The following is a 144,179-nucleotide window of genomic DNA, read 5'->3' as shown; positions in this document are numbered from 1 at the left end:
TACACTGTCCTGCTGTCAGAGCACCAAAGGTGAATTCATTTGCAGCTGAAAAAAGTCCCCAACAAATGCAATATTTGCTCCTGTTTGAGTAACTTTCTCTAAAATCTACAGTACATAAAAAAAGGATCAGAATCAATGCAGCAGAACCAGAGATATCGTCTTTTTTATTCCACGCATTAGTCTTAAGCAGCAACCGACGCTGACTCAAGTGACATCAGTCGAGGCAATTTATCAGATTTCATGCAGCTCCCTCTGGAGCTATAAACGACTTTATACAACGCTCCGTAAACACCTGTAAACAGACTTTAATGTGTAATGTGAGTTCCCCTTTAAAAATCAGCTTGGGGCTGAGTGCCACAGACAGGGAAGTCAGAAATTATTGAGTGATGACTAATGCAGGTATCCTACAACACAGACCGATAATGGCACGACCCAACAGACGTGGTTCTTCAGAAACTAAAAAGAGTGTTGGGTGCAATAATAGCTCGTTTTATCCCCGTGTAGTGTGTTATAGTGGAAGACAACCAATGCATAATCTTGGACCCCTCCTGATGTCCCAACATAAAGACTAGCATGCCATGTTGCCGTCTGTCACCTAGTTTGACCACCTCTACAACATGTTCCATGAAGTTCGTCCATAGGAGCACAGAGTGCTCTTTTGTGCACAACTGGAAATTTGGTGAAGCAAACATGGAATAACGTTGTTGGAGCATCTGGAACCTCTTCAGATCAAATATGACACCGTGACCATCTTAAAAGACAAGAATAATGTGTAGTCTGCTCCTGGCATGAAGCACTGTTGGTTTTAGTCTTTTTAGGGGATTTGTTGTTAATGGCCACCCACCCTGAGTCTGGTTCTGCTCGAGGATTCTGCCTCTTAAAGGACGTTTTCCTTGCCACTGTTGTCAAGTGCTTGCCTTTGGTGGGATTTGTTGGGTCTCTGTAAATAATATTATAAAGAGTACGGTCTAGTAGTGCTCTATAGGAAAAGTGCAATGAGATAACTTCTGTTATGAATTGGTGCTATATAAATAAAATTGAATTGAATTGAACTGAATAAAATAACACCAACCTTATCCTTTAAGGTGCCCTAAGCCAGGCAATCCCCAACTTTCTGCAACTCCCCAACAGTTGAAGACTTTTGTTTTGTTAAAAGAGCACATTTGCTCTGTTTTTCAAGCTAAAATAAAGGTTAAACAGAAAAAAGATTACCGGTATCACTTTAAGACTTACCAACTGCCACACAAAGTAAAAATAATAGAGACATCGGTGCTTACATGATCTCACCCTTTAATTTTTGCTGTTTCCTTCCTCCTTCTATTTACAGCCTGTTTGCACTCTTACTCATTTGCGCGCTTTGTTTATTTCACCCCACAGCAGCCCTCGGGTTGTGTGTGATTATGTGTTTGCCTGCATGCATGCCTATTTTGCTCATGTGCATATGTGATAGGACATCTGACTGTCTAGCAGAGGCAGGTGGTCATTTTGTCTTCCTCCTCCACAAGATATATAAGAATATGAGTACAGAATGATGGTACACAGCGAAGATTACAATCGCCCTGTGGATGCCTCTTCATTCCTCCCTGCTTGATTGATAAGGGATGTCACCTGTGTGTGTGTGTGTGTGTGTGTGTGTGTGCGTGCATGTGTGGGTGGTGTGTGTGTGTTGAGCCAGAGAAAGAGAGTGAGAGCTAAGACAGTAAAATTCTAGGGCAAAAATGACATGGCTATTTAGCGGCTAGTTGTGCATAATTATCCTGCAAATGTGTTTTGTTCACTTAAGAGTTGGCATCATAGACAATCACTTACCCTTCTACTGCACACAGAGGACCACACGCACACACACACACACACACACACACACACTCTAATCATGATAATAGCATTTGTTAGCAGGCACGGTTGAAAGCTCCAGTGTTGACAAGAAAATGTTTTGCAAGAGGTTTTAGAAATCAGCCTTTATTCACTTAACATATTAGAATTCTATGCACTGTCTATGTCTTTTTCCCTAATAACATTTCATGTACATGTTCTGCTACAAGGCACAGGGTTGGGAAAGATGAAGGGAGTGCTCCAGCACAAACCCTGACTGGCTAATCAAAAGATTTAGCAGAGTCCTGGAGTTTGGAGCCTCACCAGCATGTTGCACTAGTTGGAATGGGGAAGTGTAATTATGTCCTGAGGGCTGAGAGGGGCTTCCCTCTCGCGCTTCCACTCTCACATAACTTTTCTCTTCTTCCCTCGCAAACACACATGGACTATTTCTGCTAACTATCACGCACCCTGGGGTTAGATGAGCTCCGACCCCAGCTTGTTTACCATCTCCAGATCCTCTGACAGCTCCACTCTTACCTCTTCACACAGGAGCCCGTTTGGTCAACGAGGCCAGGTGACAGATAAGCTGGTGGACACTCCGCGTCCAGGGCTATAGCAACGCTGACCTTTGTAAACACAGATAATCAGTGACTCATTTGGCCCTGAGTCCCAGGACCTCTGTTGTTTTGGAGGGTTATCTCCATTTTAAAATGGAGTCTGGACCCTGCAGGCATGTGGACAGGATGGCAAGCTTGTGTGACCTTGTTATCCTTTGTGTATGCAGAAACCTCAAAGCCGCCCCTGGTTAAAGGTTAACACTCAACATAATAAAAGGGCTTTTGTAGTTGTTGACCTCTGCAAGCAAAGATCTCATCACCCGTTTAAGTGTGTACACTTCTATATAATGCTATACATTCTACTCACAAGTAAATCACAGGGTAAAACAAAATGGTAACACTTCATAATAACATTGTCAATAAATGGTAAATTGATAACTTTAGTTAATCGTTATTTTACTGTTAACAAGCAATGAAATGATAATTAATCATGTCATCATCATCAGTAATGCTATAATTTGTTATTTTAGCATTAGTTTGTGTAATATAAAATAATGAGTATATAAGTTATATATAGTGTCGTAACTGATAAGAGACAACGATTACATTCTGATTACATTAGAAAACTATTTATTAACAGTTTATTGTTGCGCACATGATCACATTTTCTATGCTATATGAAGTATTTGTTAATGATTACCAAATGATTTTTAAACCTTTAAGAAACCGTTTGTAAAACATCTATAAACATTACATAGATAGATGGACCAGATATTTGTAACACTTTGCCTATAAACATTATTTAGATCGATAGTTGCTACTTTGTCAGTGGTTAGTAATTGGTTTGTAAACCATCTATAAACATTATCTGGCTGGTTATTGTAAAGTTGCAACTGATGTTTATAATAGCCTACTTTGTAAATGGTTAACAAATAGTGCCTCTATAAAAATTATTTGGATGGCCATTATAGAGTCCAATGTTGCAAATATAATTAATTTCCTGTTAGTATAAAACGGCTAAAACAGTATGCTATGACAGTATAGACTGTATAGAATTTGTGCGTTGTATGGATTTGGGACACGCCGTGTCATGCCTGATTGCAGCGACGCATAACTCTCTCAATGTATATCCGGGAATGTGAGTCATACAGTATATATTATATATAAACCTGAACCTATGCTCAAAGTGTACTGTATTAGTGATACAAGTGTTTTCTTTTGTTGTTGTTTCAAAAATAGTTTGACTGTCGAAACCACAAGCTGCATATTATTATTTTCAGTTTTAGACTTGGATGCATCTGTACGTATAATGATCTTTCCCTTACCCCACTGCTGTCTGAGGTCATTGTCATGCATATGCACTGTTGTGAAAACCCTGTCAGAAACCTGGTTACGCATATACATGGTGAAGAAAATGGCTTTGTCCAGAAGAAATCTTGCTGGGTAAAACAAGTTTCTAATGATGTTACAGAAATGAGGTTACTGCAGAAAGCTCACAGTGACCCTGGTAACTTGAGTGCATGTAAACGCACTGACTCCAGATTGATTAAACTCGGTCAATGAGGCCAAATATGTGGCGTCAGTCAGGTAGTAAGCAGCTTTTGCACTTTTGTCTGTGACCTGCTGACATTTCCGCATGTTGCTCAACTCCCCTGACTTAGTTCGAGTGCAATGTATCAATGTTTGCCCTGCCCTACAATGCAGCCTAACTCTCTTTTCGGAGCTCTGAGTGAAATCGAGCACTCCAGATCCTATCTATTTGATTTCTCACAGTCCTAATATAACCTCTTCCACATGAGGCTTTTTTATTACCGCTCAGGGAGACAAGCTTTATTTGCAAGCTGTTTGCTGTAGCAAATCGTTATTGCTCCATGGCATTTCAGTTGAATAAGATATCAAGTTATTGTGTCATTCACTGGGCCCCAGACGTGACTCCAATAGGAAAATAAGATATTGAAATAGGGATTTTAATAAAGGGAGCTGAAGATATGATTCTACCTGAAGAGGGTAAGAAATATCCAACAACAGTGTGAGGAGAATAGTATTCCCAAACTGATAGGTGTTAATCTGAAGCACTCAAAACATCCACATGCAGAGATAGAGATTTTGTTGAAAGCTCGCACACACACACACACAAGCACTTTCACAACCTCACATTTCACATTACTGTTAGACCTTTCTGTCATGCTGTGATTTGTGAATGTTTGGCAGTGTTTCCATGTACTGCAGTGCAACTTTAAGATATGTGTACATTATTTAAAGTTTCAGTTCACTTCCATTGTACTGGAGTGGTGTCATAGATTGAGATCTTAACACTTTAGATGAAACAGAAACTATCTGCGGAGCTAGATACCACTAGCGTTAAGGGTGAAAACATGTTTTTTTGTGATTTGGTTGAAATTACCCTTTAAAGTCACACTGTGGAAAGCCTGAAGGCCCCAGGGCTTATCTTTGCTGTTTCCACTGCTGCTGAAATATTTCACCAACCCTAACCAAAATGTGTCCACGCTGGTCTGTTTGCTGCTAAAATGTTTGGACACACACAAACACTTTTCCTTATCTGCTCGCTGTCAAAACTGTTGTGGGACACCAAGCACGACAACACACACACACACACACACACACACACACACACACACACGCTCACATCAGGCAAACACAGACAAACACACACTCTCTTTTGCCATTCAACTGACAAACATGCACACACCTACACACACACACAACTTATCACAGCAGTGGGAGGTGGTTTTGAAGCTGTGACAAACTGTCCAGCCAGCTGAGGCTATCCATGGAGAGCTTTTTTGTTCCGTTGTTTGATGCTTTTTTAGTAATTAACTCAGACAAAAGCTCCAGCAGCTCCCTTCTGATGTGCACTCAACACACACACACACACACACTCATAAAACACACATTCCACATCTATCCTCCCTGATAAACAGGGAGTCTGGGGACATGCAGAATGTTTCGACAGCATGAACAGCTTCATTCAGAAATAATTTCGAAATGAGCATGTGGCAATCTGCGGAATCTCTGTTTGTGGAGAACATGTGAAGTTTTGATCGTACTTATGGTATCAAATACTAAACATTTGCCTCACATCCTTCTGCAGATCCTGCAACACGAGACTCACATATTAGTAAGCGGAGTTCCCTGCAATGTAAATATGTCAGCACATGATAATTCAGTGTAAACTGTCAAAAGCAGCACTGGTAAAGTGAGAAACTGCAAAAAATGAGGTGCCGCAACAAGAAAATCTCTGGAACTCAAGATTCCAAGCAGAGATATCCTGACTTTTAGTCCCTTGTATGGGCCAAGTTCCAGAAATGCTGGATTCTACATTTCCAATAATGCAACTGGATAACGTATTTCATAACACCTTCCCTGCCCTCGTAAATTCTTTCAAATCCCACACCTCCACTGTGTAATACAGGCTTTCTGTTAAATATTTTAAGCTTCGTGCCCCTTTGAAAAAAAAAAACGCATTCAAAGAAAACTAAATGTCAACTAAATATGTGGACATGTGGCGTCTAGTTTAAACTTAGATGTTTTGTGGGGTTCAAAGTTCACATCTGACCTTGGAAACAGCAGTTGAAAAAAAAACAGTCTCACCACAAGGTCCATTTAGTAGCTATTCTGAGGCTTTCAATCATATCACATGATCTCCATCAACAGATGTACTTTGCCCAATTGTCAAACTGTAGATGTTCAAATTTTCATTTTTTTCTGAGCATTTTAAGGACTTTGAACTTTGAACCTGAACTTTTAACCTCACCTTTTTAAAGTGTTAATATTTCAGTCCTGGTTGATTTGGCAACACCTATGGTTACTGGTTGTATGAGCAAGTGTTGTTCAGTACTAAAGGTCTCAGAATTCTGGGGGGCCGCAAACACGCCTTGAGCATCTACGTTTTCAGAAAAACAACAGAAAAGCAACTGGTGAATCTCTTTACAGGGCAGCCAAACAAACTCTCATTGTTTTAATAAAGAATTTTGGTGAATAATCAGCCATCATGCCATGATCAATTGCAGTCTGATTTCAGCAAGACACAGTAAAATGAGTTGCTTGGCTTGCTGAGAAGTTGGAGGTGTGCAGCCTGTTGCCTGCAGCTCTTCATCTACCAGCTCACTGTGGCTGCTCTGTCTTGTTCCATTACTCCCCGCAAAAAAAAAATTAAACCTGATCCGCAGATGAAAAATGCAGAAAATGACTGTTGTTTTGTAGAGGCAATTTTGATGAATGACTTGTCATTGCGATCTCAATGATGAATACATTGCATTTCAAGATAACGATCAAAAGCTCTACTGCAGCTACAAAATGGAATTTGGGGTGATGTCATTTGTCAATTAGATGTTCTTCTTTGAAGTCGCGAGCTGCTGCCATCCCTGCTAATTTATAGTGAAGAATGCAGGCACACTAACATACAGCTAGTCATTGGTCTCTCCTTTCTGCAAACGAACAGCACCAATGACAGACTTTGTTGATCTTATAATGGGCCGTAACAGTATTTACAGTTGCCACCATGGTGCTCAGCAGCGACACACAAACTTCTCAAACTTCAAACCAGAGCACTGCACTGTATTTATTTAAGTCTCCCCTCTCAAGTGTTTGGTGAAATGGGAGAGCTTTGTTTTCATGTTTAGAGAGAGGGTTTCCTTGGCGAATATACTATATACACCTCTCATGTGGTGATACCGCGTTTGAGGAAGGTGAACCTCGATCCATGCTGTTTGGTTTAGCTTTTATAACATTTATTGTCCTCCTTTGGTTTGACAGTTTACCCTTTAAATTTATAGGGGGACTTAAATGTTTATATTCAAAGGTTTTTGAACCATTTTGTTTCTTCACAATAAACATTACCTTTTTCCACAAATTTCTTATTGAGTCATCCAATTTCCGAGCTAAACCCTCAAAACCCACCCGGTGTTCTCAGCTGAGCTTCAAACTGCCCTCTCCAAAGAAAAACCCTTACCCACTTTGAAAACCTAAATAAATTCCGAGCATTGCATCATGTAGCCAAAGCCGAGTTAAACATTCCACATGTATTGCTATCAGAGGAGCTTTGGGAGAGTTGTGGGTTCAGCGTTGCAGTCTGTCAGAACCATTTCCAAAGCAGCATCATATTTTAAGTGAGGTTATTTAGCTGACTCACCCCCTGAAGCGAATTGCCTACCAGGCCCCTAATAACTTTATTACCACATATATCAGGGCCAGGCTTTGGTCTTGCTCGAATTTGACTTGGAAGCCATCTGTGAGCCGCTCTGCAGCTCTTCCACTCTCTCCTCTTTCGTTTGACCTACAGTCATCGCCAGCGTCTGTTTCCTTTTTTTCTCTCCTCTTTGTTTCCCTGCCTGTCTTCATTAAACTTGTCAAGTTCCTGCTGCAGCTATGCTAGCCCTGTATTATGCTCTGCTGTTCTCATCACCGTGCCCCTCAGTTGCCTGGAAACTGAGTATGACGAAGACATGTGAAGAGGCAGAGAACACCTTCTGACACAAAGTAAACATCAAACCTTGTTATATAAAGTATGTGGAAAGTTTTAGAATGAAAGTGAGGAACAATTAGGGTGAACTGTTAAATTAAACAGTAAATTTCCTTCTCAGTAAGCATTGGTGTGTCTGTGTCTTCTGCAGTTAGATGTGCAGCTGGTAAATGATTCCAGAGCATAAAAGAATATGGACAGTGAAGATCCTTGATGTCTGAGACCCCCTTCACACCTGGCATTAATATGCGTCTCGTATCCAGATTGTATCTAGATATGATTTTAACCTGATTACATTTACACCTGGTATTAATACATCTCCAGTGTCCACGTTGAGATCCAACTGAGATCTGATCGCTTTATTCTGCTCAATCAAACGAACATCACATCCTCCTCTCGTTTGCGCGGGTCCAAAAAATGTTCTATAACTATAGACTGTATAATAACTTTCTGAGCCGGCTTTCCACAATGGCTGCGGTGGAAAAGTCCCTCCTATGTCTTTTCCTAAACACTTTTCCTTGACCTCAATGGAAAACGTCATAAGGTCAAGGAAAGATGTGAAGGAGAATTCATAAGGACTTAGGAGAAGACACCGCGGTGCTAAGAGAATCCGACTGCGCTTACACTCGGCGACGTACTTATGCGACAGCGGATGTTATTGACGTGGGTCTGCCACGGTGAAACTACAGTGTTCCGAAGATGGACTACAAAAAGTGCATCTTATTTCGCCCTGTGCGTTATACCCTGTTGTTTCATGCAGGCAATATAAACGTGGACGACCCGGGGAAAAATATTTCTTCATTAACAAGGTTGGAATGGAAATATAAAAATGGAAAACAGGCAGGGAGGCTGGAAGTCAGTCACAGCTGGGGGTAATGAGAGAAGGTCAGTCTATATAATGACTTCATACTAAATGGTGCGTGAAATTCATAGTTTTTTTTATTCATTTGAATGGCCAGGATAACTTATTAACAACAGTTTACAACAGTTTGAGAACATTTTACAATACAGCAGACAGCAAACATGAACACCTGTATGTCAAAGCAGCCACAGCAACTGCACATTCAACAGCACAGAACTAATGCATGAGAACTCAAAGGAGATGAAGAGGGAGAGACAGTGCCTGAACGGGGCGAGAGAAGTGACCCACGACCAGTTCATCGTAGTTTATGAAACAGTGCAGTGAGTATACAGACGTTTCATAGAGGAAGCGAGTGGATATAACGCAGATCTATCTGTCTTGTTTCCTGTTAACAGCGACTCCAGTCTGCAGCGGAGTTCATACACTTCACTGATAAACCACAGAAGAGTAACATTAGGCTTCAAAGAAAGTTTTTATATCACGTCCACACTTCTGTCCATATTCACACGCTCCCTCTCTCTCTCTGCTGCGAGTCTGCTTTACATGAACGGCCGACTGGTGCGTCGCTTTAAACGTTGCCGCCGCAAGGAATTGTGGGACGGCATTATCTCCTTTCCTTTCGTAAAGAAAGGACCAGTGTATCCTATGCTAAAGGAGATATGAAAGGAAGCATTGAAGCACCTTTCCTTAGCATTTAGATCATTCGACCAGCTCTTATCATGGCTGCCCCTTAGATATTTCCGGGTCATTTCACTCAGTTAGGAACCTTCCTAAGCAAAAAAGACTACTCGACCGTAACCCATGATTTGTTTTCCTCTCTTCAGCGGTGCGCCGTCGTAATAGCTCTGCCTGAAAGTGAATAAAGTGAAACTTAAGTACCGCCTGGCATCACTGAACAGCAAAGTAGCAGTGCAATTTCACCGATTGCGTTGCATCGGCAAGGTTCTCCAACAGCACCAGAACAGAACATTAAGTGCGACCATTACGCATGGCTGTGGCTATTAATAGTACCTGTACCACTAACTACATAACTATACCTATAATTTACAGCGCTCATATTGGAACAGACTTTACAAACTGCTTAACAATTCAGGATAAAATTAAAAGAGTATTGACACAGGGAAATAGTGGCAAACAACCTAAACAAACAATGTTTTACTATAAGGTTACGTCTCTCACCTTATGTTTATGTGTAGGAAAAGGCGTACGCATGGTTTTTGTGCGTACATATTGTTTATGCATCTGGCCCCTGGTGTTTTTATCGTGAGGGCCCAAAACCCAATCCAAAATTAAACCATACGCATGTGTGTGTGCTTCAATGAGCTGAAGACTGATTATGTATTTATGCCGCACTTGCAGACTGTAGCCATACATCACCAAATCCAGTTAGACAACACTGTGCAACCATGCACACAGTTATGAACAGCAAATCACTTTCATTCACTCAGTAAGTTGATAGCATTTACAAATATGCAATCAAACATAATGCAATGTGTAATGCTCACAACGATAACAAAATTTGTCTTTTAGACAATATATATTTAATAGTAAAATCATTTATGTTTATTACACAAATTGACCATGTTATATTCACTTTTTAATTACCAAAGTTCTCTTTCTTTAAAATTACTTTTGTTGCCAATTAAACTTTCAAGGCATGCTTAATTATTTCAGGACTACAAAAAAATGTTTTATGTAACTTATTTTCTTATCTTAAATAGTTATTCCTTCATTTCAAAATGACAAGCTGCCCAGTATTGTTTTCTTGTGATCTTGGAATAATAATTTTCCACTAAAGTCAAAACAATTTGGGTAAGACGTTTTGTATAAACAATCCTTCACAAGTATTATTTCCATTTTTACATTGTGGTTTGTTATCCTTGGATTCCGTAATCAACTACTTTCTTCCACTCTATAAACTAAGAACGGCCTAGCTGAAATTTCAAAGGTTTATTCTTGACTTTGCAGCAGTTGACAAAACACAAGGTCCATTAGTATCTATTCTGGAGCTTTCTGTCATATCACAGGTTCCTCCTCTGTAGATGGAGTTTTGTTGTCATGGAACTGTCAGTCTCAACTTTTACACCAACCTGGATAAGAAGGCCTTAAAGTGTCAAAAAAATGGCTACATCTTCAATTCCATGACAAGTGGAGTATGTTACACGATCGAAAGCTCCAGCAAAGCTTACTAATAGACCGTGTGGTGAGATTGTTAGGAGGTGAGGTTGTAATAGTGACCATCTAAAATTCAGTAGATATAGGTTTAACAATCAAGAAATGTCAGATGAGAAGCAGCAGCAGTGGACAGACAGGGTTCCCTGCCCTCCATCAGTTCATCATCGCAGACAGCGAGCCTGCCGTATGTGTTGACTTTTTCAAAGCAGTGAAGAAACACTATATCAAAGGCCATCAGTACTTGCCCATTGTATCTTGTCAATGTGTGACACACGTTTCAATTCAATGTCCCGTCAGTTTTTTTAAAACCAAAACAAGGGCGGCCGATTCGTTCATCATTGCCACGCGGCAGCTGACATTAAATCGATACGGGGGCCATGTATTTGTGGGTCGCTCCGTGGCCACAGAGCTAATGACAAAACAAGACAAATTAAGCGTCTGCTTAGGCGCACTTCCTCGGCTTGACAGGATGATAGGGGCGGTGTAATAGGAAAAGAGGGGAAGAGCAGACAAGAAACCATATAGCTGAGAAGAACACTTCATTTGATAGGCCTCATTTAAAGGGCTGTTGGATATGCTGCACAATGTGATGTGACACTGATTACCACCAGCATGTCAAGGCAAGATAACCTCTGTACGTATGTGTATTTCTGGGTGCATATACATATGTTTGTGTGTGTGGTTTGCCTCAAGGACCCCTTGTGAGGCTGTGAAGGTGGCAGAGTTGGAGAGGCACAGACCAGGACTGATAAAACAGACGGAGGCATATCGCTACATCAGACGCTGGCAGTGAAACAAATGGGGTCAGAGAAGGTCAACAACATCACAATGTCAGTCTCAGTCTGCTGCTGGTATGACTGTTAGTCTTGCAGAAATAAGGGAGCTGATAAACCAACATCTGAGCTGACACACCATTGCAAAACAGATACAGAATAGTAGCTCATAGTCTGGCATTTGATTCATATCAGTGAAGCTGAAGTGGGGGGTGTTACATCTGAAAATCAACAGAGCCTGAAATGATTGTGTCCGATAGCAAATTAAAGTAACAGTTAACAAGAATGCAATGTGTTGGGAACAAGTGTGTTGTTTGTGTTGTGTTCTCATGCCAGCCCCCCATTTTTAAAGCGTTTGCTGAAACCTTGTGGCGATTACACCCAGCCATATGTCTAGTCTGTGAACACTGTAGCTTCGCAGCCATCCAATCCATTTGGCCTTTTAAAAACAGCCACTCTCATCAAACGCTTTATAATTAACCATAAAATATGACTAGAGGAACTGTGGTGAGCTGTCGCTTGTCCTCTGTCCAAAAAACGGGCCTGGCTTCCTCCAGCAGGATGATTGCATGAGTCTTTACAGCAAATTAAAACAGAAGCATGGTTGTGTGCTGCTCTGTATGTGTATATTTTCTCTAAATATCTGGTAATAACAAAATGTTAATTGAAACTAGTGAAAAATATCAGAATTGGTACTTTAAAACTATACACTGTAGTTTATACTTGGGCGTGTATTTGTGTTTTTAACCCACACTCTGTCAGAAGAAATGAAAAGACCATAGTGCAGCTACTTATTAACCGGTATATGTGTCAGAGGCCTGTACCAATAAACATGTACTTCTCCAGGATCAGTGCTCAGAGAGTTGATGTTCACTGGGGACCAGGTTGGTTCTCTTTTTGATAACAGTGTTCTCTCTTTAAAAAAATACTAAATCTATTGAAGCTGTGGAACTGTACTACAATACTTGTTAGTAGAATACATTTGCTGTTGGTTTTGGTCTTTGTTGACAATAAGGAAAATATAGAATACCACAGAGTGGCAGTAGGTTCAAGTCCAGCATGTCAATACGGAGGTGGCCTGGTAGCTGGAGGTGCCCGTGCCCTTGAGCAACGCACCTAACCGCTCGGGGCACTGTGCTGTGGCGACCCCTCACTCTGACATCAATTGTCTGTGTGTGTGTAATAAAAAGTACTAATCAGAGTGTAAAGATGAATTTCCCCCATAGGGAATTAATAAAGTAATTCTTCTTAACCAGCCTTTTCCTTTAACATATTTTACTGATAAGATTTGAATAGCACTGAGTATTTTGCAGCACACTTTTGTTTAATTGATATGCATATTTTATAGATGTGAAAAAGATGTGATTTCAGTACACTCCTCTGATTCACTTTCTCTCTACTTGACTGCCCTGCTCTGTTTCTCTGTCTGCATCCAATTACATTTTTCTCTCTCCCTGTCAACCTCCATTTCTCTCCCTCTCTTTCTGTCCACATTCAACTCCAAATCTCTCTATTTCTCTCTCCCTCGCTTTCTATTTCTCTGTCTCTGCTGAGCACAATTTCTCTCTCTCTATACTCCCAATTCCATTTCTCACTCTTGATGTATATACATTTCTCACTCACTGTTCCTTTCGCTGCAAATATTTCATTTGCTTTCTCGCCCTGCCTCTATTTGTCTATGCCTGTCTTTTCCTCCTCTCAGTCTCTGTCCTGCTGCATCTCTTTCTCTTGCTGTCTATCTCTATTTGTCTCAGGGGACAGGTTGGTTTCTCTGAGGGCTGCACTCTGACATGGTGAAACAGAGTTAGTTTGTTCCTGCAGTGATGGCGACACTTTGCAGTCTGGATAACAACTCCAGATATTGACCGAGAGGACTTCAGGGGTTACTGTGAGCTGGTAGGAACGAGAGGTGAAGCTTCAAAGCACTGCACACATCAGCTGTAGGTACAGTAATATATGTGATCCTGAGGTTAGGGATAATTATGGTTTATTACAATTTGGGTCTTCGTTTCATAATTTACATCATCCATGATGACATGGTACTAATATTCATTACTGGAATATGGGAACATGGCAATATTAAGCCAACAGTTTAGCCAGATTATCTAAACCACTTTAATTGGAGGTAAAACCAAAGGTGAACGCACCTTAAATGTTTGTAACAATCCCTTAATGCACAGGAAATCTGTGTGCACATAACTATGGCAAGTACTGTAGGCCGTGAACCAGCATGTCAGCCTGTCATTGTGATGAATGTTTAAAATAGACAGTTTGGGTAACAACTTCACCGTTTGCCTTGTTGTTGTTTTTTTCAAATAAGTTTGACTAACCTGGAGGTGTGTTTACAACCTGTCTGACCATCTGTGTTGTAGTGAGTAGCAGGGTAGCAGGAGAAACAGGGAATTGGACCCAAACACACACACTGAGGCAGAGCAGGTTCAGCTCAATGATTTAATTAAACAGAAAAGGCTTACACTGATTACAGGCAGGCAGTAGTCCACCAAATGCAAAAATAATCCAAAAGACCAACTGAAATCAGAGTCTACCGCATCCAGGAAATAGTACAAACAAAACTGAGAAAGCAATCCAAAACTCAGTGGGAAACACAGGAACAAAGACCAGGATGCTTGACAAGAGACACCAACTATCTGTCACAGAACAAAGGAAGCACACAGACTTACACATACACAGGTGAGGGCAGGATAACTAGACACAGGTGAAACTAATTAGGGCGAGGCAAACAATCAAAACTGGAGAGGAAACCAAACAAAGACAGGAAGTGAAACTACACAAGACACATGAGGCCAAACACATTACAAAATATAACTGGAAATAGCTGAACACAAACCCAAAACCATGACAATCTGACTGATTGTGTGTCTTACCTTGTTGGACTTCTTTTTAGGAATGAGCTGTGATTGGTCAGCATGGGCTGTTTGTGTTTTCTGCTACTAGTTCCTGATGCCAGTAGAGATTGTTGACACACACATATTGCAAACCTTCTACTCACCACAACCCCCACTTACAATAACAGTGAGTGAAGCACTGTAAATGTGGCAATTGGACAGCAGTAGTCCTATTCACTAATAAGACAAGGCAAAGTTATCTGCAGGTAACTCCAGTAATATAAGTACATGCGTAAACAGACAGACAGAATAAGACGGTGTAGTCCCTCATTCGTCCAGGAGTGTTCTATCGTAGAAAAGGTTTCAGTCGTAGTCATCTGGACACTGTTTTCAGAATCACTGTTTTCAGTCTTGATTCTGAAAACAGTGTCCAGATGACTACGACTGAAACCTTTTCTACGATAGACAGACAGAATGTAAAAATAGTTATTGTGGGGAATATAATTAATGGACAATACAGCCTGATCATGTACAATACATCCATCTAGTGTTGCAGTGGTGATATCAACAGGTAAAAGATGTTGAACTATAAATCCCACTTAGCTATCTTTTCCTTTTTCACTATAAGTCAGCGTCAAGTAATGTACAGTTAGTAGTCTAATATTGCCTTGCAATTACAGCTCCGCAGAGCCAAATAGGTAGATGCCCAGTTAACTTGGTGCTTACTCATGAGAACTCAGATACCCTGCCTACATTTGCATTTGTGTCATTGAAGATGTAATCTTCCAATAACTGCCCTGTCAGACAATTAACAATTTGGATGTGACAGAATTAAGCTTGTAGGAATATGGTGAGGAAAACCAAACAGTATATTCTTCCTCTGCCAGTAGTGGAAGGTAACATTTGCTCAGGCACTGTACTTAAATCCAATTTTGAGGTACTGGTACTCCATTTATCTGACAGCTATAGTTACTAGTTATTCTTAAGATTAAAATTTTACACAAAGAAAAATATGATAAGCTTATTAAATATAACACATTGTTAAAGAGTAAGGCTTGTGACCCCTTACAAAGAAAGCAGTGTGTAGTAGGACCCTCTGACACACATTTCAGATGTCTATGAGTTGTTAGCAGTTCCACCAAATAGGGATTTCCACTCTAAACTTCTCACATGGTTTTATTTAAATAACAGATTTGTGTATCTCAACTTTGTTTTTTCGTCTTTCCTCTCCCATTAACGATCTCCTGATTTATCTTGTGACCCTTTGGAGGACTAGAACTAGCTCCACTTTGAGCAGCTACAACAGTAAAATGTTGCTTACACATTGATGCATCAGTATTAACAATCTAATAAAGTCATTTATAATACTATATTGGTCAAAGGGATGAAACTGTGTAATACTTTAGGTACATTTTACTGCTAATACTTCTGTACTTTTACTTAATTAGGATTTTTCATTCTATTTTACTTGTAATGGAGTATTTTTACATTGTTGTATTGATAATTTTAGTTAAGTAAAAGATCTGAATATTTTATTCCACCACTGCTCTCCGCCACTGTGAAGAGGGCTTATTTAGTATCACCTCCAAGTACTGTAGCTGCTCTCAAGCCAGCTTTGGGCCAGTGATGGCATCCAGAATCAGACCACTGTACTGGGTCTGGCACTGTACTTTGGTGCATCATTCATCATCGGATCTGGCAACCAGGCATGTTGGATTTACGCTGCCACTGGGATGAGTCATTTAGACTTCCTGGGTAGCACTAAAAATAAAAACTGCAGCTCTGAACCAAGAAGCCAGAAAAGGTCATTTTAAAAACACAAATATATCCCACAGGTGAGATTCTTTGTTATATGTAATTACCAGTCTACAGAGGTGGAAGGAATGTTATCCATAACTGAACAGGATATTCCTCACTGTTGCTACACCTTAAAATCCCATTTAGCTGTGCTGAGGAGACTGGAGAGCCTATTAGCTTTTTAGGGTGAAAGCCAGATTCATTTAGAAAAAAATAATTTCAAGACGTCTTGCCCATGCACAGTCTGACGATGGTGATATATCCTGAGCAGCATGTGATGTGAAATGTTGTGCATCAGTTTGCTGCAGGAGGAATTTCAGTCTTAATGACAGATAAATCCTTTACTCTGATTGCATTTGTGTGGCATTTACATTTTTTTAACCATTGTGTTAGATTAAAAATACTTTGATAGAGAAGTGCATTTAACATGGGTGTCAGTATGTTTGTGTCACATGGTCTTCTTGTAGAGCTCTGCAACACAAATACATTTGATGTGAAAAGTATGCTCAGTTGTTCTGCTTTCTGAGGAAAAACTCATTTTTACTGAGGAAATGCAGTCATGTGATGTGTGTGTTTTTGGGCATGAGATATCGTAGTGCCACTACTTCTTCCTGACTGTTAGGTCTGAATCAAACATCAGCTTTTTTTTCTGTGATCTCAGTAGCCCAGCCTCTTAAGTCACAGCCTGTCTTCTGTCACATCCTGTCATTCTTCTGTAAATAATAATCCAACACTGGATCACCAGTCCTGTCACATGATACAGTGTTTTGTCAGCAGCAGCTTCATGACAACAGACCATGTGACAAAGACGGGAATACAAAAGACACGAACCAAGATGTTAAAATAGCCACATGAAATATAAGATATTTATATCAGCATGACATGCTTCATGTCCATTCACACAAGCTCACACAGTAAGACTGATAAGGTACCTCCTACCCCTCCAGCAACACACACACACACACACACACACACACACACACCCATGTACAAAGGCCAGCGTCTCATGTTCCTCAGTAGCCCATCTCACTGTTTCAGCTAATCTTTACCATCACAGGCCAGGCCGTAATTGTTGGGATTTCCTCTTCTAAATTACTAGGACACTGGGCTCTGTGCTTATTCTATACTGCTGTTTCAGGCTTTATTTCTAACCCTGTCGTGTGTGTCTTTAACCCCCGTGAGGTTGAAGGGCCAGAGGGGCAGCTAGGTTTACCACCTGTTGTGGCAAATACTAACTGAACAAAGCATGGAGATAGGGAGGGGCTTTATTTCACCTATCAGGTGCTTTTTATTTGACCAAGGAAATAGGCAATCAAAAGGCAAACTACCATTATCAATTCCAATACAAGCATTAAAGCTGCTGTAGTTTCAACCTTGGCAATTGTTCATCTGGGTTCTCTTGGGGAAGTTTTGGGCAATGTACTTGTTGAATGACGCTCATCATCGCCCACCTTTTGTCCCAGTTAACCAATCTCCCTTGAATGAATGTCTAAAAAATAGATACACTTCTATTTTATAAGATGTAACAATCACACAGACTGTGAGACACGGACAAGCGATGTGCGTCTCGAGACTCTCTGTATTTTTATACTTTTTTTCCTGCCGTGCTTAGTGAAGCATTATCTCCACAGACAGCTGTTTAAATCACACAAATCTCCCACTGTTTATATGTTGTAAACATTATCTATAATGATTGAATCCAATACCATGACAAATACCATGATATAGAGCGAACGACGACACATTGAGTAATATAACTAACATTAGCTAGGTTGTGGCAAACTGTCACTACAGTTGCTGCTGCGACGCTAACAGCCAGAGAGGACGAGACAGTTTCCCAGAGCCAGCAAACCAGCTCCAGACAGCGATACTCACAACTGCTACTATAGCTAACATCACAACAACAGCATATCTTGGCAAACTACAAAGTCAGCTGAATGTCCGTGGGCAAGTCCTTTAATGTTACCTGACACACAAATCATGGCTGGAATGGCTGGAATAGTGTTGGGTGGCCCGCTCAGAGCCAATTTGTTTATTTCCCATAGGAATTACATTGGGATTGGACGATTATTTCACACCTCGTGATTTAGAGGAAGCAGCGTGTCATTTATGCCGAGAATCATCACGAAAGGATGTCGGGGTGGGGCCGGGCATGTAATGCGTCAGACATTCACTGACTTGCTTTTTTTATCCATAACCACAATCTTTCCCTAACCTTGACCATGCATTAGTGGCCCTGCGCAGGTATTGTAGAAAGAACACATTTTTAAAACTTTGTCATTTATTATATTTTGAGGTCTGTCTGGCGATAGGGTTGCTCTTACTGTGAATTACTATTTAATATACACACAGTAGGAGCTTATGTCATGTCAGCCCAAAAAAAGTGAAGGATACTTCCCTCCCCACTACATGCCAGTTTATATCTGAAGGACACACCTTCACAATATAGAAACTGTATGACTAAGGTTTCTTTGAAGAACTTGGACAGACTTTAAGTATATATATTAGCCAATATACTGTATAGGTCTCTCCGTATAGATCCCCCTGAGAGCAGAGGGTTTCTACGGCAGTCACCAAGGTGATTTTAGGAGGGTAATCTCTCATAATTCAAGTCGGATGGATTCACCGGAAATCAAATCAGCTTCCCAGACTGTGAGCTGAGGAGGCAATATCCCAGTGCAATTCTTCATTGACCTACATAGCATTTCTCCCTGACAGCTCCCTCCCGCTCTACACCTCCCTCCCTCCCTCCCCTCCATTGCCCTGATCTCTGGGGCTTCTCCTGTGCGTTTGATGATGAGGAGCACAATATTCATCATCTCAGCGTCCGAACTGGAGAAAAAAAAAACTGCGGAGAATAGAACATTAACCCACCCGGAAAAAAAAAAAAAAATAATATATATATATATATATATATATATATATATATATATATATATATTTTCTACATCAAAAATTGGAATTTGCCAGGCGGTTTGCTCCCTGGCTTTCCAGAAATGTAATTAAGCATCAGAGACAATCGCGAATCTGTGTGTCTCAAAAAATGTTCGCTTGATTAGGTATCGAGGATTGGGTAATTTCCATCAGTGATGAGGTGAATTTGGGGTGCTGTAAGAGTGAGTTGGATGTGTGTGTGTCTGTGTGTGTGTCCTAAGTTCATTCACACATGCACACCCATTTGCAGTTAAATGCTGTCACATGTGCAGACACTCATACAGACCCACATGCACACCCAGTGACAGACAGTAGGCTCCCTCATCATTAATTCAGGAGCCATCACGCTCACCCTCCTTCTGCCCCTGAGAAGCTCTCGATGCTTCCCGGGAACATTATGCATATTTATTCATACATCCTCTCTTCACTAAATGTCACTGTAAATGTTTCTACTTCTAATGAAACCATTTTTTTTTTATGTTTTTGTTCTATTCCCTCTACCCCGCCCTCCTCCCCTTCCCCTGTGTTTGCCTCCGTTTGAATGAGGAATATCCCTGAAAATGTTTCAGGTTTGTTCTTCTTTCTCTATTACCATAATGTCTCTAAACTTCAGAAGCGCTTTATTCAGCCCTCTGCTAATTCCATTCACACTTAGTTTCACCTCACCCAAACGCCTCGGAGGAGAAACGCTGCCTTTGTAGCAATTACTCCAGACCTTGATCTGACTGAGCACCCTCCCACCACCACCCCCACCACCACCCTGCCCCTCAAGAATCAGCGGTGCAGGGATTTTTCAGGGTGTCCTCTGTTTCTCATGTATGCACTCTCATGTGAGCCTCAGAAAGTGAATACAAGAGAGCCAGCTCACCTCGGCTTCTGTTTGTCTCTCTTTGTTTTCAGATCCATTCACCTCTTTCTTTCCTTGCTTCCCCACCTCCCGACTCACACAAACATGCACATATGCATTCCACATTCCTGCGGACAAAAAAGCCTACATTACAACACACTGACAGAGTTTGAAGGTGTGTCATTTGTGCCAGCTTGCCTGTTTAAGAGTGTGTGAAACATTCTTTGGCTGGTAATTATCAACAGCTGCAGAAATAGTGAAACGGGTACAGCAGCTTCTATACTGTGAGAGCTATATAGCCCCTATTCATGTGCACAATAACCTTTCAGCCTGTAGCTGTCTTTTACTTCGGTTGTCTTGGAGGAGAAACTGGAACACAGTATGATTAGTAGGTAACAAGGTCTTTTAAAAAGTTCATGGTCTGCACCTCTAATCCACTTTGTAATGCAGTGGAACAAGAACATGCATTTAAATATTCCTGCTGGTGGGGGAAATACCATATCTGTCATCTCATACTGAACTTAAAAGTCCAGAGTATGTGCCGCAGTAATGTCCCTGGTGCACTCTGTGACAGTCAGAGTACTGCCAAGATGGATATGGTGTAGCTCATATCAAAGCTTGGGGTTTTTGGTGCATAAATCCAAGGGATTAAATGGTCCATGTGACAGAAGCAAGCAAGAGCCAGTGTCTGACTGAGATCAGTGCAACATACGTTGGATGATATGACATCAGGACTGGCATCCTGCACCCAGTCATTTGGGGCAGTAGGGCTGAAAATATCAGGCCTCGCTGTGCAGCTGCAATCGGAAAATGGACGAAATCTCTGAATGGGTGAGCCAGATTATTCTCCCGGGGCTGCCAGCTGGTTTGATTCTCCTCACCACTAAACTGTTATCAACAATAGGCCTGTAAGAGTATCTACGATATTTAACGCCCTAAAGCTATTACAGCTTTAGAGCGTTTTAAAACCTATACTTTGTTTGTTTTGGTCCAAATCAATGGATGAATTGGTAAACTTGCTATGTTTTCCCCTTGGTTCGCTTTCTGTTCATACAGAAAAAAATTCGAGCAAACCAAAATGCTTCACTAAAAGCCAAGTGAGAATGTTCTCTCTGCTCATTGGTTAAATGTGTCTGGGATGGGAGCAAGAAAGTGAACACAGGAAGTCATATCTGCCCGGCAATGTATTTGGTTGCTAGTTCAGGTCAGACCTTGATTAATTCTTCTGCTAGCTGCTAGCAACTGTTGATTTCGCTCTTGGCTGCGGGAGCTGGTTACCTCAGACTTGCAGGGTACGCCTTGTAGTTAATCAAAGATTTGTGATGAGAACAACTTAATAATAATAATAACTCTTGATATCCCTTCTGAAGTTTCTAACGGTAGGTTTTACATACAGCTGGAATATGAGATTCTGGAGAAATCCAATACTATGACAAATACCATGATATAGTGCGGATAACGACACAGCAAGTAATAAAACTAATGTTAGCTAAGTTGTGGGTTAGCTTAGCTAGGTTGTGGGTTAGCAAACTGTTGCTACAGTTGCTGCAGCGAAGCTAACAGTCAGAGAGGACGAGACGAAACGGTTTCCCAGAGCCAGCAAACCAGCTCCAGACAGCGATACTCACAACTCTCCTGCTACTATAGCTAACATCACAACAGCATATCTTGGCAAACTACAAAGTAAGCTGAATGTCCGTGGGCAAGAAATGTAACGTTACCTGACGCCCAAATCATGGCTGGAATAGTGTTGTGTGGCTGGGTCCGAGCCACTTTGTTTACTTCCCATTTACAGAGCCAGGGCTGTGTACAAACACAGAACGGACAGCTAGCGGACCGTGAGGAGATATTCACTGAATGTGAAAAAGACGTGTATTGGATTAGAATCACATACCCCACCTTTAACCAGCCCAGTATCCCTAAGAATTACGGGCATATTGGACGATTCTGCACGTCACTATTTACGTCCAGTGCCAATGCAGGAAGGATTGTGCCCTTTATGTAACAAGTTGGAAAGTAAGGGTGGGTAGGTCGGGGTAATGGATGGTTGTGTAGCATATCTTACTTCCATGCAGGAGACCAGAGATTGTGTCCCGTCACAGACGTGTGTTAGTTACAGGTCTGGTTTTGTTTGTATCAACTGCAACCACAATGTTTCCCTAGCCCTAACCAAGTTTTTTAGTTGCCATACCTCAACCATATTTTATTTTCCATAACCATAATCTTTTCCTAACCTTAACCATAGTGTAGCTGCCATGCACAAATATTGTTGAAAGCAAGAACTTTAAAAACGTCATAATTGGATGAAATGAAACGTTGTCATTGAACATAATCCAGGGTTTAGCATAATCGTCCAATATTGACATTCTTGTCTAGCGATAGGGAGATCTGACTTAGGCCATAACATATGATTCACTCATCAAACCATTCAGTGAGCCCTCGCACCCTGTACGGAATCATATGTTCCGGTTTTTCCTTTCATTTGTCACCTGTCTGTAACCGCTAACCCAAAACAGCACAAAAAGTGTTAAATCGTGTCTAAGTTCTTGGCAGACGACTCCAAAGACAGACTTTTCAATCAGAAACTGAGGTGAAATGCTCACACTGACTTTGTGCCAAATGGTTTGAACCTGTACATTTCACTCTGACTCACTCACTTTGGTGAATAAAGACCAGGCTAATGAAATCAAGTCCACTGCTCACAGGAGCCATAAAATGTCTGCTTTTGTACCGGAGCTAATTATTCATCAGGGCTGTACTAAAGATTAGTGCGGATATATATGAAGAAGCGAATCCTTTAAATGGCTCTTTTATTGTTCCCCTACAATCCCCCCTCATTTTAGATACGGCACAAGCAGGCACCCTTGTGAAATGACTCTAAGCCATTGTTCCTGTGTTATCCTGAAGACACGAAAGGCTAGTTAGTGCTGCCTTTGATAGAGATGCCCGGCACCATTTTAACATTTGTGTTATCAGCAAGACAGAGAATTACCAAGGCTCCGATGGGAATAAAGCCACTCAATCCTCTGTCTCCCCCTCTCTCTCTAGGAATAAAAAAAAATAATGTGCAGGGATTGTAGGCTTATCTTGCTCTATTATATCACAAAAACTTTTCAAAAAGGGGACATCTCAATACACTATGTGCATAAAGCATGTCAACCTCTTGAATTGACACAGTGCTGCTTGCATTGCTGGTATGGCAACACAATGATTTGCTAGTTATTTCTGAGAACAAGCAGATTATAATACACAGTAAATGAAAATTATTATTTCACCCCTACTACAAAGACGAATGAGAGAATGCCGTTAATGCTGATGCATGGGAAGTTTGACTAAAATGTATACTGAATGTAGTGATTATGTCTGCAAAAACCTTTAATCAGTGCACTTGTTTGTAAACCCAGCTGTGCAATCTCACAGACATTACAGTAAGGTGAGCCTGAGGAGCAATGGGTGGCTCTGTCTGAGCTGCTCACCAGCTCTGATGCCCCCTACAGGGCAGAAGGCTCCTAACCACAGAGACCTGCAGCTGGAGGCCTCAAGTTATTGTAGTCAATTGAGCTAAAACAGCAGAGAACTCAAGCAGCCTGTGTGCCAGGCTTAACCCTTAAGGTCCAGTGGCAGTGGTGAGAGAAGCGGGGAACTTTCAGCTATATGAGAAGTATGCTGAATTCTGTTTTAGTGTCAGTTCCTCTTAACTGGCGAGTTGCACAATGAGAGAAAATATGAATGGATGTTTTGACCAGAAGTTTCGCTCTCTCCACTGTTATTTCCCAGGGGCTGTCCAGTTTCATAATCAGTTGTATCTAAAAATCTATTATGGCATTTTCTGGAATAAGTATTTTCAAATGAGGGTTTGTGAATGCACTAATTTAGAGGGTCATTCATAATTAAAACGTTGGGGACTCCTGTTCCAAAAGAGGACTGTTTCCAAGGTTGGAGGTTTTTTTTTGTTTTGTTTTGTTTTTTTGTTGTTGTTGGGGGGTTTTTTTTGGGGGGGGGGGGGATTCTCCAGAATCCTTCCCTGTCCAAAAAGTCTCATTCTATTGCTATCAATTCTGTTTGACTCATTAATACCAAATACAGGGACTTTTATTTTATTTTGTTTGGTTTTTTTTTTACATGGGTTAGCGACATGACACCTCTGGTTGGTGCCACATCTTACACTTACACCGATGAATGACATGTGCTATCATTCAAGAGTCTGTGTGTATTTATGGTACAGGCTGGAGTGTGTGACAGACAGACAGATTGTCCCTACACCAACAGAGAACATCAGCTCATGTAGTGTTTCCATGATGTTTATGATATTTCTATAGGAACTTGTAGTGTGCATGGTGTTCAATAGTTTCCTTAACGCACATCATTGCATGTTTTACCTCCTGTGATATCACGTCAATAATCCTAGAGAGAGTTACAGAGTGATTGTGATGTTCTAAGACTTATAATAGAAGTTCTGTAGTTTCTCATAAGGGCAGATAGAGCAAGGAAAGGTTTTCTGTGAGTGATCCAAAATAAAAAACGGATCTCATTCAAGATGGCTTACAAGCGCAGAGACGCCATCGGGTTAGTGCATTTCAAGTCTAATGTGACTTTCTGATGTGTCCAATAAAGTCAGGCTGGTAGAGAGAGAGAGAGAGAGAGAGAGAGAGAGAGAGAGAGGCGGCTGGGTGAAATCTGCATCACGATTGCAGAGACACCCCCCCCTCCACACACACCAACACACACACGCACGCAGACAATCACGCGCGCCGGCGTACTCATCCCTCGTAAAGGGGCGTGTGGGGCTGGCAGAGACTCAAACCCTCTGCTTTTGCATCAGTGGAGGAGCCGAGAGCGGTGGCGAACGGAGAGACTGGAAAAAACTTATGTTAGATCAGCCAGGACTTTTCTGTTTCTCTACATTATTCTTTCCATCCATTTGACATTTGGGGGACTCTCTTATCCCCTCACACTGGCCGGATTTCACTTGTGAAAGCGCTGAATGAAAGGGAGCGAAGCAAGGAGAGAGACCCGAAGAGATCCGCGGGGAGGGGACTAGTCTGTACGCGGAGAGGAGAGTGAGTCACCGGGCATCGGCTGTGCGTCTTTGCGCGGTGGGGACCCGGGACCGAACCGGACTGCCCTGTGGTTCTCGCGTAAAAAAAAAGGAGGGTTTGGGGGGGGGGGATAAGTTGACTTGCATTTGTGGGGCTCTGGAGAACATAAGGTGTCATTTTGATAGAATCGGAGGAAGCCTATCGGATCGTACACTCAGCTCCGCGCATGTTGGAAGTGGAGAGAGGAGGGCTGGATGCCTGCGGGTTTGCGTGTCCTCAAGACGCAGGTGAATGCAGCTGTTTTTATTTGACCTGTGCATACAGGGTGAAAAAAAAATATTGCAGCGTTAGAGTGCACTGAAATAATAATAGATTTGTCATCATTTTCCTACGATTTCACGTACAAATTTACAAATGTGGCTGATATGATCCCGTTATTGTTTTACAGCCCTTTCTTTTTTTTAAATATACACATTACAACATACATATTAAAACTCATGTTTCATGTATTTCCATGCATTGTGTTTATGTGGGATTTTGCAGTACAGCATGTACGCGCCGATTGAGGTTTGCTGAATACAAGCCTGCTCCGTTTCTTTTTGTGCAGTGTGACCCAGTAAGGGCAGCCTTGAGTAAATGACTCGAAGCTACTATAATTTACGCTTTAATTGATTCCCCCTAAATTTCAGAGTGCCAGTTTAATGGTGTCACTGGTGTGGGGCAGGCTTTAACAATCGGCGCATCTGGACAGCTACTGGTGCATAAAAAAAAAAAAGTCCTCAAGAACTAAGGGGGAAAAAACACTTTCTATAATTTAGCTCCTGAGCCAAAACTGGCCTATAATAAGCTCTGCAGTACAGATATGCTTCCGTTTGATCAGTGTTTTGAGGGACCGATGGATTGGAAGACACAAAAGGGAACTTCTGTTGATTGGGTTGTTCAGTGTGTCACATACAATGATCAATCCCAAATAGAAGCGGAAGAGGACATCCTGAGGAAATACCCCTACAGTATTCCTTATAATCCAGCTTTACAATGAAAAACAAAATCATGTTTTCATATTTTCACCAGATATCACATTTGGTATATGGTGATATCCCAAATGATGTGTTTAAATGTTCCTGGAGGAAGTCGTGGTGTGTTACTAAATCTTCCATTAATGTCTAGCTCCTTTTCGCAAGAGAAGAGAGAGGGAGGGAGGGGAAGAGAGAGGGAGTGGGTAAAAGAGAGAGAGAGGAAGAAAGAGAGAGAGTCATGTCACTTAACGGACTGCTGGTGCTCTGTGACTCAGTGTGTGGCTCCGCTTACTTATAAAGACACGGGGCTTTTCCCATATAGGTTGGCTATTTGTAATTAAGCCAATCATCAGTCCCTCCGAGTCCCCACTCTGAGCCTATAGAAGCAAAGTGGTCACAATTTTGGGGAAGGGGTGTATCCGTGCCTTTAGTCTTGTGTGTATCAGCAACAGCGCGTTCAGACAGTATTTAGAATGTCCAGAGCGCATGGCCGCAGCGCATTCCTAACCTGCTCACATCTCCGTCTATCTCCTTTCACTCCACAGCCAAGGATTACCCCCTGCCTTATCATTTGACGGAGTAAGAACACAAAAAAAAGGAGTGGGTCATTTCTTCACATATCTTGCGTTTTGGCTTCTTGGAGAGGATATGGCACGGTCGGCGCTGGAGAGAGGAGCGCAGCCGGGACAGGCGAGAGGAAACAGGAGCTGAATGATAGGATGCCAGCGACCTGAGTCCGCACTCAGATCAGTTCCGACTTCGTTAAAAGAGACACTTCTACTTTATTTGTTGAGCTAAGAGGAGGAAAGAAGAATACTTGCCAAAAAAAAAAAAAAAAACAGTTGGAGGAGTTTAATTTCGGAGTTTGTTTGTATGCGTAATTTTATTTTTTTGGTGAGAAAACAAGGATGCATTGTGGATTAGTCTTTATCCTGTTCATGGGAATCCTTTTGGTGGTCAAGGCTTTCAAAAACGGTAAGTGTGACATCTGATATCTATAGAAATAAAGCTTTTATGTACTCTGCAACGGCACTAATCCCAATATTTTTTTTAAAGATTAGCCCTCTCTGATCTCCGCTGATCTTTTGGCACACTCGCATGGCGCTCACCTGCCCATTCTGCCAACACCTAAGGAAAATCCCTCTTGTGATATTTCTAGAGACTTTAACATTATTGCTCAATAGGGACTTTATAGAGACAATTGTCTTTAATTGTGTTTCCTCCTTTATTTTATGTTTTAATTTTGATATTCCTCTAATATTCCCCTCGTAAACTGTATGATACAAAGTAGTGAGGGTATTTTTTTGTTTGTTTCCTTATTGCTGGTATGGCATTTTTATCTTCCATGATACCATTAAAATATTCCTGAATATTTCTTTATTTGTATTTACATAATTACAGTTTCGTGTGAGACCTAAAGCTCTTTCAGAACACTTTATGAAACGATTTGAATCCGTTTTTGTGGGGCCAGCTATCGGTTAAGAAGCCCTGTGTTTCTGAGCTATGATGAATTTCAAAAAATCTGCCCAAATGCTCGACTTACACAACTTCCCCATGTTCTATTCTTACAGCATCAGTTTCGCTTCCACTTTGCGCGTTTATTCCCTTCTCATTTTATTCCCATTTGATTGATTTTGAAGAGGTGTGTGTGGGTTAGAGCAGCAGATGGTGGACGCTTTTATAATAAAAAAGATGAAAACAAGCGCAAATGAAGAGAAATGTGAGTAGCAGGATTGCGGGCCTCTGGAAGACAAAGGATTATTCCTTTTAATGATGAAACTCATACTGTATAAGGACGTTTAAAGGATCAGACTGCAGATCCCTGTGAATTTTGGCTTCGGCAAAACAAAACTTCCTTTGAAGCTTCTCCGTTCAGACTTTTTACTTGGAAGCTGCTCCTTTTCTTATTTTAATGTGAGGAACTATTCCTTCCTCTTAGTGTTACTTAAGATCATCCCAATCAATTAAACAATTGACTCCATAAGAGCTCACCATAGACAATATTCTATTGTATTGGACCCAATATTAATATTATTAACAATAACACTGAATACCAAAGTACATGCAGTAACAATGGGATACTTTCCAAGTAAACTCCTTGCTGACCCTTTAACATTTGTTTGTCCTGACCAATTCAACTTATTAAAAATTATGGTTTGGGATAGTTTTCAATAGATAGATAGATATATGGATATATAGATGAATGTGTGCATTTTGGAACCTCACAAGTTTGTATTATAGTGGTGTGAGAGACATGTCATGTAAGCCTAACAGTCTTAAAGAAGGCACACATTAACTGGTGTAGTCCAACTGTTCTAACTCTGTCAGCTGCTATAAAATGGCATCAGCTAAATGCCCAAATGTTGAATAGTTCCTTTTGTTTCTATCCATAAAGAACTCTTTTCACTCCCCTCTGCAGATAAATGTGGAGGCAACATCAGAATCTCAACCGCCAACTACCTCACCTCGCCCGGATACCCCATGTCTTATCCCCCTTCTCAGAGATGCGTGTGGGTGATATCGGCGCCTGGTCCTCACCAGCGGATCCTCATCAACTTCAATCCGCATTTTGATCTGGAGGACCGGGAGTGCAAGTAAGTACACTGTTAGTTCGAGTCAGAGTTAACGATCGTGTCTGTAAAAAACACATGTGCTTTTGGTCCCAAAAAACTAATTCATTCAATCTGATTTTGTCCCTGGGGCCCCAATCTGATCTAAAGTTAGTTGGGAATAAAGAGTGAAACCTCTATGAAAATAATCTTTATGCATTTTTTTCTGCAATAATGGGTGAATGAAATAACAGTATTAGTGAATTTAAACAGTCTGGGAAGCTTTTGGCCCCCAGAACTCACTTTGGGAGCCACTACACTAAGAGAGGCTGTGTAGAAGCTGTTCACACAAACATACACGCCTATAGATTTATGTTTATTCCTATTTGATAGCATGTTTGTGTTCCTGTGGGTATTATAGCGCTTATGCGTGACACTCATTCTCCCCTTTCCCTCATGCATATTGCACATGAAACTGCTCCATCTAGTGTCCGCAGGCTCACTGAAACTGTGTAAATGCTCTCCTGCTCTGGCACTACATAGGGCAGCAGGAATGTCTCACCCCTGCCATTTGGTTTTGGAATGTCCTCACTTCTCGTCCTTGTCAAATGAAGTCACCGGGGTACAATATTGATTTGAACTGCCGTACTTTAGCAGAAGGCATTGAGGGAGAAAAACTCACCGGGGGCCATTAACTGTGGTTACTTTATACACTGGAAGAAAAAATGTCCATCTTAATAAGCTATTTGCTTTCATATTTCCTCTTAAAATCCCATTACTCTCCAACAAGTGGTATATTCCAAGAACGGGTTACATTTAAAAAAAACAAGTCTCAGCTTATTTTAATTTGGCAGTCACTCAGAGTTGTGTCAAAGTTGGAAACAAGTGAGTTTGGGTTTTTTGACTTCGATTTCAACGCAAAACTGGGTGAAATTACCTTTTTATGGTGAATCTCTCAATGACAGTTAGTTACTGATCCTTATTTGACTTGTAAGCCGCGAGCTGTCGCATCCAACAAAAGGCTAAGCGGCTAACCTGTTGTCAGATAGATAGTTTAAGCCGATGAAACCAGAGACAGGCAGTAATGTGATGAGCCTGTGTCAGTGTGGGTGCCCTGAGGTGAGCCTTGCCTGGGCAGACTGCCTCACTCTGATTGCCTGTCTGTCTGTGTGTGTGTGTGTGTGTGTGTGTGTGTGTGTGTGTGTGTGTGTGTGTGTGTGTGTGTGTGATTGTGTGTGGTTTTTGTGCGTGTGCCGGTGCCTCTGCCCTGCTCTGTCTCAGCTGTTTGTTTACGCTGCAGGGCTTGGGAGAGTACAGGGCTTTGCTGGATCCTGTTACTGTATCCCTGCTCCACCCAAAACCTGGACCCTACGCTTCTTTTGTGCTCCCTCAATGGCCCCTGTATATGTTTGCAGGGTTTGGTTTTTTAATCCCGGATTTCAATCCCACTTTCTTTACTGCTGTCAGAGATTTATGGCAGGCTGAATGCTGCTGTCTTTTAAAGGCTGGATGCTTCTTGACACTTCTTTTGGGTCCAATTTCAGCACCAGAGGGACTATTAAACTGTCCAACATCTTCAGAAAGAGAGAGCGAGGAAGGGACAGGAAGAGGGGGGTTAGCGGTAACAATGCTTGTGCTAATCAAATTAGTCAGGAATGAATTTCCTGTGTCTTACCACACACAGTAAAATATTTTAGTGCCTGCAGGCTCAAGGAAGGCAGCGTTTTTCCAGGTTGAAAAGAGGGTAGGCTTTGAGTTTAGTGATCCATCGATGTATCATTTAGGAATTAGCTCAACAGTACGTTTTCACTTTAACAGCCACTGAATTAGCAGATTGTGGACTGCCAGTTAATTGGCTGTTCATAAATGTGTTAACAGATGAAGTTTGTGTAGTGGATGTGTTTGCATCTGTGAGCGCCTCTCCCTCTCTTTCCTCCTCGCTGTTTATTTTATTTATTTATTTTTATTTTTTTGCCTCTACCCTGTTTGCTTATTCATTTCATTTGGAGCCGACACAGCCTATGTAATACCAATAGTGTGGTCAGAAGGTCATAAACTGCTTGTCTAGAGGATACGCTAACAAATGACTTCGGCAGTCGGCTGTGAAACTTAAGTAAGTCTGTGATTCATGTGGGCCACGCAGAGATTGCACCCGAAAAAGGAGTTGACCTGACCTACAGCTTTTTCCTATTTTTAACTTGGTGTACCGTTTCATTTTTAATGTTTTTAATGGAGTGGGTTTTCATGGGACTTCACAATGTATTCCACCTTGTGCGGCTGCACTTTGGCTTTATCCAGCAAAGACAAGCCATGAAGTGAAATCCATTTTCCTTTTTCCTTCTTAATTTCAAATGATGGCACTATATAACATGAGAGTGGGTTATTGTGCTAATCGCTGACAAGCCATGTCATAAGTAACTCAATTATGAGAGGGGGAATAGTTACTTATATATCTGTAGACAGTAGTTGGGTGTGATTTGTGTTGGACCCATCAGACTCCCTGTCGCAGCTCCACTCACCAAATCAGGCCTTACATAATGGAAACTGATGAGAGCCAGAATGACTTCCTTATCTGATGGACTGGCAGAGTGGGTGGAGGCGGAGGGGGTGGAGGCTACAATGCATGCTTCAGTGCACTGCCTTGCAATCTAATTAGTGGGTAAATGGAACACATATGCCCCACATGTTCCCCAACATGGCTGTTATCAGCAAACCAAACAAGAAGCACTCAAAGTGGTGCTCATAAAAAGAAAAACAGCCCCTTTACTGAGTGGAGCCTGGCCGTGGTGGTGGTGGTGTTGTTGCACGTGTGTGCTACCCTTGACAGGTTTGTTTGGGGAAGTGCAGAGGCCTGTATCCTGAGAGCTGGAGGAGGAAAACACTTCATCACAGAGATAAGGAGACTAAGTGAGCCCTGCGATTCTGAATGCAGAGCGTGTTTACCTTTCACGCACTGTTGTAGACTTTCACAGAGTGGAGTTTCAGGGGCCGCCCACGCCGCTCTCACAGCTAATGAAGTTTGAGGCGAAGGCGCAGCCAGCATCAAGGCAAATATTTGGAGTCAATTCGCTCTGAAAATCAGTAGAATGAGCAAGCTAAGCTCAAGTGAAAAACTGAAGTAAATAGATATGCTATTGCTCCCCTCCCTCCCCATGCATGCATTCTCTGTTTCTCTGCGATCTGATAAGGGCTCGTCAGGCTCGTCTGACTGTGGCAGCTCTGCCATCTGAAGGAAAAATGGAGGCTTAAATGGATTTGAATCTAAAGTGACAGACAGGTTTCACATAAGGCAGACTGAAGGGCACGACGATAGTTCTTACTGTTCGAGTAAGATTGTCTGTGTAGAAACCTGATAAAGTTAGAGTTGCCAGTTTTAAACTTACTTAAACAAGACACTCGTTCATCCTGAGCTGCAGGCTGCTCTCCATGTCCTCTCCTGCTGACTCGAAGAGGAGAACCAACTTTCTATAGATATGATGTACTCCTGACAACATTATGAATCATTGATGCATTGGATTTGCTGACCAAACCAAAAGAACTGTAACTTCTTCAGCACACAGAAATTCCTTGCAGCCAGCCAGCCAGTCAGTCAAGGCTGCGCTGTTTGTTTTGGAGGAGCAGAAGAGAGGGGTTGAAAACAGAGGGAGAAAGAGACTGTCTCCTCTTTCTCAGCCCTCCCTCATTTCTTTGCTTTTCTCTCTGTCTGGATGGTATTTTTCTGGACCTCACAGAAATTCCAGCGTGACAGTCTGTGCAGTAGATTGAGGGGGGTTCAGATGAGATGTATGGCAGGGTGGGACTAGGCAGATATTTGAGGAATGCCTTCTCAAGCAGCCCTTTGTGGGGGAGATCGAGAAAGTCAGCAAAAGCCTCCCGCCTCGCCACGCTTCAAAAGTCTGCGAGAGCCCCCCTGCCTTCAGGTGCCTGTAACTCAAAGCTTGGAGAAGCACTCTCCTCCTCTTTTTAATTGTAGTCCTCTCCTTTTTCTGTCCCTCTGCCCCTTCCACTCCGATCTCCCGCTGAGCTGCCCCTGTGGAGCTGCTCGGCCTGCTGGGAAGGCAAACATTCTCTGCTGTGTACCCTCTACAATAGACAACCTGCCCCTCCTGGCATTCCTGACCAGGCCTGGACACCAGAGATGACTAACAGGAGCTTGGGAAGGGTTAGTGGGTCTTACCGTACCCTGGATCTATAGTTGGCTTTTTCTTTGTTATGCGGAATCCCACTAACTCCACTCATATGGTCATAGTGCCCAACAAAGACTGCCACCTGTTTCTAGGAAGTGAGAGTGGAGGACAGAAGGGGCTTTAGGGAAAAGATCCACTTGGCCACTTTCCCTAATTCCGCTGTTACCCTTCCACCTGAATAGCATGCAGCAGCTCCACGATAAAGAGCAGTGGAGCTTCACAGCTGGGGAGTGAGGAGCAATAACTCCTTACTGGATCTGAAAACAGCTCCTTCATCCCCTTCACTCTTCTCCCACACTCCTCTGCGAGGCGACCATGGGTAAATAAGGAGAAGTGGGCTTTGTGACTGTTTATCAGCCGTTGTCATGGAGGAAAATAAATAAGGCAGGAACGCAACAGACAGGCCTGTGGCGGTAAAGGCTTTTAAAGAAGGGAAGTGCTGTGACCTCCGGGGCTGAGGGGACGGGGGCTTTGGAGTGACAAGGATTATTGGAGATACTTATGGCCTGTTAGTGGACATTTATTTCTGTTGTCCATGTGTGCTTCTTTTCAAAGTGTATGTCAGAGAAACATCCATGCTGATGGAGTTCAAAGCCGCTCCACAAAATAGGCCTAGCAAAAGAAAGAGTGCGTAGGGCGACCCCGCTTCTTTTTAACTATCAGCTTTAACAAAAGCAGCTGAAATTAGGCACCTGGTATTTTCCACAGCAACAGACTCCCACAGTTCATAAGAATGGAAATCAAATTGACATTGAAACAGTATACCTTGAAAAACTAGCTTGTCAGCTGCATATCAAAGAGCAATCCACTTAATATATCTTATTTGCACTTCACAGCAATTATACCAAACCTTATTAGGTATTAAGAGTAATATTATAGAGTACGGTTGAGATCTGCAATGAGATAACTTCTGTCATGAATTGGCGCTATATAAATAAAATTGAATTCAACTTCCAGAGACAAGCACTCTGCATCTTAAATTTCTATTTACAATACATCATCATTTGCTACCTACAAAATATAACCGTTAATGAGACAGGTAAGCCATTCAAAGCAAAGGAAAGCCACAGTGCTGATAAATGTTAAGTGTTCACCTTGTTAATTAACCAGAGGGCAGAAAAGACTGGACAGGAGATGTTGCATTAGAAAGGCATTCATTAACCTTCACTCTCATTGCTCTCTTTTCTTCTTCTTCATTTCTTTTAAACATAAAGGGCTACTCCCTGGCTAATGAGTCGAACGAGTCGGTCTGTGCACATGTGTGCTTGCATGCATGCAATACGTGTGTGTGTGTGTGTGTGTGTGTGTGTGTGTTACCATGGGGTTGAGGGTCTTTGTGTGTGAGTGTTTCACCTTGGCCGCGGCTTGGAAGGGCAGCCTGATTGAAAAGCTTTCTGGCCGTGGCATCTGCCATCCTCCCCGCTGCTCTGTCACCACTTTGATTCATGCACAACCTGACCACAACCGGGAGGCGAGCCACTCTACCTCACAGCAGGAGGGAGGTCCACTTCACAGCGGAGGAGTAGGAAAAGGAGGAACGAGGGAGGGAGAGGAAGAGAGAAAGAAACAAGACAAGGCGAGTGCTCATAAATAACCCGCCGGATTTCAAGCCTCAGTCACATATCTGAGGCAGCACAAAAGCATCATACAGTCTCACGTGTCTGCCTGTTTTGTTTTTCATTTCGATGTGGGAGTTAGCGATTCATGTTTGCCAGGAATTGAGTGTCACTAAGCTGTTTCTGGCACACGGTTGGTGAATTCTTTTCTTTTTTTTCTTCTTTTTTTTTTCCAGCCCCAAACCAATACAAGTTTCCCTATATGGAAGTTTCTTGTGGAATGAAGCCGTGGCCCACACAGCTCATAGATGTCAGTCGTATGCTCTTTCACTTTTTATCCAAAGCAGATTGCTAGAAAAGGAGCCGTATGGAGAGACTCATGATTAGAGGACAACATTTGGTAATCTCAGCTCTCTATCTGGACACACATCTGGTGACTATAAGAAAATTCATAAGCATTTTCCTTCCAGTGCCAATGAAAAGGCATTAAACACTGAGGCTATGATTCAATTATGTGTTTCTGTTTCCAAAGGACAGTTGGTAAGTACCGTCTCCCCCTCTCTCTGCCTCATATAATATAATTATCAACAGGTTTTGTCTCGCCTTTTTTTCTTTCCATCAAATGCTGATTTCCCAGTTTATGAGGCTGTATGGAAAACAGCAAGAAGTGATAGGCAGGGTGAATGAATGAGGAATAATTTGAGTTCATGATATGTGGGTGGCAGGACAGTAGTCAGGGGTGGATTAGTTTGAAACAGTACCTCCCAGTGTCTTACTTATCCACCCGTCTCAGGGGAGAAAGGAAAGAAAAGAGGCCGTTTAGCTGAATTGGTGAGGGAGTTCTGGACACTTTAACACAGCGTGTCCAGGCTTGTCAGATATGTTTCGTTCAGTGGTCTAACCTTGAATGGGGTTCATGATTTTGATTGATGTGTCCGTGGTCCTACGCGGCCTGTTTGTTGCCCTAACGCCCCAGTGCTTACAGATCCACACGGGGTGGCAGGTGGGTGGGGGGGGTGAGGGGGGGCTCAGCAACCACAGGGTTCTTTATTCAAACAATCAAGCAAGTCCCCAGAGGGACTCTGGGTGAAGTGAAGTTTGTTTGCAGTGGGTAACAGTGTAGGTAGGTAGGAAGTAAAGCCAAGGACCCTCCTGTGTCAGCCCCAGATCCCCGGGGTCATTTTCGGTCACTGTGTTTGCGCACAGCGGGCTGTCGGCTCGCTAGTGTTTCTCCACCACTCAACACGGCGTGATTCGTCCAGGATGGCAAGCAGACAGTGATTGATGGGGCTGTACCCCACTGCTCTCTGATTGAGTTAGAGCCACGCACAATGCCTCGCTTTGTTTGCTCTTTGCTTAATCTCTCCTCACTAAATTGGCAACATTAGTTGTGGTCTTTCTTTTTCATTGCAGCCACCACTGCATTTTTTTTCTCACGGCTTTATTTCTTTTGTTAGATGGCAGTAATTGTAAAAAACGGACTGTAAATTCAGCCTCACAGCGACCTTTTGTGGCATTATCACAGTAGGGTAGTGCTGAAAGTGTTATTAGTAGCCTGTACCTCTGGCGCCTGTCCAGCCTTTCCAGGATGACCCCTGTCTACCCAGGGATAAGTGACAAGAAGGCCCCTCTCTTCCATGCATACTTACACAATCTCCCAGAGGACTTCACCAGAAAGCAGAGGGAAATGATACTACTGGACAGACGGCATCCATGTTGGCAGGGAAGTTTGATTGTAGGGCCAGTAAATGGAAGAGTCACCTTGCCCTCCAAATGCTGGCAAGGGCTGGCCATCGGTACTTAGATCGGCCCTGCAATGCCAAGCATTCAGCTTCTCTGCCCGGCACCGCGGAAGAGATGCACCGCTTGGCATGTGGCCCTCACAGCATGGCCTATTTGGCTTTCAAAGTGCTGCATCACTGGAAAATCTGAGTTCTTTGCACGCAATGAGAACAATGCAGCCATCAGAATGAAATAAAGGATGTGGTTTTAAACATTAGATATTGCATCCAAGGGCTGATTCACGTTCAAAGGAAACTTCCCAAATCTGGCAGCAACTGATCAACTGGCCATGCTAGCAAATATGTGCCTATTGTAAAAACTCTCCACTTATTTATTTTATCACCATCCTTTTTCCTCTTCCTGTTAAGAACCAGAATAGCTTGTCTTGTCTCAAGGTTATTGTGTGGTTAAAGGTCAGGTGTGGTTGCTGTTGTCTGTTTGTGCGTATTGTATACACTCAAGAGGACAATCCCAATCCTCCACAACACTCTCTCAGGGCCTGTTCACAGCCTCCCCTGCTCCCCGCCAAGTGGCTGCATGTCCAGCCAGATGACCGGGTCATGGAGCACCCAGCCCAGACTGCTCTCTGACCCCCCCAACCCCCCCGCCACCTCCACAGACTGCAGGGAGGACACAGAAAAGAAAGAGGAGGGTGAACGCTAGGGGGGACGGATGGGGCGTTTAATTGAATAATTCCCAGTGCAGTTATTACTACCATTGCCCTCGAGCTCCCTAGCTGTTGCAGAGCCATGTAAAAGAATCTTAGAGAGAGAGAGAGCATGCTCCACGCCACTGAAGCTTTTGCTGGATTTTGTTGATTGCCAACTACCTCTATAAGCTATTTGCACTATTTCTCTCTTTTGTTTCTGTTATTCCCTCTATCAACCATCTAACTTACATGCCTTCACACTCTTTCTCTATCTCCCTCACCAGTCTGTTTCCTTTTAACCCACCAACACCACTGGCCCACACACACCGCACTCTTTCTCTCTTCCTGCCCATTGTGGAAGTGAGAGTTTTGAACAGCACCCAAAAGCTTTACCTCTAGTTGACCTCAGCCTCAACTCCCCTCCTCCCTTCCCGTCCTCCTCTGCTCTCCTCCTCTGCTCCTCTTGCCTTCTTTGAGTGCAGCATGCTCCTCGCACACACAGCTCATTACCCGGCAGGGAGCACCGCTAGCTTCTCACAGCATCAGAAACAAACAGATGATTGCCTTTGTATATGCCGCTCAATTTGGGGGAATGCACATTGTAGCTGTTTTCTCTCATCAGCCCATAAGATATGACGTTATATAGCGTTCACTTTGCTAATTTTAGTCCCATGTTAAGTTAGTAGGTCCCTAGCTCAAGGTTGTTGACAAATATCACCACGTTTCCTCATGTTTCTTCCTGTCACATGGTTACAGCATGCCAGACCCCAATCATGTACATCCTACACATGTAGACATGAACAGAATGTCCAGTAATAGTCCCCTAATAAGCACCCCCTTTTTCCTGACATACACAAAATAAATGGGATACTGTTCTTGGACCCTTTTGTTTTGTGTCATGATCCTGGTCTCCTCTGAAAGTGAATTCTTTGGGGGGGGAAAGTCACTATTAGTCCAAGTCCGTATGGTTTCTCACCAATTTTTTAATGCAGATCTATGCCTGTTGTTATGTCAGGTCAGCTACAGACACAATGGAGCTATATCCACAAGGCAACTAATTCTGTTCCAAATGTGGTGATGATTGCACTAAAATTAAGCATTCTGCATTGTTTCCTCTAGGTGGTGGTCTGTGGTTTATGCAGATTGAATTGTGAGGCTTTTTGCTCTCAAATGATGTAAGTTGAGGGATGTTTCAAGTAGGTGCCAGCCAAAATAATGTAACAAACCCCCACTCCCAGCCACTTTTTGGACCCCTGCTTAAGGGGCTGCCATGCATTGAGATATTTTACAAATTCATACATTGTGAACTAAGCAGAGGGCTATGGGTCTTCATTATACAGTAGGCTGAGATGAAGCAGCCCTGTACTCCCTCCCTCCCTGCAGGGTGTGCATGTATCCATGCCACTAAGTCCCATAGGTGCCCCGGGGGGGGGGGGACAAGAGCAGGGCAGGGACAGTGTGTTTAAACAAGACAGTATATACGTCGGCCCTGCTGTGCCACATTTCCTCCTTTCTCCCTGTGCCCTGTTATTTTTACCCTTGACTTCTCATTGTTGTAACGACGGAGTATCATCTGAGCCATGCCACAGACCCCTGTGGAGGACTTTCTCCTCGCTCACCTCTGTCTGCCCCTCTCGCCTATATAATCAGAGATCCTCTCAAATGTCAAGGTGGGACAAATGGGAGCCATTCCCTCCTGTAATGGCCCCAGAAATGGACTGGAGTGCTTCACCCCCCCCTCTCTTTCTCTCTTCCTTCTTTGAGAAAACACATGGGCCTTTTCATCCTCTCTATTTTATTGGCTTTCTTTCTTTCCATGTATTTTTCAGACTTTTATACCAATTTCCTGCTTTTCTTTTTTTGGCCCTTTGTAAATCGTATCACAGAGTTTCTGGCTTTGTCGTGTTAACATGTTAAACCTTTTCAGGATAGGGTGTATAACTGACATATTGCATAATAGCTCTCAGTCAAAATGACTATATAAGAAGGCCGTTACTACACTGTGGCTTTACTTCTATGAAGTGTTTCTTAGAAATTATCCTCAAGGGGTTGGTCGATTAATTTGCGGAAGCATACATTCGCGTGTGAATATTCATATCTGCACACTAAGAGGCATATAGAGCTCAGCTGTATTCTAAGCAATTTCGTTTCTGAAGCTCACTTAGCAGGGAAAAAGTGCTAAATGTGTATTTCCATTTTGCCATGGGCAGTTTTCTAATTAATTGTACTTCCCGCTGTATTCATGCGAACAAGATGTGCAATAGAAAAAAATGTGGCTTTTCAACTCTGCTCACTGCAGCTATTATATACAGCTTTCATATAGTCTTGAACTTTACACATCAACAATGCACTGCAGATTGATGTATTTTCACTGATTGAAAGCTCCCGCACATTATTATTACTATTATTATTAAAATGGTAGCTTGTGGTTTTGTACTGCATTGATAGATGCTGTATTGACACACTTCGCATGTTAATACATGCTGAGGGCTAATCATTTTCCATTTTTGTTTCAAAAAAGGGTTTATTTGGAATATTTTAAAAAGGAATTTATCACTTTTTATTTGGAATACTGAAAACAAATACAGTGCACAATTTGTTAAGAATATTCAATAATGCAAAAATCTATTTGGAAATCAGATTTTAGAAATATCCTTTGCAGTGCAACACATATTTTTGATTGATAATAACTTAAAACACTGAGACCTTTGATTATTTTAAGTCAGCAGTGTTAGGCCACATACGACTAAGTAACAAAGAGCAAATTTACTGCGTCTTTTGTTTAAACTACTGATGTATAATATTCACATCTCTATAATCACGTTATTGTGACCTATTTGTCATGCTTTGCAATTTTAATGAGGGAAGAAGGTCAAAGTGTGCATAACAGGATGACTGAAAATATGCACAGCTCTGCTTTGGCCCTGTAGGAATGCCGCAGTCACCCATGGGAATAGAAAGCAAGTCACCTGAACGTACTTCAGCATCGCCAGGGTTCAAAGTGCATTAGCCCTTACATGTGAGGTGAGCACGGGGGATTTATGTGGCCTGCTAACAGTGGGAGCTTTTGTGATCAGTTTTATTTATCCTGCTTGTTTTTAGTCCACCCCCCACCCCCTCCAGGTCAGAGCACTGTGAGCCCGCTCTGTGCTGAGCAGAAAGGATCCCCCCCTTGAGGCAGAATTCTCCCTCTGTCAGTCTGTGCTCATATTTCCGAATAAAGGATTATTGTGCATGTTGCAAAGGGAGGGGAGAAGCAATAATTGAGTCTAAATAGCCAAATTCATTAATTTGATTGTTGGCGACAGCAGATCTCTCGACAGTGTAATTAGGAAAGCTAATGGATGGAGGCACGCTAAATCCATCAATGCTAATGATAATTGCTGTTCGGGATAGTGAATATGCTTTACAAACATGTGGCCAAGGCCGCCACAAAATCAGAAACAGCCACAGCATCTAAAAATATGACAGAGCTGAGTCTACCCGTGTGGGGGTAACACCCAATGAGGCCAGTTGGAAGGGTGCAGCTGAGCCGTCTAGGCGTGGAATATCCATCTTTTCATCTGTCTTTTTTATATCTTCCCTCCATCCATGTGGCAGTGTGGTGGTGAGCAAAGTAATCATGCCCTTCTCCCCTCGCTGACAAGGAACCACTTCTGAAATCATCAGCTCGGATTGGTTGGTGGTTGATCCCGCTGGGCGGGTTGCCACGTTCTGAGGCCGTCAACTTTTTCTGCGTATTCAGAAGTGGACACACATTAGTGGAGAGGGTGATAGCGTAAAATCTTTTTTAAGCTATTTTTTAATCTTCTTGGTCAAGCTTCTGTTTTAACGATGAGATCTTGATGATTACATGATTATGCAAAATCTTAATGTTAGCAAGTCAATTAGGGTTAACGTTTTTAGCTGAGAACATTAAGATGTAAACCCGGTATACTGCCTTGTCTGCCCAGGCAAGCTGGCCATTACAGCTGGACTGGGCCCAAGAAAAGAGGGAACCTGTTATTCTAGTGTGGGTTAATGAATGTTACATGCAAGAGGGAGGCAGTATAGGAGGGAAAGTAGAGAAAGAGAGACCATTTTATTTCAGAGAGGTATGTCCCCTCCAGGCTCGGAAAAAGTAAGTCGGAGATCAGCTTGTCTCGTGCCCCCCGTACAAACGTTAATGATGTTTTTCCGGAGCCCCAAGTGACTGTTAGCCGAGACTCGTTAACACGTGAAGTCTGCGGGCTGGAGTTTTCTGACAGCTGACAACAAAGTCCTTTTTCCTGCTAAGTCCCCTGGGCCTCACAGAGCTGTCCCAAGTCCGTTGTTTAGGGCTTTCCACTTGTGTTATCCAGAGATGTTTTGACATGTTGTAGGTGACATGTTTTCGTGTGATAACAAGTTATACTGTGACAGCTGCAGAAAGAGAAATGCCAGAGAAAAGCGCCAGGCATTTGTTCTATACACAGCTGAAGCAAAGGGAGTAACAGCAAAGAAAGAGCTCTTGTTCTGGGGGTTTCCACAGCATGCTTGAGCTTATAAATGGTCTGATTAAAAAAACTAACCAATTGTATGAGGCTCAGTCTGTCATAGCGTTATTCCATTGCCTCAGATTGTATTGCTTTTGTAGAACCATATCAAGCGGACATTTATAGAGGGAGGACAGATTATTTCCATGGGAAAGCTTCAGGCAATATAACTGTTATATTGTTAGGCCGGTGGTTTGTCGCTTTCTCTTTGGCTTTGCAAGGAGGGCTAATGTTCTTGTTTGACACTAGCGGATTGCTTTCTCTCTGTGCCTGAAGAAAGAAGGCAGGCTAATACATTTGAGTCGGTGAAGCGAAGGTCGTTGAGAATTACATTCGAACCCCCCTACCCCTCTCTTTTTTCCCTTTAATTTCCCCACTGGATTGGCAAACCGTTTTCACTATTAGCACTGTGGTAGGCAGCTCACTGTGTGTGTGTGTGTGTGTGTGTGTGTGTGTTGTGGCATGCTGTCAGGCCCACCCAGACCCAAAGCAGACTAGACAGATAAATAGGTGCATGGCTCAACTGGATTGTAGTGTCATGAGGAATAAGACAGCAGCAGTGATACCAACATAAAACATCCAAACAGGCCCCTGCGAAGAGGAATCGAAGTTTAACTTGGCCAGTCACCCCAAAACTGTGGGACCGTACGGAGCTTAAAAGTAGGTCATGTTCATGTTCTTCTTTTATGATCCTAAATAGAGATTGCTAACTGTCCCTTGTCTTCCCTACGGACTCTCAACCCTAGAAGCAAGTCCCCACAGGTTTTTAGATCAATTGATTAGAGCTACATTTAACATGGCTGGCAACAGGAGAGCCTTTCGAGGGCGTCAAACTATCGCGCCAAGCATTTCACATAATGTCTTCCAGATGATAAGGGCCTGGATGGATCTGTGTTAGCAGAGCAGAGCGTGTGGACCTACCGGCACCAAACTGCTGGAGTTCTGGCTGACGCACCAGTCATTTAGGCACAAATAGAGACATTTTGGAGAAGGAGGTCTCTTCTTTCTTTCCTTTCTCGCACATAGAGCACAGCGAGGACCCCCAGGGCGTATTCTCTCTTCCATCTGCATCCTCCCTCCCGCTGTGCTGCCTTTGTGAGGGCCAGGGTAAAAATGCAATAAACAGCTTTTCTGGAGGTGTGAGGAGTCAAAATAGAAACAAAAATAAAAGTAATCCTCTTGTTTGGATGGTGAATAAGGAGTTTGTGAGTAGAGGCGAAATGAAAACATTGGTTGACTGGCATCTGTTCATGTGCCCACATAAAAACATAATATACTGTACATAATATGCATAATGCTGCTGTACACACACTTGTTTTCACATATATTGTGCATGTGTGCACCCAAACAACAAAACCACACACACACAAACACTCGCTCAGCTGCTTCAGCTGTACTGCAGCTTGCTCGTCTCCTTCATCTCAGTGATGCATCTCAGCATCAATTTTTTAGGCGTCTGGCAATCCTCAGCTTTTGGCAGTTGCAGGGTGGGGGTGGGCGGGTAGGGGATGTGAGATAGCTGCAGAGACAGAGGCTCTGAGGTGAATTATAAGTCTGCTGATAGAACAGAGCAGGGCCACAGAAAGATTGATGCTCTATGTTGTGAGCTGGGAACCAAAAGATGGAGAGGAGAGGAATCAGTAGAGGTGAGGAGAGGGGAGAGCCTCTAAGCAGAGAAATTGATTGCGCAAATATAAACAATTTGGGGAAGAAATCTTACTGCTGCATCTTCTTGACAGATTTCTCTCAATTTATGTTGATGTTCAGTTCACTCGAAATTTAGAAAATGCGTATACCAGTATGTATGCTATCCTTTCAGTAACAAAACTAACATTGAGAAGACAATAACTTTAATTTCATTGTTTTAATGCGAAAAAGAGTTTTGTAATTTTGGTTAGACTTTAAATACTTTCATCATAAGTATTTGCTCTGGTGACTAATCATTACAACAGGAAAAAAACCTGATCCCTGCTTCAGGGGAGCCCTTTAAAATAAATAATGAGTATGACTGTATGGGATGAATCCTGAAAAGAGGTTTCAAGAGAAGTAGGCTGCCTCTCAGGGCCTACTGGTTTTATGAACAGAAAGCAGCTTTCTTGCCAGGTACCAAAGCTTTAACCCGAGAAATTTATAGGAGCGAAGAAGAAGAGGCTCCTGATGCATGTTGACAGCTCAATATCATCTCAGATCACGCTATCCACGCAGAAAGACGAGTGAAGTCATCCATCCAGCGCACCTCCTCAGGGGACCCAATTTGGAAAGAGTGTCCAGCTCTACATTTAGTTATACTCTGTCCTTCCCTCTCACTAGCTGACTCCTACTACTTGCTGTAATATTTTGCATATGAAAACCCAGTAGACATCCCTCCCCACCTCCCCCAAATCACCTCTGGTAACTTGATTTCTGTTTTACAAATCCGTATTTTAAATTTGAAGCAGGTGATGGAAACGTTTTTGTAGAAAAAGGTGGCAAAGGGTGCGTGTGGATACAAGTCAGGCCCCACCTGAGGCCAGAGCTGTCATTCAAAGTGTAAATCGGCTTTCTGTGTGAAATCCTGTGCATTAAGTGAATTCAGAATTGCTAAGGAGACGTGATGTTTTGACAGTAATTTGGGAATCAAGCAAAACTATGAAAATAGGCCTCTTTACCCAGAAGGCACATATTTTCTGAGGAAGGGAGGAGGAGACAGAAAGAGCAAGTGTGCGACTGAATGCGCACACTTGCTGCACATTATACTCACATACATGAGAATTAAGTTCTGTATTTACTGTGTGTGAACTGCATTTTTTTCATCTGGTTTCTGATGAAGATGGAGGACCATCGCAGCAGGTCATCGGGGTTTGGGCAGGAATATGTTCGCTAAGTGGCCCGCAGAGCTGAAAACTTGGCGGGAACTGGCGTTACGGGCAATTAGGAACTATGGAAACCTGAACCAAAATCTGCTTTTGGAGCGACGCTCGCCCCGTCACTCACAGTCAAAACACAGCACGGAAAAGTCATCTGAACCATCATGCAAACTTACACACACATACGAGCACTGGAGTAAAAACCACAACTCAAATACATTTAATGCACACTCTTAACAAGTGCCTGAAAACACACACACACACTGATAACCAGAGGCTGTATAGACCACCCTCGTTGGCCAGTCACTCTAATTTCTCCTCTACCGGCTTAAGTTTCAAATGCGTGTGTGTGTGTGTGTGTGTGTGTGTGTGTGTGTGTGTGTATGCCCCCTTTCCCAGTTCTATTTCAAAGCCGTTTTCCTCTTCTGCTCCTAAACTCTGCACTGACTCAATTAGGTAGCTGCTTCCCTTCTGTGTGTGTGTGTGTGAGTATGTGTGTGTGCGTGCGTGTGTGTGTGTGTTTGTGTTTAACAGCTTTAACACCTACTTTTTCTATACATCAGCCAAAGCCAAAGGCCAAGATACTATCACTTTCAATTCACATTTTCTGTTGTACAACAGTGATACAGACACACACTGTCAGCCTTTTCATGTGGTTAAACAGGAGATAAATAACTTTTCAGCTGAAGTTCGGTAGTCAAAGCAGTTATGTAAACCTGACCTCAGTGCTGCTGGGAGCACAAAACCTCTGCAGTGTGTGTTTGTGTGTTTGTGCCAGGTCGATATAATGAAAGCATAGCCTGCCCACCTGTTCTCTGAGTTTTAACCTGAGACCTCATTAGTACACAGTGTTTTATTTCCACTACATTACCTGCACAATATGCTGTGTTGCTCTGTGTTTATGTGGTCCTCTGAGTATGGATGTATGTGTGTTTGTCTGTGTGTCTATGTGTGTGTGTGTGTGTGTGTCTTCACACATGCACAATATGAGTGGGATAACAGTAATATAGTTATTTCCAAATAAACCAAATTTACCAAAAAAAACACAGTGCGACTAACACTGCTTCTCTTTCTCCTGTTTTGTTCAGGTATGACTATGTGGAGGTGCGAGACGGTGTGGACGAGAGCGGTCAGCTAGTGGGGAAGTACTGTGGGAAGATCGCTCCCTCTCCGGTCGTCTCCTCCGGAAACCAGCTCTTCATCAAGTTTGTGTCTGACTACGAGACCCATGGAGCAGGTTTCTCCATCCGATATGAGATCTTCAAGACAGGTGGGTGGCCTAGCACAGCTGTAGTTTCACTTTATCCCAACTATGAAATATTACCTGAGTAATATACTGTATTACTCAGGTGACGATGTATTTCTCAGGTTTAGGACATTTCTCATTAACCTGTTTGTTTCTTGTTTCAAATAGACAAGGGCTAAGAATATTGAGAATAAAAGTGGCTGACAAACCTCACTGCAAAGTCCATTTAGCAGCTGTTCTTGAGCTTTCGATCGTATCATGCAATCTTCCTCAGCAGATGGAGTTTGCCGAGTTGTGGAATTATAGATACAATTCCATGACACCAGGGCAAACTCTGAAGATGGACCTTGAGGTGATGTACCTTTCAACTACTGTTCCCAAGATCAAGAATGGATTTTCATTTTTAAGTTATTTTTCTATAGCTCTACTCCTTCTACCAACTGAAATTCCAGGAAACGCTTTAGTAATTTGCACTTGAAGAACAGCGTCCTCCTCCTGTTTTGTGCTGTAAAGCAATCCAGCAGATTTTCTGCAATTTATTGAAAGTGAAATGCAGCATTGACCAACCCAAAAGCCTTCTACTTAGGATGATCTTCTGTGTGATGGTCTTATTTGTTAATTGCACTAATATCCCAAAAGCAAAATTGTAGTGATTTATTGATATTAAAATTATTGACCTGACCTCTTAATGTACCTATTGACATATTGGGTTAAGGTCAGGAAAACACTGTTACAAACTCCACATGACAAATCATTTCAATCTGATTTGTCTTTAGCTGGAACTATCACACATATGCAGTATGACACAATATGAAAGCTGCAGGAATAATTCTGATAATGGGACAAGAAAGAGCCTCTCCGTCTAATTTCATGGTTTGTTTGTGATTTAGTTAAGGCACCAGAGCATCAAATTATGCAATCACAATATGGCAAGCAATATGCTCCATCCAAAACCAATGAATCATACTCCCATATGTTCCATAATTGTAGCAGTTTTTATCTGCTGTGAATTATTGTACAATATGCAAGGGCATCATTTGCTAAGCAGTGATTCAACAAATGTTGGTTTATTGTCAGATGGCAATCCACAGCAAGGGTATGAACCTGCCATTATAACCACGGACTAGCTGGTTGTGGAGAAAGTGAATTCAAGCCACTGAACTGGGTTTGGGTTAGGAAGTGCTTTCACCTCATTCTGTTTCTGAGCACTGCAGTGTTATCCAGGTAGTTTGAGCTTCCTTCCTTAATGTTAAACCTAAAAATAAGACCTCTGGGTAATTTTATTCAGAAATCAGGTATGATAAAACACAAATATCCCCAGGTTATGTCTACACACATAACACACATAACACAGCATAACAAGAGAGAGAATTTCCTGTTGGTTGGCTGCCTTCCTTTGTTTGGACTGGAAGAAGGAGGAGGAGGACAGTACATATCTGGAGAGTAACTAGTAGGCAGACAGGTGCTACAGACTCCACTTTCATTAATTAACCTTAACAGCAGTCTATAGGACATCCCCCCATGACCTCGGAGACATGATGAATGGCCCTGCAAGGTCTCTTCTTCCTTTAATCTGGGCTAGTGTGTGTTTGTGCTTGGGTTTGTGTGTCTGGGACTGTGCGTGTCACCATCATGGCAGGACAGCTGGTGGAGTGTGGGTCCATTTACGAGATCAAAGCGACACTCCACCCCGACATACGCAAACTCATCCGCACACACTACCTCATTCCCCTTGATAGGCCAGTTAAATCTACTACATTCTTCCCATGATTAGCTTGGTATTTTCCAGTCTCATCTATTAGCCAGCACTGATTATAAATGAGGTGTGTTAGGGGCCCAGTGGCGATGGGGGATGAAACTGCAGAGCACACTCGTAGTACGCTGACATAGGAAGAAATACGGATCTAGCAAGAAATATGGATGTTAGTGTGAATGGAAGATAGAGAGTCAGGACTAGAGAGTTGGAGCTAGATGAGAATCTGTGTTTTTTTAGCTTATTGAATCCAAAGAGGAATCAGTGCTGAGGGAAAAGTAGATTAAACCCAAGTAGATAAAAAATGTTCATCTGGGTGTTTTTCACCTAGCGTCATCCCCCCTGCGGACGAGAGCGTCATGGCTGTGCCGTCACTTCCTTAGTGGATCCAGACCCTTGTTATGCTTTGAATTTGCTCTGTGTTTTGACTACTGCGGCGCTGGCTGCAGCCAAGAACAGGGCTCTGAGATCAATTAACAGCCCTGTTTGTTAGAGCGAGAGATAGAACCAAGCAGAAAGAGAGATTTAAAGCTAGCTGATTAGCACAGCTTATCAACAAGGAGGGTATTAGCTGGCAAAACATTGTGTTGGCTAACACATGTAACGTTAATGATGATACACAGATGCTCGGATAACGGATGGAGGAATGGGAGGCTCACGCTTTTGCATGCCAATGAAGGTGAATGCAAAGAATGCAGGCTGTTTATCACTGTGAGTATAGGCCTGGAGATCACTGGAAGTCAACCTCAGGGATTGGTACTGCCTTTCATCTGGGGTTAAATTCGAGCAAAGGTCACATAGAAAATAAATATACCCACAAAGCAAACATGTAAACATGTACTCCCTTCAGGGATCATATCCCAACTTATACAAGTATGTTTACTTGTGCAGGTTCACCCACTTAAGCTATAAACTATGTAAATACACTTTCTCACACACTTCAACATGCTGGCATTTGTAGCCCTGGCTTTCATCAGCAGTAGCCTGCGAAGTGTCTAATTGGAAAAGAACAGGTTGTTTTGCAGCTCTCTGTGGCCGCTTCCACATCAGTCTCTACCCCGCTCCACTCCTCAGTCCCATCCAACCATCTTAATCAGCATGGGCTATTTATTTTATAGCTTGCAAATTGGCAGCCTCGCTCCACTGGCTGAAGTCTGGCAAGAGACAGGAAGAGCGAGATGGTGGGGGAGAAAGATAGAGAAGAGAGATAAATCAGGGAGTGAGGAATATTTGAGCTGAAGGGAGAAGATTAGCAAGATGGTTGTGTTTGTGTATGTCTCTACGGATGCCTTCGACTTCCAGGCCGTAATAAAACGGTGAATAAAAAAGCTGGGCAAACTATGGCCTTGACTTGATAAACAACCACCAGTATGAACAGAAATCAGTTATGTCCACCATAAAAAGTTGAGTAAACTGAGATGAGGTGGGGTTGCCCTCCACCAAAATCCTGGTGCTTTTGTAGAAGACTGAAAACTGTGTTTATCCTGTCATCTGAGAGTATCTCACTTAAAATCCTCCTTAAAATCCTGTTTCTGGAAAGATCCATCCTCTTAAGTATACGCACGCACATGCACACATGCACAACATATGTCTTCTTTTAACAGCTCTGCAGTTTGCTTAGAGCCACATCAATGCTGGCTGAGGGCCCATTGAAGTGGGTGAGGAGGCAGAGATAGTGCCACTGGTGTCCCCTCCCTCCCATTCACACACACACACACACACACACACACACACACACACACACCCTCACAATTACTCAGCAGAATGACTAAGTCTATTGGATGGAGGCCTATCATGTTCGTCTTTACACTATAAAACACCATCTTTTCATGCAAAAGCCCAGTTTATCATGTCACTATGATGCGGGTGCTTTTACTCTGAGCACACACCTGTGAAAACACTTTCAATGTGTGTGTGTGTGTTGGGTGGGGCCTAATAGGGGCCTAATTCTGCTTTCAAGGACGGCACGCCCTGATGGCATAGGTCACATCTGGCATGGAGACATACTGTCATCACACAAACACACAACTCTCATGGAAACCTAAGACAACAAATCTCTTCAGAGGGAGACTATGATCCCCCCCATCAGCACTGTTCATTGGATGGGGTAGAAGCGACGTCACAGGCACAGTCAGTACGCTAAATACCATGTCAATAGTGCAGTGCCTCGGGGTGTGTGTGTGTGTGTGTGTGTATGGGTAAATGTAAACCGGCCTTTCCATCGGTTTCAATGACTGACACTCCACAGGCTTCAGGTTAATGTTTGATTTAGTGTTGAAAGAGTGAATTCTCCACCAACGATTAACCCCTCTGTCAGTGTGGCATGAGGACAGAGTGAAGGAGGGGGGGGGGGGGTATGATGGGGGTGGGGGCAGTAATGGGGGTGGAGGGTTGTGAACTGGGCTAATGATCAGCCAGAGAGCAGCATGGAACATAAACAGTGGTGATTTACTTAGCAGTCCAAGAACAACACCTTCAGCCCCTATGGCTCCGGCCACTAATAGCCCTTACTAAGGCGAGAGAGAGAGAAGTGGATATGTGAAAAGGGAGAGACAGATTTAAAAATGAAAATAGCAAGAGGCTGACACATTTAACGCCTGTTCTTTGGCGCAATGTTGTTCTAATGATTAACACCCAGTCTCTGGTCTGCTTTCGACACTCATAGAGGACAAGTCATCAGGGAGACTAACGGTTGAAAGGCGCCCTGCTCCCTTAATGTTGAAACCATATTTATTTCATATTTATTATAGATCTCAACACTTCCAAGGTTGAAATCAGATCTCCATTAAATATAATTTTACCAGCTACGACTTGTCCTGTTAAACAAACTCTAATTACTCAGGAACAAGTCAGAGTGACATTTGTTTACTCTCCCATCCAGAGGAGACGGGCTCAATATAAACGAGAGTTAAAAGAATCCATTACTGCAGGCAGTAAATGCTTGACCGCCTGGTTGGAGGTTGCCGGTAAATGTTGCGTGTGTACAAGGTTACTTCTTTTTCCTTCTCCTAACTTCCTGTCGTAAATTCAGCTGTTTGTTTAAAAACAGTGGTTGTACTACTGGGTGCACTGTGGCCCAACTATCTGATTTATCTCAGATGAAATGGAACAATCTCAGTGTGTGTTTCCTGTCAGCCTTACCTTACCTGAGTCAAACATTTCATATTTACAAAACCCTTTCTGTTTCATATTTCAACCCCTTTCTCACTGAGGCGATAAATCCGCCAAAAAAGACACCAACAACTGCAGCGATAGAACAAGGGAGAGACAGAGAGTGAGTAAGGGGCAGGGAGTTAGCTGACAACGGGATATATTTGTCTCCTGAAGCTCCTTGTCAACACAGAAGCGTTCACACACGCTATACGTACGCACGCTGCCACAAAAAAGCATGACTGCTATCAATGAATGCCTCTCACACAGACATCAGCACAAAGCATCCTGGGTGTAGCGAGGGGAACTGGGGGACGGAAGCCCTCCCATGTGGAGGCACTAGATAAAAGAGATCTGTTGGATGATTATCTCGCCGGTGGGAGCCAGCCACTTCTCGAGCCACTCTATTTTTTTGTGATGTCTTTGCTCTGTGCTTTTCTTGAGGGGGTATAAACACAAAAGCTGACAATAGGGGAGTTTGTCCTTGGCTCGGCCTTAGTCATGATCATTCAGAAAGAACACAGAAACAGGAAGACAAAATGGTGATGATGAGATATGTAAAGTAAACTGGGAATAAGTACTATAGCATATATTTAAGCTCTACATCACATTTCACAAATGCATTTATTAAATAAAGTGTCATCCGATGTTAATACTGATGAAAATAATATGGAAAATCTGCATCAGTCCAGGCACTACTCTTTTCAGTGCCAGTCTAGTGCCTGGATTTTGACATGTTTTCAGAGTGAACCAATTCCAAAGGCCAAATCTGTTCTGGTCAACTGCTGAGCTGAGATAAGGGTCATGGTTGGGGCTGATGAAATGGATGGAGAGTGGAGTTCTGAGCCAATATCCACAGGAAATTCAACACACTGACCTGAATTGCACTGTGGATACTGCAGCTGTCTAGAGCACTCAGGGACCATGGGTGCCTTCTTCAAAGAAATGGCTTGCATCTATACTTTTTCCCCCAAAACTGTCTGATATTTGCCCAAATATGGTGAGGTGAAGTGCAGAACTGCAGCATCCAGCAACCATCTCATCCCTGGGAATGCTTCCCTCTACAAAATCTCTCCATTTTCCAGGTAAATACAAGGGGAAGCTGTGAAATTAATGGTGCCCACTGTTCTCGAAAGCCACACTTTAGCTGCCGCACCAAATGTCAGCTCTCTTTAGAGTCAAAACGCAGCTCGCCGTGGCTTTTAACTTGGAAAATCAACATGGCTCTCCCTCCCTTTACTCACTCCACTGGTGGACAGGCTGAAGTGTGCCTGATGGTCTTGAATTAGAGGCCCAGCAAGGTGCTTGAGTAACAGTGGAAAAAGCAGTTTGCCACATTCATTTAAGCTACAATGACTATAGCACGGAGGCTCTATCTAGCAATAACTCCCTGCAATTTTGGTTTCGATCTGCCCCATCTGTGCCCATCACGCTGGCTGTCAGGATAGCATAAAAATGACATTATCCTGGGCACATTTCTGCCACTAATGGCTCCAAATAATTGCCCTGGATGACAGTAGTCCTCTTTTTTTCCTGATGTTGTATGTGTGTGTGTTTGTGTGAAGCCAGGCTTGGTAACAATCTGGCCCAGTGCTTGAGCATGCATAGTGAACATGTCTTAATGTCTCTGTCTGTCACTCTCTTCAAAATGTTCCTGCAGCTGTTTGCAGCATGATTTTTTATCACACGTCACTCATTCTAAATCATAATCTTGTGCTCTGAGAAGTGGCTAACATGGGAAAATGTGTTAATGCTCCTCATCAGCTGAAAGGCAGCTCTCCGGGGAGCTGTGAATAAATATTTTGACTTTCCCTTGTGTGAAATTGTGTGTTTAAGTGTGTGTGAGAGTGCGTGTGTGTTAATGTATGTGTCATTGCCCTCGCCTTCCATCACTGACACAGTAATTTTGCCTGAGCACCTCTCATATGTTTCACAGACGTGTCCTGATGAGGGTGTGTGTGTGTGTGTGTATGTGTGTGTGTGTGTATGTGAGAGGGAGAGGTTTTTGCAGAGTGAATCAAGCTGTTTGTTCCCCATTCTGGTGATTGAGGCCCTTCAGTAATCTTTACACTCACAGTCCAGATGTTCCAGGAGTAACAGATTTAACACACACACACACACACACACACACAGTGATGAAGGAGTGTGATGTTTGTGACCATAAGGGAATGAAAAAAGGCACAGAACCACATAGAGGAGAGTTGAGAGACCCAGATGTAGCCTCTAGTGAATAGAAGAACTATCAAGATGGTCTCTTGTCTATGGGCCATAAACGGTCCTCCTCAATAGACCAGCTGGGAGGCAGAGCTTCTCAATACCTATTACACAAAGCCACCCGAAACAGATCACTTCATCACTTTCATCCTTTCTGCAGGTCCCGAATGCTCCAGGAACTTCACCTCCAACAGCGGTGTCATAAAGTCGCCCGGTTTCCCAGAAAAATACCCCAACAACCTGGACTGCACTTTCATGATCTTCTCCCCCAAGATGTCCGAGATCATTTTGGAGTTCGAGAGCTTCGAGCTGGAGCCTGACCCGACGCCCCCTGCTGGTGTTTTCTGCCGCTATGACAGACTGGAAATCTGGGATGGCTTCCCTGGAGGTGAGCAAGATACAAGCAGGGCTGGTTAAGACTGAGCTGTGCATGATCTGTTTTACCTGGAATTTAAAGTGAGAGAGAAAAAGTGAAACAATCTTTCTACTACTCATGAAAAATTCATAAGCCACAAAATGCACTCTTTTGTAATTCAATATAGTCGTGGGTTTTGCTCCTACTGCCTTACTATGGTGGCTATTGTTAGCAAATGTTAGCAAACTTTAGATGGATATTGCTGTGTAACTGACATTACTGAGTTAGCTGACATATTTTATGACTCTTTTCTACTTGCACTACTATTACACTACATTTCAGCATATCACAGACAACATTTCAGTGGTTTACCGCAAAAGTAAAACAACACCTTTTCTCAGCAGACACATTTGTTGTTACCTGCTTGTGGTGTCTTTTCACTCCCTCTCAGTCAAGTGTTAGCGAAATCCAGTGTTTTTGAGCTACTCTATTATAATCATAAACTAGTTTCCTCTCTGTTAGTATTACTATTGTGTGCTTTTTTCATTTCTTTAACTACCAGAAAATATCACCGCTATAAAAAAGTAATCGTTGAAATGATTGATGAGATTTTTCTGCCCATTTGGACACAGGTGAGTGATTGTTTCAACGCTAGTATAGGAATGATGGGGAAATCAACATTATCCCACTGCTTATAAATCTGCTATCCTGTAGTGGTAAAGGGAGAAGGTGGGTTTCATCTTCACTGCTTTTTTCAGAGGAAATGAACGGTTTTCTAAAATATGATGGCATTATCCAGGCCAGTGGGCTAACTGCCTTAACCAGACTTGGCAGTGACCCAAGAGTCGTCACAAGCATAACGCTCCGTTGTTACTCAATGCCCAACACTTCCCGATTACGAGATCCCTTCCCTTTTCTGTCACAGGCTGCATTGTGCCGGAGGATTTGTCAGTGTCTGTACATTTGGGAATTCAAGGTCTAATCTAGGCTATGATGTTTAAACTGTTGCTTCTCTGCGCCCTGATGCATGGAAAACACAATTCAATCTTGCAGGAAATGACACTGGTTTCCTGGTCGCAGGGTTGAGCAAAGGCTGCAGCACCCGCGTAGATTCAGACACACAATAAAATATTGCCTTAAAATAGCATTCTCAAATCCATCTAAAAAAATCAGCTGGTGAGAGACAGAGCGAGAGAGGGCAAGCAGTGTTCAAAGTAATGCTTCTACGGCCCGAGATGAGGCTTTGAACTCAGCAAGCGAAATCACCTCTTGAAGTTTTCAGTTTTTCTCCTGGCTATTCTCCTGGGTTCAGACAAGATGAAAGTTTTTCTCACCCATCAGTGGCTGAAAATTGAAAGAATTATATCTAGTAGCATTCGACTTGGTGCACATCAGTATTCTCTGCCCTGGCGCTCCAAGTGATAAAGTTGAAGTGTAAATCATGGTGCCTTTTCAAGTGAGTTTACTTAAAGCTCAGTATTCTCTGAGCTCACACCTCTGTAGATTTGAACTGCGCAGAGTTGACCTTTGATTCCACAAATTATTTCCATAACTCATTTGTATGTTCTCCCCTAGAGGTGGGACAGGTTTAATTTTCAAGATTTGTGTTGATTAAGGAGACCTGCAAACTCATGGAAAGCTGAGAATATGTCACAGTAATATCACCTTTTAACACATATTTTTGCAACAAAAAAAAGTACCACAGGGGTCTGGAAAAGAAACGTTTCCTGTGCTACTTCCAACTTATTAAAATTCAGAGATTTCTCCGTTCTTTCAGCTAAAATTATGACGCAAATGAAGCAGAATAAGATACACCAGAATCTTTTTTGTCTAATGGTGAGCCTATTCAGGGCAGAAACTGGACACTACCACTTCAGACTGACGTGACATCACACCCTTCAAGTGTTGTTGCATGTGACAGACCGACTTGTATAAAAATAAGCCATGGGAGGAAAATTGTGTCGGCTTTTGCCAGGCGGTTCCTGTGGTGCCTTCTGGATCGATAGTGCATTAGCACAGAAGGCTGGAGGCACGCATGCCGTCAGGGTGTGCAGAGGTGGGAGATGTCCGGGCAAATGCAGGCCTCCATGAAGCCCTGTGGGAATCACACCTCTCAGTCCCTCCACCTCTCAAAGCACACATTGATGGACAGGCGCTGTGGAGGAATAACCTCCACTCTCTCGTCCCTCTTCCCTGAGGAATGGAGAGGCAGGCAGGACGCAGACTTCATAGCGAGGTTCTTTAAAATTTCATAGCGCGGGGAGTCATGCAGATAATCCGGGAGATGGCTTTTTTTTGTTCAGCTCAGGCCTTAGCGGATTTAAAAGCACACATAGATTCTCACGCACAAACACCGGGCACCTGGGTTATGAAGATTAATCTGAGCCATCACACCCCTGCCCTGTAAGTCCCTGTGGCCTGGCCTTTGCCTTTCATGTCGAAGCTGGGCTAGAAGTGGCATGTTTTGGATGACAGGAGGCCACAGGGAGGCAGGGCTGTCACTCGTCGCTGATCACAGCATTACTAATCATAGATAAGCTGCAGATCCCTACAAACCAACGGGAACATACACTCACAAATATGCATGGATCATAGCACACATCAGAAACATAGGGCAAGGTTATTGTACTCTCTTGCTCTCCCACTCCTTCCCTTGTTACCCATCACTCTTTCCCCATGTTTCCCCGCCTCTCTGTCTCCCCCTAACGTTCCTCCTCCCTCCACCTCCCATTTTACATCCCTCCTGCTTCCACATTCCACTCAGTCTGCTCAGTGTCCCCTCTTGTGCTTTTATTGCTCTCTGTTTTTTAATGCTCCTCTATTGTCTCTACCCAGTCTTTATTTGTTTGGTCTCCTTCACAAAACTCACTCGGCCATGGCTGTGTCCGCCTCAAGTCTAAAGAAATGGGAAGACTGGAGGTCTGAGGAATTTACAGCCAGCAAATAGACAGAGGCTGTGATCTGCCCGCACCAGGCCCCTCTTCCGCTTTGCTCTTTCTGTGTCCGACATGGCATGGAATGTTGGGAGTCTTTTCTTAAGCATTTTTACGGGGTTGGGTAAAAAAATGCAGCCGGTGCCATACCTCACTGACACAGTAGTTTTCACACCTCCATGGGGGACAGTTGGTAGTTAAAACCATGTGTGACATGGCTGTGGCAAACCAACAAATATTGAGTTAACCCAAGTCTAACCCAAGTGATAATGTTTGTGCTTTTCTCTCCTTTCTTTCTCCTGTTGCTTTTTGCCTCCAGTCGGTCCATACATTGGAAGGTACTGTGGGCAGAACACCCCAGGCAGGATCATCTCCTACACGGGCATCCTGGCACTGACAATCAACACTGACAGCGCCATCGCTAAGGAAGGCTTTTCTGCCAACTTCACTGTAATCGAAAGGACCGTTCCAGAGGGTGAGCTCGCATAAAAACACTGAAAATCAGTATGTCTGGGAGGCTGAAGCAGAGGTAGCCAAATAACATAGGCAAAAAATCTATATATTGAGGTAGAAATCAAAATGAAATCACAATCCAGAGAGATTTGATCAATGGAATAAAATTTTGGATTGAATGAGCCTGAATTGAAATTGGGTAGTTGCATAAGAATTAGAGGGCAATAAAGTAACCCCCAGAGGCATATTACTACAAGTAAGAAGCAGATGTTGTCTGCAACTGAAGCCACACATGGTCCTATTATGACGAATTCCCACACGTTTAACAGAGTTTAACAGTTATTAAATAAACACCTCCTGCTTCTTCATTTAGAGAATGTGTTACAGGGTACAACTCTGCCTCCCATGGTTTACAAGATGTTTACACACTGCCGGCCCCAGTCAGGCTCCAAAAGACAGTTTCCCCACCAGTAACCATCCTGGACACACACACACACACACACACACACCCCTAGGGCTTTTACATGCAGCATCGTCGTCACAGGGCTCGACCCCCCGACCCCATTTTGCACAACGCTCCAACTAAACATTTCATTAAGAAAGACGAGCGCTGGTAGGAGTCATAAATCTGTCCAGAGGCTAGACCACCCCACACACACAGTCAGTCTTTGAATAGCAATAGAGATGGATGACACTCAACAAATCTACTAATCATCTCCAAAAAGGATTTTTGTCTAGCCCAAAGGGAAGATATAAGCCGAATACACACACACACACACACACACACACAACAACCGAAACAACCCCGCCTCACAGTAATGAGCACAGCGATGACTGCTGATGTCATTTTTCCTTAGTTTCCTCCAAGTTACCTGAGTCGCTTTAATCACACATCTAAGATCAGATTACGCAAATCAACTTTTAACATTCACCATTAAGAGGCATGGTGAAATATCTGACCCGTGATCAGTAAATACCTTAATTTACATGAGTTGCTTGGTATTACATCACCGACCGAGACGTATCCAAGATAGAAAAAGAATCTCCAAACTTCGTGTGCGCTCTTCCAGACTTGAATCTTTCATAATCCCTTTATGCATAATACACGGTGGATTTTCTCGATTCTGCATGGCAAGGGGAAGGGTAGACTCTAGCTGAAAGCTACTGATGAGACGCGATAAGGTGATGAAAGGAGGCCTTGTCTTTGGTTCTTTCCCCATTTCTCTTGCTCTCATTCTCTCCAATCACTCTCCTCACTCATCCAGCCACCCTGACTATCTTCACGGCTATCAACCCCGCTTTGGTCGGTAACCCACATGAATCAGATACCGTCCTTAGCAACCACTAAACGCCTCTTCGTGTTTTTGTTGATCATGATCCAGTAATCTAGATGATGTGGGTCTGAGTACAAAAGTTTGACAAGAACAGGCAGTCTTCTCAAAGAGAGCCAACGGTGAGAATGGAAAGGTGCGAGACAGTTTTCTCAGCCTCACACTGAGACTCTGACACACTCGCACGCATGAGCACATACATATGCAACCGTGCATTGACACTATAAAGCACAAACACACACGCTGACCAGTGACTGAGGTGTGCTAGCAGTGTGGCAGATGGGGAGACCATCTGTGTTAGCTCATAGGCAGCATCCACATAGCAGTTCCACACTGCTCCTCATCCTGTGCCCTCTGAGTGTGTGTGTGTGTGTGTGTGTGTGTGTGTGTGTGTGTGTGTGTGTGTGTGTCCATTTACACACAAGCACATGACTGCATTTCTGGGCAAAGAACTGTATGTTTATGGCAGTGGTAGCCTTGTGTTATGAGAAGAGGGCTCGTGACAGAAGGGTTAACAGTTTGAAACACTGTCTAGGTGCTTTATGATCAACTTCACCATTAGGCGAAAAAGTAAATAAACAATAAGTAGAATAATGGTCCACATGAATGTGTGAAAGTGTGCCTTCACATACCTTTGTGTTGTTGTGGTGACATTATACGACATCTGCCCAGATCAAAAGGTCAGATTGTTCGCTCCAACCGTTGCTGCAGTAGTGCCAGCATGTCTGACCTCCAGGGGTTGGAGAGGCCGACCCTAAGCTGACCCACTGAGTGTGATATATGGCCCTAAAGTACAAATACTAAACGTACCTAAACTCCCCAAGAGACCAAATTTGGGAAAAAGGTTACTGTGTGCAAAAAAAGATAAACTGCCCACAGGGAGGTGAGTGAAACAGATCCAGTGAGTGGAAGAAATAACTGGAGTGAAAGTCACTTTAATGCCTAATACTGGCATAAACTTAGCCCACACTGAATGTTTTATGAAGATATTTTGACATCTTAATGCGGAACACTTCCATCCTGCTTCCATTAAAAACTAAAAAGAATTTACTGAGGCGTCGCTGATGTGCTGTTCTTTTCCAGCCTGCAGCGCTGAGTGCCTGTCGTGTGGTGTCCTCCTCCCCAGAGACGAGCTCTGATTCTGGGGGACACTGAAAGCACATGCTGGGTACATCCTGATGCTTTTGGTGCTCAAAATTCAACTAAACATCTTTTTCATTCTTTTCTTCTACCTCCTATCTGTCCTTTTCCTCCTCCCTCAGACTTTGACTGTAGCGACCCTTTGGGAATGGAATCGGGAGAGATAACATCAGACCAAGTCATGGCCTCATCCCAGTACAACCCCAGCTGGTCCCCAGAGCGATCCAGACTCAACTACTATGAAAATGCATGGACACCGGCAGAGGACTCAAACAAAGAATGGATACAGGTACCACATGTCATAGAGAGGAAATTATTGAATTTTAGGAGGGTTATTTGATTTAAATACCACAGATAATTGCTTTAAAGGTAGTTTCAGCTACTAAGGAAAGGTAGAGAATATCTGAAAAGTAAACCATGGCAGTATAGAACAAGTCGCCAACTGCCTGCAGTATGTTTTTGGAGGTGAGTCACAGTCTGAGGGTGTATGCAGTATTCGAAGTGACTACTGCCTGCTTGACACAGTAGGAGTGTCCTGTGTTTGTCCTTCAATCTCTGGAGGTGCAGTTTCTCCATAACGCTTTGACGAGACCCAACAATTTCGATGATGAATGTCGCCGTCCTGATGGACCTCCGGGTGGTTGAGTCCACGCCTCACAAAAATTGCCTGTGTCCACTCTCTCTGTCACTGTCTACCTATCTGTCTGTGTCTTTTCTCTCCCTCTGTCTTCCTGTCCTACCTGATAACTTTCCTTTTCCTTAATAACTGTGGCCTGTGGGGATGCTGGGATTTAGTCCAGGCATCCTGCCTAGCCTCACACACACACTCTCAAACACACAAACAGTCATATTTTTTTCTGTCTGCTGGTTTATCTACACAAAGCGATCATCACCCACCAGGGGAACTTTATGTGGAAAGATTAAGGATTTAGTTCCTCCATCCCCAGATGGGGATAAGTGACATATCCCAAGTCCACTCACAACACAAACCCCCCAGTGACACAACCACAGCGGCACTACCTAGATGCATTTGGAGCATGTTTGATTTATTAACCGAAAGCCTCCAGGCCTTGTAAATGCCCAGACTGTTTTTCTTTTTCTACTGTTTTTCTACAGTCTTTGCTTCATTGCTGAAAAGTTTGGCCCCAGCATATTCCTCAGGGGATGAATAACAGACCTGATCCAAAGCCAAATATTTGCTTGGGGAGGGCCATAAGCAAGCTTTTCCTTTATTATTGCAATGAAAATATTGTCCTGAGGGCCCCTGTTGCTCCTTCAGACTAATTTAATCAGTGTTTGAGCATGTATGTGTGCAGGTTTACATGCATTCTCCCATGTAGGAGGGTCTGGCAGGGTCCATATTGTCCTAAGGAACCCAGCATGCATCTGAGTGGATCAGGAGGAAACATGGCTTCCCTTACCACTTCTTCTAGCAGTTGGACAGTGTGTTGCGTTAAAGCATTTGTCTCTCTGAATGGAAAGTCCATTCTTCATAGTCAAACATGTGTGTTAAGGGTAACAGCATAGATTTGAAGGCTACTCTATCCCGGTTTGCCTTTTTGTCAGCGGAAATTACAAGTGATCACAGTGATTTGTTGCCACTCAAGACTATCCCTGCTATAGTATTGATCATATTGAGGATTTGATTTGGCAGTAAAATCTGGATTTTAAAGGGATGTGCTCTAATGGGTATCCTGATTTCCCAATACTAATCAGATCAAAACACTGAATGGAGCTCTTCTAATTTATAATTTCAAACGTAGCGAAAGAGCCAAGTCTGTGGTTGCAACATAATTTATGTTTTCTAAGGAGTGCGATGCACTTGTGCCGAGCACTCTGAGCAGAAGCCCAATTATCACAAGTGGCATTAAAAGAGTAGAATTCTTCATTCCTCTTTCATTAAGCCTGTCCGTGGAGCTGCAACAAACTCAGGCCCCCTCACGGCACGTTCAAATCATCTCAGTGCACCATCAGATGCATAGTAATCAATTCATTATTTATTTCATTATCATTCCCTGACAACAGTTTGAGGCAGACGGTTTTATTATTCATGACAGGCAGCCTTTTGATTCCTGGGCACTTTCCTTGGCTCTGCGTTCCTTCTTTTTTTGCCAAACATAATCCAGATTTGTCGTCCATTTTAATGCTGCCTCATTCTGATGCATGGAGTGGAGGAGGGCAAGATGCTAGAGTCTGTGTACTCTTCTCTGGGTAATTAGATTGGTGTGGTGTGGTTCGCCATTGAGCGCTGGGTTAGCCAGGCCATTAATCAGCCCTTTGGTGTACACAGAGATGGACAGATGTCCTTTTGAGGGGGTTTGCGGCTTGAGGATGGAGTAAAGAAAGGGGCAATAATCCTTCAAAACAGGGCTTCATATAATTTTCCTTGTTCCTTTCAGATCTGTTCCTTTTCATTCCTCTCTTCCTTCCTTCTTCTCCTCATTCCTCTTGAAAATTCAGGTCTACAAATCTACATCAACGTAGATGGAGATTTCTGTATTTTATCTGCCTGTGTGAGCCATGGACGTCTTTGAAGCTTAAGAGGATGAACAGCGGGGTTCTCTGCAGGTTGCAGCAAAAAATAAATGAGGGTACAGCCGCAGACTACCCAGCTTAGAGCCTGATCCTTGCTTTATGAGCTCAGGCTAGTTCCACAAGGAAAACCTGAATGACACATAACATTGGCAAGGAAGTACCTGCATCTTGTTTTCAAAACTAACGGTTCCTCGGGGACCGTGACAGAGGAAATTGCTAAGAGGCTGACATATTGTGGAATGGCTTTGTCAAATATGTCGGAGAAAGGATCTGATGGTCACGGAGAGTCACCACATCATCTGAATGATGCAATAAAAGCAAGACTGGATCTCTGTCAGGCAGCTGCCATTGATCGCACATACGCACAACATGAATAATTTACACTGTCTTGGACAGAACCCAACTGTCAATACCTGAAAGCCTCTTTATTGAGCATCTCATAATGCCAATATACAGTACATGTTATCCCATACACTAGGTTAGGGTTTTTTACCCTTATGAGCTTGAGTTGATTATGGTCTCCATATCTATAATTTAGCTGCAATGGCTCCTGCCATTATCTTCAATCTTCTTGCCAGTATGCATTATCCCTGATTACTTCATCGGTATTTATGTATTTATCAGCCTTTATATGTCTCTAATAGCGCAAATTGTTTAATCATAAGAGGAGATAGTCAGTCCCTTTACTCTTGTCATATGAGAATTGCTTTAATCTTGCTTGTCTGATAGATGAAAACACTAAACATGAGAAAAGCATATCAGTGTTTGTTTACACAATATGCTCCTTTATCTCCCGCATGTGATACTAATCTCAGGGTAAAGTCAACCATTTACAGACAAACTTGTCACAGGTTTAAAACATTGTATTTCCTCATACGATCCAGAAAGGCAAACTGCACTGTGAAACTTGGGCTACTTAGCAAAGATAACAGGTTGCGTTCCACCGCCTGACCAACCAAACGACCACTAATTGCACGCTTCCTCAATGAAAACACAGCTCTGGCCACCGTAGCGTTTATCTTTTCCACAGCCCAGAGTGCAGAGGCTAACGTCAGACGCTAAACCAGCTCACTCTGCCATATCCTGTTTTCCTTCTGATCCAAATGTGCTTTCAATTACCCCAGGTCAATGAGTTGCAGAAATGTCCCCTTCATTGCCATTGTCTCTCTCTTCACTTCTGTCCCCGTTCCAGGGCTTACCGCCGTGCAGAGTGATGAGTAATTAGAATATGGACTGGTAATTAACAGCAGCTTCTCAGTTGATGAAGTCTAGCGAAAGCAGGGGAGCGGAGGCTGGCATACGTCTGCCGGTGAGATCATCATCATGTTGTACAAATGGAAACAATGGATGCTGTCTGTGCCTTGCTGCTCCCAGGCCTCGCTCTCAATTGGAAAATCAATGAAAGGATAGAGACCCACACTCGAGTGGAGTAGCCCAAAAGAGGGACTAGAAATCGAAAAATGAGGGATGGCATGATGTAATGAAATGAAACAGCGCTGCATAAGAACCCTGAGACAAAAACCCAGCTCAGCCGTAATCAGTGTCATTTTCAGTGTCTGCACTATAGACAAGGAAAATTCCCATGAGCCCTTGTAGTCAGTCGTCATCACTAAACGGTCATCCACAGCTGCATATCCTGGGAAAGGATCATCAAGCAGCTTCCAGACATGACATACCTTCGGGTCGCCGTCTTTTCCTTCCTGATCATCGTTTCTTAGTTTCATAATCATTACTCAGAGTGTTAGTCATGTGTGTGTTGAAAGGATGGGAATGACCCTGGAGCAAGAGTCTTAAAAATGATTCAGAAGGAAGGAAATCTTAAAACCTGACCGTTAAAATGTTTCCTTTAATAGCTGGGACTGAAATCTTTAATCATGCAACAACAGTACATATCTGAGACCGAGCACACTTCACACACAACAAACCAGACAACCTTTTATTTCATTATAGCTGTCGTCCAACCTATGCATCCCTCTTTGTCAGGAAAACAGATGATGATGAACAGATCAGCGCATGGGAAGACCTGCATAATTTAATGCCACTGAAGAGGTGTCGAGGGCTAAAAATAAACTGTAATTCTGTCAGGTGAATATTGTGATAAATGGAAGGTCGTGAGTGGAGCTCATAGGTCCTGCAGCTTTTGAGTAATACAATTTTCATGAAAGGAGAATTAATTACACTTTCAGGTAATGGAGCTATTCCAAAAAGCTTCCGCCACCAAAGTAGGTGAAATTAGTGAACAGATTGCTAAAAGCTGGTTTAGAAATACTGCATCTGGGGCTAGAAACATGTCTCTTTAGCTGCATAGTAAAGTAGCTGTGTGTATGTCAGTTCACAAAAATGTCAGCTTTCTCTCATTAGCATACAAAGGATATTATAATCAGATTTTCTATGCAAAAAAAACAGGTGACTAGAGGCTTTGCATCTACTTGATGGCCCGGAATTATTTCAGGCTATCTTTTTTCTGACTATACCATCCTTTGAGATCCATAAAGCATTTCCAGAGGTTGTTTCCTGGATGGGGGCCTGTCTATGTCTACCAGCTGCTTTTTGACTTTGTAACATAGACGAGCGCTCCCTCCTTTCTCACCCTCAGCTATTCTCTTGTTGTTGTTTTTGGTGAGGGAAAACGAATAAACTCATTCCCCAGAGGCCTCGGTTATTCAGTCAGCAGCCCACACACACACACACACAGATGGGAAGCTATTTCACCCCCCTCTGTTGTGGAAGCAGAGAAATGGATTTAAAAGAGAGTATTCGGTAAACTTCTCCCAGAGTACGGATTGCTGCATACAACTTCTTGGCAACTCAATTATAAGCCAATCAAGCAGCGAGAGATAAAGCTTTTGAGCCTTTGCTGTTTCTTGAACGTCCCTCCTCCCCGGCCTTACAAACCGCATGTCTCCTCACTGCACCCACACAACAATGACTAGGCTTTAGCCTCAAATACATATCATGTGGCCTTGCGCACTTCTGAGTCATACAGCACAGAGACAATACACTACAGTATCGGATAGACCTAATGATCATGCCCACAGCTGCCACTGCTGTTGAGGGGTAATTGGAAAATAATCCTTTCAAACTTGTACAAACACACATAAATACATAAATACACCGTCTGTCTGTCATTCCCCATCATTTATTCCTGTACTTACACACATATATACGCCTCATTCAAATGCCTGATGTGGATTTCAGTATGTTGAGCTAATTGCATGCGCACCAGGCTTTAACTGGTGGATGTTACAAGCCCGAGCACGGCTAATTCTTTTTCTGCCTTTCTGGTTTCATTAGTCTGTGAAACTACTGGAGCCGTGTACACTGGCTGTTGGGAGGCAAGGGGCTTTGAGTCATCAGTTTGCCTCACAACAGGAAGGTAGAGAACACCCAAAACACACACACATACACAGAGAAAAAACATATTTTGGACAATGCTGGAGCAGGAAAAGCTCCTGGGAGACAGGGACACATTGAAGTCCTGCCCACATATCAGCCTGTGGTTGCTTTATGGAAAGATTCTGAGAAGTCTGGGTGATTTCTTACCCTGCCTGGCATGTTTATGGCTCAGAATGTGTGTGTGTGTGCCCCTCCAGATATGAGTTACTGTGCACTAGCATGCCCAGAATGTATAGTGTCATTTTTCTATAGGTGGGCTTCAGTCCAAATACGCACTCTCATAGGAGAAATAACAATATGGTAAATGTGGATCAGACACAAGCTTCATTCTGTTAGATCAGCAAACTCACAAAATGCAGCACATCCCTACAGAGGCTTATTAGGAGTCATAATTTACACCTTTCTGCGCAATGATTACATCACCCATTAAGCATGATTCAGCCTTTCAGGGCTTAATGACAAATAGTTTATCATCTGAGAGTGATATATTTCCCCAAGATCCACTGTGCACTGCTTGCGATTTCCAAATGTTGGTTTATGCATATAGGTCAGCTAGTGCTGTCTGTGTCTCTGGGCTAAAAGGAGTCCCACTAGTAATCATTATCTGGGCCTGTTTGTTTTCACTGTGGTCTCTGTGGTGTGGGATGGACAGTGCTTTACATCCAAGCGTCCTGGCAGCCCATCTTCTCTCCCTGACCCGTGTTATCCCGGCCTGTTAGCGCAGCCTCTGCCTCGTTCCTCTGCCTCCAACAAGCACCCATTAATAAATCATGCTTTGCTCATTACCCAGGCACTGTTATCAGCCTGTGTCTGTGAAATTGATCTAGTCTGTGCACTTTTTCACCGGAGACCCCATGCTTCTGTCCTTCACATCTTCCAAGGCATCACCGTCAGCAGCTTGTTTCCCCTCCCAACCTCCTCCTCTTCACTCTTCTCTTCATCTTTCCTCTTTCCATTCCTCCTGCGCTCTTTCATCATTTTTCCCCTCGTCACATCCCGTCACAGCTTACCCTGATGCCACTTTTGGACTCAAGCCGCGTATATTCGGTATCATTAAATTTTAGCTTTTGTGCCAAAAAAACCTTCAAAAATTACAATAATTCTGTTTGCCCCAGGATCTCTATGGCTTGTTTGACCCTAAAGCTATTGAACCACAAGTGATGAAAGTGTTCAAGTTTTCAGCTCTTTAAAACTGGGCAATTCACCACACCCATCAAATGGTAGAGAAAATGACTACCCTTTAAATAAAAACATTAATTTACCAAAAAAGCTTTCCAGTTGGCCCAGAATATTGATTAAAGTCATATATCAGTTCATCCCTCTTCAAACCACCAATATTTCAGTATGCTCAGGTTCTGAGATTGTTTGAGTCTGAGCACCCATGAGTGTTCCCAATTAGCCTCGCCACTCATTTCATTCCCAGCGGCTCTTCTTCTCCATTACACCTAATGAGATCCTTTCAGAGAAAACATCCTAAGGCCAAGTCTTCCTATTAGACTTTTTTTACGTGAGCCTTTTCAGTAAGCTGCTTTGCCATTGGTCCAGATTGGAAATGAGACAGGCTGGCCATTTCAACACAGATGGGTAAGACCTGCCTCGGCTAATATACGCACAGGCCTCGCTGCCATCCACTATGCTTTCCTCATCCAGTGCTGGCACGTGGCCGTTTACCCAACAGAGGGGAATTCAGCTCCTGCGTTATTAAATGGGAACCGTCTGAAGCTGAAGGGATTTGATTTTGCCTCTATTTGTGGACCCAAAAGAAATCTGGGACTTACTGTATAAGCCTCTTGAGCCTGTAGACAGGAACAAAAGTATTCTGTCTCTGTATGCGACTGTCTTTTTTGTTAGTCTCCATCTATCCAAATCCTTTGAGTATTGAAGAAAGAGTGAGAGAAGAGCATGGTGGAACCTCATTTATTGCTCCCATCTGTTTATGTCTTTTTACTTCTGGAAGTGAATTTGAGGAGTAGGAATGACCAGCGTTCTGTGCCATCCAGATGTTCCTTTCCTGCTCTTTGCTTTGAGTCATTAAGTGTGGCACAGTACTGTACATAAAGTTTGGCAGACAAAGCTAGCTGGCTGTATGGTTTTAACATGCTGGAGTTCTTTGGAGATCTTTGGAGACAGATCACCCTGGCTTTGATCTTCTTAAATATGTGCGCGCTTCTGTGTCTGTCTGCTCACTCTCACGTAAAGGATTTCACTGTTCTCGCTCTTTCTTACACACCCTTGCACATGCACATACAGATGATCTCCACGGCGTCGATTCAGTAATCTACTCAAGACTCTGGTCGCCATCTATCACAGCCCGAGCCCATCTCGCGTCAACATCAAAGGCCTCATCTCTCATCATGATCTGGAAACCTGTTCCACCAACGCCCTGGCTTCCTGCATCAGTCCTGTGTTTTAGTGGTGTCTGCACGCAACACCATTACTCCTCATTAACGTCAGCTCAGCCTGTCAGATACGGTGTTATTGCTTGTTAAAATTAAGCATGCTGCTTCATACATTGTTAGCATGAGTTAGTATTCCTTTGAAAGCCCTTCAGTATCACACCACACCCACGCTTTTCATCTGTTGTGGATGAAGGGATGGTACGGTGGAGTTAAGTAGCCTCCACAGAGGTCAAAGGGAGCAGATTTGTTATCACTTGTGGCTGAAAATTCCGTGTGTGTCTCAGAAATAGTAATAGCTGACCTCACATCCAGGCTCCCAGTCAGGCCCTTATGATCCCAGTGAAGTTAGACAACAGACAGCATCATTAACAATAATCAAAAGCCAGTTAAAAAGGTATTCTTACCACAGAAAAAGAAGCCAGGGTGACATATAGATGACTGTGTCTGTGTCTGTTTAACCTTTCCAACAGTGATGGTCATGGTTGTGAACAGGCATGGTGGTTGGCAGACAGACACAGTTCTCCTTTACCAGGTCTGATGCAAACCAGTGACTTTCTCTACCCAGCATCAGCTCTGAATGCAACAAACACACACAAAAATATATGCATGCGACTACAAAACAGGCATACACCCAGACACTCACTCACATGCCTTTCTGACCCCACCGCCTCTGGCTGTCTCCATGTGAAAATATAATAGCCCTCCAGTAATGTTCCCGCAGTTCATGATTACTTTATAAAGCCCTGCATATTTTTAAGGCACAATATTTGATATTCAATCTGTATCTCTCTTTCCTCCTGACCAGTTCTGATAATGTGATTGCAGACCCCGCTCTATTCAACATTCACTTTTATCCAATAAGCTCTTGTCTCCCATCTCAGGAAATTAAGTTGTCATCCTGTGTCTCTTTCATTAATGTGAATATCATTTCACTGCTGTTTATTAAATTCCAGGTAGCAGCTGATGAGTCTATGGCCAGAGGTGATTCTAATAGTGGGGTTATATTTTTAACTCTCCAGCTTGTCAGTGCATTATTAATGCAGAACGTGCATTGAAAGCCTTTTCTACAAAATTATTCATGCATTTGAATAGACATAGAGCACTATATTTCAGCTGTAGCTGCTCCAGTTAATCAGCATTCTCCTAAACACTGAAAGGGAAAAAACACTTGTCATTCTTACAGCTCCTGCGGAATTTTCTCACGATTAATCATTTTAGGCAGCTTTTTCCTCAGTTGTCTCTCTCTCTTTATCCTCCATAGGTGGACCTTGGGTTCTTGCGGTTCGTCTCAGCCATCGGCACCCAGGGCGCCATTTCCCAGGAGACCCGGAGGATTTACTTTGTCAAGTCCTACAAAGTGGACGTCAGCTCTAATGGAGAGGACTGGATCACTTTGAAAGAAGGCTCCAAACAAAAGGTAGGATACCCTATTCCTCAACTTTTGTGTGATAAGAGCTTTATTAGCCAGCAGTGGTCTAATGACATCATCTCTAGCCTCTGAGTTATGAGGCTAACTTACTTTGCAGTGAAAAAAAGGGATTATCTGGATGCGTGAAGCTCTGATAACTTTTCTAGATACTTTTGCAGCCTCTAGCTCTACATAAGACTATCAGAGCAGAGTAGATAATGAAAATAATTTATATTTGCATCTGCCTGACCAGTGACATAAATGTGTGTCATAAAAACCACCCCTGCACATGTACTGCACTTGGAATATCCTGTCTCGGTAATGCAGCCAGCTGACTTGAATTGTGGTCTGTTCCAAGTTGCCTTTGAGCTCAACAAAAGGGGGAATACCCAGCCATATGTGCTTGAGTCTCTGTCTCCCAACGTGCAATTATACACTTTTCTCTATATGGTAATATATCCACTGTCTGTTTAAGTGGATGGTATTTCCAGCACAGACTGTGGTTACTAATACAGCACTGCAGTAGCCATAGAGAGGATTATGTAAGGAGTGTAGCCTCTGTTTTATGTCAGACACCCGTCAACTTGTCGTAAAAGAAACAGGGATGACTAAAGACTTGACAAACAGGAGTTAAAGGGGATAGGGATAGAAGGAAACAGGAGAGGCTGTCATGTTTGAGCAGCTGGTAGAGGTGGAAAACCAGAGCGTGACAGGCTGTAACCATTGATTGCTGATCAGCCTGTCAAACTGACTAGGTTTTGTCCATCTGGAGGCCAACACACCCTCCACTATTGGCATCCGGAGAGTCAGAGAGGCATGTGTGTGTCTGACAGTTCTCATGTTGTGTGACGTGTAAATACCACAAGGCATTTTTGTGTGAAAGAGAGCGAGGCCGCAAGTGGAACAAAAAAGTTCTCAGCAGCAACAGAGCATCCAAACAAGTGTGTTCGTGCTGCTGTGTACACATGCCCCTAGGCCTGATTATTTTATGGTCTCTCCAAAGTACATAGTCCCTTCTGTAAAGTGGGGCCTTAAAGGTGCCGTGGTAAGCCCGACTTGTGTTTCTCTGGACTCTAAAGTGCTTTTGTGCAGAGGGGCACCATTTGCTACATGCTGAGCCTGCAGTTTGGCGTCTTTACGCAGCTCTGGAAAAAGCCACTTTAGTGGAGACAAGACTCAGCGTGACATTTAAGAGAGTGGATGACTTTGTCACAGGGTCCCTTAGTGACGTGGGTGACAGGTATTGCTCAGAGACTGGGATGCAGAGGGCTTGGCAGGCTGTATGGACTAATGGGTCAGCCCTGGTGGTGTTTTAGTTCATCCTAGATTAGCTGAACTGCTATCTTTCTATCTGTCTTTCTGTCTGTCCATCCTGCTCCTCTCAGCTGGATTCCTCTCTGCCCCATAGCTACCCTGTCAGGGAGGTCAGGAGGGTGTATGGTCTCCGGTGTGATTCAATTACACAGAATGAACTGTGATGGACTGTGGAGAGTTGTTTTGCTGGGTGGTCAGCCTCAATGTATGGTGCTAGTAAACAGTCAACTGACGCCAGGGGAGAACAGTGACATCTCTGACCTTTAAACAAGACACTGCAGTAAAACCTCCACCAAATCTGGAACTAGAGGACAAAAAAGGGCATCTTGAGCCAATCATGTCTTGTCAGTGTTACAAATACTGCCTCAGGTTTCACAGTCACAGGCCACAGCCTATTTGTGCTGCTACATGTGGCGCAAAGAGGAAGTGCTTGGGCAATTTCAGGGGTGGAAATCAGTTTAATCAGTCTTACATATATGGGACATTTGTCTCATTTATTAAAGTTTCACAGCATAGCACAACAGCGTAAAGATTGTCCTTTTAAATATTATTTTATTATTACTATTATATTAGAACAGATTTCCAACGCTGTGTCAGTACCTTGACTCAATGCACAATTTGACCAATCACTCAGCTCCTGCTTTCATTTTTTTCATTTTCAGTTTGACACAGCATCTTAATCTGATTCAATGTAAATCTTTCCCTGCCTTAGCTCTGTGTTTCTTGATTCAATGTGGCCAAGGTCTCAGAGAAATTTCCACCGTGCATCTCAACTCAACATGTTCTGTCAATAATTTACTTTTCTTCTGCCTCTATCACAGGTTTTCCAAGGCAACACCAACCCAACAGATGTTACCAAGACGATGCTGCCCAAACCCACGCTGACGCGCTTTGTCCGGATCCGTCCCGTTACCTGGGAAACAGGCATCGCACTACGCTTCGAGGTGTATGGATGTAAGATATCAGGTTGGTACTGCTGAGATCCCTGCTGATCGGCATGCATATATACACGCACATCTCAGCTCTATCTTTGCCCAGAGCTGCCACTGAAAACACACAACTCTATATTATTCTGGTTATATTCTAATGAAATACTAAACATTGTCTCAAATGCAATAATCAGATGATGCCACTGACTGTATTTCTGATTTCTGCACATGTTCCTTTTGTTGGTTTAGCTCTCTTCTTGTTGCAACATACTTGGCATTTCCCATGCTGGCCCCAGTTGCACAAACACCTTACTTCTGCCAGGTGTAAGATGAAGCTCTATTTCTGAGGCCTGCTCTAAGGCTAAAGCAAGCTGCTGCATAATAGAGGAGTGGCACATGAAGGAGGATTATCTATTTATGTTACCCCATGTTTAGATGTACCTCATTCAATATAAATGGAGCCAACAGCTGGCAGGCAGAGAGAACTGGAGCTGGGTGGTATCTATATGGTCCCATCCCTCCTGCTGATCCGGTCTCAGCCTCCTCTTTAGCCACAGTCTTTTGCAGAGCTCTGATTTTGGTAAAGCTCTTCTCATCTTATTCTCTCTGTTATTTTAATGAGTGGTGTGTGTATGTGTGTGGCTCACTTTCATATGGTTTTAGCACATCTGTCTGCATCTCTATGGGTTTATGAGCATGTGTATTGAATGTTAATTAGTGCTTGCCTGTGTGTTTTGTTTTTCTGTACTTGGATAAGGAGTATATCTTACAAGTACAGGGGGAAAACTGCCATTTTCTGTCAGTGTTGGTAGTTCAGGATTAAGCCTTGGATTACAGTTTGGGTCAGGATTAGTTGTAGCCAGCCAAATGTGCTCATATGCGAAGTGTGCGAGTGCTCTGTGTGTGTATGGAATTATGCAGTTACACAGAATTACATATGTATGGCTGTTAATGTAATAGCAGAGACAAGGCACTGTGGGTATAGCAGGGTTACAGCTGGGGCGTGTGTTTCAGGCACACGACCAGACCACTGCACAGAGCGTAAATACATCACAGGACTGAAGTCACCACAGGGCCTCCGTAAGGACGTCAGCACCCCTTGGTGCTCTGAAGACACTGCCAGCTCCACTGCATGCTAGTAGTGCAGTCGGAGAGAGAGAAACTGTGAGGCTCTCGAGGGCTGCATAAACTCGGTGACTCACTCCGTTCTAGCTTGAGCTATGAATCCCCGATACCAGAACTTTACTGAAAAACTTTTGTTGAAAGAACTGTGGAGAGATATTTAATGCATCTCCATTTTTCCTGAAACGTGTTGCCATAGTAGCATCCTAATCAGTGCACCAAAATGTGACAAAAACTAGGGGTGGAGAGCTATGTCAAACTATTCAATGGTGCATTTTTTGTGTGCCCACCTTCCACTTTAGTTGCCAAGACCATAATTCAGGCTTCAGATTTAGAGGTGGAGTTGTACCCCAGAATACTGCAATATGTTTTTCCCTAAATCATCATGGTCGCGTGCCCCTGCTGATGCAAACAGCTACTCATTAATAAAAAGATCCACCGCCCTGTTGTTTGTAAATATGCCATGGTGTATAAATATCTTTGATGAACCACTGATGCTCCACCCAAACCCTAAATGTGGCCAACATAGCCATGTGTCACCATCTACACGCTTACAGTCCAAAAACACACACATGTTTGTTCCTCTGGGTGTGTCATTGTGTGCATGCCATCTCTGAAGCTTCTGTGATCGCAGCTGAAGTTGATTAAGAGCTCCAGATGACCCGAGGAGTCCACCCACTCAGATCAGTCTAAACTCAGATCAGACACACACATACACCTTCAGTCACACACATATATACCTTTCTCTCATATCCTCCCACTTCAATGGCGGTCATCATGCAATGCCTTAGCTTTGCTCTGCCAGAGGCTAGCTCCTGTGATCACTCTCAAACAGATCTTGGCCAAAGACAAAGAAAGAAGGTGGAAAAACCCCAGAAACAGTCGACAGGCTTCGGCACCACCGTTTGTTTCCTTGAGCTCCGATTTTCTAGAATGCAGAACCAGAGATTTGTCTCACAGGTCTGCATAGGAGCTGCTTTAGATAACCAGAGAGAGAAAGACAAGTCTGAATGAGGCCTTGTTCTCCAAGTATTCGCTCACTTTTCCCAGATGCAGCTTCACTATTGAGTCCTGCAGCGACACAGTGCACACTCTGTCTTATACAGACACAGAAGATGTAATGATGCCAGGATTTATCCCTCCGTGGGAGCCAGATAGTAAATATGTTATTGCTTACCACAGGTCCCTGACTGTGTCTTGGGATTAAGTATTGGAGGAAGGTTAAGAAGAGACAGTAAGATTTACCACTAATACAAGCTGCTAAGTCACACTTCTAGTGGTAATTACAACATGGAGAAACTTTTGTTAGCTCCAGTGTGTTCTACTTGGCTTCACAAACTGTTGAAGGTAGGCAGAAAGATATGGTACCAGTTTGGAATATTTTACTCCCTGAGGAGGTGTTTCAGAAGTGTATAAAAGCATATCTCATTCTAAAATTGTACCATTAACCTACAAGAAATATGAAGAAGTTTCACAGACTGCTAGTACTATTAAATGTTACATGAATATGAACAAATAATACAGTATATGTATCTATAGATTGGACTCGCATCATTTCGGTCATTGTGGTCATTTTCAAAAAAATAATCCAGGTACAAGTCTATACAATTGAAGCCTTAAAAATTATACTGTCTTCCTACCTTCAACACAGTCTGGCAGTCCAACAGTGTAATAAATCCTTTAAAACGTAATGTCCAAATTCAATGCATGTCTAACATTAAAAAATAGTGCATTTGTTTTTTTTTATGTGGACCACCCGCAAAACACAAACTGGTTTAAACACAAACTGGCACTGGTGCTCAAAAACTGGTACTTTGGTAATTAGAAATGTTTATTAAGTTGTGGGGTTGGATCTGCAAAGTTAAGAAATTCAGATTTAAACATGCAAATGCTTCTGAGCTAAAGCAACAGGTTGTTATCGTGTTCAGCTCTTGATATGGAGGGATAGCATCAAGAAAAAGGATGAGAAAAAATAAGAAAACAGCTGTCTCCTTTTGGAAATGAATGGGAAAGGTATCCAAAGATGCTAACACCTACAGAGCGTTATGATAGGATAAGATCAGAGAAGTAGAATAAAAGGAGAAGAAAGTGTGAAAATGTGGACAGGAAACAACGAAGTATTGAAAGACACAGTCCCACAGATGTTGACAGCTGTGGAGCAGAAGGTAGATGAGTGCAGCAACAGATAAAACACAAAGAGAATGTGTTTTTGTGTGTGAGTGAGTCTATAGAGGGAGGAGGGGTGGATAAGGGAGATGAAAAGAAAAGGCACTCCCAGAATGCAGGACGTGGAAGCACCAACTGAGAGGAGGGCTTTAATTGGCTGCCTGGAGACAACCGCTTCAGGCTGAGGAATTAGTATGCATGAGATCTGCAGACAGAGAGAGAAAGAGAAAGAGATCATAGTAACATCACAAAGAGTTTGGGGAATTGTCCTCCTCACTTTGACTTTCACTATCCCTGTTGCCCCTATATGAACCTCAAACTCAGTAAAACAAGACTTGTAGAATGGTAAATGATGTTGAACATCAAGCCTTTGCATAGAGATCAAGTCTTTTGTTGCCTATGTACTCTTCATCTCTGCAGGTTTTCATTAGTTTGTATCAAAAAGCTAAGCACCATTTGCTTTCCCTTTTGTCTTTCAGAGTACCCATGCTCGGGCATGCTGGGCATGGTATCAGGTTTGATCACTGACAACCAGATCACTGCATCCTCCCATACGGACCGGAGCTGGGTACCAGAGAACGCCCGCCTGCTAACCAGCAGGACGGGGTGGACCCTGCTGCCCCAGCCCCAGCCCTTCACCAGCGAATGGCTGCAGGTGGATCTTGGTGAGGAGAAGCTGGTGAAGGGGTTGATCATCCAGGGAGGGAAGCACCGTGAGAACAAGGTCTTCATGAAGAAGTTCCGTCTTGGCTACACCAACAATGGCTCCGACTGGAGAATGGTGTTGGACACCAATGGGAACAAGCCAAAGGTGAGAGTTTTTCTTTGCATGTCCTCAAAGATACCCTTAGATACAATACCTTGAACAATGCTCAAGGATGTCCAAAATCACTGGGATATTTGTTCAGTTTTGCTAACAAATCAGAAGCATAACCCTAACCAAAGAACGAAAGTTTAGGCAAAGTTCTTTCAAGGAATTGAAGGTTTGATTTCTAACACAAACCAGAAGGTTTTACCTACAGTGGAAAATGATTTGAATACATGCTTCTAAAAATGTTTCTCAGATACGTCAGAACATCGATTCAGATTATGACGCATTTAGTACATTTTCACCAGAGATTTGTGCCTGGCAGTTGTGAGTCATTCAGCAGTCGTTGCAAGTCAATTTCAGCAGTGCTTTGAATCACATTAGGATAAGCATCTCAAGTCTCTCAGAGTCCTTTCCCAGTTCTCTCTTCCTGCTTTGTATTCTGCACGACACACACCGTTCAGCCCTTTCAATGGAAAGTGAAACCTCTCCAGAGAGGGAAGAGGGGTGAAGGGAGTCAGGGTAAAACAGGGGAGGAATGACGAGGACGAGAGGGGAAAGAACGCACAAGATTTATCTGCCAGTGTCACCGCACGCACAGAAGACACACGCCAAAACTTTGCTCAATGCATGCACAGGCTTACACACAAAGAATGTATATATATATATATATATATATATATACACGAACACATACACACGAACACACACCTCCAAGAAGGGCTGCAATAGCCCTTCCCCAATTACAAGCATCCCTGACAGGGCATAAATCTGATCCAGATGGGCTGATGGTTGATTTATGAAGGGAGTAAGGGGGATCCATATCCCAACTGTCCTAGTTAGCCTCCTCTCTCCCCTCGCCTGAGAGGGTCCCAACATCTAAGTTGCACTAGGCTCCTCCTCATGTTATCACACCCATTAATCCACTTCCATCAATCCTCTATCTGCTACTTTGCTTGCTGCTCTTGCACCCCACATCCTCCTCTTTTCCCTCATTTATTATTTTGCTTGCGGACGATTTGAAGCAAAGTTGAAGGAGCCGAAAGTTGCCTTTGACAGAGGTGTGTGTCATGCTGTCTTTGCCAATGGCCCCCCTGCATCACTTGCCTAAGCTGTGCTTTAGATGTCAGCAAGATGAGAGAGATCTGGTCATCTTCTGTTCTTTCCCGTCATCATCCACCTATCCAGCACACGCCACCCCTCCACCCCACTTCTGGTTTTCAGAAGGCAGGAAGACGTCTGCCTCAGGGTATCTGCGTTTGGAGAGCTGTATCAGTCAAACGCCCAGCAGTGACATTATCAGCAATATTTTTTTTCACTCACTCTTTCCTCTCTGTCTGTCCCTCTTCCTTCCACCTTCTCTCCTTTTCCCTGACAGATATTTGAAGGGAATAGCAACTATGACACTCCTGAGCTGAGGATGGTGGAGCCCCTGCTGACCCGTTTCATCAGAATTTACCCAGAGAGGGCCACTCCTGCTGGCATGGGCCTGCGACTTGAGCTCCTTGGCTGCGAGATTGAAGGTATAGTGGAACCCCAGTTATAACTTATGTTAAAATCTATTGCATTGTCTGTGTTCTGTCTAAATTATCACTTAAGTTTTGGTGCAAAATATGCCAAGGTGAATAACAATGGTATTTCTACCTATGGTGGTGACATTTCTACCTGTGGTGCTGATTTCTCTATCAGCAGTAATGACGTTTCTACCAATGGTGGCAAGGTTACTACCCAGAGTGAAAACTTTTTTCCCATTATGATGGCATTGCCAACTGTGGTAATGCTTTTAACCATGGTAATGAAATGTTCACTCCTGGTGTTGACGTTACTACCCTCAGTGATTACGTCTTTACATTTTTAGTCAGAATATGAATTTTCTACCCACAACGACAACCTTACTGGGAACACCTTGACGCAGTACATTCATTCATAGACTTCATTTACATGTGTTCACATCTGACATGTCTTGATACACACACAGGTGAGCCATCTATCATCCAAGCTAATGACATGACTGTAAGTAGCTTGCGATTCATGTCTTTGCCACAGTCAGGTTATTTAAAGATGTGCGTGAAGGCTCCCTGTGTTGAGCCCACAGCTGTCCAGCTCCTGCTCTTTATCCCTACAAGGGACAGTTGTCTTGTCTTCCTGTTACATCAAAGCTGCTCCCATGGACAGCCACCTCTAGAGGGGATCAAATGAAAGCCCACCTGGCCCAGTAGGATTATTGCAGCCTGGCCCCCATCACACTCTTCCTAACCCCTGCATGTCTTTCTTCTTTCAAAGGGCAAGACACACTTTGCTAACTTTAAAATTACCCCTATTTTTTCTTGCTCTTTATCTGTCTCTGTCAAAGCTGATGTACCACAGAAACAGTTCAGCGATATAAGAGCGTGTAGAGCGCGCTAGCCCTAAGTGGATTTACATATTGGATTTCAGGGAGGCCCATTCCGTTGTAAGCCTCATGGACTCCCACCGGGAGCTTTAGTCAGATGATAATGCTTGTTTTCAGTGTTAATGCCAAACACACACAGACTCACAGACGTATAAACACATTGCAACCACAATCACCCTGCCAAACATGTGGTTACAGGCATGTATACAATCACGCACATAAACAGGTGCTTGTACTAGTGTGCACAAGCATGTGTGTGTGTGTAGCAAGCCATAACAGGGGGGCTAAATCCTCATTTCTGTGAGAGGCTCCCCTGACGCAGCTCTGACCCCATCCCTGACCTTCCCCACCCTGAATCTGACAGGGGCTGATCTGCCTCATATTTCATCTAGCAGAGGGAGAGACCGAGAGCATTGGCTCACACACATGCACACACACTCACAATCTCACACACAGATACTCTCCACATACATTTTTCAGGCTGTTTGCCCCTATCTGTCTTCCTTTTTCCTCCCTCTACACTGGGAAGGCCCGATCATTACTCAGTCGGTGTAAACACACACAAATGCGTACATACTGCAGGACGGCTGTGCGGCAGCGGAGCGTGGAGTGGATCTAGGGCCATGCCCACCTCCAAGTGTAGTGGGGCCATAATAACAGGGCACTATGGCAGCCAGGGACCCTGCCTATAGCCAATCCCAAGGCCTGTTTCTGCACCTTTGAGTTTCAGCCACCCAAGCCCTAAGCACCATGCTTTAGCTTCAACTCTATTTATACACCCACACCTCTACAGCATGATAAAAGGAGGGTATGCTAATAGCTCAGGCCTAGATTGAAGCCCGGTGTGTAACGTGCTGAGGTTAGTACACATATTTCAGTGTTTCTTTTTTTATATTTTCTATTCTAACTATAAAGCAGGCTGAAAACCTTTTGCACCTTTTCAGACTACATCGACACCCCATGCTAGCACTCTTTACGTTTCATTTCTTTAAAAAAAAAAACTCAGTACTTTCTCTAGCATTCTGAACACACTTTCAGTCTTTGTTTGCTTGAGAGGTATTCACTCCCAGTTTCTGATGACATCTAGCTCTTGCCCCTATCATGTTTGAATGCACTTATTGTAAGTTGCTTTGGACCAAAGTGTCTGCCAAATGAACGTAATGTGATTTCAAACCCTTCAACATTTTCCCTCTAAATCTCGGTGTGTCATTTGAGGTGAGAACATGATCAGACAGTGATTGGACCAAACAACAGGAATGTAATGTGATGCACTAGCTAATGGTCCACATTAGCTTACCTTCTCTGAAAAATAAGGGAAAACATTTCATAAAATTTTGAAATGTGGACTAAATCACAAAGCCATTAAGCCAAAGCTGATGCCCTCCAGCCCCTACATCAGTGCATTTTCCATGTTTAACTTGAAATCTAATCTATGTTGTCTGCTGTCTCTCTTCTTCTTCCTTTACAGCGCCTACACTCCCACCTACCACACTAGTCCCGAGCACTACTCCTTCGGACGAGTGTGATGACGACCAGGCGAGCTGCCACAGCGGCACAGGTGATGACTACGACGTGACAGGTGCTAACATCGCCCTCATGAGACTGCAAGCAAACCCCCTCTCCCCCTCTTGCCCTTCCTTCTGCTATGGCTCACACTCAATCTGCTCCATTTTCCCAGCTTCACCGCTCTCTTAGATTTGATACCACAGCTAATCTGCCATCTACTGTGCACACCTGCAAGCACGCTTGCACGCAACCATGTGTGTGCTGGCATGTTTACGGCTCTAATTAGCTGCACCTGTTGATCCCACCTCCCTCTTCACTTTATCCCCTCTTACCTCCACCTCTGCAAACTCACAGGAGAGGATTGTCGCACTTGCACCGGAGATCGCCAAATGAGCACATCCACACGCACCTGCTTCTAAACCTACCAACAGCCAGCTCTGCCTCTCTCTATCCTTTCATCTCTCCTCCTGCACCTTCTTTTCCACTCACTCCTCTTGGCCTCATTTCCCACTGACCCAGTAACTCTCTAAGCCTGCACTGCTGCCTGCTCTCCCCATTAACCAGCAGTCTCCAATGATGAGCATGGCACCTCTCAGTCACGTGTTTTGAAAGCATTACATAAGTGCTTCATGCTAGATATACCAAAACAGGGCACTTAGAATAAGAATGAAGAGAAAGACAAGGCATAAATTTAGCTAGCATGGATACATTTAGTGCATGAGTGCAGTTATTTGAAAAAAAAAACTTAACTCTTGCCAGGCTAGGCTAACCATGCTAATGTGTTGTGTTGTAACAGGTGGTACCACAATGCCAGAGACCACTACTGCTGAAGTGAATACCATCCCAGGTGAGCAAAAAAACTTCTATTTTTCTTTCCCATCAACAATTCCACATTTTACTAAGCGCTGAACGCCGTGTCTTTAAAGATTATATGCCAGAATACTGAAATATAGTGTAAATATTTAACTACTCAAGGTTGTTTTTTATTCATTTCCATAGATTTATTAAGAAGTGTACCTTAGCTAATGAGCTTAGCTCAAGGCAGCCTCTCTCCTCTGAAGTGTGTCTGTTATTAAAGCTGATGATATGGCCCTGAGAGGCTCCCGCTGACAGGGTGAGGGGGGTTGTGTGATGCAGGTCTAGCTGATGATTAGCACTGGTGCTCTGTTGCTGCCTTCTCAGCATAATCACTAATCACTGGGCCGACACTGACACACACACACACACACACACACCACTACAGAAAACAGGGAAGCACAATGCAAATGACCACAGGAAATGAGGTGTGATTTGGGGTCACACACACACATAGTGCTGTCTCCTATAGCAGGATGATGAGGCAGCAGCCAGCTGAGAGACTGTGCCCCAGTCTGACCTTGGCTAATGGGCCATAGGCTCCACCCAGCCCCCTTCACTCTTATCAGCTGGCGCTGTGGTCTGTCTGCAGTCTGCTGGGGTACCAGCTATGATAATAGATGAGAGCTGAGGTGCAGGTGTGTGTGTATACATATTTGTGTGTATGAACATAACTAAATGTCTGTGGGTAAACACTTATTTGTCTGACTTTTCATTTCAAGAGTCTCAAACCATGCATGCTAATCAGTTCTGTGTATTTGTGTGTGTCGATGTCTGGGTGTATGCGTGCCATGCACTCTAATCTCAGAGGATGCAGTTTCCGTTGGCATTCAGCAAGAAAAAGTCTCTTTCTTTTCATCAAATGGCCAAGTGAGTCATGTGGCTGTTCATCTTATCCAGAGCGTGTTGGTAGCCTCAGTCAAAGCCTCCCAAGAATGGAAAAAAAAGCCAAAGTCATTTTAACTGGGAATGGGATGTCTCGACGAAAAAAGTGGCTTGGCATCTGAAATGCGGTTCCACATGGGAATTCCATCCTTTGTGTTTAATGGGTAAATAGAGTCGTTGCCTGCAGAAGCTAGTTAAAATCTTCTCATTATTAAAGGGAATATTGGCTCATATATTTCATGTCATTTGGAGAGCCGCCTCATTGTATCTTTAAAGGCATCTCATGCTGGAGTTTAAGGCCGTGGCTAACATCCCAAACATCTCGCTCCCTTGTGTTCCTTGGAAGTCTTTCTTTATCCAATTTGAAAAACACTAAAGTCTGCGCTCCCACACATTTTTTTGCCTCTACTGAGGCTTCTTCAGCACGGCGTGTGTCCATGGGGGATTGCATTGTTGGAATGGGGCCCCGGCACTGTTACCATAGCTGTCTTCAAACCTCAAGTCCCTGCTCTCATTAAAATCCTGAGCTCTCTGCGGGTTGCTATGAATGTTGCTTTCTCAACTGGACACCGTGCCCAGACCCCATCTTCATCTTCTCCTGTCCCTTGTCTTTGTGCTGTCTCTGTTCTTAGTGTCCCTCTGTACCTCTCTTTATATACCCCGGTACATTTATTAAAAGACTTTATTAACCGCAGCCAAGAAATAAGGTCTACTTGACGTCTGTGCTGCCTGATCGCTCGTTTTCATGTTAGAGCCATAACGTGCCTTCTATTCCAGTCTGTTTCTCCCTCCTGAGTTAGCTGGTTTTAACTCCCCCAACTGTGGGACTCCAAGCTTTCATCCCGCAGTTCTTTGCTGCCCTCTAGTGCTTGTAGCTGATCAGGATGAGTGGATGAAGCCCCAAAGTGTAGCCTGCAGTCATATCATGACAGGCCCCCAGGTCACTGGTCGGGTAAACACCAGAGCTCTTGGCAATTACTCCTTTTGTAATAAGGAGGATGATGAAATGTGATATCCTCTGATGATCTTGACCTTTCTTCAACACATTTGCAGCTTTTCTGTGGTTTGCCTGCGACTTCGGCTGGGCCAATGATCCGTCCTTCTGCAGCTGGACATCAGAGGACACTGGCTCTAGGTGGCAGATCCAGTCCAGCGGCACCCCCACCCTCAACACTGGACCTAACATGGACCACACAGGTGAGGATACTGTAGGGCACTGCTCAATTGGGCCATACAAAAAATTTGCTACCTCCTGACACAGTACATGCTGAAAGTCACATTCCCTTTCAGTCTCAGAGTTTTTTGACACAAGTCATTTTTTCCAACAGGTGGATCAGGGAATTTCATCTACACCTTAGCGACGGGCCCCCAAGAGACCGAGGTGGCTCGGCTGGTCAGCCCCGTGGTCAGCTCCCCAGACGCAGACCTGTGTGTGTCTTTTTGGTACCACATGTTCGGGTCGCACATTGGCACACTACATATCAAACAGCGCAAACAGACAGTTGACGGACCGGCTGACATCCTGCTGTGGACGGTCAGTGGTCACCAAGGCAACCGCTGGAGGGAAGGTCGTGTCCTTGTGCCACGCACCAACAAGCCCTATCAGGTAATTTGGTCCCCCTTTCGGTCTGTGACTTGTTTGGGCATTTACCACTGTACCTGTGCTCTTTCCATTGTGGCAGTCAATAAAAGGTAGCCAAAAAGTCACTCTGTGCTTTTTTTCAAGGTGGTGATCGAAGGTCTGGTGGATGGAAAGAGCTGGGGAGACATTGCTGTGGATGACATTAAGGTCCTCAATGGACTCAGCATGACGGACTGTAAAGGTGAGGCTTTTAGTGTTCATAGTTATAAAGCCTGCATTCAGTTCATGTTCTGAAACACAGTTTTGACTGCAGCTTGTTTTCTTTCGGCATTGGCTATAATTAGAGTTTCTGTTTGAACAGATCCTGACGTGCCCACGGAGCCGATGCTACCAGAGGATCGCCTCAATGAAATCCGTAAGTCTTTTCACACGGAGGGTTTATTTAGCGTTATCCCATTTTGCTAATCACTTGCTGTCCTCCAGACCCTTCAATGTTTATATTATACCTCACATCTCATTCTCCTCTTCTGCTTCTGTCTCTCCCCTCCAGTTGAAGAGATCACTGAATACCCAGACTTTGTGGAGACCAACCAGATCAGCGGAGCAGGCAACATGCTGAAGACCCTCGACCCCATCCTCATCACCATCATTGCCATGTCCGCCCTGGGGGTCTTCCTGGGTGCCATCTGCGGCGTGGTGTTGTACTGCGCCTGCTCGCACGGAGGCATGTCAGACAGGAACTTATCAGCCCTGGAGAACTATAACTTTGAACTAGTAGACGGTGTCAAGCTAAAGAAGGACAAACTCAATGTACAGAGCTCATACTCAGAGGCGTGAGATGGGACTGAGTGCATTCGTGTGACTGTATGACGTGCAGAGCTCGCACAAGACTGGCTGTAGTGATATCCTCTCGTATATCCGCGAGTAGGCAGGCTCAAAGAACTGCCAACACCCTCAACCCGCTGGATGAGGGACAGGTTCAGGAACCAATGGGAGGTTTGGACTGATCCACGCATTTCTCAGGAGCTGCAGTAAAAAGAACCTACCAGTAGGGGACACTGTGTACAAATAAAATACAGGAAAAAAAAATATGTACAGATGATTTAGATGATATTTTAATTTTCTATTTTGATTTTCATTCATTTTTACAATCGGATGCTGGTGTTGAGACCAATTTATTAATAATGTTTAAACTATTTATCGTTTTCTGGGAAAGAATTTTTTTTTTTTTATCAGTTCATGAAGGCTGTTGTTTATTTTCAAGTTTTGAAAGAGACGTATCAAAATCGTAAATGAACCATATCTGGCAAAACTGTAGATTTGCCCCATGGTGTGGCATACAGGGTGTGCCCATAACCCATGACCCTGAAACATGTACCCTTTCCCCTTTGACCTCTATCACTCTAAAGTGAGGGTCCCATTCATGGCTATGTATGGTTCTGACAGTGCCTTTAGTACATTTCGGTTGGCCTCCTCTGTTGATCTGGGTGTTTTTACTGTACATGGCTTAAGTTATGATGACAGGAAACAGGGGCACATTACCTTATAAATACCTGCAAAACAGGATAACAATCTATCACAGCGCTTTGTTTTTTTGTTTGTTTTTTTGTTGTTTTCTGTCCAAAAACCACACACTGTAAATAAGTTTTAATATATTTTATTGCCCTTTTTAAAGAAAGGAAAAAAGCTGCAGTATCCCTTTTTTCATGGGTTTGTGTGTGTGTGTGTAAATACAATCTTCTGACTGTTTTGTGGAAGGTGCAGTGTTATGGTTTTTAATTTTAGATTACTTTACTACTTGTTCTTTTTAGATTTGTGTGATGCTGATATTACAGCAATTTCAATGTGCATTCAAGCCATCTGTCATCAAGGACGAAAACAGCTGACATGATGAACTCTTAGCACTCTTTCTCAACTAATCTCTCATTTCTTCATCATATCTGTGCCGTGAGTTTGACTGGTCACCAGAATATTTTCACATAGCTTCATGTCGCTCATGTCGATGGCAGAGGAGGTGGTAAAATATATAAAATGTCTGCCAGCATACCAAAAAAACAACATTCATCATTGCTTTGCTTTAGACATAGACTAGCTTGTCACCTCCAAACGTCACTGTGGATTGTTCACTGAAGAAGTGCTATCTGGACAATGCAGCTTGAATGCACTTTGTTACTTATTCCCTCATGATAGGAGCCTATTAAAAGAGGGGTAAACACACTAACTGAAGAATGGTGCTATCATTACTTTAGCCAGACACGTTTGTCTCATGATAAACCCAGTTTGTATTGTTCACATGCTGTATTGTAGCTTAAGGCCTCTCAGGCCGCAAAGAGTTTTAACGTATTTCACGTGTAGCAGCCATAACGTTGTGATGTCAGAACTGATGTCATTAGGACGGGACACTGGTACAGCGGGGGGATCGAGTGGCGTCACCTGAATCAGGTCACCTGGCCTCCCCCTACGTGGCTTTACCAAAGGATGGTTGCCCCCTTCTTGTTCACTGGGGCTTCTCACCAACACCCATAATACTATAAGACCACAGTTCACCAATGGTCATCACTCACAAAAGAACTGACTACTTGCTTTGTCCTGTCAAAGCCCCCCGGAGAGAAAATCAAGCGGGGGAATGAGAGGATGCTTGTAGAGAAGAGCAAATGTGTGATGGTCTGTTTTTCTATCTCTTTTTAAGCTTAAAAGAAGTGCAAATGTCACCTCAATGTGAACTCTTCAAATCTCTATTGAGACTCTTGTTTGCAGGTGGATTGATGGGAAAATCCCACCTTCAGACACTACGAGGGGAAGGGACTCTGTGTGAGATTGACAGCATCAGGACACAAAGGCCCATGGGACCGGAACTCGGTGGTTTTCCGCACCACAATCAAAAAATCAAAAATCCTGAGAAAGGTGACGTCTTTTACATCCATGTGCTTTGTATGTCGTGACGTGGTGAACACATTCTCAGCGCGTTCATTTCCGATTTGACCTCCCACTCCTCTCAACCTCTACACCGTTCCATCTGCGCTTTCAGCTATAGAGGACTGTAGCGCCAGTGACGTCTGCTAAACTAGAGAAAAAGGATACTGTAGCGTGGACTCAAAAGAAACAATGTTGCACTGATAAATATATTTAAGAGGTTTATGTGTTTATAGCGTTCATTTGCAAAAAAAAACAGAAGAAAGTCAAAAACACAAAAAACATGTGTTCCTTTCTTTCATCTTTTTTTATATATATATATAGTTTCAGATTATGTGATATAATTCTGAAATGTAAAAATATTGAGATGTTTTCATTTTTGAAAAAGGCAAAATAGATTTTCCAGTAATGTCCCTCCCCCACCATTAACATGGCATATTAACGCTTCGTTTTGTACTGTCATTCCAATTTTGTGCTGATTTTTTTTTACAAGAACAAGAAAAGAAGACTTTTATTTTCAATACTGCTTCTGTAATTTGCTGTTGTAGGGGGAAAAAAATGAATAAACAGCAAGGCCTTACAAAGAAAAGGAGATATTTGTGTTGTGATCCAGAATCCGAAACCTTTTTTCCTATTCCAGTCTATGCTATTACAGCAAGACAGTGATGTAAACAAGAAGTTTTTGTCTCACAGCCATCGCTTTCCAAAGATACAAATAAAAGGCATCTTCATATGAAGGACAGTTGATCATTCATTTGGTTATTTATCACTTACAGTGCAGTTAAATTGTTTTGGTAGATTTAATAGCAGAAAAAAGGCAAGTGATTAACCAGTTTACTCTAACACCAAGTAATAAATGGTGAATATTTATGCCCAGATCTCCGAGCAGATGGAAGCAACTCCAGCGAAGTCTCTAATGTGAGGGCTCGCCACCTGGAGTCGTAAACAGCGGTGAAAATCATGGCATAAAGCGAAGCGACTAAACCACTAATGAGAAGCTGATGTGGACTACACTCAGTCGCCCAGCTAGTATACTAGTTGGTCTATCATTAGGTAAAATTAGGCTTAGTCCACATTTTCACTGATTTGTTTTTCATCTAAGGAGGTAAGGCCACATCCTGAAGTATTGATGTCTTATTTTGGCAGGACATTGGCAGGAAATGACTTTGAATACAGTTTTACTGTTTAATTTATATTCCAGTCCAGAATGTGAGACAAAAGTAATAATATTAGCAGCTATTTGTGATGATTAATGTCTTTAAACATTAGCACATCTTGGATAAATGGCAGCGATGCTTAGTCCCCATTACCACAAACAAGCAAATTAGACTCCTAACGTAATTTGGTTGCATATTCTTCACACACAATTAACTGCAAGAGATTTGTAACCCAGCAACCCCACAAGATCCTTTTTATCTCTTCTAAAACAACTTGAACCAATAATCTTGCCGAGCAATACTTAGCATTAATTAATGAATCAGTCAAGCAAGCAAGCAAGAGACGAAGCATCGTCAGTCATTCGTTTGCACACTTAATGGAGGATTGGAGCTTGAAGTGATCTACAGAACTATCAAAGAATTTAAAAATAGAAAACGATACACTCCTCCAAAGAAACACAGTTTTAATATACAGCTCAGTTACTGTCAGTGGTGTGTGACTGGATCAGACAGTCCATCAGAGTGGTCTGCGTGAGTGGCAACCCAAGAGTTGTTCTTATCAGTGACTTATGATTGATCTATAGAGCATTAATAAACAACTTATTAACAATTGATAAATTCATTATTTACAACTTAAACCCCTTATAATGTTACTAATTAGGAAGTGATCTGAAGAGTTCAGCAGATGTGATGTGGTGTATGTGCCTTTCTCCTGTAAAAACACAATGGGTAGTGGAACGTAACTAAGATTAAGACATTCACTCAAGTACTACACTTTTGAGGTATGTACTCGTACTTTACTTGAGTATTTACATTTGATGATACTTTATACTCTTAATCTTCTGCAATATTTCCCTCTACAAAGAGGGAAAAATGTCCTTTTTCTCAACTTCACTGTTGTTTCTCAACTTCAGTGTTTACTAATGTATTTATCAACTATAACACTTCCTGCGGACGCCCATAACTGGTGTATAAACAGAAGTTATGATTGCTGACAAATACTGCACATTAATGAATCCCCAAAAATGTCCTTATGGCTGCGTACAACCATAGTATAGTATGTTATGAACCATTTATTAAATGTTTATTTACTGCTTACAAATGTTAAATAGGGGGATTTAAAGTAAATTATTACCCAAATTTGTGTGTCTCCCATGAATCATCTCACGTCTCCTAGGATTTATCTTGTGACCCGATGGAGGGGCCCGACCCCTAGGTTGGGATTCACCGGACTAAACTAGCTAACTGTATATAACCTGTGGTGGAGGAAGATTTTGGATCTTTACTTAAGTAAAAGTACAAATACCACACTGTAAAAATACTCTGACACAAGTAAAAGTCCTGCATTTAGTAAAAGTATGTAAGTATAATCAGGAAAATGTACGTAAAAGTACCAAACACGTAAGTAAAAGTGCTAAATACAGATAATTGTTCCCTGTGATTGTTGTACTGTTATATATTATAAGATTAGATTATTCATGCATTAATGTTAAAGCAGAATTTTGCTGTTATAGTTGGTTGAGGTGAAGCTCATTTTTAATTAGGCTATTTTGAATCGGACTGCACCCAATGATTATTTATGGATCAGTCTGCTGATTATTTCCTCCATTAATCAATTGATTGTTTGGTTTGTTAAAAATTCACAATGCTTGTTTTGTCCAACCAACAAGTACAAACCTCAAAATTATTAAAAATGAATTAAAAGCATTAAAATAATTAAAAGGAAAAGCAGCACATCCTCACATTTGTGAAGCTGGAACAATGAAATATTTGTGAATGGAAAAAAACGATCAAAATAGTTGCCAATTCATTTTCTGTCAATCGGCTGGCCAATCATCTCAGCTGTACTTGTACATTTTCACATGTTTTATGTGCAATGTGAGATCTTAATTTGTAAAGTAACTAGTGACTAAAGGTATTACATTTCTGTAGTGAAGTAAAAAGTACAATAATTCCCTCTGAAATGTAACGGGTAGAAGTGGCATGAAAAGAAAACACTCAAGCAAAGCACAAGTACCTTAAATGTGTGTGGAAGTACAGCACTTGAGTAAATGTAGCTGCACCTGGACCAGCTGCAACAGCAAAATGCTGCTTACACACTGATGCATCAGCATTAACAATCTAATAATGTCAGATAGAATAATAAATCATCACATTTTACTGCAAAATGAGTACTTTTACTTTTCATACTTTCAGTAAAATTGACTGATAATGCTTTGCTTTTACTTGTAATGGAGTATTTTTACACTGTTGTCTTGCTTAAGTCAACGTGTGAACTCTATCTGTAGTTTCCCATTTTACCACTGGATGGCTCAATGGAGTAATGTTAGTAAGTACAAATGTGTCATGGGTTTGTAGCGAAAACATGACTACGGTTTAACACAATAGTGGTTCTACATAACTGACTTAGTATCATATCCCCACATACAAGCTGCAGTGCAGTCATTCATACAGACACAGTAAACAGCTGCATGGGCCTTTTCTCTGAAGACATATTGCCATGTCAAAGTAGGAAAAGCACAGATGGAAATAAAACAGTGACAGCTGAATTCCATTTCAGCTTCAGGGTCCTGGTGTTGTGCATGCTGGTCACAGCACACTGTCACACTCTCGTGGCTTACTGGGACATTTGAACAGAACAGAGCCACTGTTATTGTTATCAGCAACACCTGTGCTTTTCCTGCTGTGACAAAGTCAAATTGTGCGCTCTGAGAGTGAGTTATTTTTTAGCATTATTTTGTCATGACAGCGACAGTCGTTTGTTTGTTTTAAATGCGATGCAGGAATTTTGGATGCTGTGAAAGGGGGAAAAAAAACCAGTCAGATTTCTGCATTAATCTGTTTCCATGCAGTGACCAAAACAGACCACAGGGAGGCTCCAGAAGTGCTAGCATGTACTGTATGTACTGTACATCACCACATCAACACTGCAAATACAACCTTTGACCTTTAACAGGCTTAAATCTCTAACATACTCAACTGGGCTTCAGCTCTGGATGTACTATTTGTTGCTACGTGATGTATACTTTATTTTTTATTTGCAAGTGATGTGACACGTCTCCATCTCAGTTTTTACATTCGAAGAAGAGAGATTTTTAATCAGATGGAGTGGATTACCATCAAGTCGACTACATCTGGGTCACATACAGCCTGTCTGGGCCTCTGCTGTGCTCCGTTTCTCTTCTGACAGCGTATGTCAAATATTTGGCAGCCTGTTACTGACAGGAAGCAACACTCTGCTCACTCTGTGATGTGATTCACACACTCGCAGCCCCCCACGAGTCATAATATATTACAATCAATTTGTGGGGGGTTTTTTTGTTTGTTTTTTGTTTTTTTTACCAAAAAACAACAGATTCCAGGTTATGCAACCAGTGCCAGAGACATAAACTATATGTGAAAGAGGATGGAATAAATATAAAGTTTCCATCCAGTTAAAGCAGATTCAACTTTTCACCCATCTCAAGGGGCAGGGAGGGCGAAACGGAGCTGCATTATGCATAAACACTCCCTAGAGACTAAACAGGATTCAAGGCTCTTCCGGACGTGATGGTTTGTTTTCTCTCACATTTTTCCACTGCGTCCTCAGTGCTGAGGCAGGAATAACTTTCCATTAAGTATAAGGCAAATAAATAACTGGCTGGGTTGATTATTTTCGCTGAAACGGATCCAAAAACCGTGCAGTCGGTGGCTCTGCATGTTTTATGTGGCATCTAATGCCAGAACTCTAACTGTTATTATACATGTTTATGTATCTGTTGTGATAATTAGGGGTTTGCTCTATTTTATAATCCCAAAAAAGTAAAAAGTTTTCACGTGGCTTTCAGTGCTATACTTGAATGTCTTCATACATAAAAAGACTCGTCAGATGCCTTCTTTCGTTTTTGTTTCTTTAACTTGATTGGACTATATTTATAGACGACCAAAACTATTTTAATACACCTCAGGAGGAAACGTGTGAATCATGAGGGGAAGAAATTACTTTAAGAGACAAGTGCGATCACAAGTAATTGTAAGAGAAGAAACTATAGTCATGACACCTTAAATGATTCATCTGTATCAATAATGAGCAATGTCACTGTTTCAGTCAAATTAATTTCAGGAATAAGAACAACTTTACTTCTATAATTAACAATTAAGTTGGTAATTAAACTTGTGGTTTTGTAATAATTGTTGTTAACGACACATCAAACCACCATGAGGGAAGAAAACACAGTCAGAGGTGCTGAAATAATACAACTTTTACGTAACTTTTTTGTTTCATTGTTAACTTAGATGTCAGCACAGAAATATGCATGAATTCTATCGTGCCAAGACAGTCATGTTCTTGCATTAACCTTGTTTCTGTTTATATAAAAGTGCAGTACATTGATGATGATGATGATGATGATGATGAAAGAGATCCATTCTGATGGAGGTACAGACTGACTGAACGCTGAACAGACATGTTGGCAGCATCTGTATAAACAGGCAATTATGTGAGTGGTGGTGTCCACAGTGACGTAAGCAGGAGGAGCAGACTGGAGCTGCGTTAAATCAGTACAATTCAGCAAACACAAGACGGAAAAAGAGTAGTGGCTGCCTTCAAAATAAAAGGGGTTGAAATGGGATACATTTCTAAACATTTGGCAGTAGTTGAATATACAGCGTGTCTGCATGAATTATCACCAAATCCCAGTTATTCCATTCTACGTATCTGAAGGAATAATTGTGGGTTTTAACCATTTGTTGCGTGCGTATTCTCTTTGCCGTGATTACATACCAAAACAGGTCATGTATACATAGCATAGACTAATTTTAGCCTATATATCTATAGTAAAAGTGCTTATGTGTGACAGTAGGTGTATCAGTGTAATATATTTTTCGGTGTTTGCCACATATATCTGCATTTGAGGTGTTGCGTCCCCCCCGGACTTGCCAGCAAGGCAGTACTACTGTATTTAAATTTACAGTATTTGGGCCTTGCGTAATCTCACAAATATTTATATCAAAATATAGGAATAATGTCTTTATGTTCATAACTGTGAACAGGCTTGAAAGGAATACATTCAAGTAAGGCTGAAGAAAAAAGCCGTTTCTACCATGGACTGTTTCTAACACTGAAAACTGGCGTCCAAGTTTGTTTTATTTTGAAGGTTATAACCGGAAAAGCTCTGTGTTACACTGTGTGACTTCACACCAGTGTGCTTTGGGCAGGAGGAGCGGAGCGGAGCGCTGCAGGTTAGCCACTCCGCTTTCCTCTGATTGAGACCGAGCGAAAGACGTCCGCACAGGCGCCGCTCGGATTTTGCTTCCTTTTCCAGCTGTCGAACTGTTCCCGCATTTGGTTTTAATATAAAGTGTATACATTTTCTCCGTGGAAGGGTAGTTGAGGGGAATGAGTAGCAGGGGAAATCTACCGTGACTTTTTCGGAGGAGAAAGTGGCTCCCGGTGCCAACAGGGCAGATAGTTGCTGTCGGATCATCACTGGGAGCTGGGGGAGAAGAAAAGCTAGCTTACTTCCTCTGTATGTTGCCTAGACAATAACACCACAGCGCCGAGGTAAGGAAGCTAATAAACCTACACGTTATATTGTTTTTATCCCAGTCTGAGAAAGATTTATTGTTGTTAAGATATTTTGGGGGGGTTGTTGTTTACAGTACTCAATACAAAGTTTATTAGATGTTATGGTACTTTAGGGCTTTTTTTTTATCACTTGTAGTAACATTTTAATGTCCCTGTATGGACTGATAGTTGCCTATGGTACTCAAAAAAAAAAAGACTTCAGTTTATGATTTACACGTTATAGTATCACTTTCAACATTAATTATATAGCATTCAGGTGTTAAAAGGTGCTAGCTTAAATGATGTTTTTAAAAGTAATGTTTAAGTGATCGGATGTAGTCGTGGCTTACTGTTTTTAAAAGTGGTGGTAATGATGGGGCTTGCTTTGAGGCTGTCTTGTGTGCTCTCTGTATTGCAGCATAATTAATAAACTGATCTGCTTTATATATTGTGAACTACAGTATGCTATTCACCCATCCATCTGTATCAGATGCAACAGGCTGTCTTACACTTCTCCTCATTCGATGTGGATTATTATATCTATCCAAATGAGGGCCTCAACAAGTAATCTCACATGATCTGTTTAAATTACTCAGGGATCACTTCACATGAGATGCTGACAGCCCAGAGAGAGAGAGAGAGAGAGAGACGTTAGAAGTTTAAAACCGTTGAAAGCAAAAGTCAGTGAAGTCCCAAAGAGACAGAATGAAGTAAATCCTGAAGCCTTCTGTAGCAACCAGGAAACAGAGGTATTAATATGCTGAGTAGGACCTAAGGGTGAGGACTGGGTGCACATCAAAGACATCAGAATACATACAGTAGCTTTCTAACGAAACATAAGCAGCTTGCTGCTTGTTATTGCCCATGCAGTGCGTGACTGACAGGCTGCATAGCATCCATGGATTGGATCAAGCAGAGTTCCCCCATTTCATCTGAAGAGGAGTAGGAGGATGAAGGCCTTTATAAATACAGCCAAGCGCTGAGTACCCAGTAGACCTGGAGGGCCTAGGCATCAGTTTAATCAGTGAAATGGAGGCAGGAAGGGAGGCGAGGATGGAGGATAAGAAGGGACATCAGAAGGAGATACGGAAGGCAAAGGGCGTGGAGGAAGGATAGTAAGAAGGGAGGGGGAGGAAGGCTAATTGAGGAGGAGGGTAAATGTAGGAGAGTGGGGGAGTTGAAAGACAGTAGCAGAGCCAGTAGCCACCAGCTGAATGGATGTGACCTCAGGCCCCTGGGGAACAGCTGCTGCTGCAGGGGGCCGGGCTCCCACCTGATTTACGAGGCCACTTACTGCACACAGAGGGCCACACCCAGGCCTTTCTTCTGGACGTGTGACGTTTCTCATGTGTGTGTTTGTTTCATTGTCGGCGAGTGACATACACCTTATGTGCGTACTTGTCCCCTTGAGACGGAAGTGATGAATATGCACTTTGTGATTTTCTCTGTGTGTGTGTTGCTGTGTTCCTATGGGACAGAAGTGATGAATGTGCACGATTGCCCTCCACGACACATGCTGTGTGCCGGAGGGGGAGATCTCAGGCTCAGAGGCGTAAAGTGGTACAAATAATCGTCTGTTACAGCCATTTACTTCGAATCACATGCGCACACACACGCACGCACGCACAATTACCCTGCAAGTTTGAAAGCGGGTCTACAACCGATGATCCCAGAAGAGCAGTTATCTGTGATTTGTTAGGCAGTGAATCATATGCCTGACCAACAAGCACAAACCTCTGCAGTCTTTCCTACATTCTGAAGGTTTCTCAAACCATATGATCATTTTGAAGTCCAGTTAAATTAAAACAGCAGATTTTAGACTCTCAAGTATTCTCTGTGCAACACAATAATGTCCTTTGCTGCTGTTCTGTTCCATTCTTCTGAACATTTTTGGCACAGATTTGTCTGTTTTTGCAGTTAGATTGTGGGGTGGGCCTTATTCTTGGGTTTTGGTTTGTGACCTCCAGAGCAGTTTTTTGCCAAATCTTTTGCCTTTACTCTTCTCCATCCACTCCTCTCCATATTGGGCTGAAATACGTTTCTTTTTTGGGGGGCTCTTGCTTCTAAAAACAGCCTCTGAAACACCGGTGAAGAATGGCGTGGTTGAAGCTGACCTCTGCCTGCCAAGGTCTGCTGAGAAAATAAGGCTAAACATGTTATGTTTGTAGTAAATAGTAGCAGACTTTTGCGGGCTGCAAGTTCCGTCATACTGTGTTTATTATTGTGACAGTGTGAAGGTTTAACTGCGAAGGCCTGTGAGTCGGGAAAAGAAATGTTTATATGCCTTTCATTCACAGAACGACTCAGTTCAAGCATATGAAAGAGTTTGTGTGTAGAAATGTGTCTTTATTCACAGACATGAACACTGGCTTGTCTTTCACCAACACTTACAATAACATAGCTGTAATTAGAGCTGCACGAAATGATACAAAAAATCAATTTATTATATATTATTATAGCGATTCTTTTGTTGTAAGTTAGGGCCGTAACCAAAGATGATTTTTATAAGTGATTAATCTGCAGATTCTGTTCCCAATTAATGGTTTGGTCCATAAAATGTCATAAAAAAGCAAAAATGTTCATTACAATTTCCCAGAGCCCAAGATGATGCCTTCAAATGTCTTGTTATGTCTGACCAACAGTCCAAAATCCAAAGATATTTGGTTTACTATCACTTGAGAAAAAGAAAATCAACAAATCTTCACCACCAAGAAGCTGAAAGTAAGGAATATGTGCCATTTTTCTTATAAATGACTTGAATGTTGACCTGTTAGCCTGCTAAACAGCTGGATTACCGGATACCGGATTATTTTTCTGTTGATCGACTAACCAATGAATCATTTCAGCTTTAATGTTTATATTCCTCAAAATAAGGTACGGAAAGATATCATTTTGTTATTGATACTGAAACTGAAATACCATAACAGCCGTATTTTGGGGGGGGGGGGATAAAACCTAGCCCTACTGTATTTAATATTTAAATATGTAAAATGTATCATTTTCTCTAAACATGTCCTGAAACGTGATGGAAACCACTGACACCATTGTCAGTCAGATTTTTAAGTAGCATTCGATTTAATCTTTTAATATACAAATTGTACTATATCATATTTATATATTAACCTATATCTAAAAGTCTTTGTAAACAAGGACCGTTTATAGCAAAGTTTATAAAATTGGTCCTGTTTAATATGTTGACATCAGAATTTGATCATTAACTGAGCATTGATCTGTTCCCATGTGCCTCCCCTCAGTGCCCTATATGCATGAACACGTAGAACCAATACAATGCAAACACTGTTCTCTGGCTTTGTGAATGTGGTCTGTTAGACGCTGTCGTCTCAGGGGTGTTAATTGAGTCAGCAGCAGTCCGCCAGTTCAGAGACAGAAACACATTATAGCACTGTGGCTTCATAGACAGGCTCTTCTTTAAAGCCACTCATTAGACTTTGGAAATTCCTATATTTGCAGATGTGCATATCTGATAAAGCTTGATAACAGGAGATGACTGTTCTGGCTCAATTAAATTGAAGTGACATAATTTCCCAACACAAATTGCTGACGTCAAGCTTGAAAGTTGTATAGCGGGGAAGTTTCTCTAAAGCACAAGCCTTTAACTTAAAGTCTGTTGCTCTGATTAAGTGGTACAGCAGAGCTGGAACACAGTTTTAGAAAACGATCTTCAGTGGCCCCTAAGATTGCCTTGAGAACTGTACATGATAGATATCCTCTGCTGTTCCCAAGAGGGAATGCATGTACTGTGGAGTGCTTAGCTTAGTGTTAGCTCTGCAGTTTTCAATCTCCCATGATAGCAGAAATGGAGGCCCTCTAGTTCAAGTGTCAAGTCTGGGGCCTAATGAAAGACATGTGAGTGTCATTAATGTGCCAGCTTTTGAGCATTAGGGCCTCAGCAGAAAATTCGGCGGAGGTGTCCACAGCTGGCCAACTGCTGGGCTAAAAATCGAATTAAGACCAAACTTTGACACGTTTGGATTGCCATGAAATTTGGTACAGACATTCATTTCCCCCTCAGGTTGAATTGTAATAACTTTGTGATCCCTTAGCGTTACGTCTAGTGCCATCATCAGGTGAAATACTTATGACCAAAAAGCGTTAGCATGCTAACAAGCTAAATCAAAATTGTGAACAAGTAAAACCTGCTTATACCTGCTAAACATCACCATGTTAGGATTGTCCTTGTGAGCATATTAGCATGCTGATTAGCATAACATTTAGCTCAAATCACCACCTAAGTACAGCTGTACAGAGCTGCTCAGACTGCTGTAGACTGTCAAGGTGTCTTCAGGCAGAAAGCTAAGCGAAACCCCAAACCCCAAAAATGTGTGTCGCATTTTCCTTTGACTTTGTATGCAGTTGCACCACCTCTAAGACCTGCTTTGTGTTCTGTCTGATCACGCAGTCAGTCTTGTTAAACTTAAGAATTTAAATGCCAACCTATGCTTGTAGATTTGACTTCTTTTTAGCAGACACAATTTGTCTCCCAGTAGCAGCAGATCTTCTCTAGCTGTTGGGACCATTAGCTCTGGAGAAATGGTCTTTATCCTTGTCTCCATCCCCTTGGACTGTTAAATAATCACCTCACTGTTGTAAATATTTGTCTGAGACTGCAGACTGCTGTCGTGTATTTAAATTATTCCTCTCACTGTCGCAGCAATGAAGGTGCTGCGCTGATTTTTGTAGATCGTCCCAGAGTATTAATATCTGTGACTGGGGCTGTTTGTTAATTTCCAGTGAGGTCCTTTGGCTGTGTTTCTAGCATTATCTGAAGCAGTTTCCAGGCTTGTTTAGGTTTCCCCAGACCTTAGACTACAGTGATGACCTGGTTTAGGTTTAGAATTGGACACGCTTGATTCACAAAGACAATATGCTGCCGTTTTGGCAGCTCACAGCATTTTAAACTCTCTGTAACAAGGCAGTCTGGTCCCCTCTCTCTTCTCTCTTTGTCTTTCTCTTCCTTTCTAAATTTATGGCCAAATATGTTATCTTCATGGTTTCAAGCAGGAGATGTGGCTGGTTTCCAGGCACCATGATACAGTCTTCCTGTGTGAGCTTCCTGTGTTTCAGCAAAGGAAGGGCCGACTCAGCAAACACAGGGAGTTTGGGGAGGCTTACTGTACAGCAGATCCCAGCTCCACAGGCTGAGCCCTGGGCTCCCACTGTCAGCCAGAGCCAGGCAACCCCACAAGACCCCCTAAAACTAGCCCACATTTTAGCCTGGTGGTGAAAATTGGATGCTCTGCCCTTCTCTAGATCTGCTTTCAGAGGATCACCATAAACGGTTAAACAGATGGCTCCCTAAAAATGTCAAATTTTATAGATGCTTGAGCAAAGCTTGTCTACTGTCAAGTTTCTGTCCTTTTCTTCAGAAATGCAACAGTATAACAACATTGGAGCATTTTAATAATTTGGAACACATTTTCCTGTCCAAAAATGACACATTGCGCAGAAATGTCGGCATTTATATTAATACAAGGTTAGTTGTAGGTTTTCCATGTCTCTATGGGGTTGAGGCAGATTTGTTTTTGTGTCTCCTGTGATTTAGTCCACCTTTTGGAGTGATTGCAGAGGCCAGGTGGGGAGGACGAGTCAGGAATAACTTGTTAGCACTGCACAGCTATTTTCAACACAGAGATGGAGCCATGAATAGTGATCTGGACTTGGCCTCCAAAGGTTTTGCCTCAGTTGTTTCTACTGAACTGCTGTGGGAGCAAATGTGATGGGATGTGAATCCTATTCAATACGAATGTATTTTAGGTGCTGAAAAGAAACCAGAACCGCTTAAGTGTTATTGATTTTCTGACTGGAAAAGTCGCCCCCCCCCCCTCCAAAGTGGAATGTTTTCAGGCTTCAAGCCAACATATGTGGCTAAGTGTTTTGTGTGAAAAGCAGAGCAAAATGTTTCTATTTTTTATTTTCCATTACATTCACACATTCACACCAGTATAACCACAGTCTGATTTGCTGGCCACTGAGCAGCTCCACTGGAGCAGTTGGGGTTATGGACCTCAGGGGCAATCGCTGCTTTTTCACTTTCCACACCCAGATTTATCCTGCCGGGGGATTGAATCAACAACCTTCTGGTCACAAGCTCGCTTCTCTAGCCTTTAGGCCACCACTGCCCCATAAGACAAGCAACAATCTGTCTGTCGAGCTACTCATAAAGCTAGCACTTAGGCTGTAGCTAATACCCCTATTATTCTGTTAAACTATTACAGAGTTGATAATTATGGGCCCCTGGCTGAACCATTTTGGACACTGCTTTAAAATATCTGATTAACACTTTTCATACTGTATGTCCTGACTGTAAAACCTGCCTGCGTACCACTTGTCCTGTGTCACTTAACTACCACTTTGATCAGCTAAAATTTAAGCAACCTTTTTAATACAATGACGATTCACCGTTTTAAGCATAAAAGCAAGCTTATGTAACTTTTGAAAGGAGGATAACATAAGAGATAAAACACTCTTGCTGAATTCAGTACACTCAGGGGATTTGCTGTTGCAGCCTTAAAGGAAAATTCCGATTTCTTTCACTCTGGCGTATTTCCCATATATGTGGCTATTGTGGCTCTATGGTTTGTGCTAACTTTCCTAACACTCCCTACCTCCGTTGTAGAGATTTAGGGAAACAAGGACTAAATGTCTATCGGGGCAAACTGAGCGAGCCTCCTACAGCTTTCCACATAAACATGGTTTTTACATGAATCATTTCAAATGCTTTTCTCTTTTTTTCAGTGCACACACTGAACGGACAGCTAGCAGACAGTGAGGAGATAGTCACTGAATTTGACAAAAAGACATGTATTGGATTAGAATCACATTACCCCACCTTTTAATATAGCAGCAAACAACTATTTGCTATGTAAAGATATATTGGAGTAATGGCGTCCTGAGCAGAGAATGACGTCACACTCCCTCCATGTGTGTTGTCATCCAAGCTTCTCTGTTCTTTGTTTTGGTAGCCGGTCCATGTGTTAGAATGGTTAGTTTATGTGAGTCCCTCCCTGTGAAACTGTTGGCTTTGAGGACAGCGATCTAACGACTGTTTCTTTTCTCATCTAAAGCGGTGAATAAAGAATTTATTTCGACCAAACCAGAGTTGGTGATTGTTGGAACAGTGGAAAGACTAACAAAGATGGTTTTGGTGAGTTTTATTCTGTTTCTGTCCAGTTTGAATGAAGTGTGTTTTAAGATGATCAGCAAGGGAAGATTATTGTTTTTATCAATGGAGTCTGGTGGCGAGCGAGAGCAATATACAATGGCTGTTTCTGGTTAAACAAAAAGGATCTTACGCTTTTACAAAAAGGTCTGTCTCTGTAGGGATTCTTTCCATGATGTTGTCAGATACTTAGAATAACAATCTGAGCCTGTCAGTGGCAAAAACAAGCACTTTAAGTGGACGTACTTTGACAGGTACATTTGTCCCCAAGGATTACGTTGCAGCCATAGCAGGCGTTTTGCGGCTGCTTTTTCTCATCTAACTCTGTGAATTAAGGGTTTATTTCGACCAGAGTTAGTGATTGTTGGACTAACAAAGACGGTTTTGGTGAGTTTTATTTTGTTTCTGTCCAATTTGAATTAAGTGTGTTTTAAGATGATCTGCAAGGTAAAATTATTGTCTTTCTCAATGGAGTCTGGTGGGCCGCAAAGCCCATTTGTTTTGGTCTGAGATGCTGGTGCTCTAGTGTGACATTTAGTGGCAGTGAATGTCGCATACAGCTCCTTTTAAAGTTACCTTGAGGATATTACTTGGCACGTCTTACCTGTGGTCGAAATTTGTATGCTTAAGGTCCTATTGCTGACTTATCTTTTTAGCTATTTTTACAGTAGTTTTATCATTGCCCTAAATCATTAAACCTTTTCTCAAAATGTGAAAAAAGAAATAGAACCTGATGTCATAAACACATATCTGTGTATATTTCTTTGAGGCTAAGAATAAAGGATGGCAGACTGAATCAGACGTGATGGAAACTTCTTGGCATTGCTTCCCCTTGCTCACAAGTTCCACTCCAACTATAGCTGTTCAATACAGTTATTTTCACTTTTCTTTCTATCTTACAAAGCTTCATCTATTGATGAATAGTTTGAAAACTGGAATGCTCATGTAATGTGGAAACTATGATGATATTTTTCTAGTCATTATCCCTATCTTCTGGAGTACTATTCTCTTTTTTTCTTCTGTGGAAAGATCGCATTGGATTGTCTGTCCATATCAATGTCCTAGAAGCAAAGAAGCACAAAGAGATTAAAGACATCAACATCTGCCTCATTAGTATTATTGATCACACATAGGCTCTTTTGGCAAAGAGGGGGCGGTGAGTGGGTACACTTTAAGGATCAGACCTTCTGTCATGGTCTCAGAGGGCAGCCTGATTCATTGCTTTTGTCTGCTTTGAGAGGGTTCTCCGGATGGTGGTGGGAGGTGGTGGTGGGGGTGGACAGAGACACAGACAGACACTGTTTGGTATTCTCCTTCAGTTCAGTCGGGCGGCTTGTACGTCTCAGAGCTCAGACATGTTCCCCGGTCAGCGCTGGTTGAAGGGTATGTGAAGTCAAGAGGCCGCGGGTTTTGCTTGGCTCACAGTGGAGGGAGTGAACTAAGCAATTGTGCGGGTGGTATGATGGAGGAGGGAGACCGAGAGAGGGAAAGACGAAGAAAACACGGGAGAGAAAGAGGGAGGATTGGAGTATAGGATGCCAAAGATATGCTACAGACAACAGTGGAGTGACTGAATGCATCTTGGAATGTTTTAATGAAATGTTAACTAAACCCAAGATCCTCAAAGCCTATAAAATCTAAGATACTTTAGCCATGCAGACCTGTTCATTTTCACTTTATTGCCTTTACCAAATGAACTCAAATATTCTGTTGATATTAAAAAAGCCTGAACAACCAGACAAATACTGTACAAATGGAGGAGGGAGGATTAGGAGAGACTAAAGGCCTAACTCAGCAGAGGCGAGGAAAGTCTGTAAGTTCCTTTCCTTTGGATGTGAGGCAACCCCTTTCCCCTCCGAGTTGTGCACCGCCCTTTCCTGTTTTTCCTTCTTTTCCATTCCTTCTTTTCACAGCCTTTCCAGGCCTTCTCCTACAAAGAGTGCTGTGACTCTGAGCCACCAACAGTTCTTTACTGCTGCAGTGCTCGCTGTACTGTGTCTAGCTGGTTCTCTCGCTGCCTCCCTGACTCTGCTGGTCATTATTCATGGCAGTGCTTGTCGTAGTAAGTACTTCTAAGCACTTGCAAATGCAGCTCAATTTAAAGGAAAGTAAATCCACTCATTCACGGCTAAGGTTTGCGTGACTCAATTAAGTTGGGTTTTCTACACCAGAGGTTTTCACACGGGGGAATCAGGAACCTCCAGAGGTTCCTTGAGTGGACACCTGGGGAGCCCAAGCACAATAAGGAGTTGTATATGTTTATTATAATGTAGGGCTGGGTGTTATATGGAATTAATGCAATTAATTCTAATTTTTGTAGTGTGTGAAATGTCTGCATAATGAAAATCGACTAATTACAATGTGCACAAAAGGTTACTTTTAGTCAAAAAGTAACATAGTGGATATTGTCAAAGATGAGTCACGATAGTCCCTTAAACTGTGACGTGAATAGTTACACTATATGTGCACCTGCAACAGTTTATGGAACTGACACGTTTGCTAACAGGTGGTTAGCTGACTCTGGGTATCTTGTAGTGAATTTAGTGCTTGGTTTGTGTTTGTTGCCGAATCATGATCTCTGGTTACGAGAGGTGAAGCCATGGGAGTTGATGGAACTGTGTGTTGATTCTATTTTATTCAGTCTTTCCCCAGCTGTGAGTAGCTAACGCTGTTCTCATATATTAGGCTGATGTCAAGAAACACAAACAACTGGAGCAGACGAATTAGTGTGCAGACTTTTCTGTAAAACTGATTATTAAAGTGGATGTGTCTGTGCTCTATTTAGTGGAAGCATCTAGCAATGACACTCCCTAGCAGTGTGGATTAACCTGTATTTTTTTGAATATGCGTGACAATGACAGTTTTGCTGGTGGTGCAGGTCTATTATAATTCTTGCTTAACTGTCATGCACATGAAATCTTGAATATGTTTCAAACATGTTTTAGTCTTAGAAAAAAATAGATTCAACTTGTGAATCGTTGTACAGGGTAGACCATGAACTCAGTTGAATATAGGGCTACAACTAATGATTATTTTCATTATTGATTAATGTGTTGATTCCTTTTTTGATTAATTGAGTAATCTGCTAAATTAATAGTCTAATTTTCTTGTTTCTGACCAATAGTCCGAAGATGTTAAATTTGCAATGATATAAAACTGATGAAAAATAAACTGCAAATTCTCATAATTTTGAGTTTGACATTTGTGCTTGATAAATGACTTAAACAGTAATGAAATATCCAAATTTCTGACTCAATTGACTAATCAATTGATCAAATACTTGTTTCAGCACTAGTTAAATACTGAATTAATAACAATACAATAAACTGGGGAAAGGGATTTGTGGGAATCACGGAAACAAATACAGCATCCCTTCATCATGGGTCTCACAGCTCACATTTCTCCAAAGTGCAGTAATAGTGTTCCAGGTTACTATCCTGGTCAGACAGCGTTCAGTCCCTCAGGAATGCATGAGAAGCTCGGCCCATTTTAGTCACTCACAACAGTGTCTGCCATGCATCACCTTCTCCTGCCAACTGATAGAGCTTTGGAAAGCCCATAAAACACTGGGATGCCATTAGTCACAGCTCAGGTGTGTGTGACAAGTGGACAGGCGTTGAGGGGTAAAATGTGCATGTATGCATGCTGGTGTCTGACAGAGAGGCAGGCAGAGCGTGGGAGCTACATCAACTACTTTACTGTAAGAGAATAACCAGTGCTGCTCTGTCTTGGTGTTGTCAGTAAACTGTCTGAAATGTATCTTTATTTGTATGCTTTCCCATGGAATACATTTGAGCATTGTGGTTGTAATGCAAACATCTCTTAATAGTCCTCATCCCTCCCTTCCTCACATTAGCAATGTTGGGTCATATCTGTGTCACAACCAAAATATTCAAGCTGTTTATGAAAGTGTACTTAATGGAGCATGCACTTTTCAAATTTCATAAATCAAACTGACTGTATTATTTATAGTGATGTTACTCAATGATGTAAGATAATGTTTTCTTGGTATTATCTTGCTTATCTAAAATGGTATGTTAGTTATGGTTTCTGAGCATCATGGCTCCGTTTTCCCACAGAGGAGTGCAGTTTAAGGCTGTTGTCAGGGAGGTATGACAACAGCCAGAGTACATACAGAGTATGTATGAAAAACTCAAAACATGGTTAACAACACAATTGGGAAAGTCAGAGACTGTAGTCAGGAATTATTGTGGGTGCTATTGTTTTAATGGCGTTTTTTTGCATTGGGTTTTAAGCCCTTGTTGGACTTATTTGTTTCACTTTACATGCATTATTTACATAATTTAGTTCATATAATGGTTCAAATCTCAAATTACATTTAGGTTATGAAGGATACATTCAAAGCTTTACTTTTGAACAAGACTAAGAGTCTATAGCTGCAGTAGTGGCTTTGTGAGGCTGTACTTTGAGATAAATGCTAATATGCTGGTGTTAAGCAGGTGTAAAGTTTACCATTTACCACCTTCATCTCAGGTTGTCATGTTAGCGTGCTAACATTTGCAAATTAGCACTAAACTCAAAGTACAGCTGGTGCTAATGGAAATGTCATTCATTTTTGCAGGTATTTGGTTATAAAGCAAAGTATTGGACAAATTAAATTATGATTTTGATCTGATGGTGACGCTAGCAGAAAAGTCACCAAAGTCAGTTGGATTCACCTACCATAGATATCCATAGCAGCTTCCATGGCAATCCATCCAATAGTTGTTGAGATATTTCACTAAAAGGAAAAAATGTCAACCTGTTAGTCGTGCTAGAGGAAAAGTCAGGGAATTCAATTCAGGTCAATAATTGTATTAGTGGTTGTTGAGCAGGAATATGGGGGCAGCAGGTGGTCCGCAATCATAGATCCAGACACTACAGTTCCAGAGACAGAAATACCTGCTGAAAGCAACAAGAGAGAGGAGCGAGACAAGAAAGCACAAAACTACGGGAGAGAGAAGATGTAGAGTTAGTAACATGCATTAATGGAATAAGAATGCATACAGATGGAGAGGAGGAGAGAGGAGCTCAGTGCATCATGGGAAGTCTCCCGCAGTCTAGGCCTATAGCAGGTGAGGAGCTTGATAGCTGAAGGCTCTGGCTCCTATTCTACTTTTGGAGAAGACTTTAGGAACCACAAGTAACCCTGCATTGTGCCTGATTTTTGCAATGTTACATAGGTGAAAAAAGGCAGTCCTTGATGTTTATTTTATGTGGGAGTTAAAGGACATTCCATACGGTGGTGCTGGAGGCCAGGTCAATACCATCTAGAGTAACTATATCTTTAGATAATGTGTCTCTGAGGTGTTTGGGGCCAAGTACAATGACTTCAGTTTTGTCTGAGTTTAACATCAGAAGATTGCAGGTCATCAGGTTTTATGTCCTTATGGTATGCTTGAAGTTTAGCTAACTGATTAGTTTCATCTGGCTTGATAGATATTATTGGGTATCATCTGCATAACAATGGAAGTTTATAGATAGTTTCTTAATCATATTGCCTAAAGGAAGCATATATAAGATGAATAGAATTGGTCCAAGCACAGAACCTTGCGGAACTCTGTGACTAACTTTGGCGTGCATGGAGGATTCATCGTTAACATGTCTGAGATCTATCTGAAAAAAAAAAGGGCTTCAACCAGCTTAGTGCGTTTCCTTTAATGCCAATTAAATGTTCCAATCTCTGTAATAGGATGTGTTGGTCAATGGTGTCGAATGCAGCACTAAGATCTAACAAGACAGAGACAAGTCCTTTGTCTGATGCAATTAGAAGATCATTTGTAATTTTCACCAGTGCTCTCTCTGTGCTGTGATTCACTCTAATCAGCAAAGTCACTAGGATTCATCCTCTGGGGACCAGGAATGCCATCCCTAGAGCCATGCTGCCTGCATGGCTAAAAAACCCCTTGGCTGCAGCTTTTCACTGAGCTTAAACATAATACATTAGAGAAAAAGAATAAATACCATTTTAAGGAGCCGGAAGCTTACAGGATAGTCAGCCACGTCTCTGCTTATCTACTGATAAAAAACAGGTTGCAAACCAGGCATTCTGTGAAGTTTTATTTGCATTACTATTGTTGGGTATAGCTGCACAGCTGCTTCCTGTACAGATATAACCGTTTGCAAAAAAACAAAAACAAACGTGAGTTGTGCCTGATAAAATGAATGGTTGGCCAGTTTTAGACATATGAAGGCATAGACACATTACAGCATATCAAGACATGTCTGGCTTTACTGTGAGCTTCCCAGTTTTGAAAGCAAGAATGATTATGTCTTTTAAAGACCTATACGATTGTCCCATTGAACGCTGTTTAAACCCAAGAAAAGCTGCAGTGGAGTGGTACATTTCTCAAAAGTAAAGCTGGTGTGGTTGCACACAAACGTAAATGTGGGAAACAACATTTTAATAAGGTCTAGGCTGTGAACCTAACTTTTAATAACCAGGGACAGATGTGACCCCCTGAGGTTAGACAAGTTGAACACATTAACATTGGTTTAGATGATATGTTGAAGGTATATAATGGCAAATTGTAGCAAATATGTAGAATTCATGAGCATTGACCTTGAAAATAGTAGTTTGAACAAAAAACGTCCACCTTTTTTCCCTATTTTTTTTTTTGAGCTTTTAACTACATCGCACAGTCTTCATCAGTACTGACTAAGGTTTGTTGGAGGGGTCAAACTATATAATTCTTGGCTAACATATGAATATAATTTTCATTTATGATTTGTGTTTTTTCATATTTATTCTCCTTTTTACTTTAAAATGGTCCAGTCAAAATATAAATGTGTTATAGTGCTCATGTTAACCAAAACCACCTTGAAAAGTTATATTTATGACTTCTGAACTCTGAGCGGAGGTGCACTTGAAGGCAGCATAACATCCTGCTCCTAACCCTTTCTTGGACTGCTCTCTGTCCTCTGCTATATTTTACTATAGTTTTTTTTACTGAGCATTCCTCTGTGCAGCTGCTAAGCTTCATGCAATTAAAGACAACATGGTTATTTTTCTAACTTGACACCTCACTGGCGTTTTGTAGACGTAGTTTGGATTTGAATGATTCCTTGGAGCTGAAGTTAAAACCCCAGCAAGAGTGAAAGGAAAATATCTGAGTGTGTGGTTTTGTTATAAGAGGAATGTGAACCTAAATTCCTTCATTTTAAGCTTGGTTTTCACTGAAATCAGTTGTTCATTATGCATGCACATGCCAAACACAATGCCAATCTCACAATATCTAAACCTGTTTCACAATTCTGTATGGATCTTTTATTTTAGGTCGCCACATAAACATTTTGTGATACCTTTATTCTATTGAAAGTATTAGCTTCAGTGTGGTGTGGTGATGGTGTAAGAGTGGCAGAGCCAGGTTAAATGTGGTATTTATCTCACATGGAAACGCAACACATACACTCACACACACTAACACACACACACCACCAATGTACAGCAGTGGAGATTCAAGCCATCCGATCTAATCTGGGGGGGCTGTAGACAGGCCGTCTGCCTCTCTGTGTCTATATAAACGGACACACATGCGCACAGGAATGCATCACTCAACCCTGCGCACACTGAACGTCAGAGCTTCCTTTACCACCGTCTAAGGGAATGCAGTCTTTTAATGTAGCTTCTATGAATAGCCAGCAACAGCTACTGGTCTAAAAAACTAAACAGAAAAAAAAGGTTTTATCGTTTTATCACTGACTGGATATTAAAGCATGAGGTTCATATTAGAGCTAGTCTAGACAGTGTGGTAGATATTAGCTACTGTGGAGATTCTCTTAGAAATGACTCCCATGAGATTTATGGTCAAGCGGAATATTTACATTCCACATCTTAATTAGATTCGACACATGCTGATCCCTCGCTGGCCACTGCACCTTAATAAAACATCAGACCATTGATTCGGTGTCTCTGTGTAGGAGCCGTCCCAGCTGTCGCTGATTAGAACTGCCAATAAGAGGTGGTGAGAATCCCAAAAGTGTCAGTGCTAACAAAATCTTTTAAGACAGCAGCAGTAATGTGGAATTTATAATGATAGTAAGGGGTCACTGAAAATCCCTTGTACTTAACTTACAGTACAGAGTGTTATTACCTCAGCTCTGTTCTCATAATTATTTATTGTCAATAAAGCTGTAACCTCAAACTCAAGGAAGTCTTCTCAGGCATTTTTTAGCCTTTTGGAAGACTGAAATATCTCTGCAACTATTGGATGGATTTCAATGAAATTATGTACCGATAATTAGTATGTATCCTAATGACTTTTGTGATTTCCTAACTTTTCCTCTATTTCCGCCATGCACCAGCAGGTCAAAGTTTTTATTTATCTAGCAAAACATCCATTGAATCGCACAAAATCCCCTGACTTTTTCTGTTCACTAGTTTTAGTGAAACGCTCAACCAAGTGGGTTTGATTGGCTGGTCTGCCACTTCAAGTCCAGATTCAAATATCTGCACAACTATTAGATGGCTTGCCATGACATTTGGTACAGACATTCATGGTTCCAAAATTAATGTCCTGCGAAATTATGACATTCCCATCAGCCTCGGATGTAATTTGTTTAGTGCTAATTAGTTAAACTATTAAACTAAACTAAGATGGTGATCATGATAAACATTATACTGCTAAACATCAGCATGTTAGCGTTGTCATTGTATGTTGGCAAGCCTTTGCTCATAGCACTGCTATGCTTAAGTGCAGTCTCGCAGAGCGGCTAGTTTGGCTGTAGACTGTTCACAAATCAGCCGTTAAGTGCAGAGAAAGGTCCTTCAGTTCCCTTATCCTTAGTAAGTCATGGTGCAATTAAGAGTAGGACAACAGGCATCAATATGGCTGATCAAAGGGCCTGCACATAGACAAGGGATCAATACACGACAAGAGAGGGGTTGACTCTAGGGAGCTGATGCTATTTACAGTAAAAGGGATTGTGGGGAAAAGGAGGCTGCAGTCCAAGCCAGGGGCAAGTCAGTGTGATCGTGTGTGTGTGTGCGTGTGCGTGTGTACGTGAATGTGTGTAATGCGTATACATGTTTACATGTGAAAGTGGTCTGAATTGAATCAGCTGCCTGTTGCCCTTTGACCAATTGAGAATGGCCAAGCCCCAGCCACTGGATAATTTATTACCTCCAATTATAACCAAGCAATTTACAGATTTAATTTGTCATCTCTCAGAGACTCTCTCGCTCTTCTGGACCCTTTTTAAATTATGAATTCAAGCATTCAGGCCACCAGCTTTTACTGTTAACAAAGAGATAGCCGCAAATAACATATTGCTTTTCAAAACAACAGTAGCTCTTTGATGAGACCACAACACATTTAAAAAATAAAATTTCTTGTGTGTGTTTTCAGATGGACCTGAAGCTGCTCTTGATATCGTCACTGTTAGGAGTCTTTTGTTACAGTAATGCTCAGAAAGGTAAGATTTCTCAGTCGGATCATTTTGTCAAACAAGATTGGCTTGTAACTGTAACATCATTATTCTGTCACATGATGTCATTTCGTAGATGTCAGCTTGCATAGTAAACGTACAATTCATAATGATGGCTACCTCCCCAGAGAGAGAGGCTGGCTACTTTATCTTAATGATGTCATTGCCCAGAGATCCACCTTAGCATCACAGAGGATAATGGAAAAGAAAGTAATATTCCGTCTCTGTCTCCAGTTACCATCGAGCCGCACAGTGTTCCAGATGAACTGATGCGTAAACACGGGGGGCTTAACAGGCTGCTTACTTTGCAGGGACTGTGCTGCAACCCCTGCTCCCTCTGACTCTGCCTCCTCTTCTCTCTTTGTTTTCCATCCAGAGGGGAATGAGTGCATCAATGCCAATGCCAAATACTGCGGGGACTGCATCCAGGCTGGAGCCAAATGTGGCTGGTGTAAAGACCCAGTATGTGAATCGAAGCCGTCAGCTATAATCACTACTGAGAAACGCAGTTTGATGCCATTATGATGTCATTAATCATATAGCAATAGTAAGCATGTAGTTTTGGATCGTGCCTAATGTACGGCTGCAGCTAATGATTGTTTTTTTTATCAGTTTTTAAAGTAAATATCAGAAAATAATGAAAAACAGCTATCACAGTTTCCCAGAGCCAAAGGTGATGCCTTTAAATCCCTAGTTTTGTCTAACATTCCAAAACCAAAAGATATTTAATTTACAACAATAGAGCAGAAAAGAAGAAAATCCTCATTAGTGCTGAAATGATGAGTTGATTAATCGAAAATTAAAATGAATCGGCAACTATTTTGATAATCTATTAATCGTTTAAGTCAATTTTCAAACATTTGAAATGTGAAGATTTGCTGCTTTTCTTTGATTTATATTTTTGTAAATTGAATATCTTTGGGTTTTGGACAGTTTAAAGACATCACCCTCGGCTCTGGGAAGTTACGAGGGGCATTTTTAACTATTTTCTGATGATTTGTAGACCTAATGATCAATCCATTATTTGAAGAAAATAGAAAACTAGAAAACTGATAATGAAAATAATCATTAGTTGCAGTCCTAATCCTCACATTTGAGAAGCTGGAACCAGCCAAGTATTTTTGCTCGATGAATAACCAAAGTGATTAATTGATTATCAAAATTGCTTTTGATAAATCATTTCAGAACTAGACTAATATGAACCGATAAAGTCACTGTCATTGATGTTGCAGGCAGATTTTGTCCAGTTGTAGACACGTCAGGTCCAGCCAGGCCTGTCTGCACTTAAAGTTGCGGGACTTGCGAGAGACAAAAATATTGTCAAAATCAATGCAGCACAGGTCAAAATATCCTGACTTTTTGTCCCTAGCATCTTTTAAAAGCTCCACAAACAATGGATCCTACATTTTCCATAATGCAACCCAATAGTGTCTTTTGCCTTATAATCGCCCGTGTCTTGCCCACGATGTCCCCAGTTTGTTACATAGGCTTTCTGTTTTAAATTTGTAGTCTCCAAGCCTAAGCCAAGATACAGTAAGTCTGAGAAAGTAACCCTGATAAAATCTTCTCCAGAGCCACAAAAGATATTATGCAGCAATTTTCTTAGGACTACTACACTTTATGACAAATTAACTGATTTTCACTTGTAAAATTGTTGGATTGTGCCTTTAAATCTCCCTGTGCTGCTGCTTTTAGAACTTCCTGAAACAGGGTGAGACCGTGTCGACCCGTTGTGACGAGCTGCAGTCTCTGATAAAAAGGGGCTGCGATGACGCAATGATCGAAAACCCACACGGGGAACAGAAGACCCTCAAGAACAAAACAGTGACAAATCGCAGAAAGGGGGCAGAGAAACTGAAGCCCGAGGACATCACTCAGATCCAGCCCCAGAAACTAAGCCTCACCCTCCGATCTGGTGAGAATATATTTTAATGAAGCTTTTTATGAAGCTATTCATACCTTATGTTGGATTTGATTGGAGTTTTTTTTAATTATGGTAACTTTATGTAGGTGAGCCCCAGTCTTTCGACTTGAAGTTCAAACGAGCTGAAGATTATCCCATCGACCTGTACTACTTGATGGACCTCTCCTACTCCATGAAGGACGATCTGGAGAATGTCAAGAACCTGGGAACCAGTCTGATGCTGGAGATGTCAAAGATTACCTCTGACTTCAGGATAGGTGAGGATTTCCATTATGGAGTGTGATCACATTTGACGGTTTGTTTCTTTTGGGGGCAAAGAAATGAAAAGTTTTCGTGTTGTTTTTGCTTCATCTCGGTTCATAAAGCCTAATTACACAAACAAAGAAAGGCCTTTAACTAAAAATAACCGATAGTTTTTGGAACTACTGCAAGATTATACATGTAGTAGCCAAAAAATATATTTTGTGATCATTTCCAGTCACCAGTTCTTCTTGAAGTAGATCACAGGTTTTCAAACTGTGAGGAGGGTGAGACATGAGGCAAAGATACTGTGTGAGGAAGTGCACGCTAATGTTCTAAAGACAACAGGAAGTTAGTTATTGTAGCATTGCCTGTGACAGCTCATACTGTAGAATTGAGGTACTTAAAAACCTGATTGCCGCAATTTGCGTCAAAATATGTACTCCTTTTCAGAGTCATAACTCAGTCACATCTGAACACACAGACATGCGTTTTTAGAATCACTGTCACTTTCATTTTCTGTGGATATTCCAGATGTCCATCGCCAATAAGCGTCCATAAATCTGCTTAGAAATCATATAAAAAAGATGCTCCTTATAACTCCCGAACTGAGAATCATCACGTTTTTGAGTTTTTTTGCGTTACCTTGCAATATTTTGCATTCCGTCGCAATACTTTTTCCATTCCTTCTGAGCCATATGTCTATTTGTAATGGAAGGCAGTGTGGAGATTCTCAAGTTAATGCATTAGGCAATGTTTATGGACATATGATGTCCATTGCAAAGAAGTTATCAGATAGAACATTATCAAACTTCTGGGTAGGAGCTGTATCTATTATTGCTCCACACTTATAGCATCAGGCCTTCTACCAAAACCTGTTTCAGCGTTAAAGGTCACTTTACTTTGTGCAAAGAACAGAGGACCCTGTGCAAAAACGCAAAAAGCTTTCCAACTTGCGTTGGTCTGCATTCCTGATGTATCTCTGCAAGTGGTTGAATGTTGTCTGCTCTTTCTGTGACAGATCCACAGACTCTGTTTGCAGCATTTCAGTCGCCTTCTTGTTTGTTGCTTTTTTTGACTCGTACAAATACAGCACATTAACTTTATGAGGTAGATTCGATTGCACATCTGTAATTCCGCCTCTGGAGTCGTCCCCTTTTCCTCAGGGAAACCCCTCTGGGGTCCAGTCCAGTACAGAGTACAGTAACTGTTCACGAATGAAACCGACTGCATCCTGCAGATTACTGTACTGCTTTCTTCTGGAGAGACCTCTTGATCTCAGAATTCGTTTAAGCTTACTTTCACTAATTACATAACCATGCATGCCTATTGAGCTGTAGTACTATAGCAGCATACTTAATGCCCAGTTCAAAGTAAAGTTCAATGAGCTGATATACTGTTGTGTTGCGCTGGGAGCAGCTGAGTGGAAATAGACATATGGCTCCGGCGGAATGGAAGAAGAAAAGTATTGCAATGAAATGCAAAAGTAGTCCTCAAAAAAATTCCCGCCGTGACCTTTAGGGGGTTCCGTAGTATTTAGTGCCACCCAAGTTTAAGTGACCTTTTTTTGACCTGCACAAACAAACCACAGAAGTAAACACTCGACCACCTCTGTATTCATTTGGTGTCAATTTACCCTCAGACTAGAGCACCTAGTCTCAAACCAAGCATCTTGTTAAGCCTTTACTCAAATCACTTGTGGACTTTTTGCTTAAGTTGTTGAAAATGAAATGAAAATCTGAATCCAACTGTCTTTCAAAGGTTTTGGTTCCTTTGTGGAAAAGACAGTAATGCCATACATCAGCACCACCCCGGCCAAGCTGCTGAACCCATGCACAGGCGACCAGAACTGCACGAGCCCGTTCAGCTACAAGAACGTCCTGAAGCTGACCAGCGATGGCAAGAAGTTCAACACGCTGGTGGGCCAGCAGCACATCTCTGGAAACCTGGACTCTCCTGAGGGGGGATTTGATGCCATCATGCAAGTGGCTGTGTGTGGGGTAAGCGAAGTAAAAAAAAAACAAACTGCTGTTGCCCTTCAGTGATCCCGTGGGAAGTAATCATGCTCATGTTCTCAATTCAAGGTAGTTTTCCCACAATTACAGCGCTTGCTCGGAGGGATACAGCGCCAGTAAATGCGTTTATGTGGTGATGTGTGAAAAGGTATTTTATGAGTCCTTGGTGGTTAGGTTGGTTTAAAAAGAGATTTTTGGATTCAGTGATAATAAAAAAGTTAATGTGTCCCATTCTGAGCTGCTCAAATTCTCCCTTAGCTTTTATAGAGCGGATATATCGCTGTTAGCACACAATTTTTACTTGTAGTTTGAGCGATTCTTTCTCATTTCTCAGGAGCAGATTGGTTGGAGGAATGTTACTCGTCTGCTGGTGTTCTCCACTGATGCGGGCTTCCATTTTGCTGGCGATGGCAAACTGGGTGGCATCGTTCTGCCCAATGATGGAAAATGTCACTTGGAGAACAACATCTATACCATGAGCCACTACTATGTAAGTAGCTCAATACACAGCCTGTTTTAAGGCGGGATTGTTGTGCTGTTATTCCGACCTCACCATTCTGTATAAAACATACAAGCACAGAATGGGGGGCATCGTTGTTCCGCCTTTGAGCCGGACCGGCAGCGGAGGTAGTAACGGAGCCAAATTGACGTCTGTGTAAAAGGGGGTGAGCAGGCAGGACGGAACACACACGTGTGTGTAGTGTGTGTGTGTGTGTGTGTGTGTGTGTGGTTGAGAGAGAGAGAGCGACAGAGAGTGACGGTGAATGCGTGCAGTGCAGATTGACAACTTCAATGCTCAACTTTTCCTCTGCACCGCTCGCATTCATTAATTTGTACGTTTTATACAGAATGGCGAGGCGGAATAACGGCGCAACATTCCCGCCTTGAACAGGCTGCGTGAAAGAGACTAATATTGTTTAGCCAGTTTGAAAAGGTTTCTATGTGGGAATGAGCCTGGAATGTCTCATTTAGCTGAAATTTGGGCATACACTGCTACTCGTGTTGACTGCGTGTTACACTGTAAATCTGACTTTTCTCCTCCATCCTGTTTTAAAGGATTATCCCTCCATTGCTCACCTGGTTCAGAAGCTGAGCGACAACAACATTCAGACCATCTTTGCCGTCACAGGGGAGTTCCAGCCTGTTTATCAAGTGAGTTCTCTCTCGATCTCTTTCTGACTCCTCTTTTCTCCATCTGACACACTGACTTCACTTTTATCCCTTTCTTTTGGAGCACACTCTTCCTCATTCCTTCTGTGTGCATGTACGTGTTTGGAAGATGCCCAGTGGGTAAAAATATCCACCTGGGCTGATACATCTGCTGCGAGTTATGGCAGCATCTCCCTGAAGCTCTGATTATTTCCTTCTGCCATGTTGTTGTTTTTTTTTTCAGGCCAGTTTAACCCAGTTCCATCTGAGTTTGATAAAAGTTCAGTACGTAGCCTCACAGTAGCTTCAGTATGCTTCAAAGCATTAGCAATTTCATAATTTCAAGGATGAAATCAATGTTGTATCCATCTAAATCTGGAATTATTTATTTATTTATTTTATTTATTTTATATGTTATTTTAATATGAATTTAATTATCTGTTATGTTCTATGTGTGTAGCATGAAGGGACTACAAACTTTAATTTCATTATAAAACCTTGTGTTGTAAAATGATAAATAAATGACCTTTTACTATGAATTCAATGGTTAAAGTCTATGGTTACAGTCTAAAAGTTTATAGAAAAGTATTATTGATCCGGTGTTGTTGCTAATAGAGATTCCAGGGGTCACAAGATTAACAGAACTTTGATAAAGCTTTATTCTAAACCTTTCCTCTCTCCTCAGGAGCTGAAAAATCTGATACCAAAGTCTGCAGTGGGCACCCTGTCTGCCAACTCAAGCAACGTAATCAACCTTATTATAGATGCTTACAATGTAAGTACACTGTTGAGATGTTGAATAAGTTAATTTACTCACATGAACCACATTAAAGCATTCAACATTCTGAGTGAGTTGGGACAGGCAAAGCTTTTTTCAAACACATATTCTCATTTAATACTCAGCTAAGCCTTTGTGTATCGTACGCTGTCAAAACAAAGCTACCAGACGACATTCCAGCGCAGGAAATAGCAACAATCATGTTGTTATCTCTTGGTTTTTGGCAGTCTCTCTCGTCCGAGGTTATTCTGGAGAACAGCAAGCTTCCAGAGGGAGTGACCATAGCTTACACATCCCGCTGCAAGAACGGAGTGGTTAGTGAGGGCGAAAATGGACGGAAGTGCTCCAACATCTCCATCGGGGATGAGGTGAGGATTAGAAAATTGCTCTTTTTTTGTTGTATTTCACCAGTAGATGATTAAGCGTGTCACTTGTCAAAACGCACACCACCATTCAACTCCTTGTGTTGATCTACCTGTAAGCTCTCAGTCATTGTGGTTTGTTTTCTTCCCTGGGCCTGCGAGCACATCACAATGACGTCATGCGGAAATCTGTTTATTGATTGACCTTCACAGCTTTTTTGTTTTGAGATTTTCACAGTTGTGGGACAATCTCAGTATTTCGCTCTCTGAGTCAGGCTTCATTCCTTCACTCCTAGGTCACGTTTAGCATCAGTGTGACATCTAAGGGCTGTCCGAAACAAGGCAAGCCCGAGACCATTAAGATAAAGCCCCTGGGATTTACAGAGGAGGTGGAGATTACCCTCAACTTCATCTGTGAGTGCGAATGCCACAAGGATGGTGTCAAGAACAGTCAACTCTGCCACTTTGGTAATGGGACCTATGAGTGTGGAGCCTGCAAGTAAGTCTATGAACATTTCCACAATCTTTATTGTACCATACATCTTACACAGAAAAAAAATATTCATAAGTCTCATATTCAGTCTTTCTTGGATTTCTGTTTTGGTGTTAAGAAACGCTTCAGAATCACAAATTTCCCATGACGCAGGTGTAATGAAGGACGCGTGGGCAGACAGTGTGAATGCAGCAGCAACGATGTGGCCACAGAGGACATGGACCGGACCTGCCGTAAAGACAACGGTACTGACATCTGCAGCAACAACGGAGACTGCGTGTGTGGCACATGCGAGTGCAAGAAAAGAGACAACCCAGAGGAGAGGTACAGCGGCCAGTACTGCGAGTGTGACAACTTCAACTGTGACCGCTCTGGAAACAAACTGTGTGGAGGTGAGTACAAAAAAAAGGCTGTTCTTGGAAGGAAGATTTCTGAATTTAAGTTCTCAGTATGTAGGCTTTACTCAGTGCAGTAGAGACAGTTTAATGCACTTAGGATGATGTTTAGAAAGAGAAAAGGCTCATCCAAGCTTTCTTACTGTGTTTTTATTCTATTTTTTTCTTAGGGCATGGACGCTGTGAGTGCAGAGTGTGTGTCTGTGACCCCATGTGGACCGGAAGCGCCTGTGATTGTTCTCTGGACAACAGCACGTGTATGGCCAGCAACAAGCAGATCTGTAATGGTAGAGGAACGTGTGAATGTGGCACTTGCAAGTGCACTGACCCCAAATTCCAGGGTCCCACCTGTGAGACTTGCCCTACCTGTCCAGGAGTCTGTACTGAGCACAAGTAAGTCTGAAAAGAAGACGTGTCAATGTCTATGTTAATAAAATACTTACATGCGATATGAACATTGAACTTTTAAGCACAAAATTCCCTCTTGTTTCCCCGGATGGTGTTTCCTTCCTGAGCAGAGCCTCGGCAGAGGGATATTTCTCGCATGTTGGCTTGTTGACGGGACACACAGACATGATACACATATTTTTAGATTCGGTGTGACTTACACTTTGCGAGGATATTATTATCTCCAATATCCGCCGCAAATAAACATCCATAAATCTGCATAGGAATCATAGAAGAAAGACGGTCCTGTGTTAACACCAGAACTTGCCTGAGAATCATCATGTTTTTAAGTTTTCTTCAGTATCAAAGTAATCCAGTGATAGTTTTCTGTACATCCATGGGTACAATGCAAACAGGAACTGCTAATAGCTAATTCGGCATACTTTTAATGGTGCTAATTTGCTATAATGTAAGCAAATAAAGGGTTAAAAAAACAGGTCAAAGCTAACTGACTGACTCAATGGCAACATGGGAGGTTGGATGTGCAGTTGTCTTAATTTTGTCTTGGGGGGAGCAGTGTCAGACTTTGAAAACCCCTGGTCTAGAGTAACAAGGACGATTTCTGGAAAGAGATGTTGCTGTAAAAAAACAATTTAAATGTCATTGTTCAGTATGTGCAGAACTAAAAAAAGACCTAAACCTAAAACTTTCTGCTTTATTACACACAACAAGACATCAGTGAGAATGTAAGTTTGTTTTTGTAATTTGAATGACCCTTTAATAGCAGAGCAAATGTCACTGCTCATTACTAACAACACCCCGTTCCCTCCAGAGAGTGCGTCCAGTGCCGGGCGTTTGGCACCAGTGAGAAGGACATATGTGAGAGAGACTGCAGCTACTTCAACTTGATTAAAGTGAAGGACAGGGACAAGCTGCCCCAGCCCAACGATGCCTCTTACCCTGTGATGCACTGCAAGGAGAGGGACGCCAACGACTGCTGGTTCTACTACACCTACGCTGTCAAGAACAACACGGAGAAGGAGGTCCATGTGGTCGACACGCTGGGTAAGCAGAAAGCTGGGCTAACATGAACCAGGGTGTGGAAGGTTTCTGTTACAGAGAAAGCTAATTACAGGGGCTGTGGTGGTTGGGTTGCAAAAATAGGTCATTTGTTTATTCACGTACAGCCGTGTGATGATATGTTTTTCCCATGATCTTGTTATTTTTGCACTCCTATATCAAGCTGCGTAAACACACTGCTGCACCCTGCTGTGTTTCAGACTGCCCCGCTGGTCCTGACATCATCCCCATTGTTGCGGGCGTGGTCGCCGGCATCGTCCTGATTGGCTTAGCCCTGCTGCTCATCTGGAAGCTGCTGATGATCATCCATGACAGAAGAGAGTTCGCCAAGTTTGAGAAGGAGAAGATGAATGCAAAATGGGACACGGTGAGTGTTTGGAACTTTGTCCGGCTTTGTGAAAGATGAGCAGGATAAATAGGTTTGATTTTTGGCAGAAGTTTGGTTGAGTAATTTAAAACATTTTAAAAGTTAAACAGGTGTTGTTTGGCTGCTCTGCAAAGCCAGCGGCTGTCAGGGAAATTAACTTGTTAACTTGTTTTCAGCAGATTTGCAAACTTGTTGATATCATTCTCTTCAGTCTCACAGCTGCAGAAACAGATTGAATGTGTTGCTTTTGAGTGGCGCTCAAAATAAAAAGGAAAAATGCCGGGGACTGTGTGGACTTTTTTGGGAATGTTATGCACTCTGAGCATAGCTGGGCTTTTTCCGGGGAGTGACCACAGCTCCTCCCCTCCCTGCTCCCTCCCCTCTGTAGCATCATCAGCCAACATCAATATGACCGAGGACTAGATTGCACAACTTCATGTGCAGTAATATGCCTCCACCTAGTGGTGGAATTGTGTCATACCCACAGTGGGGTTTGATGATGCAGATGTTCCTGATCAGCGCTGCGCTGGCTTTGTAGGTTGCGGTCTTTCTTATTACCATGGGGCACGGCAACCCCCGGCTTCAGATCCCTTTAAATTTGAGAAATGAGAGACATTTAGTGGAACTATGAATAACCTGGGTTTCCTGACAAGATAACAAGGCAAAGCAACCACAAGGAATTTCAAAGATACTGCATAAGCTCCTTCCTATGCTCTCTCATAGTTGCAACCACACCATCCTGATCCATAGCCTCAGCGAAGTGCTTGGTTTTAGTAAATTAAAGTAGAGCTCAATCACATCAAGGTGTCGCACATTCTGGGAGAGTTGGCCCTTGTTTAATTTACAGTAAATGTAGCAATGTTTCCTTATCTCTTTAGAAAAAGGCGAGGGTCTGCATATCCACAGAATACACAATAAAAAATAGTTTAAAATCTCTGCAACAGCATAGAACCTCCATGAATGGATGATCACCAAGTGGGACCAGGGGCTCATTGGACCCCAATGCCAGAGCTTTTTTTTTTTTAAGTATTGTCTGGGCATTATTATTATGTCTGCCTTTATAGAAAGATGACAGGAGAGAGATGACAAGAAATGAGGGGAAAGGGAGGGAAATGACATATAACGAAGGTCCCCGGGTTAACCAGAAAAAGACACAAAACGACCACAAGTGATGCGTAGAGTTGGAGTGGGGGTGCTCTGAGTGGACCCTTTACCTGTCTGTAGCCAGCGGCAAATTGTCTCAATGAAGACTTCCAATTAAAAAAAAAATGTCTTTAATTATAAAGTGCACAAGATCCATATTTTGATCACTTGATCAACAATACAGACCCTTGTGAAGGCTAAACAATACATTGTTTTATCCAGATTCTATCCTTATCTCTTATCTTCTATTCCTTGCATTGTCTTCCTTTCATCACTCACTGGACTTTGTCCATACTTTTCTCCCTTTATACTGCCTTTTTTGTTCTTTTTTTCTGTGTTGTTCTATTTTTTCCTGTTGAACTCTATTCTGTCCTCATTATCTACCTGTAGCAAGAAAACCCCATATACAAGAGTCCTATCAATCAGTTCCAGAACCCAAACTATGGACGTAAAGCTGCTGTCCTTTAAGTTTGTATTTCATTTCCTTTCCACTTCATTTTCCTGCATGGGCTGTTTATGTGTGTCTTGATTTCACTGAGTTGCTACTTTTTCTTTATTTCACCACCATCTTTTAAAACCATCAAGTAAACTTATAGACAATATAAGATATAAGTGGAACCTTAAAGGGACAGTTCTCCCCAAAATCTCTCGCCTGTAGTGCTATTTATCCATCTAGATTGTTTTGGTGTACGTTGCCGAGTTTTGGAGATAGACATTGTTGTACAGTTTTTCAATTTATTTATTTTTTTAATTTATTTATTTTGGCACTTTATGCACTACAAGCTAAGTGCCATAAAGTCCCATTATATTCAAAAAATGCAGACATCTCTACGGCCAATATCTCCAAAACTCTGCAACTCACAACAAAACAATCTAGATGGATAAACAGCACTACAGGTAAGAGGAAAAATATGTAGTTTTGATTTTGGGGTGAACTGTCCCTTTAAGCAGAGTAATATTACCTTCATAGTTTGTACAAAATGAGTGCATGAGTGTGCTGTGACAATCAATACAGCTGAAAAATCACAAAACATGTTAGGTGTTTTTGATGATATTAAGTGTCTTCAGTGCACAAATACCAAAATCTTGTCTGGTAAGTAAGTATGTTTAAAAATGATGAATTTGTACCTTTGGATATTTGGTATGTTGTCACAAAAGCATGACTGTGTGCTGAGTGTGATCTAAATAAATGACATGTAGTAAATGACGATAATCTATTATCATGCCTAATGGTTAAAAGTTTTTTTCTGTGTGATTTGGTGAATGTGTCAGAAAATCTAACAAAAACATTGCATATTTCTTGACTGAGTAATAATAACATGATTGTAACTTCAATTTTTGCTTTCCAGGGTGAAAATCCCATCTACAAAAGTGCTGTCACGACTGTGGTCAATCCTAAATATGAAGGAAAATGATGGCGCCATAGTTTTCAATGAACTCTGCTATCAAGTATCTGACAACTGCAGTATTTACTGTGGGTTTGGGGTCTGAGGGGAACTTGTGGTGGAATCTATGTAATTCTTTCTTGTCGCTTTACCATTATAATGTACCATGCGGCCACCGCATCTGTATTTTTACTAACACTTATGATTTATATGCATTTGTTGTATTTTAGATGTACAGTATGTGTATATACTTTAAAATTGCATATTTGCAGAAATTATGACATGAAGGTGCTTTTTTCCTGCCACAGGACTGGTATGGGAGGAGGATTTAGCTTTTTTTTTTTTAACAACACAATGTGGACACTATGGATATAAAATGTATGTACAAGACTTTCTCAGCTTCTGTCTCTTTCTCAGACACTTCTCTGTCTTTCACTCCCTCTTCTCGTCTCTCTCTGTGCACTGAATTCCTGTGTTTCTGTGTGTTCCAGACAGGACCTGAGTTTAATATGTAAATTGTCAACCATAGCAGCACATTATGTCAATGTGTGTGTGTGTGTGTGTGTGTGTGTGAAAACAACTGCAATGTATTGAACAATATTTAGCATTCAACTTAGATTGGACAATTACATTGAATCACAATAGATTATGCAGTGACTGTAAATGTAGTTTTGGACTGCAACTTGGAAACATCCGATGTTTAAGATTTTATTGCACTCTCATTGAGTACTGTTTATTCTAAAGGAGTAAATACACAAGATGAAGATTAATATCAACTGTCATTATTTGAATTGTTGATATACTATCACAAAGGGACTGTATACCACTTGTTAAAATTATGAAATTGTGGCAATGTTGAACAATCAAAGGATTTGTATAGTTATGATAGAAGTTGCAATTAACTAATGAAATATTGTTGTATTTGCTAACTGCAGTAACTTTATTAGTCATTCTCAGGTCCTTCCCTGTGTTCTTGTCAAGTACGCCAAAAATATGTTTTCTGTTGTTCAGTGAACTGGTGAGCTCATTTGTGTGAGTCAGTTTTGTTAGTTACATTATTTTAGATTGTAAGACTGAAACAAGACTATTTGTTTAGATGTCATATGAATCACCTCTGAAATGCGTTCACACCCAAATGCCTCTGAAGTACCACACACACAAGCCTTTACAGTATTGTTTTCAAAGTGCCTTTTATTTCAATACCATGTTCTCTCCCAATGCTGTTTATGAGTTATTTATTAAATAAAGTACCAACAACTGTCTGTGTCTTTCTGTGTGGCTAACTATGACTAGAAGATAACCCCTTGTGTTCTAAAAAAAATTTAAGCATTTATTATTTTCTCTATTTTTTTAAATAATGGGCCAGAGACAGGAGTAATGACACTTTAAAGCTGAAGGCTATAGACATGCTTCAATGTTTTAAAGAACATTTCTACTGAAACTGGGATCAGTTTGATCAAATTAACGACTACATACATAATTCAAGTATAGTATACTATACATACTGGCTAGTATATAGAGCTACAGTATAACGCACACGCAGTACACTGCTTCTTTTGACTTAAACATCTGGAGCATAAAATCATATCCTGCCATGATTTGGCTCATGGATGGTCAAGTGTTTTTCCTACTAAAAAGTTTCTTGATAGGGCTCGTTCAGAGGAGGACTGACCATTGAGCTGTACTGAACTGAAGACCAAATCCTCAAATGTTTAGTCAAACCAGTGAGAAAGATGGAGACAAGTTGAACAGACATCAGCTCAATATATTTGAGCTGACTTTATAAAGAAAAAAAGACATACTGTTGTAGCAGTATTCATTGAAAGGCATGAACTTAATGCACAGTAATTATGGAACAGTTTATAACTAATAAAAATGTTTTTGGAATGTGGGAATAATAAATGCTTATTAAAAGAACCAGTGAGAATCAGTAGACCTATTTTACTGATGTTATGTAACACTGGTAGGAACATAATGGATTCCAATTTTGTCCCACTACAAAGTAAATCACACAAATCGAACTTTATTAAAATAAACACGAATCCTTTACGTTACAATAGTGTCTGCTTAATATGTAATCATAAAGACTACCTCATCAGATATGTATGCACTTCTACCAAGCGGAAGTGCCAAAAAGTCATACCGGATATGGTTGGAGTGAGGCTTCTTAACAAGACCGTCTCTGTTGCAAGCTGTAAACAGGAACGCAAGTTACTTAGGAACGTCGTTTTTAACAGGGTGTTGTAACTGTTTATCGAGAGTAACAGAGCTCACTGTAAAAGCAAAATGGAAGAAGATATATTAACGACGCTGAAAATATTGATAATAGGAGAAAGTGGTGTTGGGAAGTCCAGGTAAGCTGAAATTATCTCCACGAAATTGATGTCGTGGCTCACTGCTAACGTTAGCTAGCGTTAAATTAGCAGCCAATCAAGCAATGTGAGGTTCAAAGACAATGCAGCGTTTTAAAATTACGTATCTAACTTAGACGACTCAGCTGTGGTCGTCCTCTTCTTTAATGACAAATAATACACAATTTGGTTATTATAAGCTGAACTAAGGCTTGTGGTGTGCTTGCTGTCCAGCTAACCTCAGCTAGCTGACAGTAGCTGTAACTGTTATGTGACATCATCTTTGTTCATGTCTGACATAGCTGTTTGAAGATGTTGCAATCGAGGCCACTTTTCTGCCCTGTCTTCGTGGCTTTACTGCCACAGGGGCGGTAAGTTAACTAAGCCAGCTGTATGTTAGCAGATTTAAGTGAAGACATGATGAGTAGTAACAGTCACTGTTTGTGTTGTAGATAATTGTGATGGCAATGCAAGAAGCATCCCTGTATCTAATCGTATATATCGTAATTGTAGCGCTAGCTTCTTCAAGATCACGTCGTTCACACTATGAACACAGCAGCTAATATCTACATGGAATAGCTTAATTTAAGAGGTCATGTTTGAGTAAGCCCCCAGAAGGACTAAAATGCTGTAACTGTTATAGCTTTTACCACACAGTTGATTTTGCCATCATGTGGTAATCAGAGGTCCTTGTTAGCAACCACAAATCAGTGTAATATTCAAAGCAGAGTATAATGTTTTTACCAACATTAGTCTGGCAACAGAGAGATTGGCCAGGTTTGCTGGTCTCCATGACTGTGGTCCAGACTGCATGAAAGAATCCTGATAGACAGCCTGAGCCATCAACCATCACATTGCAAACTATGGTATCAAGTACAGCGTTCCTTCCATAGCCATAGCACGGTACATAGGTAATGAGCTGCCCAAACCTTTGCTGTAAGCCTTCTGACAAGTGAACTGTCTGGCCAAAAAATCATCATCATTAGTGCAGACTGTTGACCAAGCCTCAGGTTCTCAAAATAACAAACCATAACATGAACCTCAAAGGATATAGGGCTTTTTGCGTAGTGATCACAAGACTGGGATCTTCAGCATGATCAACAAGGGATTGAATGTAAAAGGGATTTGAGAATACCCTTCATCTTGGATCAGCTAAGTGTTAGTCCAGAAGGTTGTAAATTATCTCAGATGTTTGTACTAAGTCATACTCTTTGCATCCGAGAATGTCAGCAGTAACGTTTCCACAGTCTCGGTAGTAAATGTTACTCTAATCTCAGTTCATTCTTCCTCTATTTACTTTTTTTTAGCATTATCTTATTTAGATAATTTCTTAATTATAACACACAACCGTAATTTTAATCTTGGGTCTGCGCCTGTTTTAGTTTTACGGTAGAAATGTCATTTTTTTCTGTTTTACATTTTCTCCAGTAGTGCTGGTAGTTTGCTTACTGTGATGGCAGCTCTGTATTGACTGAGCACAGAGGAGGAGTTTATGCCAACACCATAACATAGACCAAGGTTTGCTTATATTTCCAGAAAACAGAGTTTTGTGGCCAGCTGTACTGTACGCTGCCTAGTGCATCGTTGAGGCCAAGGGCGTTGTTTCCAGAAAGTAATTTTGTATTATTATTAAATTGATACAATAAACTAATTCAGACTATGATTAGTTTCAAATGTCATTATTTGAATTATCCTGAGCCAGTTGTGCTATTGTCAAGTAGGTACACTGACCAGACTAATTTTTGAGTAGCATACAGAAATTTTATTTGTTTCCCTGCAATCTGTAGAAGCCCTTAAATCATCAGGGAGATGTCTGCCTGGCATGGAATACATAAGTTTCATTTTACCTGAACAAATGACCTACACAGAACACATTTCTTACTTGGCGTTCTCCAAGCATAGCTCATCGGCTGTATGGACCTCAAACAATAAACACTCATTGCTCCAGCATCCTTCCTGATGGCCCATGAGGAAAAATAAGAGAATTATCCTCGGGTCAAGGGAAAGGAGTGAGCTTATCCCCATCATCAGCGCTGTGATTAAGGCCTATGCACTTGATTAGTCATAGTTAAGAAATGAACCCTGTCCTCCTGACTGCAATCTGCCAGTGATATCATCTGGAGCTTGTACATGTAATGCAAGTGAAGGACAAAGTGATCAATAGAAAGAGATAGAGACTTCGATAAGTGTGGTGCCGCAGGACAGGTTATGAGAACAAAGCAAATGGAAACCTGATTCCAGACCAAAAGCTTACTCAACCAGTGTGGAATAGAATTACTTAAATTCTTTAAAAAAAAAAAAGCCATCCTGCTGTGTTTGTTAGTGATTCATACTCAGTCTTAATCTAATTATTTCCTTCTTCCTCTCAACAGCCTCCTCTTGAGATTCACAGATGACACATTTGACCCAGAACAAGCAGCAACAATAGGTGAGCAACACATCTGAGCTCAGTTACTGAAACTGTCAAATAAAACTGTAACACCATCATCAGTGGACTCAAAATGAGCCACAAACTTTAATGGTACCATTAATTTAAACGTAAATGATTATGAGCAAAACATTTTGGTTACTCATAAAATACACTGGTAAATGGGTAGCGTAGTACTAAACATACTGGCTCGTATTAAACATATTAGCTCATTGATTAATAGTGATACCCACATATGTAAGAATGGACAAAGTATATTTATGGTAAGGGCTGGTGCACGCAATAAGTAAAAATACATGTAAACATACACTTTATTAGGTACACCTGTAAAATCTAATGTAATGCAATACAACAGCTCAGCCATAAATTCTACCTTTTCAAGACAATAATGTTCTGTTTTGACTGACACTGTCAGAGAGGTGTTAATTTAACTATATGTTTGTTACTGAGTGATTTGTAGTTTGCAGTGGTGTTGAGTGGTGTCCAGTACCACACCACCACTTATTACGACGTCAGTAATGAGTTGATTTAACTCCTCACTGAAAGTTTTAACAAAAGCTGGCCATTATAAGCTTCATAAAGGTAGAATATGTGGCAGAGCAGTTGTACTGGATTGCATTAGATTGTATATGTACGCTATACCTAATAAAGTGGCCAGGGAGTGTTCATTGATGAAAAAATATATTTTAGCATAGTTAAGTACATTGTAATTTTGTAAACAATAGTTGGTCAGAATATCCCTGGAGCTCTGTTAATATTACAGTAACTTGTCACTGAAGTTGAAAACGCCAGCGGTCACACTGCACACCAAATGCTAGTGTCATTAATTGAAAGAGATTGAGAAAGCTCATTAGTGAATCTGTCAGAATATTTGTGCTGTCCAGTGCATTGTTTGGAGTTGGAGTTTTTAAGAACTATAAACAGCTACTGTAGACAACAATGGCTACCGCATTCAGTAAAGTGGACATAAACCGTTCTTCACTCTGCTTCCTAGCCTGTAGGCCCCGCTGAGGCTGCTGGCAGATACATTGTACTGAACAACAATCCACAAAATGGCAGAACCCCTGTTATCTGCTCCAGGACCAGAATTGGCTCAATCGCCACACTCACTTGTGTCAATTGCACACCCAGTATTTATTGCAAATAACTGAAAACAGAAATTAGGGTCTCTGCAGTTAATATTATAGAGTACGTTCTAGACCTGCTCTATAGGAAAAGTGCAGTGAGATAACTTCTGTTATGAATTGGCAATATATAAATAAAATAAATAAATTGAATTGAAATTAAAAGTCAAAGATCTCTTTATACTGGAATCAATGTCAAGCTGAGGTCACCGTACAGAAATTTGGCCTATAAGGAGGTCTGCTAACAGAAGGTATGAGCACTTGGCGAGCTGGAAGTAAAAGATACCACGATACCACACACCCTCAAAGCCACAAAGTTATTTGATTAATTTTAAACTTAATGAGGAGTTTGAAAAAAACTATCCTGCAGCAGGCCAGGCTATCCATCTTATTTGGTGAAATGGTGAACTTAGTGGTACATTATTTTTACAAATGGAGGTTTTTCAAAATTCTGCTGGATCTGCAAATGATATCAGCTTCTTTTAGCAGTATAAATAATTGGATGCACCAAGGACACACCCGCTATATATTCAGGTAGCCTTTAGGCTGTGACAACCGTAATGGGTTTATGTTCATTAAAGCATTCAGCAATTCAAGATGTATAATCTTATTGATGAGTTTGGATGTAGAATTGTTTTTCTAACCTAACTAATGTGAATTTGTAAAGAGCTTGTAGCTTACAATGCTGTCTTTGTTTAATAAAAAAAAAAAAAATTCCAGGAGAGGTTGACACAGTTAAAACACTTTTTTTTTTTCAAGGTCAGGGCATGGATCACTACTGCTTTACTTGGCCAGCTGGGGATCTTTGCTAAACAGATGTCTTTATTGGAGTTAGGACTCCCTTATTGACTCAGGTTCCCTCCGATTCAGACAGAAATCACTTTTAATGCAGTATCACTTGATCTCAATTAAGGTATTTTCATCCTTACCACCTAAAGCAGTTCAACTGAGGTTTTATTCCTCCCTGTGACAACAGTCAGTACATTGTCACATTAGCACATTACCTAAAGGTATTAATCAAGAATTAGCTAATTTAACACTCAGTCATCCGTGGGGTCTTAATGAGGTGACAGATGATCGGCAGACAGGGGAGCGGGCCCGTTGTCATGACACTTTCATTGATAAACCTATTATCTAGTTACTTCTGGGTACTGTCATTACAAAAGTTGAAAGAGAGACACCACAGAGACACCACAGGGTAACGTTGACTCACCGTGTCGCCTGCTAACAGCACATCTTGTTTTTTTTTTTAATGTAATAAGGTGTGTTGTGATGCTCTCAGTGTATTAACTATATGATGAAGGGCTGTTTTGAGGTCCACCATGAGCGGCTTGGCCTGCAGAGATCAGCCCAGCCTTGACGGTAGTGGCGTCTTGTTGTGTTGTGGTATTACAAACAGATGCTTTGCTGTATGTTCTCTGGGAAAGGTCTGTCTGAATTAAAGCAGGAGAGACTGATCCAAGTTCAGGGAAATGTTTGGTGTAAACTCCTCTCCGCATGCATCTGACAACAGTATCTGAGCAACCCTGCTGGACTCGAGGAAGAGCTAGTTGTTGTGATTGATCGTGTGAACAGACTGTATATTTGTATGTAAGTGTGTGCGGTGCACATGCTGTAGTCCCTGGGCCTGTCTGCATGTCCCTTTTCTCCTCCTCTGTTTCGGCTCCAAACTGAACTCTCCTCCCTAGTCCCAGATGTAAAAACAAGCCAATCACAAGTGTACATTTCCCTGGTAAATCTGTCAGTGGATGCTAAAACTCTGGCAGATATGTCATCCAGACACTGTGCACTCTGCACACTGAGACGCTGCACAAAGGCAATAGAGGAGATTTACTTGTTGAGGGGAAGGGGGGCAACATTGTTATTTTCATGTAAATGTCTGTTCCTTTGGGACCTGGCAGGAATTTTTGGGGTGAATCATGGCCCTCTGAGCCATTTCACAGGTGGTGGATTTTTATTTTTTTATTTATTTTTTAATACAAACCTTTTATTGCTTTCAGTTTAGGACATTAAACCACACAGTCCCTTTGTGGTGGATAGGAATACGCAGTCACACCATAATTTAAATACAGGACATGGCATAATGCCAGTCTGAATAGCTGGGGTTAGCGGAAGTTCAGAGACATTGTGTGGTGTGTATGTTTTTACAATTCATCATTGATAATTATAGTCTGTCATTGTGATATAATATTCTTGGCAGTAATTGGCCAAACCTGTAAGAGTCACCATATTGGGACTGTAGCAGGATGAGGTAATCATGGCAGCATGAGTGATTGACTGGCTTTTCATTGCCTAGGTGTTGACTTCAAAGTGAAGACCATTACTGTGGACGGTAACAAGGCGAAGCTGGCAATATGGGTAAGTGACAACCTCTGTTCACTCTCTTCAGTAACACTCATTAAACAAAATTGCGGCTCTTGTCTGTCAGTCAGAGCAGAGGGATTAACTATCAACTCCTCCATGACTCCAGTCCCTCTGTTCTCTCAAGTGGCCATAAGATGGCGCTTATGTATCACCATTTCTGCCTGCATGCATGTTGAGGGACAGAGAGGAGTCAGTTTTGTTGTTTATGTCTGTCTGCCCTGGTTTTCCTTCTGTTTGAGCCACCAGTTTTTCCTGTGAGTGTGTCCAGTAGTGCTGAGCTGGTTGTGTTTTTGCAGGACACTGCAGGACAGGAGCGCTTCCGAACCCTGACGCCTAGTTACTACCGCGGTGCCCAGGGAGTCATCCTGGGTAAGCCAAGTTGTTGACGCCATCATTGCGCGTGTGTGTGTGTGTGTGTGTGTGTGTGTGTGTGTGTGTGTGTGTGTGTCCTCTTCACTTCAGAGTCAGGCCCCTGGTTGTAAAGAAAGTGATGGCTTTTCATCCTGTGACCCAAACACGCACACACTCTTGGTTCTATCTCTGGAAGTTGGTTTATACCCTTAAGTCAGACTCCTCATATGGATATGCATGTACAGTATGTATATGAACACACACATACACACACAGGAACTAAGATAAACCTCTTAAACAGACTTCCTCTGCAGCCTATGGTTTTTGACCACTCTAATGATATATAGAAACACAAGGCGCCTTGCTGTAGCACTGGGATTATGTGATACTATCAGAAGACTTCGGTCGCTTTGGTTTTATCAACCATGTGTTTTTAGTTGATACCATATTATTTTAGATATTTATTTTATCTTAAGTTGTTGTATTTTCTCTGGGGGTTTTTTTAAAGTTGAAATAACTCAGGGTTATTGGGAGTAAAGTTTTATTAGGTATTGCAAAAAGCAATCAGATATGTTTTTAAATTCAAGGCCTGTTAGACTTAATCACACTCGAAAACATTGTTTTAAAGTCAACATCATACAGTCCTTCTATAAGGTCCTGTATGTGACATAAAACTATTATTAATGCAAGGCAGTTCCATGATTATGCTGATATAATTATTTCCGTGCTGCAGCATTGTCCTATTGTATACCTAAAGTATTGTCAACTTGTCCAGGACAAGGAATGAATTTGCCTCCGTTCTGAGCATGTCTTGTTCATTTGGTTTGGCACAGTGTATGATGTCACACGACGGGAAACCTTTGCCAAGCTTGACAACTGGCTTAATGAGCTCGAGACGTACTGTACACGGAACGACCTCGTGAAAATGCTTGTGGGAAATAAAATCGATAGGGTGAGTGTGTTTGTGGTTATGTATAAAGTGTTTGTGTTCCCACTCAAGTTAACAAGGTTGTTTGATTAGAGAGCAGCAGCACATTATGATGTTTTAATTCAGCTCATCACACACACACTTTTTGCCTTCACTTGAGCTGTTATGACCAAAGATATTCAGAATTTTGAATGGACTTCATATCTACTTTTTGACAAATTTTAAAATTGGTTTTCTGTATCTAGAGATGCAAAAAACAGGGACTTTTTATATATACATATATTCCACAGAACAGGAAAATAAACTGACAAAAGTATCTCTTAAAAAAAATTTTTTTTTAAAGCCAGCTTACAGCTAGTTGACAAATTACAGAACTAAATGATCGTGGCAGACCCACTTTCATATTTTTGGCAGCTGGGCCTTTACCAGGATACCAGAATCAGTCAGTAGGGATAAAAAATGCCCACTAAGTGGAGCATTATGAATTTATTGTGTCCTGTCCTTTGTCTGTGAAAATCACTTTTCCTCTCTGCCCTGTGACGACCACAGTAGCTGACAGCTCCGCCCGGCAGACCTCGAATAATCCATTACCTCTCTTTTGTTTTAGGAAAACCACGAGCTAGACAGGGCAGAAGGGCTGAAGTTTGCAAGAAAACATTCCATGCTTTTTATAGGTAAGTCAGAAGGATTCCCTACACTACAAAGACCTGCTGGGCATGAGCTACAGCAGACTATTACACAGGGGAAACAGCTTTTGAAATAACTGTCATACTTGCTGAGGAATGCTTGCATAGTTCTATTTATGAAACCGGCTTCATATATAATCTTTCATGCGCTTTTGTTTTCCCCTGTACTTTTATTTTTCAGATTTGTCAGTAAAGGACTCCTTAAAAGAGTTGAAATGACTAGTTTTTAATCTTCATCAAGTACTGAAAAATATTTGTTGAAATGGAATGATTTCACTCTGATCCTTCCAAGTTTTCCAAGGCATTTCCTAAAATATTAACTCTGATTTGGCTTTTTAAATAAGATTTATTTCTTTATCCTATGGTTATTACTATTATAATGTTTTTGGATATCATCATGTTGTGGAGTGGGCGTTGACTATATCCCCTAATAACCTCCTAAGGTTCACTATTAGTGTCTGAGGTTGACAGTTATTGTTGAGACATTTTCCACGACTGGCCCGTCCAGCCCAGCAGATGATGACATCAAGATGCAGACATTAACAGTTGTTGTATCTGTATCTCATCATCTTTCCTCGTCCATTTCCATCCTCCGTCTCTTTTAATCCACCTCATCTTCATATTTCTTTCTCCTCTCTGTATCCCCTCTTCTTTCTTCCTTTTATTCTTGCCTCTACACTGTTCTTCCAGAGGCAAGTGCGAAGACCAGGGACGGTGTTCAGTGTGCTTTTGAGGAGCTGGTGGAGAAGATCATCCAGACTCCTGGCTTATGGCAGAGCGAGAGCCACGGCCGAGGAGTCCAGCTCACCGACGAAGACGCGGGAGGTGGATCCTGCGGTGGCTACTGCTCCCTTGTCTAGACATCACACATACACAAACACATTCACACACACATGTTCAAACATACACGCGTGAATACCACACACAGTGTCACACACACTCAAACACAAGCATAGACACAAACACACTTAAAAGAACAACCCCTCCCCCCCCTCTCGCCCACTGTGTGTTGTCCTGAGCTGAGCTCCCTCCTCAGACATGAAGCCAGTGGTGGAGGTCTGACTGTCTCCCCTCCGCTGAGCTGTAAGGCTTGACCGTCCACACACTCCACCTGTGTTCCCACAGACACTACTCTTTGCACACTTTCTAATAACGACGCTGCGCAAATGCAAATGCAGCTCAGCCTTCCTCTTAATGGAATTTGAGTGAGTCTTTCTCTCCTATGTTTTGTTTTGAGTTACAGTTTTTTGTGCAGTTTCTGGACATTGGTCAAAATATTACCCATCTTCAGATATATATCATTTAGTTATAGCAGTGCAGTGGAATGAGTCCAAAAGTATAAACCAAAGTTTGTCAGGCACATGGCTAAATCTCTGAAGTATGATAATGAGGATGGAAAAACAATTTTGACCAAGATGGTGTAGTCCCTCATTCGTCCAGGAGTGTTCCATCGTAGAAAAGGTTTCAGTCGTAGTCATCTGGACACTGTTTTCAGAATCCGGATGGGAGCCGAAACGTCTTGATTCTGAAAACAGTGTCCAGATGACTACGACTGAAACCTTTTTCTACAATTTTTTATCAAGGGTTCTTTCTTGTCCTCAGCATGCTTATTGTCCTCGGAGCACCTTGCCTTAGCAAGCACATCTGTATCAATGCAGGGCCCACTTTTCTCCAGCGTTTGTCTTTCTTTGCTCTGTCCTGTGCTTGGTCCTGATCCTGCCCCTCAGACTCTATGAACATTATGCTGCTTATGGAGAAGCTTATCAAGCCAAGCCATCTTGTATTCCATCTTACTACTTTTAGCCAAAAGCTTGGATCGTGTGTCTCTGTTGTCCACACAACTGCCTCATTTCTTCAGAATAGAGTTACCTAGTGTCTGGAATGACGTTTTACTACTTTTACTGACTTGGACTTCAAACCTTTGGTGTGTTTTTGAAGAGTGCATAAATCAAAGAGATTGGCACCAGCAAGCTTTCCACTGGGTGCCGAAGGAGAGGGCACCTCTTAAAATTGCACGCCTTTGTTGTAACGAGTTGCTTTAATGGAGTGCGACTTACTGGCACTCCCTCACTCAGACAGATAATATCAGTAATATCACTACCACTGCTATGGTCTTTCATATACATCCCTTTGACTGGACAGAGACAAAGGAAAAGTGTTCAATATTAGACAGGGCAGTGAGTCATAAGGGTGTTTCCTCTGAATTTGGAAAATCAAAGAAAAAGCTGTGTGCTCCACATTGCTAATGGATTTCACAGTACTCCTATATCTGTGTTTGTATCTGAGAAGCAGTTATAAATGTACTGTACCCCTGACCTCTGACCATGTTTGTAATATTCGAGTGCTGGTGTGTTCTGGGAAATGTAGTTCTGAGAGTTAGATCTTGATCTTTTAAGGGATGGTGAAGATGACATGGATTCAAGCATGTCTTATCACAAATAGAATTTTTTTAAATCTGTTTTTAATTGCATGGGAAACTGCGTGCCAATTTTTGTGTTTTGTTTGTCCAGTGAATGACCTTCAGAGGCTATTTGCTATAAATACTTTAACTTATATTTACCTGAAAATAAAACATTGCATACAGGTTTACCATTTGAATCGAATGGTATAATTAAACAAAAAGGAAGTAGGCTTTTACGTATTAAACTGGTATAGCTGTCTTTTTTGTGTTCTGAAATATGTTGAAACATGTATACCTTGTAAATTGTGTATTTTTGGAATTTAGTGGGATAATTCCTGTATGAATTGTAAAGCTGAATGTATACATATTTCACCACAAACCGCCCAATGTATTAAAACTAAATAAAATTCTTTTTTAAGTGAATACAAATGAATATGTTGGTGTTAATTCAACTCCCAAGCTTTGTTGTGGAGCCTTCACATCTGTAACTCGAAGAGCCACGTAGAATAATGAAGAATAAGTCTTTTAGTAATTGCTCTAATGTTTAAGTGTTCAGCAGAGATGACCAATAACTCTGCTGTCATCGTTGCCATCTTGGAAATGTCACTGTTAGGTGATTTGTTTTTCACTCAGCACCCTTCACATTCCACTGTCCTCAGAATAAAGACGTGTTTAAACAGTGTCCGAGGAACCCTCGGACCCCAGACGTGTGATCTATCTAAATCATCTTTTTGGCAGACTTCTCAGGAAACACCACCACAGCCATAACTCACTCTACCAGTGCTTTAACTGGGATGTGCATAATTCCTGGGCGATTATGAAAGGGTCGGGGCTGGCAGCAAGAGCGAGGACTCTTCCCTTGTAGCATATCCCTCATCTCCAGGCAGCCGTCTGGAAATATGTCTCAGTCAAACAACAACGGAGGCATACAGCGTAATAATGCCTTCATGTGGTCCAAACGTGCTGAGCGGTAGCGCCGCTGTTTCCTCATGCCTACCCTGGAAAAACATCAGCTAGTCAAGGGGCTGAGCTGACAGATTCTATATTTTCTGAGAATAATTTACAAAGCTGGTCGATTCACATTCCTTTTATTGCCACATCATGAGAAGTAGGCCAGTGTGTAGTAGCCATCCTAAAATCCCCCTTCACTGCCCTTTGAAAACTGAGCTGTGCTTCTTATTTGGTGCACTGGAAATGTCATTTAATGCAGAATTTAATTTCTTACTTAGGGGCTGTAACTAAATTATTCTCATTATCAGTTTATTGATTTTTCTTTTGTCCATCAACGCCTATCACAAGGTGATGTCTTCAAATTGCTCAATTTGTCCAACCGACAGTCCCAAACCCAAAGATTAATTTACTATCGTATAAAACAGAAAAGAAGGAAATCATCACATTTGAGAAGATGGAACCTGCAAATGGTTGACATTTTTGCTTGTTAAATGATTAATCAGTTTTCAGATTGTTGCAGATAATTTTTTTGTTAATCAATTAATCACCTAATCTTTTTAGCTCTGCTATGGAAAAGAACTGAAAGTTCTTGATGTTAATAGTGTCTCCCTTCAACATGTGGCACTCATCGCTAGAAACGACTGTAACAACTATTACTATAACTATTTCTTTCTTCAGGCGTTCCTCTAATGTTTGATTTTTTTTTTCTCCTTGTAAATTACTGGTAAGTTTCACGTCCTTAGGCCGGGGATCAGTAGGCTTCATCCTTTGCTGACCACAAATGTCTACGCAGTTTATCATTCTTTGGGTGACCTGGTCACCCACAGATATATGCAACCAGCGGCAATGGGTCAAAAGTAGAATGAGTTTCATTTTAGGAAAGACTTTTTTCACTGATATACGTAGAGTCGGTGGTGGAAGAAGTATTCAGATCTTTTACTTAAGTAAAAGTAGCAATACTGCAGTGTAAAAACACTCCGTTACAAGTAAAAGTCCTGCATTCAAACTCTTACTAAGTAAAAGCACAAAAGTATTAGCATCAAAATATGCTAAAAGTACCAGAAGTAAAAGTACTCATTATGCAGAATTATTCTGCATTAAAGTGTTCATCACTTTAATGTTGCAGCTGGTAAAGGTGGAGCTAACTTCAACTACTTTATATACTGCCAGGTAGCTTAAGCCATAATAATATACCAAAGTATTAGTTGATTTTGGCCACAGACTACCCCTGGCGGCTCATCAACAACAAAAAACTGCAAGGAAGTTAGGCTGTTGTGGCGATGGAAGGGAGGACTAAACACACTTAATGCTAAAAGCACATCCAGACTTATTAACATGCCAAACTCCCAAGCTCCTTGTCCTGCCCCACCTTCTTGCTTCAGAAGCCTGTGAGCAGCTCTGCAGAGGCAGCTTGATGAACTGCTCTCTGTCTTGCTGTCTGTGTCTGAGCACGCAGCCAGGCGCTAAGCTAACAGAGCAGATCTGGCTCTCATTAGCGCATTATTGTCTCCCTGCTCCTCTGCCTGCTCCTCGGCCGTGGCTGGGTTAGCACTCAGACGAGCCCCTCAAGAGAGCAGTCATGCTGTCATGTGTAAAAATGTTACGAGACGTCGGGCATCATTTCTTAAGGTGTTGGGTTCCCAGACATCACTCACTTTGTCGTGCTCCTTGCCGGTTTGCTATCAGGTAATTGTTTTGCCATGCTGACTTATAAGAGCAAAGACAGCGAGTGAGAGGATGATTGGAAAGATCATCCTCTGCCACAACCACCTGAATTGTATATTGTAGTGAGGAACTAATATGTTCGCCATAAGGTCAGCCCTGTAATAATGAGATTGTGAAAGGGCTGGGCGACACTGAGAGGTGCAGCAGGCCTTCTCTGAGTTCACTTTAACAGAGTTCAGTGCAGGGCCCTAAGGTCTTGGGGTTGAATCTTTACGAACATGATTAAACCTCTCTTTCCTTTCTCTTCCGACGACCTTCCCTGTTCTGGGCAGAAATACTCCGAGGCACCTGTAGGTCTGCGGGCTGTTTCACTGTTTACGTTCTAAGGTGAGGTAGAGGAAAATGCCCCTTTGCTCCTGCTCTTTCCTTCTTCTAAAGTCAGCCAAAGCCAAGCTCTGGCCTCTCTTGGGTTACCCTCTGAGCACCAGAAGACTGTGAGGTAATGAACGGCATGCCCAGAACGGATGGCTCTGTCACTGCAGGTGGAAACACTTTGATTATGTGGAACCTTGTGTTTACATTGTTGCACCCGTTTACATTTAGACCCTTTGACATTTCATCAGCAACGGGAGCGTCCCGTTTCAGGACTCTGATCTATTTTGAGCTGTGTGACCTGCTGAATGCCTCAGTGTCAATCCCCTTCTCTTGACTCACTATGACAATCCTTGAACCTTCTTGTGTGGGCCCGGCTGATGTAAGTATTTTATATTAAACATTTCGGCTAAGGAGACTACCTGAATGGTGAGTAAAAACCTCTTTGGGATAATTCCTATCAGGAATTATTATGGATTCTGTCAACACAGAGGCTTACCTACATCCTCACACCAGGCCCCCATAACTTAATAAGGACAGGCCCCGGGTAAGCAGGAAACCTCAATCCTTGTTTGGTGTGAACTTCTGGCCTCGGATCCATGTAAGTCAATTCAGCTAGTAATAGAGTTGTAATTGAGTTTCCTCATATTTGATACTCTGTCAATCTAATTTAAACCTAAATGCTCGCATTGTAACCTACTCTTGTTATTTTCAAAAACACCCAGCGCCATGTGTACAGGCCCTAAAGAAAGCAGGAGACAGGGACTCCTCGCCCTCGAAGAGAAAACTCCTGTGGCCGTGGGGGTTACTTTCATCCTGGCCTCAGGTTACTGTGACAATAAGCACAAGGGCCAAAGACAAACTGGCAGCAGGGGCACTGCTGCCCTATAGAAGCAAAATGGAAGGATGAGTAACTTCATTCATCATCCCACCACCCATAATTCCCCTTTTCGACGGTGCTCCTGTCCCCTGTGGCATATCTCTGGCCACACGTCGCCTCTCCTTCTCAGATTCCACGGCCCTGTCGTCATTCAGTGTGTCAGGACGCCCAGCCGGATCCCGCTCATGCTACCGCTGCAACATGGAAGCAAATAGCCATGTACTCAGGCCATCGGCTTCTATAATAAACTAATCACTTTGTGTCAACATGGGTTGGGTGTAAGCTTTCCACATGCCTCAAACATTTTCATGGACTAGACGCATGCTTCTACTGCAGTGCTTTGCTTCCAGTGAAAAAAAAAAGTCCACATTAATAAACTCCATTTTGGGTGAGATGATTGGCATGTATAGAAACAAATTCATTATTTTGTATAAATAATCTGGCCCCTGTGTTGTAATTGCACTGCTTATTTTTCTTTGCCATGCTGATCTCGATTTTGGGGTTGGACCAGAGAATTTGTTGTAAACCACCAAGACTAAAGACCCAAATTCACTGACTTTGAAGAGACAAGGAGGTCTGGAAGACCCTGAAAGATCTGCTGTTTCTTCATGGAAGCTGTTTTTCCACCAGGCCAGACCTCAGCCTAGCAGAGTTTAGGGACAGAGTTCAGAGGTTCAACTTTTTGGCACTTTCTTTAGGTCTTGCAGGGTCTTGCAGCTTGAGGCCGTAACCTTATTTCAGGTCCACATTGCTGGGTTTTTTCCCTGAGCATTTGCAGTCCTTTGTGCCTTGGATGTAACCCGAGTTTAGGTTTATTACTGCAAACCACAGGAAGCTCAGGCTCTTTGACTGTGTAGTGGACAATTGAATTTGAAAACACAAAGCCAGCCTCTACCTCTCCCACCCTCCCACCAGCAAGCTAAAGTCAAATAAAGCTCTCTCCAAGGAAATCGTACCCAGGTCACACAAATACATTTCATTTAATTCAGACTATGTGTATCCACTATCCACTTTGTCGCAGGATTTCCTTTTAATCAGATCATGTGGAATAACAGAGGCCTGACAAGTGTTTTGTAATCACATAGCTTGCAAGAGTCATGAAGTGGGGTTCAAGCACAGGTACTTCTGTCTGTCTAATGGCCTGAAAGAGGACATTGTTTGATCTCTGGTTACTCAAAGCTACTTAAAGATCAAGAAATGAGGAAGCAGGTCTGTAAGTGGAGATTTGTCAGGGTCGTCCTTGTCAGCATTGCCCAAAGTACAAGGCAGTTCGGCTTTGCTGTCATGTGCTGAGGAGATGGGGAAAAATGGCAAAATCACAAAGAAACTACAAATCTGGCCTAACAGATGAACAGATCAAAATGGAGATATTGCGAAAAAATTTGAGATTTTACAAAGTTTAATATTCCACAGCCATTCCACTCAGGGTTAAATGTTTTGTAGGCTTCATATAATTCTGCAGTTTAATGCTCAGCCCTACAAAAACTTAGGCAGTGTCTACAAACACAATGTAAGACGTTATGTTGATAGTTACTGAAACTCTGCTAAGCTAGGCTAGTTAGCTTTTAGCTTTTAGCTTTTTTCTTCCATCATGACAGGGTTAGCTACTGCCTCATTTAAGTGGGATACCAAGCTGAATCACTTACGTGTCTTGTCCATTTGAACTAATGAACGAGTTTAATAATTAATCCACAATTGAATTTAAGGGTGGAATTTAAATGTAACTACACTACACTAAATTACATGAATTATATTTGAAAGTACATTTCACTGTGATTGTGCCCTCTATGATTACATGTGCCAAATAAACTTTATTGATTGATTGATTTGCACCAGTCAGAAGCTAAGTCAGAAGCGTTGTTGCTGCCACTCTAAGCTAGGCTAGTTACCTTTTAGAAGGACTTGTTTAGCTGCCGTTACTTTTTTACTGCCTTATTTATGTGGGATACCAAACAAGACATGTCAGATAATGACAAAAATAATAATTACTGGAAACAGGCAGGAAAAAGTAGGTAAATTAAGCTTTAGTTAAGGATAGCTTAGCATAATATTTTTTTGGCGTTATCATTTTTATATAGTAAAACAAAGGCCAAAAAAGGTTCTTGTTGTGACTCACTTTTGACTAAATATGTAGGAGTTACTGTGTTTTGGCTTTGTAGGGCAGTGCTGTTCTTGGAATTTAGGGAAGAACTGTTTTTGATTGTTTGTTTCAGATGTCAGAGGAAACTGACACCTTCAGATGCCTCACACTTGCTAACCAGATGTGCATGCATGTGGGTATTCCTTTATGCCTGCCTGCCTGCATGCAATGTCTTTGTGACTGTGTCTGTGTGAGAGCAGTGGGGTGTACTGGTAGCTGCAGTACTGGGGTGGCTATTTTGTCTACCCCTCATTTTTGCAATATGGCTCATGTTATTACCCTGCTGAGCTCCGGCTTGAACGGTACCGACTGCAGAGCTCTATTCTCCCATGTCTTGCTTTACATCAGCTTTCAAAAACAATGTCCGCCCGCCCGCCCAGCCCAGCTCCACCCCACCGCTGCCTTGTGCCCTCCTGGGGCTGTGGAAGAGATAGTGTAACAGCGTTGTTCGGGTGTAGCATGATTCTGCTTCCAACAGTTCCAACCTTGGCTTCTCACTCGCAGGGCCTGGAGCAGCTCCCAAATTCACTATGGCGCTTGGATTCCTGGGCTCGGCTTCCCAGCAGGCAGCAGTGCTGTGCTCAAATATTTACATTCATCCAATCAAGCAGCAGACAGTAGCACATATATATTACAGTGAGGTCATGAGCTGCCATCTATTACCACTTCCACTGTGTGGAGATCAAGGACTAGCTCCTGTCTTCTGAATAGACCTGATTTAAAGGTGGAAACTATAGAGGATGATCCTCTGCTTAATTTTTCTGTTTCTTTACCTGTCTGGTCCTGCATTAACACCGCTGGAGTTCCTCCCGTGCTCTGAGAGGGAGAGAGATGCTTACACGCTTTCTTGCCGAGAGTTAGATGAAAAAATTGATACCTCTCATTTCTGTAGATTAAATATGAAGCTACAACCAGCAGCCGGTTAGCTTAGCTTAGCTTAAAGACTGGAAAAAGGGGGAAACAGCTAGCCTGGCTCTGTCTAACAATTAACAAAATGTACTTACCAGCATCTCTAAAGCTCACTAATTAACATGTTATATCTTAGTACAAATACTGAAATGTAAAAACAACAACCTGTGGTTTTCCGGGGGGAGGGCATGTGCCAGGCTTCGTTTCTTCATTTCAATCTTTATGCTAAGCTAACCGGCTGCTGGCTGTAGCCTTATATTTAATGAACAAATATGAGCGTGGTATCAATCTTCTCATCTAACTCTCGGCAAGAAAGCCATTAAGCTTATTAAATGTCGGTACTATTCCTTTAAATCAAGTATTTCTATCGAACGATGCAGTATCTGATACCAATATGAACTGAGTAAGAAAGACACACTTACGCAGAGGGGTAATAAAAGAAAACACATTTATTTTTGTTCCTGTGCTTGATGTACTCCCTCTTGTTTCAGACACATTTTTGTTTCAGTACATACGTTTTGACTGAACTGATTTGTCTCCCTAAATACAGACCAAATGGGCCATTAGGCTTTCTTTCAGTTGCTATATCTCACTGGTCTCCATTCTAACTCTGGCTCAGCCAAGCTGCCGCGGGTGCAAAACTTATGACAGCTGTCTCAGGTGAATGGTGTAATATTTACTTTCTGTCATGGCAACACTGACGAGTTCTATGTTGCATGTAGTGTTGGTTGGATGCTTCAGGGTGTGATCCGCTACCACTGGAACAAAATGCAACTCCATGCAGTTTTTTTGTACTTATTCATCAGTTAGATCTGGCTCACATGTGAGAGAGAAATCAGACTTTGGACACTTCCTGCTGTAGTGTGGATACAAACTAACTTGACATCTCTGCATGCCCCTTGTTAGTAATGCTGATTCACAGAATGGCCTCCTCTCCGTCCTTCCAACAGCCCTGAAACGAAGCCCACAATGGTCACAGCCAGGCGACTCTGAATGAAAAGGAAACTGTATGAGACCATACATGTCCTCATGAGGCACCCAAAAACGGTATAAAGCGTGATGATTGAACTTAGAGGAAGAATTCGGAGTGTTGCACAGTGTGTGCTCTGTAGGCAGTGAAAGGACCATATTTTCCAAAGGCCTCAGGAGGTCTTGTGCGGTCTTTGCCAAATGGTGCTAAAGTCAGGCAGTGGGCTATAAAGCGCTGCTGTACACATCGCTGAGGTCTCCTCCGAGGCAGACGAACCACGGCTGAAGATGAGGCTGCTGTGTCTCCAACCACAGGAAACCATGTAGAGGGCCACTCTAGAAGTTGGACTTGCTTTATCTAGCACTGACGTTCATGTATGAGTGTCAAGTAGGTCTAGGATTAGGGAAGAACTCATAATTTGTCATCTATAATCAATGAAAAGCAACTGAAGTACAGTGTTGAATTTGTTCTAATAACAAATATTAAAAGTATTAAAAATCTAGCTATTGTAGGTCTTAAATTTCATCATATAATAATGTTCCTTTTGCAGCCCATCTTTACTGTCATTTCCTGCATTGTTAACTTAATGTATTTTGGATTTTAGGTCTTAAATTCAATTTCAGTTGACGTTTAAGAGAGAGCATCATGGAGAACAAGAATCATGATGAAATTGCATCATTAAAAAACTGAACTGCTCCTTACTGTCACAACTTAAATTCATAATGATATTCAATATCTAACTTTTCAAATTCAGGCTTTTACACACCTGTTATGATCTTAAGATATAGCAGCAATGCCGCCAGCCAATCAGTTGAGTTTATTATGAATTATGATATTTTTATGTTCATGAATTCCAAACAGCCTGTTTAAGTAGAGGTTGTGGTGGAGCTTTAGAAACACTTTATGTTTTGGTGAAACCCAACAACGTTTAGTGAAAAAAATGTGCTTTACAGACATAGTCAATTTGTCATAAAAATAGGAAAATATTCCTCCTTTTAAAAAAAGAAAGTCTTACATTTGCCTTGAAACCTGTAGAGTCTAAAGAAAAGCCCGAATATGAAACATACTTAAGTAAAAGTAGAAATACCACAGTGTAAAAATACTCCATTAAAAGTCCTCCATTCAACAGTTAGTCAAGTGAAAGTACCTAAGTATTATCAGCAAAATGTGCAAAAAGTATCACAAGTAAAAGTACTCAATATGGAGATGGGCCTCTTTCAGAATTTCATATTATTATATACTGTATATCATTGCATTATAACTCATGCAGTAATTACAGTATGAGCTGCATTTTATCTAGTAGCTGGTTCAAGTGGAGTTAATTTGACCTACTTTATGTACTGTTTAATGCTCTATGTATATTTTATAAACTTATCATATATATACATATATATATGTATGTATGTATGTATGTATGTATGTATGTATGTATGTATGTATGTATGTATGTATGTAAAATCTTTATTTATAATAAAATACCCAAGTACCTCAATACTGTACTTAAGTACAGTACTTGAGTAAATGTACTTCGTTACTTTGAACGACTGGTTACAGGTTACTGTGATGTTGGCAGAGTGCCAAAGGTATTCTAACCTGTTATTGTTTACACAATTTACAATGTATTGAAATGTTTCATTTTAAGCATGTTATACAATAAATTGTAAATATCACTGTTATTTCTCCTGGTCTATTATTAATTTGTCTATTTGTATTTAATTTCATTTGATCTCATTTTTACATCTAATTTGATGGATATTATGTTTTTAAATGCTGAATTAATGCATTTCTTCACCTTATGTGAAGCAATTTGAATTCCCTCTGTATTTGAAATATATTATACAAATAAAGCTGCCTTGCCCTGCCATCACTTGAATACATCTTTTTAGAGAATGCTATGTAATGTTAATGTCCGGAGAGAGAGGGGGGTTTGGTGTAGATGCAACAAAACATGCATCACAAACAGCTCACTTTTTATCCTATGCTTTCTGTAACTCCACCTTGTATATTCATCACCAAGTCAGAAATGTCACAAAAAGGGTTTGTCAGTAAACGCACCATTAGTATTAAGCAATAACATCAGACTGATGATGATCAATAACAGTTGCTTTCCATTATGGTTTAGACACCATGAAAAACAACACTATTCTGATTACAGATGGCTTAAAAATGTGACTAATAGTTCACTCCAAAAGAATTTAAAAGTAAAGTGCATGAAATTAACAGAGAATGAGTTATATGAAGGCAGCAGAAATATGGATGAAACAAAGTCCAATAATATTTCTTAAGTAGAGGCATAATTTGAGACAAATAATGACTCCTCCCAAACATTATGTTCACAACATTACAGTATGTGAAGAAAGATTAAGTGTTTGATGCAGCCCTCCTGACTTCCTGGATTAGATGTCTGATAAATGTCAGTCCGCTAAAGCAGAACGGTTGCAGTGAGTCGTAACCTGACTTCATCAAACTGCGAATCACCCGTGACGCGATCGTGAATCCAGACAGCTCCAATCCACAATTTTACGCCTAACGTGTATATATTTATCTGATTGGGGGGTGGGGGTGGGAAAAAAAATAAAAATAAGATAACTAACATCTGGAGGAATGGGCTCCTGCGTTGGCCGAGTGTGCCCATTCGATTCCAGCTTTATGGTAACATTACAGTTCTGGCTCCGGCTGAATGCTTGAGCAATGTGAGGCCTATTTATTTGCTGGCCTTGAAAACTGGCTGCCACACTGATGCCATGCTGCCTGCCAGATCTACAGCCTCTCACTCTGTCTCTCTCCCTCCACCTCCCTGTGTGCTTAAATATCACAATATGCTCTTATAAAATGGTCAAACGTGTGTGTGTGTGTGTGTGTGTGTGTGTGTGTGTGTGTGTGTGTGCGCGTCTGTGTTTAATACCATTTAAATACTACTCTGACTGTTCCGTATTGTCATCCTTTTAAAATATGTCCAGAGAGTTTCACTAGGTCTGGACACATGGAGGCCCGCTTTGTGTGGGATTTTTCCATGTGATGATGAAAAGAGATTGGACCCACCACCCTGTCCTTTTCATACACACACACACACACACACACACATACACACGCACACACACCCGACAGAGGCAGACATGCGATTGAATCCCACTCAGTCCATCAACAATGTATCTTTGTGTTCCCAAACACAAAGTGTTAACGTGAGAGGACCTCTCTCCAGGCCTTGCTCACTGCCAAACCGCATTCCTCCGGCAGCTGCCATTTCTTACATCTGCTGCATTGACGTGGTTTCACTTGACTGTAGTGAGGAATTTATTTAGCTTTTCTGTGATGAAATATTACATAGAGACACCAGGCCCTGCTCTCCTCTATGTCTTATTTGTGATCCCCTGGCTGTCATTATGTTATGAGTGGTTGTGGCTTCTGTTTTACTCTGCAGTCTGCCCGCTGCCGCTGCTGCCGCCGCTGCTGCTGCAGCAACGCACGATGGCCGCTGGAAATACTTTCTGCCCACATAAGACTTCCAACAGCGTCCTGATGTGGACATTGGGTCCAAAATACAATGTGAAAGCAGATTGATCAGAGAGCCCCCAAAAATGACACTGCCCACGTTAACCCCCAACATGAGCATTTATAGGTG

The 144,179-nt window shown here is 42.0% G+C and overlaps 3 protein-coding genes across 10 annotated transcripts; all 3 read left to right on the top strand.

The window, feature by feature from the left end:
* The first annotated feature begins 24,881 nt into the window (after positions 1 to 24,881).
* On the top strand, positions 24,882 to 85,748 carry nrp1a (neuropilin 1a). Of its 4 annotated transcripts, none has more exons than XM_044176642.1 (18): positions 24,882 to 25,414; positions 26,689 to 27,118; positions 28,563 to 28,737; positions 45,315 to 45,496; positions 52,750 to 52,977; positions 56,197 to 56,352; positions 58,924 to 59,090; positions 68,393 to 68,548; positions 70,675 to 70,819; positions 74,550 to 74,881; positions 76,257 to 76,401; positions 78,739 to 78,828; positions 79,573 to 79,623; positions 81,570 to 81,713; positions 81,845 to 82,122; positions 82,243 to 82,339; positions 82,460 to 82,513; positions 82,649 to 85,748. In XM_044176642.1, the coding sequence occupies exons 2-18, from the start codon at positions 27,052 to 27,054 to the stop codon at positions 82,933 to 82,935; spliced, it is 2,754 nt and encodes a 917-aa protein (XP_044032577.1). In that variant the 5' UTR covers positions 24,882 to 25,414; positions 26,689 to 27,051; the 3' UTR covers positions 82,936 to 85,748. The 4 variants fall into 4 exon arrangements, with proteins under 4 accessions (XP_044032577.1, XP_044032575.1, XP_044032579.1 ...); XM_044176640.1 differs by having other exon boundaries at positions 78,739 to 78,849; XM_044176644.1 differs by lacking the exon at positions 24,882 to 25,414 and having other exon boundaries at positions 26,402 to 27,118.
* Positions 85,749 to 91,354: 5,606 nt separating this feature from the next.
* itgb1a (integrin, beta 1a) lies at positions 91,355 to 121,299 on the top strand. 5 transcript variants are annotated; one of them, XM_044176903.1, is made up of 17 exons: positions 91,355 to 91,710; positions 108,241 to 108,307; positions 108,696 to 108,781; positions 110,015 to 110,234; positions 110,330 to 110,500; positions 112,245 to 112,483; positions 112,833 to 112,988; positions 113,555 to 113,650; positions 114,333 to 114,422; positions 114,653 to 114,793; positions 115,084 to 115,286; positions 115,434 to 115,672; positions 115,846 to 116,068; positions 116,895 to 117,127; positions 117,343 to 117,509; positions 119,043 to 119,120; positions 120,002 to 120,143. In XM_044176903.1, the coding sequence occupies exons 2-16, from the start codon at positions 108,241 to 108,243 to the stop codon at positions 119,118 to 119,120; spliced, it is 2,409 nt and encodes an 802-aa protein (XP_044032838.1). In that variant the 5' UTR covers positions 91,355 to 91,710; the 3' UTR covers positions 120,002 to 120,143. The 5 variants fall into 5 exon arrangements, with proteins under 5 accessions (XP_044032838.1, XP_044032839.1, XP_044032836.1 ...); XM_044176901.1 differs by lacking the exon at positions 91,355 to 91,710 and adding an exon at positions 102,500 to 102,593; XM_044176904.1 differs by lacking the exon at positions 119,043 to 119,120 and having other exon boundaries at positions 91,356 to 91,710; positions 120,002 to 121,299.
* An 888-nt stretch (positions 121,300 to 122,187) lies between these two features.
* rab18a (RAB18A, member RAS oncogene family) lies at positions 122,188 to 133,093 on the top strand. The gene is made up of 7 exons (XM_044177077.1): positions 122,188 to 122,391; positions 124,761 to 124,816; positions 128,237 to 128,298; positions 128,601 to 128,673; positions 129,489 to 129,607; positions 130,191 to 130,257; positions 130,960 to 133,093. Exons 1-7 carry the CDS (start codon positions 122,324 to 122,326, stop codon positions 131,127 to 131,129), a joined length of 615 nt encoding a protein of 204 aa, XP_044033012.1. The 5' UTR covers positions 122,188 to 122,323; the 3' UTR covers positions 131,130 to 133,093.
* The last annotated feature ends 11,086 nt before the right edge of the window (positions 133,094 to 144,179 follow it).

The sequence above is a fragment of the Siniperca chuatsi genome, linkage group LG19 (genome assembly GCF_020085105.1).
Source record: "Siniperca chuatsi isolate FFG_IHB_CAS linkage group LG19, ASM2008510v1, whole genome shotgun sequence".
NCBI lineage: Eukaryota > Metazoa > Chordata > Actinopteri > Centrarchiformes > Sinipercidae > Siniperca > Siniperca chuatsi.
Note: the sequence above shows the minus strand (reverse complement) of the source record. Positions and strands in the feature narration are given on the sequence as shown.

Coding starts and splice junctions, on each gene's coding strand:
- nrp1a (XM_044176640.1), top strand. CDS start 27,052: ATGCATTGTGGATTAGTCTTTATCCTGTTCATGGGAATCCTTTTGGTG. Junction 27,119..28,562: donor GGTCAAGGCTTTCAAAAACG/GTAAGTGTGACA, acceptor TCCCCTCTGCAG/ATAAATGTGGAGGCAACATC. Junction 76,402..78,738: donor CCTTGGCTGCGAGATTGAAG/GTATAGTGGAAC, acceptor CTTCCTTTACAG/CGCCTACACTCCCACCTACC.
- itgb1a (XM_044176901.1), top strand. CDS start 102,522: ATGTGCATGTATGCATGCTGGTGTCTGACAGAGAGGCAGGCAGAGCGT. Junction 108,782..110,014: donor GTGGCTGGTGTAAAGACCCA/GTATGTGAATCG, acceptor TGCTGCTTTTAG/AACTTCCTGAAACAGGGTGA. Junction 115,287..115,433: donor TATGAGTGTGGAGCCTGCAA/GTAAGTCTATGA, acceptor CCCATGACGCAG/GTGTAATGAAGGACGCGTGG.
- rab18a (XM_044177077.1), top strand. CDS start 122,324: ATGGAAGAAGATATATTAACGACGCTGAAAATATTGATAATAGGAGAA. Junction 128,299..128,600: donor AGGCGAAGCTGGCAATATGG/GTAAGTGACAAC, acceptor GTGTTTTTGCAG/GACACTGCAGGACAGGAGCG. Junction 130,258..130,959: donor ACATTCCATGCTTTTTATAG/GTAAGTCAGAAG, acceptor CTGTTCTTCCAG/AGGCAAGTGCGAAGACCAGG.